At 57.4% G+C, this 130,454-nt stretch overlaps 1 protein-coding gene across 6 annotated transcripts; it reads left to right on the forward strand.

Moving 5' to 3' along the window:
• Nucleotides 1–10,727: 10,727 nt before the first annotated feature.
• Nucleotides 10,728–108,655, forward strand: AFDN (afadin, adherens junction formation factor). Of its 6 annotated transcripts, XM_090280086.1 has the most exons (35): nt 10,728–10,882; nt 35,154–35,349; nt 37,605–37,720; nt 39,055–39,218; nt 41,084–41,244; nt 42,892–43,049; nt 45,173–45,284; nt 46,034–46,201; nt 48,602–48,646; nt 52,562–52,656; nt 53,508–53,770; nt 59,349–59,418; nt 62,089–62,207; nt 65,410–65,471; nt 65,574–65,779; nt 67,778–67,798; nt 68,500–68,645; nt 68,965–69,059; nt 69,459–69,724; nt 71,069–71,212; nt 72,544–72,742; nt 74,877–74,980; nt 76,078–76,164; nt 87,911–87,976; nt 88,178–88,251; nt 88,598–88,716; nt 90,136–90,330; nt 90,895–90,986; nt 91,327–91,527; nt 93,833–94,819; nt 96,481–96,516; nt 101,885–102,019; nt 104,551–105,004; nt 107,650–107,734; nt 108,474–108,655. In XM_090280086.1, exons 1-35 carry the CDS (start codon nt 10,778–10,780, stop codon nt 108,625–108,627), a joined length of 5,700 nt encoding a protein of 1,899 aa, XP_090136212.1. In that variant the 5' UTR covers nt 10,728–10,777; the 3' UTR covers nt 108,628–108,655. The 6 variants fall into 6 exon arrangements, with proteins under 6 accessions (XP_090136212.1, XP_090136213.1, XP_090136215.1 ...); XM_090280087.1 differs by lacking the exon at nt 67,778–67,798 and having other exon boundaries at nt 37,608–37,720; XM_090280088.1 differs by lacking the exon at nt 96,481–96,516 and having other exon boundaries at nt 10,730–10,882; nt 37,608–37,720; nt 104,551–104,827.
• The last annotated feature ends 21,799 nt before the right edge of the window (nt 108,656–130,454 follow it).

Raw genomic sequence — 130,454 nt, forward strand, 5'->3', positions numbered from 1 at the left:
GGGTCAGAAAAGAGGTGACAAGCTGCCATGATTTACAGATGACGTGACTATTCAAATGAATATGTGAGTTTCGCAAAGTGTTTGGAATCCCGGAGAAGCGACCCAGTGGGGCTTTGGGGGTGTTAAGAATATTCTGCTTGTTCATTTTTAATCTGGAGTGGCCATGCTGCTGCGTTGCCTGTTGAGCTGTACACGGATGTGTGTTGAATATAAAAGTTAAAAATAAACTGGTCCTGTGTCATCAGGAGAAAAGTGAGTGGTGGAGCCAGAGTTGCATGGTCCAGCGGGGAGAATGTCATCAGCACACTGGTTGGCCTCGCTTCCGGGGAAGGAAGGGATTTGGGACAGGGCAGGTGAGAGGCAGGGCCCAGTGGTGATCTCCGCGTTCCACCTGGACAGGACTCCCAAGGGCGGGCAGGCCCCCGCTTCTCCGTGGAACCTCCTGCTCCAGCCACCCTGCCTGGATCTGCTGATGACCCCCAGTAATTCTTCATGCTTTTCCCCAAAGTACACTGAAGTGAGCTCATAATGATTATCTGTTTCGATCTAAGGAAATGCAATTGTGGACTAAAAACTAATAATTCAGCTTTCGTCCCTAGAGTTGTTTCCTAGGCAACCTAATTAGGGCCAATCCTTTGATCGTGATATGAAACTCACCAATGACTTGGGGGAACTTTCATGGGGTCGTCAATCATTGAATCTGCAGGCATTGTGACCCCAAACATTGGTGACACTGGGGTTCTGATGTGCCAGCAGAAAACCCTGAGAACCGTGCGTGGGACTAACCCACCCTCCTCGGGGCTACGTATCCCTGCTCCCCAGAGAGGCTGCGGAAAGGGATCCTTTTGGTTTCAGCAAGAAGCAGAGTTAAAGCAAGTCCTCACTGATGAGGACCGGACACCCCCTCCTCTTTTCCTTCCGTAACTTAGTTCCTTTTTATTAGCTGACACCATACAGCGAGGATTTAGAATTAATAGTTTTCCTTGGGTCCCCTCTTATTTTTTCCAACCATTTAATAACATAGAACGCATTCTTTTGGGCCATCCAAAACCAGGAGGCAGGCTGGGTAATTTACTGTCCCCGGGCTTAAAATATTGACATTTGTTCACATTAATCTATAGCCTCTGTGACCTCGGGGTAGGAGCTGCATGTTAGAATGAAGATTTGTGGTGTAGAAACCGTGCAAGTGTGAAAGTATTCAGAAGGTGCCTTTTAAAGGATGGAATCTCCCTGCTTTGCCACGCCATATAATTGCCTGGTAACAAATAAACCACATAATTAAACTAAACATGATTTTTTGGCATTAGTCTTTGAACAAGCATCTCTTCGTGAACTGACTGCATTTAAACAAATGGTTTTTAGCACATAATCCTTCCTCGTAATTGGGTGTATACCTGTTGGGTGCTTTGTTACATATACTTTCCTAAAGTTTTACTTTTTCATCTATTGCCAGTTTACTATACTTATAAATTAAAATCCAAACAGTAAGCTCGTCTTCTTTATTTAATAACTGTGTGGGAATTAATTAGTTAAAAATTGGTCTTTGAAAAAAATCTTATTATGGAGCCAAGCGGGTCCGTTTCTAGAACCCCAATCAAACAGCGGTGTCGAGCCCTGCACAGGGCTCTCGTGACCGGCTGCTGAGGCGCACGTTTGGGGCGGTGCCGCTGCGGTCCTCGGCTCACGGAACTGCCGCCACGAGGCACTGAGGCCACGCAGGGATGCTCTGTTCCTAATGCGCTTCTGACCACACGGGCCCTGGGCCGGCCAACCGGAAAGGCGGGGTCTCAGTAGTTTAAAAAATTTAGTATCTGAACAACAAGTTGCTTTCCTCTAGTGTAAAATGTGGGTTACTCTATAATGAAGGGAGATGTAGTCACTTTGCCTTTGATACTTAAGTAAATCTGCATTAAACTAACAACAACAACAAAAAACCCTGAAATAAAAAAGTCGTGTATTTCAAAACAGATACCAAGGCTAAAGGTAATTGGAGTATTAGAGTAACTAAAAATTTTCATTTTATGACTTTTAACTTGTCTGGTAATCGGTTATTTTAAAACTTACTCTTCTTGTGAAAATTCGGCCTAGATTGAATATTACTATGTAATAATTCAATCAAACTGTTTATATCATTATGTTTTGCCTTGCTAAGAACCTTAAAAATAAACATGTGTCTGTGCCCAACTTTGAGAGATTATACTCTGGTGATAATATCTGGCAGAGAAACGCGTCTGCATAGTGTTGTAACTGACCTCCAGAATCACAGGCAAGACAAATAAAATCTTATTTTCTGAAATTGCTTTAAGGTTCGTGCATTTTCTAGCCCAAGAGGGGGAAAGGCACCGCTGTTGGAGGTCTGACATTTGGGGAGGACTGCGTATGTGTCTTATTGTGCAGCTCGCCTCTGTTTCCCAGCTCTGAGGCGTCACCCCTGTTATTCAGACGGGAAGACCGGGTTTCAGACTGACACTAGGCCCTCAGCGGCCAGCGGCAGGTTGACGTCCAGACTCGGGTCTGAGTCCTCTGGGCCCGTGAGTGTCCACGGGGCCGGGTGCCCGGGGTCTGGCAGGAGGAGGGCGCTCGGTCAGGGTCAGCAGGTCCATGGCGGAGGAGACCTGGGGCTGGCGGGTGATGGTGCTGAAGACAGGCCAAGTTGTCCCAAGGCAGTCAGCAGCCCCAAATCTCCGTGCCTAGCACCCACAGGGGACCCCGTGACCTGCAGGGCGGTGGGCGCTGAGACCGGCTGCTCGACCTGACGACACCTGCACCTGCACGTGTGCTTTTCCACTGTCACCCGGCAAGCAACTGGGGCTCACCTGCGAAGGGGGCCTGGGCTGGGTTGACTGGGACGCTAGGGTTTCATGAGGGTGAGCGTGGGCATGGTCGGAGCAGTGCCTTGGGGAGATGGGGCAGTTGAGGTGGGGAGAGAGGCAGCAGGGAGCACAGCGAAGGGTGCCGTGGCCCAGCGACTCGGGTTCGGAGGCCAGGAAGACGCTGAGAGCGAAGGAGGGAGAGTGACCGTCAGCCCTGAGGACAAGCCACTGAGCGGGCACTCGGGGCTGGGGGAGGGGCGAGGTTGGCAGCAGGGCCCCCGGAGTCTCAGAGCGGGAGAACATAGAGGGTGGCCGAGGCACTTGGGGGAAGACAGACGGGCCCGATTTCTCCCACGTACAGAGAATACAGGGTTCAAACACTGATAACACGTAACACACCAGCTCCATTGTAGATGCTGGGTTGCAGTAACGCCGCCAAAACACCAGCACAGGGGGATGTTTATTGCAGCCTGCACGCCTCCCCAGGAGCGAGAGGCCTGCTGCAGTGCTCGGAACAAAGCGCCTTTTAATAATTAAAAATATGCACGCAGAGGGAAAGTTCGATGATTTTTCTTTGTTTCACATACGCGAGCGTGACCACTTCTGTACTGTGTCACTCACGTTCAAGTCTATTAAAAAAAACCCCACACTTTTCTGGACTTCGTTTTCTCAGGTGCCCTTGTAACCCCTGCCCTGCCGATGTCCAAATGCAGCAGGAAGGAGACGCTTCTGGGCGCACCTGGAGCCCGGCGTCCCCGGCCTGACTTCCCCCTGAACCTTACACAGCCCCAGCAGGTGGGCAGCCAGGTAACTGCTGGCTGGAGCTACAAGGACCCATTCACTGTCCTACAATTAGGAAAAGGTGGATCTTGAAACGGGGCGTTCAGGCTGTAGTGACGCGAGCGGCTGGACCTGGGCTTGTCTGAGCCGAGTCTTCGCATCCACGGTGTGCCCAGGCCGAGGGGCACATTTACCAGGTTTTCCCTTGGAGGCTGTGCTTTCCCCACAGCTCAGTCTCCGGCCCCTTGGCCCTGCACCCTGCAGTGTCCCTGCTGCTGCCCAGGTGTGGGGTGCCTTTCATCCGTCCTGCACGGTGTTTGAAAGCACTGGCATTCCAGGAAATGCTCAGCTTTTATGGCTTTCTCTGCGCCTCTCAGCCGCTCCCTTATTCCTCTGGAATTCTGATTAGATTAGCCTGAGCTCTCAGCTCATTGTTCCTGCCCCTTAAGGAACCTTATTCTTAAAAAACTCTTTCTTTCCAGTCCACTTTCCAGATGCGTGCAGCACTTCCCTTTTCCTGCTGTGTTTCTGTCAATCACTAAACTAATCGCTGCCAGGATTTCTAATGGAGTCTTTTAAAATATATTCTTTTTTTCTGCCAGTTTTTTATTTTATAATGTCTTATCCCTTCTCATGGGTGTTATTCCATTATCGATTTCTTTAAGGTTCCTAAACATTGACTCAAAGCTCTTTCCAGAGCGCGCTGCTGTTTTTACTTTGAGCGGCTTCCCCTTCAGGTAGCTGCTTCGGAAGGCCCTCCGTGCTGGGCTTAGGTATGCGGATCGGAATGTGCCGTTTGTCCGCCCGTCCTAGGCGGGGACTCTCTCTCTCTCCCGGGCTCTCTCTCCGCCTGCCAGCTCGCTGCCCCCGCTGGCCGCGGGCCCTGCAGCAGGCCATGCTGTCTTGGCTGGAGGCGGCCCAGACTCAGCCAAAGCACCTCTCGGCTCAGCTCCCGTCGCAAGGCTGGGTCAGTGATTTCTCCTCTCCCAGCGCTTTGGTGCCCACCGTGCAAGGGCAGCCCAGCTCCTGGCAGGACCCCTGCACCGGGCCCCGAGTCCCGCCGGCTGGGGGCTCCAGCCCCCTTCTCACCATCGTGTGCTCCCATGGGGACGTGGGTCCCCGGGGCCCTTGGGGCTGTTCCCCTGCAGTTTACACTTTCCCTTTCTGTTCCTCCTCCCTCTTTGGTGAGGGTGAAGATGGGGTTTGTGTGACGCTGAGGCTTCAGAGCAAAAACGTCTGTCACCATCTTGGCAGAGACCTTAGGCCAAGTCTCTCACTTCTCAGAATGATTGCAAATGTCAACAACACTTCTGATTTATTTATTTAGTCTCACCTGAGGACATGCTTGTGGACGTTAGAGAGAGGGGAAGGGAGGGAGAGAGGGAAATATCGATATGAGAAACATGTACCCCGACCTGGGACCAAACCTGCAATCGAGGCATGTGCCCTGGCGGGGAATTGAACCCTCGACCCTTCGGTTTATGGGTGACTTGCCAACCAGCTGAGCCACACCAGCCAGGGCTCAATAGCACTTTTCAAATTGTTTAAGTTGCACTGCGTTTTCTAAAGCAAACCTCTGTAATCTGGCTTTTCTGATTTCCAGAGATGCCAGCAGATGAAGACGGGGTTCGGCATGGGGGACATTCTGGGACGTTTCCCTCTGGGCTGCGCATGACCAATGCACTTCTCAGCACTCACTTCTCTTGGTTTCTCTGGTTTTACTGCTGGTAAAGCATTTAATCGTACATGTTCCCTCCATCTGCTGTTTTTATTTGTTTAAATAACATTTAATGGACATTTTAATTTAAAAATTACCAATTTTCCAGCAAAATTATATATATATATATCATACATATCACCATATTATACATTATTCAATTATATAATTTGTATGTGTTTCTATAAATAATATAATTACATGTGTTATGTAATATTTATAAATTATCTGTATTATAAAACATTTATGTACATATAATATGCATTTTCTAGCAGAAAGGGCATGAAACGTGAGAAGAGAGTTGGCCTACTTAGATCATGTGTCCTTGGATCTATGAAGTCCCTAACTTCTCCCCGATACTTTGTTTTCCAGAGCCTGTGAAAACCGGGGCAGGAGCCGCGTGCGCTCCACACACTTCATCTTAGTGCCTGGTTCTCATAACGGCCTCCACGTTGCCCTCGCTTTTGCCGGGTGGGCCACAGCCCGCTGGGGGAGTCGTCTGGAAGCCGCTCGGTACCCCGAAACCCCCGCCGCAGGAAGGAGGCGGCCTCACTTCCCTCCTCCAGCCCATTGGGATGACACGGTTCATCCCCAAGAGAAAAGGCGAGAGGCTGCGTGGAGGAAGATGTCCAAGGCCTGCACGTGCGGAATCTCTGCCCGAGTGGTGGCTCCCGGGGGCCCAGCAGCCCGACGCAGGTGCCGGCCCCCTGGGCAGCAACCTTGAACCCGGCCAGTGATGACCAGACCCTGCTATGGACAAAGCACTGCAAGCGCTCGGTGCTGGGAGCGGGACCGGAGTCAGAAATCAGACAGGTCCGGGACACCAAGGGCCTTAGGTAAAAACAAGGTGACATCAAGCTATCCCCACACCATTAAAGCTAAGTGACTAGTGTTTACAAGGTGGAATCCTCCTCCTAACACCGCAAGCGCACACGCACGCACGCATGGCCGATTTTCTTTGCATTCAGGGTAAATATCCCCTCTGTTCAGGATTTGGCCTTTTTCTTTTGCCGCATTAGTGTGGGTCATAAAATGTGAGGGAACACATTTAACCACAGATTCCTTTCTGAGTTGGTAAGATTAAATTTTTTAAAACTATGTAAGTTTAAATTCCTATTTAATGGCTTTTTATATCTCTACTTTCTCTGTGAAAGCCTGTTTCTTGAAAATTCTATGAGGTAACCTAAAATTTAACTGGTAAATATCATGCATATGGAACTACAAGGAAGAAAGAAGAGTTTACAGTTACATGCCTCCATGTTTCAAGTAAAGTAGCACATACCTTACCCACTTCTGGAGACTTAATCCTCTGGAATGCTCTCTTTTTAACACACTGAACACCACTGAGATTTCTAGCCATGGGTGAGGCCAAGGAAGTTTAGTTAGTTTACTTTCTAGATGAACCAGATTAACCTGCACATGTATCGGCTGCTGTGGAAGGCAGTCTAACCGAGAGACGCTGCTGCTTATACCTGCATTACATCCCTTTAATGTTGTTTACAGACCATCCTTTGAACTGATCTGTCTAGTAAAAGGGCTTATAAGATGATTTGTACAATTACTGGATTAAACTACTTCAAAATTTGATTGATTTACTAAAATATGTGAATTCATGGTGGTTACAAAATTAAATGATCTATAGGTCATTAAATATAGTTAATAGATTTGTATCTCTTGTTCCTCTGAAAGGGATTAAGCCCCTAATCTGTTCCTTGGCATTTTCTGTTTTCCAGAGCCTGTGAAAACTGGGGCAGGAATAGGTTTATTATGCGTGGTTGGTCTTAGAACTTGGTTTTCAAAATATCTCTAAAACTTTTTTTAATGTCCAAAGTCTAACCAAACATTTTAAACTATCATATATGTATGTGTGTGTGTGTGTGTATGTGTGTGTATATATATATATATATATATATATGAGGTGTTCCCCCCTGGCTGGTTTGGCTCAGTGGATTGAGCATCGGCCTGCGAGCTAAGTGTCGCTGGTTCGATCTTCCAGTCAGGGCACATCAGAGAAGGAAAACTCTGACTCCAAAAAACCTCCGCTGCCTTGCGGCATACCTCTTCAGGGGAAAGGCTAAGGGAGTAAACCCCGACAGAAAATCCGGAGCCGGAGTCCCTAAGGCGGTTTGACGTTGTAGTCAACACCGGCAACTCCTGCGGCGCACCTGAAGCCAAGCTGTATTGACTCCGTCTTTCCCTTGGACCCTTCAGCTGCGAAGAGAGGGGGGGTCTGCTGCATGGGCAACAGCAGACCCTCCATATCACCCTGCCCAGGCTCTGTAGCTTCAGCTTCACTGGAGAGGACACTCCAGCGTCATCGCAAGATGTCGATTCAACACGGGAGGAGACAGATACCGTGTCACTCCCGAGTCGGACTGCACAACCATTCTCGGCGGTGCAGATGGACTTGGGAAGCTACACCATCGTCTCTCGAGACGGACGGCTGCCGACGACGATATGAGGTGTATGTATTCCTATCACATATAGTGATAGTTTAAGGTTTTAAATAAATTTCAGTTTTATTTGTAGATCAGTGCTGATTGAAGTGGAACTCCTACTTTTAAAAAATAGTGTAGCTAAAAATAAAATATTAAAAAAATAAAACTAAAAGTTTAATGTGGAGGAAAATAAAATTTTTAAAACTCATAAATTAAAAAAGAAATTAATCTTTTCCAACCTCGCCCTGAGCAGTTCTGTAGCCCCTTCACCTCACGTTTCAGCTCCTCTCTCTGTAAGGCGGGGCTGACAGTGAACTCCATGGGATTTTATTTTATTTTTTTTAAGATTTTACTTATTTATTTTTAGAGAGAGGGGAAGGGAGGGAGAGAGGAGAGATATTGATTGGTTGCCTCTTCCACGCTCCCGACTAGGGACAGGGCCTGCGACCCAGGCCTGTGCCCTGACTGGGCATCGAACCTGTGACCTTTCCGTCCGCACGCAGGCCGGCGCTCAGTCCACTGAGCCACACCAGCCGGGGCCCACGTGATTTTATTTTTATACAGCATTTCTTGAGCACTTAAATACGATTTCTTAAATGTATTACGACCCAGCAGTACAATGAGAACAGAAGGCGGACATTCTGTCCATTTATTATTCTTAAAATGTGGTATCGGAATTAACATATGGCTCAGCACGTTATCCTGGCATCTTGAACAATGACAATTAGTGGAAGAATTCGTCAGCCTGAAAATTTTCATGGTCTGAATGTATGCTGGTTGTAAGAGTCGTCACGACTTAGGAATCATGGATACTCTGTGGGTTTCAGGCTGCTTTTAAACCTTTATCAATGAAGCATAGTCGGTTGGGGCTACGAGCTGTAGTTTGGACATAACACACTGCTCACAGATAATACAAGGGTTTTTAAAAAAAATACTGTGTTTATTTATTTTTAGAAAGGGGGAGAGAGGGAGAAAGAGAGGCAGAGAAACATCGATGTGAAAAACATTGATTGGTTGCCTCTTGTACGCACCCCAACCAGGGACTGAACCTGCAACCCGGGCAGGTGCCCCAACAGGGAACCGAACCCGTGACCTTTCTCTTTGCAGACTGATGTGCAACCCACTGAGCCACGCGGGTCAGGGCTGGGGGTGGGGGTGAAGGTGGGGTTTAATGAGTCAGAACAACAATAAAATTAGCATTGATTTACTGCCTTTTCTGCGTGGCGCACCGCACCTATGCCGTATCTTTCATTACAAAACCCTGCGGGGAGCCCACCCTTTTTCTCGAAATACTGAGTTTTCTCTTTAGCAACACCAAGTGGCCCAGCTGTGGGCACCAGCCATGTCCTCGCCAGCTTTGCAGGCCGGTTCCTTAGTCGGAGCGCCAAGTCCTTCCTGGTAGCAGCCGCGCCAGGAATAAAGCCCTTACTGTTGAGGTCGGCGGAGGCTGGGTCTCACGACCCGCACGGCGTGTGGGGGACCCAGCCGAGACAGTGCCAGCCGTCTGCACACCAGGGCGCTCCGCACAAAGACGAACCAAAACAGCGCCCCAGGCACAGCCGGGGTCCATGAAGACGCCGCGCACTTGGAGGCGCAGAGCAGCAGGACGCCAGCACACGAAGACGCCGCGCACTTGAATTCGTGGGAAGAAGACTGGAGGTCTGTTGAGGAATTCACCGCACGTGGCTCTGGTTCAACACCTCGGGCTCCGGCTGAAAAGCCTCCCGATGTGGCCGCCCTGGGCTGTGCGGCAGGAAAGCAGGCCGGGGACGCGGCCCGGCAGGACCCGACGGTCCCAAGGGCTGGAGAGAAGCCTTTCCACGCAGGACCAGCCCAGGCGGTGGCGAAAATAAAGGGGCTCTGTCACACGCAGCGCTCTCGGTTCATCCTCAGCTCTGGTGTTGCCAAGACGCGGGCTTCTCGCTGGGACACACTGTGGACGCGGTGAGAGGCCCACCTTCATCCCAGCGGGCGCTGTGGGCCTGGGCTCTGCAGCCGTTTTTTTTGGGGGGGGGGGGGCAATCAAACACACCCAAGGAAACAGGGATCTCTACAACTTGCAGAGCTGGCCGTGGAAATTAACGCGGGTCTGCACACGCGCCCTGCGGCACTTCCAGGCTTTGGCGCGGTCACGTAGCATAAACACCCCCCCACATCATTTGTGATTTTAGCTCTGCCGCCCGCGCTCCGTCCCTGCGTCCTCGTGGGTCCGGTGTGGGGAGCCGTGTGTTCTGAGCAACCCCCGCCCGAGGAGTCGGCGCAGCGCCGGGGAGTCCGCGACCACCGGGAGGCCTGGAAAGACCCGGGAGGGTTTCAAAATGTGCCCGCTGACCCCCAGAGCGCGGGGGAAGGCCGCCTCGGAAGGGGGGCTGCGGTCTGACCGCGCAGCAAGGCAGGCGCCCCGCAGGGACACACGAACAATCGGGGGACCCCGCGGGGCCGGGAGGGAGCGGGAGCAGCGCCGGCCTCCTGCGGCGGTCAGCGTGGCCGGGATGCGGGATCCGCACGCGCGGGCGCGGGTCTCTGCGCCGGGTCAGCCCCGCCGGCCCGAGCCCGCTGCCGTGGGAACGCGGCCCCGCCGCACCGGGCAGGGACCCCCGCGACTGCGCGGGCGGGAGGCGCGGCGCGCGCAGCAGCACCTAGCGGAGGCCGCCCGAGGTGCGGCGGCAGCGGCGCGCGCGCGCGTGCGCGAGCACGTGGCGGGGGCGCGCACGACGGGCGGGGCGGCGCGGCGCGTGCGGGCGCTCGGGGCGCACACCGGCCGGCGGGGCTGGGGCTGGCGGGCCGGCTGAGGCGGCTGAGGCGGCGGAGGCGCCCGCAGAGCCGGGAGCGGGAAGCGCCGGCAGCGCGAGCGGCCGGGGAGCCTGCGGAGACCGAGGAGCGCCGGGCAGCGGCGCGAAGGCGGCCGAGCGCGGGGAGCCGGGCCGCGGACCTGTGGGCGCGCGGTGCCGCCCGGCCCGGCCCCACCCGCGTCCGCGCCCCCGGCCCCGACCCCCGCGGCGCCCGGGCCGAGGAGCGCGGCCGCGAGGATGTCGGCGGGCGGCCGCGAGGAGGAGCGGCGGAAGCTGGCCGACATCATCCACCACTGGAACGCCAACCGGCTGGACCTGTTCGAGATCAGCCAGCCCACCGAGGTGCGCGCGGCCGGCGCCGGGGGTCCCCCTCCCGCCCCTCCCCCGCCGCCGACCCCCTCCCCCGGGGGAGCCCCCGGGCCCCGGCCCGTCCCCGCCCCCGGGGTCCTCCGTCCCGCGCCCCGGGGCGGCCGCGCGGGCCGGCGCGGGCGGAGCGCGGTCACCTGTGCCCGGGGCCGGCGGGCGGGAGCCCGGGGCTGCGGGGACGTCGGGGCCCGGGGGCGGGATCTGGGGCCGGAGGTGGGGGTGTGGGGCCGGGCACGGAGCCGCGGGCCGGGGGCGGGGTCTCGGGCCGAGCGGGGCGCCTGGGCCCGGGTACGGGGTCGCAGGCCGGAGTCGGGGTCTCGGGCCCAGGCAGCGCGCGGGCGGGGCGGGAGCCGCGGGCCGGGGGCGGGGTCGCGGGCCGGGGGCGGGGTCTCGGGCTCGGTCGCGGGGATCCGGGTCGGGAGGTGGGGATCCGGGGCCCGGGGTCGGGGGCCGGGTCTGCGCGAGGCCGTCCCGGGCTCGGGCGGCGGGAGGAGGGCGTGGCCGGACGTCGCTCGGAAACAGTTTGACCATTTTGCCCGGGTCGCGGCCCGCGGCGCGCGGCGCCGGACTGTGGGCCACACGGACCTTTGTCACTTGAGAGAGCATGTGACCGGCGGTGTTGGGCTTCAGCGGGAGCGGCAGCGCGGGCTTGCCAGCCGCGGGCGTGAGGCAGATGCGAGGAAAGTCGCTCTCACGGCGCGGGCGCGCTGGTACCGCGGCCGGGAGCCGCGCTCCGGCGGGAGGAAGGGGTCTCTTCTCCCCGGCGTTGCCTGCAGCGCGCGCAGGTTGGAGGGCGAGCGCCCCTCCCCCACGGCTGGTCGGGCGTCGGCGGGGGTGGGGGCCCCCGGCCGTTCCCAGCACCCCCTCGGGTTCCCGCAGCCCCCGGGTCGCCCCCAGTCCCCGCCTCGGGCGTCCCCGGCCCCCGGCGTGGCGCGCTGCCTGGCGGCGGTGGCCGGCCCCGGGCGTCCACAGGGAAGGAGGAAACCCCTGGCTGGGACAATGGCAGTTTGCAGCGAAACTACTGAGAGTTCCGAGCGGTTTTTACACAAACTGGGCCGAGCCCCACCCGAGGGCGGAGGGGGCGGGCACGGCCGCCCGCGGGGGTCGCGCGCCGACCGCAGGACCGCAGAGGTCGCCTCCGGGTGGCGGCCCGGCCGCGTGTTTGATTGTTTGCATCGGGGGTTCACAGCGAGTGGCCCCGGCTCTCGGCGCCCGTCACTGCTAACGCGAGCGTCCCCGTGAAATTGAGCCCCTTCTTATCGTGGGGCCGCGTCTGTTTCTGGGTCACGGTGATGTGACCTTTTTAAACGGCGACCTTCCCTGCGATGGGGCCGGTCCCGAGTGTGCGGCTGCCGCAGAGTCGGACGAGGAGGGTCCCTCCGCGTGTGACCCGCGGCCTTCAGCCACGTGCTGGGCATGCGGGGCCTCGTGGGCCGGGGGCGCCAGGCAAGGCCCGCCCGCGCGCGGGGCGGTCCGCTTCCTCTCGCGGCCGTCGGAGCGCGGTCGCGGTCACGGTCAGCCGTGCGGGCGGTGGCGCGGGGGCGGAGGCGCGTGTCCGAGTCACCGTGTCCGCCGAGGGTGATGACCGGGCCGCGCCTTGCGCGGCGTCCCAGGTGGTCGGTGGGTCGCCCGGCGCCCGTCGCCGCGGGACACCCGAGTGTTCCGCTGCTGCGTGAGGAGGTGGGCCCGCCGCCCCAACGGCGGGTCTGGGCGAGGCGCTCGCGCTCTTGCCGCGGGTGCAGGCCACGCAGGTGGAGGCGTTGCCTGGGCGCGCGGGCGCTGCGTTCCCGTGGGAAAGGCGGCCCGTTACTGCGTTGCAAGAGGTCGCCCCGCGGGCCGAGGACAGACAGGGACGTTTCTCAGCTCAGTGGCAGGCGATGCAGTGTAGTGTCCGGGGTCTCACACTCAGTCGGCGTTTTCAGGAAGTCCTCAGTCAGAAGGTCATGACCGTGATTGGTTTCATTACGCTCTGTCTTTAAGCGGCCAAGGCAGCCTTCTCTCTGTGCGCTTGGGCACGGGTGGGTGTAGGGGTGGGGCCAGCCTTTGCCTGCGGAGGAGCCTTTTCAGTTGCCGAGCAGGTGAGGCCCTGCCGAGCAGGTGAGACGCTGCCGAGCAGGTGAGATGCTGCCGTGCAGGTGGGGCGCTGCCGAGCAGGTGGGGCGCTGCCGTGCAGGTGAGATGCTGCTGAGCAGGTGGGGCGCTGCCGTGCAGGTGAGATGCTGCCGAGCAGGTGAGGCCCTGCCGAGCAGGTGAGATGCTGCCGTGCAGGTGGGGCGCTGCCGAGCAGGTGGGGCGCTGCTGTGCAGGTGAGATGCTGCTGAGCAGGTGGGGCCCTGCCGAGTAGGTGAGATGCTGCCGAGCAGGTGGGGCCCTGCCGAGCAGGTGAGACGCTGCTGAGCAGGTGAGGTGCTGCTGAGCAGGTGAGACGCTGCTGAGCAGGTGAGACGCTGCCGAGCAGGTGGGGCCCTGCCGTGCCCGTGTCCTGAAACAGCAGAGCAAAGGCCAGGCTTCTGTAGGAAATGATGATTTCATTCAGTAGTTTTTCCCCTCCACCTATATCCAAACACGTCTTTTTTTAGAAATGGTCTCCAGGATTGTATTAGGTTGGTTTTAAATGCCTGTAGATTAATATTATTATTATTATTATTATTATTATTATTATTTAGCTTTTTTGTTGACTAGTATCTGGGTCACACTGTTATGTTTTCAGGAGAACCTTTGTGTACTGTTACATTTATTCTGGTCTTGGAAGTTAAGCTCCACATTAAACGTGTTTTATCTTTCATTATGACATAGGTAAACTTATTTTATATTAATTCTATAAATCAATATTTCAAGGCCAACAGTTTCCATTTGCTTAATCTAAGCTTGTCTGAAATTTTTTACCATCTTGATGAATTTTTATTCTATTTGGCGATCACAAATTATATTTCTCAGTTTTCTACACGAATGCTAGCACTATACTGGCCTTTATTACAGTCAACAAATGCTTAGCAAGTTTACTGCCGAGTTTGACTTGTAGGAATAAGATTAAGCCTTGGATTCATATACTTGGAGAATGTGTGTGTGTGTGTGTGTGTGTGTGAGAGTGTAGTTGTGGTTTACTTTCTCTTGTTTGCTTTTTTTTGCCAGGTTCAGTGATCAGTATCTGTTATCAAATTTTATCACTTGGTTGATCGTCTGTGGTTGGTGGTTTCAGGCAGCCTTGATAACCACTGATAATTCTGAGATTTCTCTTTAGGAAGCTGATAGGGTTAGCTTTTGGATTACCTTTACTTTTTAAGAAAATCAGAATGTTTTAAAGTCAGCCTGGTTACGCTCGCTCTTCTTCCTTCGTGTTGACGTGGGTGTGTGAAAGGAGGGCTTCCAGAGAAAAAGCAGGTGGTATTTTCTCATTGCACAGTTTTCAACCCCTTCCTCATTTGGATGCTAGAATCTCAGAATTTCCAAGTGAAAGTTCATGATCTAAACTCAACGCTGACATTTTATCACCAGAAGGTTGATTCTGAGCTGAATTGTTGTGTTGAGTATGGTGGGAACTGGACCTCATAATACAGACTCTTAGAGCCATGGAGTCCTGTCCTCTTCTTGTTTGAGTCCCAGGCTCCACTTCTTTTTAGGGATTCTGGTTGCCGATTAGGGGACAGCGCTTCCTACAGTCTTTGCTTCCTGTCGTCTCAGAAGAGGCCTCTGGGTTGGCCCTGCCGTCCCTGGAGCCTGCTGTCCCTGAGCGTGTGTAAAGGCAAGAGCTTGGGGTCCTGTTTTTAAAAAATCCTTACGTCTGTCATATGGTAGGTGCTCAGTGAACACTTCGTGAAAGGACTGTAGAATGTTGTTTCTCTGTGCACTGACAGAACGTGGGGCAGACGCTTCTACAGAACAGGGAGGTTGCCCATTCAGCTATTACACGGCCAAGACTGACGTTCTCACGTCTCATTCTTTTGCACAAAGGTTGCAGCTAAATGCAAACACTGTGCTAAGTAGTTGACCCCTTCACTACATGAGAGAGATTTCTCGAAGTCCTTTCTTTTGTGTATTGTTTCTTAAGTTCACTGCCTTCTTTTTGCACTGACAGGAAAAACAACTTTATTAAAGGTCAGTATGTTATTTCAGTACTTGGTTAATCTCGAGCAGTACTGTGGTGACTCATGTGACCCGGAGGTGTGTGTAAAGATTAACTTGTGGAGGCGGAGTGGGAAGTCTCGGGGTGAAGTGGCTACGCTGCATCACTCAGAGCCGGGGCTCAGCTGGCGGCCCTGCTGGGTCGGGCGGCCTCCCCGGCCGGAGCTGCTTCCGAGTCCGCCGCGGTGCTCCTGCACATCGGCCCTTCGGAAGGCCTGCTTTCCTGGTGACTCATGTAGAACCAGGTAGTTGCCAGTGCGTGGTCTCAGTGTCTATGGGCGTATCTGGCCTCTGTTTTGTTTGTTTCTATAACTTGAGCCTCAGTGGTGGTTACGGCCTTTATATCCTGGGAGAGCTGGTTCAGGGTTCCATTGGGGGGGGGGCGTGCCTATAAGTCGGAGGCAGAGGCCTCATCTGACTTGTTAGTCATCTTTCATGGGCCGCCTTCTTGCCCGTGAAAAGTAATTTTCCTTGGTGCAACTCACAGCCTGAATTAAGTGTTGCGTGTGGTCAGTGGGGGAACAGCGGTGGGGATAGGTTTTTCATGTTCTTGAAAACACATGAATCGCAGCGCTCCGGATATGGGACCAAACCGGTGGGGAGCTTAAGGAAAGGGGGTTAAGGGTTTGTCCTTGACTTAATGTAGCAATTGCAGGGTGTAAAGCATTACTGCCTGATGCTGGTTGCCAGTTCTGGTGGCGTGCTTTCAGGTGCACATTAACTTGTTCATAAGTGGTGTGACCAGACCTGAACCCTGGAGCGGTACCAGAGAATGCTGGCAAATAATACAGCAATTATTTTGATATAAACCTGTTTTTCCTTTATTATAAATAAAAGGGTTTTCAGGTAATGTGTAGGGAGCATAAAACTGAACTGATCCCTTAATTGTAAGTTATCTTCAAGTTCGGTAGAGTGTCATTTTTCGTTCATCAGGCGGCTGTTTCTCGTTGGGGGTGTGCATTCATCCTGAAGGTGCCCGCGGCAGGACGAAGGTTCGTCTGACCCACGTTTGCACTTGGGAGCTCAGTGGCAAGCAGTGCGCCGGGCTTGTGCCCGTCTGTGCGCTGGCTCTGATCGTCCGGCAGGGCCTGAAAATCCATGGGGACTTCCAGTCAGTAGCCCGCTCTCCCACGTCTGAGGTGACAGCAGGCGTGGGTGGGCATGTTGTCAAAGCTGGACCGTCTTTATGCATGAGCTGCGCACTCTACTCTACGAATGTGTGTCACGGCTGAGGTTTTGTTCCAGTAACAATAAAAGTAGAAGACTTCCCTCATTTTTTGGCACACTTGATTGACCAAAACGATTATAATTTAATTTCGGGTGAAAGCACGCACATGCAGAGTAGATTGTTGGTTAGTGGAGACCCAGAAGTGTCTCCCCAGGGGAAGCTGATTTCCGAAGATGGGGATGACCCGAGGTTTCATGCCTGCTCGCTCCAAGTGAGTGTCACGAATGAAATTGTTTAGAGGAGCTGACATTGGATAGCCAACCTTGAGCGGAGAATAGCCAGCGTCCCTGTCCACCTGCTGGGAAGGAAGTTGTGCTGCATCGGTGTGACGGACAGCCGCGCTGCTCCCAGAGGACAGGCCGGCGCCTCTGCCACGCTCACTGCCTGGCCAGGCGTCGCTGCTAAACGCTGTCGTGACAGGGAGGGCGGCCCTGTGACACCCGAACTGCTGTCGTGACTGGCTCTCCGGGACCGGGGGCACACGAGGTGTGAACGGGGGCCGCCGCTCAGACTGTTGTTCCCCCTCCGACGTTTCACGGCCTTCCGTTTCCTGGTGAGGCCGGTGCCCAGGCGACGCTGTGGGCTGGGCCAGCCCGTCCTCCCGGAGTGTCAGGCGCTCTCCCGTGTCTTTAAAACCATCTCCCACGTGGCAGGGCGGAAGCAAACTGGAAGAGGCCCTGTCCCCGCGGAGTCTCTCCTGCCACCCTGCACAGTGAAAACCCGTGGGGGCTGTTCGCACGTGAGGTTTGGCCTTCCTTCCCAGAGCTCCGCCTGAAGCATTCATTGGTTTTCGTAGTCAGAGAGTGCGCGACCCCAAAATTAGGACCCATGAAAGCACACGCATCTGTTCCTGTCGTTCTGCTGCTGTCACTGGCCAAGAGCAGTCCAGTCGGCCTCTCCGGAGCCCGCGCTCCCGGCCCGCCGTTGCTGGGGTTCACGCGTGTGCTGTTGCAGGAGAGTCAGACGTCTGCTCGGGGCACGTGTAAGCCGCTGTTCCTCCCCAAAACGTGCTTCCTCTTCACCCTCGTCTGCTGACACGGGTGCTCTCCACGGCGACCTCCTTCTTGCTCCGTGGGTATTTCCTGGTTTTTTACAGGCGAACCAACAACGCTTCCACGTTATCACTTCTTTCTATGCCACTGTTACCAGTGTCTGGTCCTGAGACTTGAGATGGCTGGGTCTCCCCTTTTGCTCTGAATCCAGTTCCCTGTGTTCAGTGGAGAAAATGAAATGGGAGCCACCAGAGGACCAGTATTTGACACATTCTGGTGTTTAAAAACCATTGTGTTCTTTAAGTCCGTAACTTCTATACACGTGTTCAGCATAAGATTATATATTGGGAAGCTGTCTTTCAAATATGTTATTTTTAGGTGGATATTGCAATTACTATCTGAATAAATTTCTCAGTGCTCCAGACTTCTAGAAAGCTGCCTGTCAAATGTACCATGATTGTACGTGAGCTCTTTAATGGGCCCTTAGGTTATATTACATTACATTTTTCACATTAATGAGTTTTTGTGTTGGCAAAAAAGTCAGACGATCATTTTTAAGAGACTTTGGTGATAGCAGTAAGACTCAGGCTTCTATTGGTTTCTCGTTTGAGCCGAGCACTTCACTTTCATTTCTGGTGCTGATGCTCCTTCCCAAGATTCTTCGCCTCATTTCATATTTGTTATATTAAAGCCCATTCGTCTGTCTTGTACTCTGAATGAATTTTTTACCCAGGCGTGGTTTTGTGCCATTATGCATTGGCCATTTGAAAAATACTATTTCCATGATTTATATGGATTTTCAAATATCGATACATTTCTTTAATATCGAAATGTCACATTCGTTAGTGTCCCCAGTGATCTGAAAAATCTTAGATATTGGGAAGCTCTCAGTGGTAGATACAGGCTTTCAGAAATTTTACTTCCTCTCAAAGCTCCGACTTTGTGTTGACAGCAGTTGAGGGTTCAGTCTGTTATCACTCACTTCTGAGCGCGTGCCGCCAGGGTCCCAGCCTGAGGACGCGTAGCTGGCCAGGGTTTTCAGGCGAAGGTCAGTCCCAGCCCCCGCTGCCCGCGCACGTTTCCGGAGGCATCGTGGGCCTGGGTGTGCAGCTCGGGTAGAAGCTCCCAATGTGTATTTCCCGTTCTGGCGGGAAGCACACGGAGCAGACACGCACTCAGCGGTGGAGGTCACAGATGAATCCGTTGCTTCATCAGAGACAGCCGTGGGTGAGACGGGCCCCGTCGTTTCCAGCGTGCGCGGACGGCAGGGAGACCCATCCCTGGCCCGGGTGGGCGCCGTCCCGTCTCCCACCCTCACCTGGCCGCCAGCCGTGGTGCAGCGTGGGCTGAGGAGCTGGGAGGCGGCGGGGACCCAGGGCCTCGTGGGCTCCGGCCTGTGGGCTGCTGCCCGGGACGTTCAGCCATGGGCTTGAAGAATTCTGGATTGGGAAGGTTAAAAAATGTATTCTAGTGTCGCTATTAAAGTCTGTATTTTACGGTATTTTCCAACTAGGACCGTAAAGTTAACACATGTAACATCTAACATTATGAGGAAAGGTTGATTTCAATATATGTTGATGTGTTATTTTGCTTACTGTTATGTACGTGATTATTTTCCATGGTTATTAGTACCTGTTTTAGCTTTTTGCTGATCAGTAGGAAGATGCAAGCTTGTTATGTTTGTTACTGGAGACTGGGGCCCGACCCAGTCCCAGCGGTGGCTGACATCTTATTCCTCTGACTGGGCAGGACAGGCCCTAGGCCGCTCCTCCTCGCGGGCCAGTTTCTGGGTCAGAGAGCACAGTGTCTGGGTATTCGGAGGGGTGTGCTGGGGGCGGGGGTGGCCGCAGGCTGTGGCTGCTGGCCCTTGTCTGCCCTTTCAGTCTCCCCTTCCCGAAGGTCACCCCTGAGCTGCGCCAGCGGTTGGCTGCGCGAGGATGTCCTGTGGTGGGGTCTCCCGCGGCTGCATCGCGTTTCCTGAGTGGCAGGCAGACGTGCAGGCGTAGACGGGTGACACTTACGTGCTCAAACCCACCATATGCAAGGAGGAATTTTAATACTTCAAAATAATATATGAATATATTACTTTTTAAAATTCATGCGCTGAAAACTAATGTTAGAATATTGAGTTTATGTGTAAGATCAGCAAATCCGAAGATTAATTTATCTGCTCAGCGGCCGCTCGCTTTGTGACAAACTGGTGCTAACTGCTGGGCAGGTGGAAGTGCATCTGGAAGTTCTGGTGGCCGTTCCCTCTCTACAGATAGTTTTACAGGTGACGGTGGTGGTTTTAACCACTCAGTGAAACGTGTTTATCAATAAACATTGTTTTGATTTGTCAGGGTAGTAAAATACAGGTAAGAAAGCTTGGTTGCTGAGTAAGTGAATTTATAAAATGATTCCTTTGTAGGCCAGGGAAGCGTCTGCTTATTTATGCAGCGGGAGGAGCCTGCCCGGGTACCATGGACAGTGTTCTCACCACTCCACTGGTTAAGGCTCAGATACTTAAAAATGTGTTTTTAATCCAAGTTTGGCAAATGTGACCTTGTTGAGTTCATGGTACAGTTAATATGTTTTATGCCAAACTCGATTTCAGTTATAAAAAATATATTTTTACTATCCCCTCTAAGAAATTGTTACTTTGGGGCAGTGTCACAGACACTACGATTAAGACCTGTGAGTCTGGGGCCCTGGCCGGCGGCCCAGTTTGTCACAGCATTGTCCCCAGTGCGGGTTCGATCCCTCGTGAGGGCACAGGCAGGAGTCAACCAACGATGCATCAGTAAGCTGAACAACAGATCCATGTTTCTCTCTCTCAAATCAATTAAAAAAAAATACCAGTAAAACTGGAAAAGCGTTAAGAAATATGTATGATGTTATGTTTGCTTCACTGCAGCAAGATTATACACTTAGAAATTCATTTTTTTCTATTGTGAAATAATGTGCTAATTTTAGAATATTTGGGAACCGCCCGGAGGGTGCAGGTGTGTTTAGTCGTATCTGGTTATTAAGTATGTTTGCTTTTAGCCACCACTGAATTGGGTTTCCTCACCGGCCATGCGTCTGTCTGTCGGGGCTTCAGTCATACTGGGGCTGGCCAAAAAGTCTGCTTAGTTTTTTCCGTAAGATAAAAGACACATTTTTCATTTTCGCCAATAACTATTGATTTAGATATTTTCTATGTCGGCTGTCTCCCGCTATTGGCTTCTCGTGGGCAGAGGCCAGGGGGCTGCTAAACATCTTCAGTGCATAAGGTGGACCCTTAGCAAGGAATTATTTGGCCAAAAGGTTAATGAAAACGTGTAGTTATATTTATATCATACAGTACGTGTGTGTGTGTGGATCTCATGTGTACGTGTGTACGTGAGCATATGGGTTTCCATCTTGAGGTGTAAAGCCCTCTTACCGTGACTGTGTCTTTCACCCTTGAGAAGAGGGCTCTGTGTTCTGTGTTGACATGGTGCGGCTGTGGTTTGTCTCCTGACGGTGCGGACTGGCAAGCGAGAGTGTGAGTAGGAAGGGGGGCTCCGAGGGGTGGGCGGGAGCTTCCCTGTGGTCTCTCGGCGCCCACTCTGGGCCCTGCCCTGCCCAGTGCAGACCCTGCTGCGGGTGCGGCTGAGGTTCCGAGTGCGTCTGCCCCGCTCCTGTGCACCCGCGCCGTTCCCTCCTGCCCCTTCCCTCCTGGGACGTGGCCTCTCACCGCCACCCTCCTCGTCTTCGCTCTGGCGGCTGCCTCAGCCCTTGAAAACTCCACAGACTAAACCTGTTTGTTCCTGTCACTTCCGGGGCTCAGTTAATTTAATTTCACAAAGTTCTGTTTCCGTATTAGCCACGACCCGCCCACCCCCAGGGGATGTTTGAATTTCATCAGATACTTCCCTGTTGTTACTAGCAATTCCTTAACATCTGTCGGACAAATATTTACCGTTCCTGAACTAAAAGGAGATCTTTCAGACAAGAGGGCAGCTTTAGGGGACAGCCTAGCGGACCTTCCAAGGCCTGCAGACTCACTTTTCTGGTCATGATTCTGTGTTTTCTTTTCGTGAGAAACGGAAGTGTGGAGGAGGTGTCTAGGCAGGAAGTTAGGGATCAGGGACCCTGACTGCTGGGTCACAGAGCCGCACGCGTTTGTGATGAGGGGGAACGGGGTGTGCTCCCCACACAGGTGCGGATGACGAGGAGGAAGCACGCATCTGCAGCTTCGCACCTGCGCGCGCCTTACTTAACGGCAGCTCAGCGTAGCGTTGCCGGTGCCTCCTTACGGCTCGTGTTCTAGCAGAAAATGTAACTTAACTTAAAGACTTACTGTTTTACCGAACACCACCACACCACCAAACGTTACGTGTTTGTGATTTGCCAGCTTCTGAGCACGTTTCTGATGCTCCTGCGGTGTTTGCATTTTATTAGTGTGGTGACGTTCTGTCTTTAGTGTGTGATCAGTATCAGCGGCTTGATTCTTGGGGAACATGGTTGATTTTACATTAAATACAGTGATAACGTTGCTTCTGTCTGAGTAGAAATTTTGGAAACAGTCCTGTACCTATATCACGGGCTCCGTGGTCTGAGAAGCTGCTCCGGCTGCGTGTTTGGTTTGTGTGTTTGTCTGTCCGTGGCTTGGCCCTGGTAACACTGCTGACGTTTAAGCATTTCTCTTGGCTTTATCTTAGGTTAGTGCAGTTTTCCTTCATTCACTGATACTTACTGAGTGTGTGGCGCGCTTTAGGCTTCGTTAGGGACTAGCGTACAGATGGGCACTCAAGGCAGGCAGGCAGGCAGACCTGCGCTGCGGCGGGCCATCCGGCCGCGGGAACAGAGCCTTGCTGGGGAGACCCTGTCCTGCCCACATGCAGGGTTGTCTCTGCTGCCAGGTCCGCGCTGGGGGTCCCCTGCTGTGCGCCAGGCACCGTGTCCGTACTGAGCACGCACAGCTCAACGAGCACAGGGCCCTTCACTCAGAGGACTCGCCCTGTCGTAGCAGGTGAGAGGTCGGCGGGAACGAGGGCGACCTGGCGACAGGGATCGGTTAGGTGACTGCAGGTGATCAGGAGCGGCTGTGGGTCGGGGGGGGGCATTCTGGACTGAGAGCATCCTTTGCTCAGCAGACGTGTCTTCCCCTGGCCGCTGCTGTGGGGACGGGAGCAGGGACAGCCCTGGGCGCGGGTGACGTGCCGCGTGCTGGGAGAGGCAGACCAGGGGGCGCGCCGGGGTCTGTGGAGCTTGCCGAGTTCGCGCGAGGGACTGTTTACGCGGAGCGCCGAGGGCTGTGGGCCGCAGCTGGAGGGGGGGCAGAGCGCTCGCACACGCACGATCAGTCGTGCCCGTGAACATGAAGGCACACGTGTGACTCAGAGGTTGTGTCCCTAATACTCACGGCTGCCCCCGTGCGTGCAGGGTAGGTGCCTGCTTCGTGGCATCGGGCCTGGCCCGTGACACGTACCACCCTGAGCCGCTCTGCCCCCGCCACGAGCCGCGTGTCCCGGGCCGGGGCTGATGCTTCCAGCTTTGGCACCAGGCTGAGAAGGAGGGGGCAGAGCCCCGGCCCCCGGGGAGTGGGGTGCTGTGACACGGGAGAAGGGACACTTTGTTGTTGTCAGCCCTGAGGCCTCGGGGTCATTTGTTTGCAGCTTTGCCTAGTGACCGAAGCGCTGTGTGTCTGTGTGTCTGTGTGTCTGTACACACGCACGCCCGTCCTCCGTCGGGGCTGAGGGGCCAGAGGCTGGCGGGAAACGAGCTGTTGCCCAGGGCCAGTTTCTTAGGGGCCTCGGAAGCCCCGTTGAGAAGCTTCCAGAGAGGAGCTCAGCAAGCCCTCCCTGGCGCTGGTCTGGGCCGTGGAGGGAGAGCAGGGCTGGAGGCCGCTGTCTCGGGGTAAGGCCGCGCTGCAGGGCGGGCCCCCGGGAGGAGGGCGAGGAGGAGCCCGGTGGGCCCCGGCGCGGGCCCGGCCGCCCCGCGGAGGGCAGCTCTCTCACAGCCGGAGCCTAAGGAAGGGAGGGCGGAAGCGCTGGGTTAGGCCGGGGTGGGGCAGTAAGAAGCTGCCTTTGAGACAGCGTGCATTTGGGGTGCCTGTGAGTTTCCAGGTAGCTTTCAGCAGACAGTGAAGGGTGGGGGCGGAGCAGGCAGCGTGGCTGTGGGGGGCGGCACAGAGGGGCCCGAGAAGGCGCCGTGCCGGGGGCCAGAGCCCTCTGCGCTGGGGGCGGAGGGGGAGCGGGGCACGGAGGCCGCGGGGGAGCGGGGCACGGAGGCCGCGGGGGAGCGGGGCACGGAGGCCCGGGCCCGGGAGGGGCCTGTGTAAAGAGAAAGGGTCGCCTGCAGAGCTCCTACTCTGGGCACCTTCTGGCTCATGCAGGTCCATCCTGCCTCTCTCGGTCCCGTGCTGCTGCCCCCTGAGCCGCGTTCCTGAGGTGGCCCGGGCGTCTCCCTGCCCAGGGCGTCTCCCCGCAGGACCCCAAAGGGCTCCGTCTGCCTCCCTCGCTTTCTTTGGAATGCTCTGTCTGTTCCTCTTCCCTCCTGCTCTCCCTGGCTGGCTCCCGTTTGCTCATCTCTCCTGGCAGTTTAAGCATTTTAATGTGGGAGTCGATCCTCTATTTTTTTAAAGGGGCCTGCCATTAAGGACGGGGCCGTCACCCTGGGGTCGAGGGGGCAGACGGCCACGGACTGCGTAGCGGGCACAGCGCACGGCTTAGCAGCGATGGCCTTCAGCCTGTGTGTGCCCCTTCAGGGCGGGGAGCGCGGCGGCCGCTCCTGGGCCCCAGGGCACGCGCCGGAGGGCATCGCTGGAGGGCCTGGCCTCCTGGTCGCTGCCTCTCACTGTCACCTTCCGCTGGCTCCTTGGCCAGGACGCCTGCCCTGGCTTTCAGAGACGGTCTCACCTGGCTGTGCTGTGTCGTTGCTGCCACTGCTGTCACAGAGTCTGCGCCCGCCATCCCGAGCCCCGGCGTCCAGGAGACAGGGGACTTGCCTTTCCAGTTAGTCTGCCAGCGAGTCGCCAAGCCTCCTCGGGACACGCCGGCTCCTGCTGGCTCCCCGTCCTCTGCCTTGGTGGTCTTCAGCCGTCCGCAGCCACGTTTTCACGCCGCGGTGTGTAAGGAAGGCCTGGAGGACAGCCCAGGCTGCAGCCTTGCGGGAGGGGCAGTGAGGGAAGGGACGAGACCTTGCGCAGTGGCGTGGGCGAGACGGCAGGAACGCAGACGTTTCACGCAGGAGGAGTTGGGTGCGCTTGGGGAGCGGGCGCCGAGTTGAGGTTTGTGTGGAGCTACAGCGTCCCCCTCGTGAGCCAGCGGAAGCACGGCCTCCTCGTCACGCTGTGATCGTCCCCGTGCTGCCAGCCCTTCTGTACTCGGGGGTCCTGTTCGCTTGCCCCAACCTTCCACCTCCAGGGCTCCAGACGGCCAGCTGCCCTTGCCGGGCCTGACCTCTCCTCCCCGCCCTTTGGGAAGGTTAGAGCCGCTGGGAGGCTGTGGGCGCACAACCAGGGGCCCAAGGAGGCCCCCAGGGGACTGGTGGCTTTGTGCCCAGGACAGAGGAAACGAGTCAGGACGACTGCATGTGTTGTCGGACACCTGGGCTCTTGCGTGACACTCGAGCTCCTGGAGAACGGGGCCCAGGCAGAGCGACTTCCTGTGCCAGGAGCCCTCCAGAGGCGGGCGTGACACGCACAACCGGTGACTGCTGGATGTGCAGGGGCGGGGGCGGGGGCCAGGGCTGATCAGACGCCCCGCAGCGGCCTGGGCAGCCTTCTGCTGCCGGCCTCGGCGTCTGGGCCAGCCCTGCTGGGCTCGCGTGGCTTCTTCAGAAGTCAAGGCTCTCGTTCTAAAGCAACGGGTTCTGACGTGTGTGTATTTGCTGCGGGTGGAAGTGACTCGGTAGCATGTTGTGAACAACAGCCTTGTGCTCAGGCTGTGCCGCTGCTTCCCAGCAGGCCCCACGTCCTACGTTCTGCCAGCCGCCCATGCCCACGGCCCCGGCAGGCGCCCGCGACTCCCCTGTCACCGGGCAGCTCTGCCTTCGGGACGTTTGTAGTCGAGACGATTCTCGACGCCCGTCCCCCTGCTGCCAGCCGGGCCCAGGCGCCCCCCCCGGGCCGGCAGTCACCTCACCAAACCCTCCCTGCCACCCGTCACCTTTGCGCGCAGCAGTGTGTCCCACACAGGGGGCCACTTCCAGCCTCAAGTCAAACCAGCCAGTTTTCCCGCCGAAGCCCCAAGGGCTCTGGCTTCGGTTTCCCTCCGTGGGCCTTGGCCTGCACAGCCCAGTGGGACGCCCTTTTCCCAGGAAGGCCAAGCCGCCGTCGGTGTGTCTGCCCGCCCTGCCTCGGGGGGCGCGCGGCTGGGCACCGTCCTGCCGCCTCCGGACAGACTGACAGCTGCTGACCTTGTGCGGGGCGTGTTCCGTGTGGGTTTCCAGCAACGCGTTTAGGGTAGTATATGCATTCTGTATCTTAAACTGAAAAAGAAGTATCTGTTGCTGTTTCTTATGTTGTGTGCGGTTACATCTAGAACCGGGGTATCGTCAAAAGTATACATGACATTTTATGAGTAATAATAACTTTATATAAAAATAGTGACTGAGGTTTTCATTTCATGGAACCTAATATTATCATATTTCTGTACATTTGTCTGAGTTTTTGCCTATGATGTATTTCATTAATTATCTAAAGAATTTATTCCAGAACGTCCTTTTCAGTCCGTATGCGTATGTGTCAGCGTGGGGTGTTTACTGAGCCCTGCGGAAGGTCCTCGGACGGGCTGGGAGTGTTGCCCGGTGAACAGGTGGTCTCAGTGCCGTTGGGTGACAGTCCCCTTCAGTGGCTGCTCCGCATGGTGAAAACTCGCCGCAGTTGCGGCCACAAAGCTTCTCTGTGGGGCCAGGGTCCGCTCTCCTGCTGTCCGTTTGCCCCGCAGAGCGGCTCTGCGTCCCTTTGCTGACGTCCTTGCTTCCCCGTCGCTCCTCTCTTGCCTGGCACCAGGGGACGTTCCACTCTCGGGGGCTTTGCAGTGGGAGAAGCAGGGAGTGGAGCCGGGTGCACAGGGCGGTGCCACGTGCGGGCTCAGCTCCTGGGGGCGAACGCCAGTCACCCAGCCCTAGGCCCCACCAGAGGGCCAGTGACACTCAGTCACCGCTGCCACACCCTCTTCCCACCTCTGTCCCACGCCCTGTGGTCTCCCGTGGGCAGGACACGCACAGCACAGGGTGTGGGAGAGCCGCACACTCCGCGACCGCAGGCCTGCCGTGGGCGCTGCTGTGTTTCAGAGACAGAGTGGAAGGTGCTGTGAAGCGTCGTCTCCCACAAAGCCTGACGTTCCGCGCTTCTCACATGCCTCTGTCCCTGACCTGTGACGTGAGCGCCGTTGTTTCTCCCGCTGCTCTCGGTTTTGCTGGCCGTGGGAGCGCGTGCCTTTCAGACTGCGCCCTGGAACGCGAGCGCCGCCGGGGGCCTCCGCGTGGCCGGGGCCTTTATGCCGCAGACACAGCAGAGTCGCCGCAGAGCCCTGTGGGTTGAGCAGTGGCCTCGTGCTTTCCGGACAGGAGTTTGGAGGGCGCTAGGGTCCTGCCCTTTCGAAGGCCCTGCCACCTCTTCTCACGCGTGTCCCCACACTCGCCGCTCGCCCGGCGCGGGCACGGGGTCCCCGCTTCTCACGCCAGCTCGTTGTCTGCAATGTCCGTGGAGCATTGGAATTTTTATGAAATCGGTTTATTTTATGTTAAGTAATATTTAGTTTGTAGTTAAAACTTATTTTTCCTTTAACCATTGAGAATAAGAAAATGTTCAAACATAGTTGATACTCGTTTGTATTTATCCCCCAGATATTACAACTTTCAAGGTTTTGTCATTCTGAATTTATTAGTTTTTGTTGTTTTAGCTAAACTTTGAAAGCAAAGGCTAAAAACTAATGTTATTCCTTCTCCACCTTACGTGTGTCTCAAATCTATGGAGTAATCCTGTCAATAAACGAGCCGCATTCTCACTGCCGTCCGAGCGCCGCCTTGACTCAGGCCTCCCTGCGTCTCTCCCAAACGTGCGTTCACAGCGAGTGTTGGAATCAGGACCCCAGCCAGGTCCACACAGCGTGTTCTGTCCTCTGGCGGCTCTCGATCCAGAGCGTCCAGCCCCTCCCCACGCTCTGTATTCCTGTCATGACCTTGGTGGGGAACCTGGCTCTCTCCCCCTGCTCTGGCCCCACCCCGGGCACACCCTTCTTCCCCAGAGGCGGTGGCAGCGGCACACTGGCTTCTGTGGCTGGGAGGCCTTGGCTGGCCCTGATGCTCCCGAGTGGCGCGGTGCGTGTCCTGTGCGGTGGCAGGCGGAGCCCAGCAGGAGGCGGAGCTGTGACAGCCTGCACTGCCGGGGGCAGGTCACTGGTTTCAAGGCTGATGCTGATAAAGAGGAACTTCAGACGTTTCCCAGAGGGGCTCCCTGGGACTGTGCAGCACTGCCTGCAGTTGGAGGCCCTGTGGTTCCCTGCCAGCCGCTAGCTGGCTCCGCCCTGCATTCATGTCATTGTGTGCACGAGAGAGGGAGGGTTACCAGGTTTGTCGTCAGGACAGTGGATTGGCCACCGTGGACCTGGACTTGCCCAAGGGATGTAGCAGCGTCTCCTCGTGTTCTGGCGTCGGAGGGCTGGCTGAGTTGACGAGGGGCACTCAAAGGCTGCAGTTTGAGGTCACTGCCAAACTGACACATGCTGTGATTTCATAGCTAACGTGCAACTGACTCAAGAATTTCAGTTTTACTGAACCTAATTTGAATCAGCAGTATCAGGTGGCCACAAAAAAGCTAATGTAATTTTAAATTTCATTAATTCCAGGTGTAGCATTAGAATTAGCAGTAGTCTTACAGCTGAACAGACGCATCTGGATTTTTGCGCTCAGTTCTGGAAACCGTCTCAGGCTAGGCTAGGACAGGCGTGTGTCCCAGGGAGGGGAGAGCCCGCCGCAGGAAGGAGAGCAGCTAAAGGAACAAGCGAGAGCTGGTGCGTCGTTCCTAAGAGGCCCTGCACTGGCTCCGAGTCCACGGCTCTCTGCGGGGAGGTGCAGATGTCGTGAGGCACTTGTGGCTGTCACCGCTGGCGGGTGCTGCCGGCAGCTCGTGTGTCCAGGCCAGAACGCCACAGTGGTGAGGACAGAGCCCGCCCACAGTCTGAGCCGGTTTACCTGCAATCCAGAGCAAGGAAAGAATTGGGTTTTACCTTGTAGCTCAGGGTGTGCGCAGAAGTAACTGGAATTAAGTTTCATGAACCAGTTCTTGTCCTGGTTACTTACCCAGGGTGCACGGTACCTGGCAGAAATCTGTTTCACTCTGTTCCAGCTCAGTAAGAAATTGGAATAAAAATTATCATAAGCCACAGTTTGAAGACAGGTCTGAATGACACCAAAGGGTAATATCAGGCCCAGTGGGTGGAGCCGCACGAAGGGGGTTTTGCTTCTGTGCACGGCAGCGCTTTCTGGGGGCCCCGGCATCACTGAGCTCGGTCCAGGGCTTCTGAACTGGGGGTCTGTCAGAGTTCACGGGGCCTCTGAGCGTGGATGAGAGGACACTCACGTCTTCATTCCCAGTAAAGAAACTCTTGCTGACTTCTGACTGAGAGTTAGCATTTCCATCGCTTAGGAGTTTATACCCGTCTGCTTCAGTGTTGGAGCTGAGTGAGCCGACGCTGCTCTTATTTAACGTGTTAGGGAGGGCACTCGTATTCCTGTGCTTTCCTGGAACTGCTCCTCTGTGATGCCGTGTACTTTGTGTTCCGAGGGCAGACTCCTGGGCTTCGCCAGGGCTGGTGAGGGCCTGCGGGCTGCGCAGGCGGCCTGTTCTGTGGGTCTGTCTGCACGTCGTACGCGGTTTAGGGGTCGCGTCAGAAACAGGCTCGTTCTTCCGTCACGAGTGCGGTCCTCGCTCTTCTGCCCTGCAGGTGAGTGTGTTCTTTAATGGAGCATCTTTGAAATCCCCAGCGTACATTTGTACGGTACTTACTCAGATGTAGAGATTAAAACATTTAAGAGCAGTGTGGGGAAAACTTCCTCTGTAACCTCCCATTCTGCTGCCTAATCCCACTGGAGCAGCGCGGAGCACAGGTGCATCGCTCTCTCCGCCAACAGACCGGAGCGGCTGGGAGCGGCGGCCGTTAGGTAGACAGTGCTGGCCGTTACCGGGACTTTAAACATGGGTTGGCTCCCTGGCTTTCACAGCAGGCTGTGTTTTCTGGCAGAGAATAGTTTTTGGGTACTAGATGGGTTTTTGTTAGGCTTCATAAAAGGGGAGGTCTGCTTGTGGTGTGCATGCGTGCGTGATGTGTGTGTGCGTGAGAGAGAGAGAGAGCAGAGTTTTAGCCCAGAAAACTTTTACTTTTCATCTGAAGGATGACGTTTCCATTTTCAGTGAACTTGGACTTTCTCACCTTCGGTGAACTGGCATCAAGGTGTTAGAAGTACCGTAGTTGGCTCACATTGAGCAGGTGTGCATTGTGATGTGTTAGAGATTATGCCTTTATTTTCAGGCAAAAACATATTAATGGGATAATTTTATTATAAAGACCAAGTGTGCGTATGCGGGCATGGAGCGAACTCTTCCTGGCTGTGCGTTCGGGGCAGCAGTGCTTGCTCTCAGGTGAGGGGAGGCAGTCTGTGCTCCTCCCCACACAGTGACAGCACCTGGGGCCCGTGCTGTGCCTGCCCCTCGGACTGGGCAGGACACAGACAGGAAAAGTCACGCTGGAGGCGGCAGGACTGGGGTTTGAGTGAGGCCTGAGCTGAGAGACGAAACTCCCAGTCCGTGCCCTGTAGCTCTCAGAGTTGGTCCCACAGGAAGCAAACTCATTTAGTGTTTTTTACAGAAAACTCGTAGTTTGGGAGATCCGATGTTTCTGAGGTCATGGGATTAGTGCTGTCAGAGCCCATAGGGTTTTTATATAAACGTTGAATCACTTGCAATGTTGTATGTCAGCCGTAATTTAAAACAAATTAATTTGAACAGAAGAGAAAACAGGGTGTGAGGAGTTGCCCACCCGCCGGAGCCGGGCGTGGGGGGAGCCGGGGCCTGCCGGGGCGCAAGCCTTCGCCGCTGGGGCCCTGGACGGTCCCTGTTTCTTTGGTGCTGCTGAAGCTGTGCGAGTCTTAGGAAGTGAAACCATATAATTTTAAAGTGTTCTTGAAGTACTTGCGTTTGTACGAGGTTCCAAAAAGCCCATATTCAACTAAGTCTCTCTCTTCTACCTAAACGGTTAGCGCTCAGATGTCATTACTGTTTTTTCACAATGTGAGTCAAGGGGCTCCTGTCTCGGTGGCTGCTCTGTGTGCTGGCGACTTGTGTGCGCGCGTGTGTGCGTGCGGGCAGGGCCGCGGTCTGTGCCGGCCCAGCCGTGTCCTCCGCGCCAGTTGGAACGGTTTGCCTGCGTGGAGTTATTGCTGGCTCGCTGCGGGCTAGGAGGTGGGTTCCAAGTCAATGCGGAGCGTGGGGACGAGAACGGCGAGCGGGACGGAGTCGGCCTGGTTAGGCTCACACCAGAGGGTTGTGATCAGCGGGCGCTGCAGGGCCGGGCTTGCCCCGCTGAGGGGCCCCCAGGGCGGTGAGAAGGCCGCGTGGGGGTCGGCGGTAAGGACGGACGGGACACTGATCACGTGTTTAAAGGAAGCTCTCCATCTGTAATCTGCTGCTTCTGGCATTGGCCTTTAGTAGTTTTATAATACAGCCTTTTGTCCTCCTGCGGGTTGGTTGGTTGGTTTTTTTGTCTATTGTATTCTTTATGATAAACATTAAAAGTTGTCATCAAATCAACCCCAAGTAGTGTTCCATTATTATTGGTGATAATATTCCTCAGGAAAAAGTTTATGCAAAGGAAATATATAACTTTGGGAAAAAAGAAACCTGCTTTCCTGCCAGGAAAATAAACGGAAGGGAAGGAAGCAGGTGGCTGCTGGGCTGCCTTTTCCTTCCCTTGAATGAAATCACTGCAGTCGGCACTCAGAACGCCGTGCTGATGGGAGGGGTTACAGGCAGCTACCGCCCTGCCTGCTCCAGACACGCGTGTCCCCGAAAGCACACTGCTGACCGCGGCGCCCCTTTGAGCTCGTGGAGGACCTGCCGCCCTGTCTACTTTCAGCATAGCTTTCTCTTGGGCGGTCCGTGTAACCCGCCCTGAGGGGGGTGCTGTCGTTAAGGAAATGTTTGTAGAGTGGGAGCTGCTGGCGGTGACATTATCAGAACGTTAGCCTGTCATCCAGAACTCATGGCTCTTGCTTAGAAACGTCAGACTTTGTGTTCAGAGCTCTTATCAGTTGAAAACAGGCAGCCACAACCGGGAGAATCGGGTGTTGTTACTGGAATGCTTTTCTTTTCATGGCGCAGCCCTGTAGTGGCGGCTGTAGCAGAGGCTGTAGCGGTGGCTGTAGCGGCGGCTGCAGCAGAGGCTGTAGGAGAGGCTGCAGCAGAGGCTGTAGCGGCGGCTGTAGTGGCAGTGGCAGCAGAGGCTGTAGGAGAGGCTGTAGGAGAGGCTGTAGTGGCAGTGGCAGCAGAGGCTGCAGCGGAGGCTGTAGTGGCAGTGGCAGCAGAGGCTGTAGCGGCGGCTGTAGCGGCAGCTGTAGTGGCAGTGGCAGCAGAGGCTGCAGCGGAGGCTGTAGTGGCAGTGGCAGCAGAGGCTGTAGCGGTGGCTGTAGCGGCGGCTGTAGTGGCGGCTGTAGTGGCAGTGGCAGCAGAGGCTGTAGCAGAGGCCGGCAGAGGAGCCCTGGCCGGGTGCCAGGGAATGGCCAGAGGCCTCCTATGGTTTGTTCACTCCTCTGAACAAGTTTATTGTGTGAGGCAGCGGGAGCTCATACGTGTTAAACAACTTACTCAGAGATACAGCTAGTAAGTTGAAAAGCCAGCTCCTTTCTGTCCCTGGGCCTTCCGTGCAGTGGGTGTGGGACTGGCTCAGAGGTGGAGTGGCAGGGGTGGGTGCGGCCAGGCTGCTGCCTGCGGCCAGGCTGCTGCCTCCGGCCGGGGCTTCGGGACGGCCGTGCCTGCGGCCAGCCCTGCCAGGTGGGCGGTCACCCGCCTCCCTGCACGTCCGACTTCCTTGTCTCCTCCGGAACTCCTCCCGTATTGTTCCAAGGAGAGAGAAGAAGGAGTATCCAGCCCCCTTCAGACAATGAGTAATGGTTGAAGAAGAGGCTGCCGAGCGCGGAGGTAGAAGAGGCGCGGCTCTGGGGCCCCGAGTGCGGGCTGCGGGCTGCGTGCCCGCCGCACCGCTGCGGCCTCTCGTTCGGTGCCCTGTGCTCCTGGCGTGGGGAGTGACGTTCTGGTCTCTTAGTAGCTGGCGCTGCGAGCCTTTCATACGTGTTAGTGATGATTATTACCGTTAGCTGTTTTGGCCGCTACACAACCAGTGCTTACGTTTAGGGACTTAATTTTAGTCCCAGGCTTGATAAAACCCCATGAGCCAAATTTATGCCAAATTTATAATTGACTGAATAATTGAATAGGATACTAATTTATTTTATTAAGGGAGTATTCTAGTAACAGCTAAACTATTCCTGTGTGATGTTAAGATAACCAGGCAAACTAAATTAATAGTTCTTTATTAATACTTGTTCAGTACAGATGAAATCGTAGCAAAGGTAGTTTCCATGGCTACTTATTTAGGTTCGATAGCATAGAGTAGAAATGTCACTTCTCTGTAGACGGGAGTGCTGTTGTGTGCTGGAGACACTGTCCTTGGGTTTACGCTTTTCTTTTCAAGTATCTCAACTTTTCACACGAGGGCAGGAGCTGAAGCGCGTCCGCCGTGAAGGGCGCCTGCAGTTTCCTTTCGGCCTGGGAGGGGGTGAGGGCCACGGCAGGGTTTGCGTGAGGACGGCTCAGCTGGGCGTTCCCTCCAGACACCGGGGACGGGTCTGTTGAACGTTTAGCAATTTCAAATGGTTTTTGGGTCATTCTTTGAGGAATCGGTGCTTTTGTGTCTTTGGGGACCCACAGTATATGTAACTGTTTCATTCTCTTCATGAATGTTGTAAAGCTAGTACTTTAGCGAAAGGGTTGAGTTCCTTTGGAGATTCAGTTTGCCTTCTTGGTTTAACTTATTCTGGAAGTCTGATCCTTCGGAGGAGCCAGGGCCGTTGTGCCAGTTGACGGTTGGAACTGTTACGTGTCATAAAGACGATTTCGGGGTGGCAGTGGAGAGAGTCTTCGGGGTAAAACCTATGACTCCCATAATAAAAACTGAAATGTGTATCACGGAACTGAGGAGTGATGTCTGTTTTCTGCGCTGCTATTTCAGGGGCCTCGGAAGGAGGTCGTCGCGGGGGCATAAAGCCGGTGCGGAGGAGGGGGCAGGGCCGAGGGTGGCGAGGAGCGCGGTGCGTGGAGCGGGTTCAGCTGGCCCGCGGCGCGGCAGGAAGAGTGGGACCCAGCGCTGGTAGAACCAGCACTTGCACGCGACCTCCTGGGTCGGTGTGTCTTTCCCACACGTCGTCACTTCCACAGGTTCTGCCGCTCTGACCCCAGCTGGGCAGTCAGTTTGTGTGGTTGGGGGGCAGAGCTGGACTCCTGCCAGTAGAGCTTCCTTCCATCTTGCTAACTCGGCAGCTTCCTCAGGTCTCATGCCTGGAACCAGGCCCCACTTCAGCCCAGAACTGTGGTTGGTGGTTTCTACACGCGTGCTCACATACCTGTGGTTCTTTTCCGGGCAAGCATAGGAGGGCGTGGGGGCTGGAATCGCGCCAGCTTGTCCCACCTTCAGGTGTCATGTCCACGTGGTTTACAGCTAACCCCATCCTAATACCCCGTTTCCCGTGCTTCAGACACAGACTCGTTTGTCATAGTTCTCAGTGAAGAATAAGCTAGAGGATTGGGGGCAGTAGCGAAAAGCTTAGCTGTGGTAGGGATTTGACCTCTGAGACCAGGAAGCCGTAGGAAGGGCATGGTCTGTCTGCACGTGGTTTGAGGAGGGTCTGGGTGTCTGTTGGCAGTGGGACATCGCAGTGCACTGGGCAACGCCCGCGGAGCAGCGGGGGAGCCTCTGTCCCTGCTGGAGGCAGGGAGAGCGGCCCGGGGGCTGGACACGGCCCTCTGGCACCCCCGAGGGAGCACGACCGGCAAACAAGCACAGATTCCCTCTGAGGCTGAGGTCCTGGCCTGTGGGCTGCGGACCGCGAGAATCTCAGCTTAAACCGCAAAAGGCCTGAGTGAAACTCGTGGAGTTTCACCCAAATCAACTGTGTTTTAAGGGATGAACAATGGGAAGAGCATCCCATAACCGCGTGGAGTTTAGCCTGCCGTGGAGAGGTGTTCTCTTGTAATTTCCTCTAGAAGTAGGTTTTGAGGACAATCTAGATGGCGCTCGTTGGTTTGGGGGCAAGTAGCTCATGCTGACGATTAGTTACAGTTATCTTAGCAGAAGCTGAGGAGTTCCCATTTATGCACAGTCACGCAGGACTGAGCGTTAGATGAGGCTGGTTACCGTCTCCGCTGCACGGAGCTCAGGGGCAGACGGGCAGAGGCGGGCCTGGGATTTAGAGCTGGACTTGTCGCGTAACTGCGTGAGCAAGATTTTGTGACTTAATGACCAAATCTTGGAAATAGGGTCTAATAATAGTACTGGCTTAACTGGGTGGTTGTGAAGAGGTAGTAAAATAATACGTGTCCAGGTGTACCTGGAACTTGCTGAAGAATCAGTGAGTGTTGGCTGTACTGATGTCAGCCGCTTGGCCCCCGTTACCTTCCACGGAGACAAGGAAGGCAGAGAGAAACGGCACCTAACTTGTCCCAAGTCACATAATTCAATGTGAAGGCCAAGGTCCCATGCCTCTTAGTTTCTGTCTCAGATGTTTTAGGTAACGAAACATTTTAGAAAGTGGTGAATCACCTTTTTCATTCATTATTATTTAAAAAGTGACACTTTTTAGAACACTGTTTTTTCAAAAATGTATCATTGTTTTTTTGTAGGATTTGGAGTTCCATGGAGTGATGAGGTTTTATTTTCAAGATAAAGCTGCTGGAAACTTTGCCACCAAGTGCATCCGGGTCTCTAGCACAGCCACCACTCAGGATGTCATCGAAACCCTGGCCGAGAAGTTCCGTCCCGACATGCGCATGCTGTCACCCCCCAAGTACTCGCTCTACGAAGTGCACGTCAGCGGAGGTCAGTGTGTCGCTGGTGCGGGCGCCGCAACGCCCTCGCGCTCCCTGGACAGGCCGACGGGGCTCCTCTGCGCCCGCAGCACGCGTGCTCGCAGAGTTAGAAGGGGCGTGGTCTTCCGTGTGCCCGCTCCTCCAGAGGCAGGGCAGCCGGCCTCCCCTAAGTGGCACCGTGCGGCAGGGCTGGGAGTCCCGCCCACCAGTGGCACAGCACGCTGCTGGCTCCGGGGAGGATTTCACGGGACCCTTCTGTGGGGTTACAGCAGCACAGCTCATCACAGCCTGGTACAGGGTGTGAGACGGCACGCTTTATTCGTGCTTGGGAAAACTCGGGCATCTTGAGGAAGCATTCTTAAGTAGTTAGCAATTTCTCCTTATCTTAATATTTGAAATATCTGAAAATATCCCATATATCTATGTTAAATGACAGTTAAAATTGAACTGATTAGAAATGTAGAAACTTCTAAGTTTGAGTGCTTTAAAAAATGTTGACCCACCTGTAAAAAAAAAAAAAATCTAATTCAGCAAATAAGTGATTACACGTAACACAAACCCAGTTGGAATAGTTGTTAAGTTCTATCCACAAATCGTTTTTGAACCTAATTTTATTTATTTATTTTTTTACTTCAAAAATACAGCTTTCTTTGTAAATTGGAAATCGGGTAAAACGTTTTGTAACGTGTGGCATTCAGGTATGACCAAACTTTTTCCCATGTATGTAGTGTAGGCCATGGTGGTTACTCCTTTATTGGGGTTATGGGGGTACCGCCGCCCGACACTAACCTTGATGCTGGAGGGGCCTCTGTTCTGGGTGGGCTCAGAGGCTGGGTGCTTCCTTTACCTGGGAGCCCTGCGGAGGGAAGACCACCCCCGCTCTAGCCCTTTTCTGTCGGCACTGTTCGGTCACTTGAAGACCACCCCCAAGCGCAGCCTTCGCAGTGACAGGATGCAGGATCAGAACTGGAAATCTAAAAGCAGGAGGATTTTTATTTTTTTAAAGAACCATTTTCCCTTAGGTTTCTTAGATCTGTTTGAAAAATGAGCATGCAGAGAATAAAGGAAAACCTAACCCCTCGTTCCGTTCCCGGTCACAGGCCCTGCCCGCTGGGGCGCGTGTGCCCGTGGGCCTTGCCCGGCTCCTGCCCACGTGGGCTGGAGCAGTGCTTGCTGTTCTGTACAGCACCCATGGGAGACCCAACCTGACACCCACGGGACACCTGTGCAGGACGGCACGCCCTCTCGTGTGCAAGGGGCAGCGTCCAACAGGAGGGACTTTCCCCTTGGAGACTGGAACCGCTCCTCAGTGAGCTCTGGGGCGCAGGGCAGGGCCCCAGCCCGTGCATGGCCCTCAGGGAAAGCCCGCTGCTGTCCGTGTAGGTTAGGGCTCCCCCGGGAGTCAGCGGGAGACACCCGGGAGGGGACAGGTGCACATGACCGTGACACTCAGGGGTGGGGCACAGGTGTGCGGGGCCGCTCACCCTGGTTTAGATGTAACTGCCCTTCACGTTTTCTAAAAACACAGCGTGAAGGGTTTTCATCAGGAGCATCCTGGCAGTTTTAGTTTGTAGCGGGAATCTCAGGCTTCTGGATCCAGTTTTTGGTCTGTCACTGATTTCATCCCCCTCTCAGCTGCTTACACGCCAGAGTAGGACGTGCTGCGCTCTGTGGTGAGAGGTAACGTCCCGGTTCGCACGTGCTGTTCACGAAGTGCCTCCGCAGGCCTGCCTTTCCGGCCTGCCCGCCGGAGCCCTGCGTCCGTTGCCCAGTGGCGCGCCCCCCTCCCTGCTCCGCTCCTCCGGGCACGGCCCGTGTGGTCGCCCGGCTGGGCTGTGCCCGCTGCGGGCGGGCGGTGGGGCTCTGGGTCCCCGGCGGCTGAGCCGCGCCCCGATGGGAGCGGAGAAGAGGGACGGAGGCCGCTCGGCGGGCGGGGAGCTGCGGGTAACGGGGCGTGTTGTGGAGCCGAGGGCCGGGGTGCCGAGCTAGGAAGCAGAGGGGCCGCTGCCAGGACTGGCGCCGCCACGTGGTGCTGCCGTGAGACGGGAGGTCCCGCGTGCGTCAGGGGCACGTGGGCGGCCTGGGGACAGCGTTCCGTCCTTCCCTGCTGCCGAAGGCCGTTGCCCCCGCAGCAGCGGGCTCACGCGGGCCGGGCCCCGGAGCTCCTGTGGCGTCTCCCGTCCCCAAAGGCAGTGCGTGCCCGTGTTGCGTGAGCTCGAGCCGCGCGGTCACCACGGCTGCCTTCTCCCGTTTCATGTCCTGAAGAAGAAAGAAGACTGGACGTGGACGAGAAGCCCCTGGTGGTGCAGCTGAACTGGAACAAGGACGACCGCGAGGGCCGATTCGTGCTGAAGAACGAGAACGACGCGGGCCCCCCGAAGGTGGGTGGGGAGTGGCGGGGCCCGCGCGGCGTTCCCGGGGGTCGGTTCCGGGCTCCCTTCCTGTCTGCTGCTCTCCCCGAGCGCCCTGTACCCTCTTCCAGGGAAGCACTTAGAGGCGGCCCGCTTCTCCCTGCGGTGCCCCCGTGTCACAGAGCAGCCCGCGCGTTGCCCCTTCCTCGGTGAAGCAGAGTCACCTCCGCTTCTGCTCCTGAGCGCGCTGGTGCTCCAGGCACCGCCGCGGTGTTTCCCCAGCTCAGTGAGAATCAGCGGGAACCCACAACCTTGACCGCCACGAACGTGTGAACTTTCGGCAGCAGCTTAATGGGCCGCATGTAAAACCCTGTTCCTACTCCATCGTGAGGTCCGGGAGGGCGGAGCTCCTGGGGTGTCTCTGGGCGACATAGTAGAGACTGGGGCGGCCTCAGGCGGCGCGCGGCTGTCCGCGCGGGGAGGCCTAGGAAATACTGATCCCGTTTGAAAAGCACTGCCGGTCTGTACCCGAGCATCCAGTGTGGACAGGTGTGAGGGCCAGTGCAAAGATTGAGAACACTTGGGAGAAAGCACCCTATTTCATTGTTTACCCGACAGACTGGGGAAAGGCCGCCACGAGCCGCTCTTGGCCGCAGGACGTTCCCCTTTCGTTGGTGTGACATTAGTGCCACACGCCGGGGGCCCCGACGCCCGCGCTCCAGCCCTGGCCGTGTGCAGACGTGAGGCTGGGGATCGCGGGCCGCATTCCGCTCCGCCCGCAGTGTTTGCGGGCGCGGCCATGGGGCGCCCTGGCGCGAGGCCGGGCAGAGCAGCTGCAGCGGTGTGCCCGCTGTGCCCGGTGCTGGCGGGCCGCGCTGTGAATTACGGACGGGCGGCCCCATCCGCAGGACGCTGGAAACACTCGGCTCTATGAAAAGCCGATTTATTACAGCTCCTCCTGACATTTCTTTTGAAGTTAAAGAAACTATAAAATAGATAATGATTTAAATGCTTAGTTCTAAATTTTCACTAGGTTTCTTTCATTCGAGTTACTATATGTAAATTATTTGGATTTTTATTTATTGAAGATCAGATTTCATGACTCCCACCCCAGTTTGCGTACTGGGTTTGGTTTTGTTTGCCTGCTTGCTCGCTAACCAGCTTTGGGTTGTGGTAAGATCTGCACACAGTGAGATGCACACAGTGAGGGGAGAGTTCATTACAATTCGGGGAGCGCGCTCCTGCCACGGGCGCCCCGCCCCCCGCCGCCGCTGTGCTTTGGGCTGTGGCGTGTGGCACGGGCTGAGCTCAGCCTTCGACTAGCGTGGGGCGATTCTGCGTAGTGACCTTGTGACTTTTACCAGAAGGTTCAGAGTAATGGACCTGAAAAGCAGGAGAAAGAAGGTGTTATCCAGAACTTCAAGAGAACACTCTCGAAGAAAGAGAAGAAGGAGAAGAAGAAGAGAGAAAAGGAGGCCCTGAGACAAGCATCTGATAAAGATGACAGGCCGATCCAAGGCGATGACATGTAAGTTCCTCTCAGAAACGGTCCCATTCCTTTGTGTTCGAGCCAGGCACGCGCTGATTTGGGGGAACTGGCTCTCGCAGGCGGAGAAGGGTTGCTGATGGGACGTGCTGTCTCCCGGTGCCGGCCAGTTCCCGCCGGCAGACCACGGTGTCCCTGTCCCCTCCGTCTTCACCCGGCCTTTCTCCTCATTGCTGCTGGTCGGTCCTGGAGGCCCTGGCACGTGACCAGAGTTGTCACGAGCAGAGAGCAGAGCACCTGTTCCCTTTAAGGGTCAAATGCCTCGCCTCCCATTCATTATTCTGCCACCACAGCCCATCCTAGACGTCCTACCTGTGCAAAAATACGTGGGCTTCTGACCTCAGAGCCAAGGGAATACGGGAAACCATCGTGTTTGCCTTGTAACAGAAAGAGACACTAGCCCAGGCCAGGTCGCTCAGTCGGTGGTGGGAGTGCCGTCCCCCTACACCATGGTGGTGGGTTCGATCCCCAAGCAGGGCACATGCAGTAATCAACCAGTGACGCATCAGTGAGCAGCACTGCACATCAGTGCCTCTTTCTCCTCCTTCCTGTCTCTATACATCAATAGATAAAAATTTAAGAAAGAGAGAGAGAGATTAGAGGAGACGGACCTGTCCCCTTACTGGGGTCTGCAGACCTGAGTGTGGCCATCAGTTCTCGGTCTTGCTGGGTCACGTGGGGCCCGGCCGTGCCGCAGGGCTGCCTGCGTCGCCTGCGGGCTGGTCTCTGTGGCAGCAGCACAAGGCACTCATGGGAGACCCGCAGGCTGAGGGGACCCAAGAGGACCCAGCGTGTTTCTGTTACGCAGCTGCGCACACCTCATGTGTTTGTGAGAGAGGGTTTGAAAACAGAAATGTCCTCACAGTCTTCAAACTGGAACTTTACACAGGACGTTTTCCCACTGCCCTGTGTGATTTACTTTACATAAAATACATTCACAAATACGTACGCACATTTACAGAAAACACGTATGACGTGATTTAAGGATTACTCAGTGTTCTGTCCTAGTGTTTCCAGAACTGCGAGAGCAGCCCGTTTGTGTCCTTGCAGGCGCTGACAGGCTGCTGGGGCACTGACGGGCCCCGTTCCAGGACTCGGGGGCTTTGGGAGGGCCGCCCAGGTGCGCCCCGTCCGAGAGCTGCCGGGCGCCGGGGAGCAGCGTGCTGTCCCTGTGGCGTGGGGTGTCTTCAGGGAATGGAGTTAGTTTATCATCTCGGGTGGGGTCTTCCCCTGCGTTCATTAACTGCTTCCATTCATCCTTTGTTGCTGTGGCTTCTTCAGTGCGTTCCTCCTTCTTTTTTGACTGATTCTCAGTGTTCTGTATGTATTGGTGGTGTTAACCATTTGTCAGAGAATGACGTTTACTTCGGAGTGAAGTGGGAGCCTGTTTTGCGCTGCGTCGCAATTTATATTATTTATGTTAAGAAGATTAGCTACTTAAAACGAGTTAAGTTGCTCAACCTGATTTCCTTTTGAAAATTTAACCTCAAGGAAGTGAACATTGGTAAATCTTTTAGTTAAAAATATCTAAAGTGTAGTTAATCTTACTTCATTTTGTCTGTTTTTAGATGACATTGGCGGAAATGACTGCAATGTATAATTTACTCATTTTTCTTTTAGCTTTGTTAAGAATGATAAATTATACACACTCACTATAGAATTTTAATTATAAATTCCTGCCTAGTTCAGCGTCTTAGCTTATACTTAGGGAAGCCGCCTCCTTTGTCCACAGTAACTAGTGACTGAGGGGTGCCCCTCCAGGACAGGCCTGTGCGCACGCAGTGTGTGACGCCACTGTTCCTGACACACAGTGTGCGAGCGGCTTTGGTGTTCTTTGCCTCCTCCAGCGAGAACTCCCGCCTGGCGGCCGAGGTGTACAAGGACATGCCCGAGACGAGCTTCACGCGCACCATCTCCAACCCCGAGGTGGTCATGAAGCGGCGCCGGCAGCAGAAGCTGGAGAAGAGGATGCAGGAGTTCCGGAGCTCTGACGGGCGGCCTGACTCGGGTACAGGCTCCAGACCGTTTTTCCGTGGGGATTGCTGTGATTGTTTAGTTACACTTTTCATGTGTACCTGAGGCCTTGCTAAGTAACTCAGTGGGGGCGGCGGCCTGCTCGTACGTGTGTGCTGTGGCTAAGTGACTCAGCAGGGGTGGTGGCCTGCTAGCACGTGTGTGTCGTGCCTGGTGCCATGTCGGGGGCGGCTCAAGTGTAAGAGCTCCGTTCACAGAGCGGGGCATCTAGTTACACAGTTTTCCCTGCATGGCTCTTTTTCTTTCTTAAATTTCGGCAAATTTCAAATATATACAGAACTCCCTAGGTGCACGTCACTAAGATTCCAGAATTAACACCTTATATTTCATCTCTACCCCTCACATATCGCTCCCTTTCCTGATCTGTGTTATTTTAAAGCAAATCCCAAATTTCTCCTCATTTCATCCGTAAATATTTTGACATGTTTTCCTGTAAGGTAAGAATTCCTCAAAACCAAAACCACAGTACCATTATCACATACAAAAGAATCAACAGTAATTCCTTAATAATATCAAATACCCACCTGTTCAGATTCCCCTGACTGCCTCAGGGAATTCTTTTATTTAAGCCAGGAGTCAAGTAAAACCTGCATACCTCAGTTGGTTAATGTGCCTGTTACATTTTTCATTCTAAAATCTCCTCTTAGTTTACCTTCCAGCTTATTTGTTGGTTTGTTTAAAAAAAAAGCTCAGTGGTTTTTGCAGGTTTTGCTGACTGCGGCCTGTGGTGCTGTTTCCCATCTTCTCCTCCTGTTTCCCCACGTCCTCGATCAGATAAGGCGCAGGTCTAGGCCGGGAGGAGGGAGCAGGACAGAAACCCTTACCTTGGTATCGTCCGCAGGAGAGCAGTGGTTAGACAGTTCCATGAGTCGTGGATGTGAAGCTTCACAGTGTGTGCCCGTCTGTTCCCATGAGCTGGTTGTCAGCAGGCAGTCGGATCCCCTGTGGAAAGCAAATTGTGACCCCAGAAGTGTCAGTCGGCTCGAAGCCAGAGTCCATTAAAACGTGGCAGACAACAAAGAAACCTCAGGGTGTTTCAGTCGCTCTGCTCCGGGGGTTTGCTTCCCTCCACGCGGGTTCACGGCTGGAAATGGCGCTGTGCTTTGCAGTCCCCGCGGCACAGAGAGAGCCAGCACGCTGGCGGCAGCAGCTCCTGAAGCGTCCGCACCTGCTGTCGCCTGGCGTCCGGTCCAGTTTTTTAAACTGGCTCATCTGTGGGGTTGATGCTTAACTTCATCGGGTTTTTAATTTAAGTCTCGATCGACGGTCAGGAAGTGAGGAAGTGGGGAACAGAGGGGCGGGTGGGTGAGGAAGTTCGGGGCACACTTGCAGGAAGAGCAGCACTGCCAGCCTGGCGTGCCTCCCTTTCCTTCTGCCGCGGTCCTGGCGGGAGTCAGTTTGTTATTATAAAACTCGCCGGCCCGCCGAGGGCACGGGGTGGTCTTTGTCCCGCAGGACTGCTTGCTGCTGCTGGGCGCGGTCTGCCGGGAAGTGAAAACGGGAGTGCGCGTTCCAGCCCCGCGTCCACTGCAGCCGGGAGCCGGGGCCCTTTGCGTCGGAGGTAAACGCTGTCCCCGCTGCTGGAGCAGAGCTGTGCTCAGGGACGGCTGCTCTCCTCCAGGTGGGACGCTGAGAATCTACGCCGATAGCTTAAAGCCAAACATCCCCTACAAGACGATCCTGCTGTCTACCGCTGACCCTGCCGACTTCGCCGTGGCCGAAGCTCTGGAGAAGTACGGTCTGGAAAGAGAGAACCCGAAGGATTACTGCATCGCCCGGGTGAGTCCCGACCCCGGGGGTCCCGACCGACGTTCCATGGCGAGCACTTGCCCTTCTAGTGAAACAGGCTGAGTGTCTTCCCACTGCGTCCTTTACAGTCTGAAAACCGGGAACCGTGCGGTCAGTGCACAGAAAACCATTCCCTCTCGTTACCAAAGCAGTACCTGCTCCCGTCATGGAGTAAGGACGGCCTCGGAAGGCAAACTGGAAATAAAGATTGCCCACAGTTCTAATACCAAAGGGTAACAGCTATTAATATTTTGATTTAGATCCTTCCGATGGTTATTTTGCATATATAGGAAACTTTATTTTAGTGAAGTGTGGTTTAATTGTGTTTTCTTGTGGCTTTTACTAAGTCTACCGTGAGGTTTAACTGTTGAGTGTATTTCAGTAGCTATTCCTAACTGACCAGCACTTGGTTTCTGTGAGAGAGCCGCCCATACTACCTTGGAGATGGAAGTTTTACTTTTGACCCTAGCGTATGCAAATCTATTAAATAATCAGTTTAATAAGGTTGCATTTGAGGTGATATGTGATAATGAACTTCGTAACATTTTTTTCTCTTAATAATTTCTGTCTGATTTATACAGATGAAATCAGGAAGTTAATCAGTCGTGAAGTTATAAAAGCCTACTTTGGGCTTCTGTTCACAGTCCCTGTTGAGGTCACCGGATGATTTCTTTTGAGGCGCTCTCCTTGTTTTGGTGTCTGTTTTATTACATTCTTGCACATTTTCTTCTGCAAGCGTAGGCAGGACAGGTCGATAGTGGACGGCTGTTTCCACTTTGTACCGGAGGGTCTGTTTCCTCGGCCTGTCAGCTCACAGCTTATGAGCTCTTCGTGCTCATCCATCCATGCCCTGTTTTACCCATTTTATTACTGAGTAAACATTTAAGTTTCCTAGCGGCAGGTTCTGTGCTGGGGCAGAAGACAGGAGCCACCCCCAGGAGAGCTCACAGTGAAGGGGGACAGCGAGGCCACGACTGAGAAGCCCCAGCGAGGGGCTTTTCGGTGCGGGGCCGGCAGAAAAGGCTTCTGGGGGGACCGATGGTCACCCGAAAGCTGGGGGTGGAGGCGGGAAGCCGGGGCCCTGCTGCCGGACTCGGGGCGTCCCGGGGGGCTGCATTCACAGGGTGTGTACTGAGGCCCGAGCTGAAGGAAGGCCAGACCTTGAGGTAGAATGTGCGCTAAGCCAAAGACACCGAGTCCAATACCAGGGGCGCAGGAAGGGGGATTCCTCTGGCCGGAGGGTGTGCCGCAGGGCCCTTGGCCTTTGAAGTGACCTAAGTGGCGCCAGGAGAATGACAGGGCTCTGCGGGCGAGTCCGGCCTGTTTGGTGTGAGTGTGGCGACACGTTGGGGTGCTCCTTTCTGCTGAGACTGACCGCCACATTGGCTGTGGGTTCACGAGGGCGCGCAGACGGCCGTGACACAGCTTCGCTTCCATGCCCGGTTTTGTTCGCCGCGTCAGTGCCAGGTTAGCGTGAGCGGCAGGGCGGCGGGGGCCGTCGCCACTCCGTCTGCACCCCCGGCTGCTTTCTCAGGCGACGGAGAAGACTGCGTGGCTGCCAGAAAAAACGTAGCGCGGCCTTATGCCGGCTTAAGAGTGTAGTAAACGCAGTCTCTCACAAAGGTGATCGGGGATGGTTGTTGAGCGAGCAGCCCTGTAACACCCCCCAGTGGTCTGATTAACGTGTGCCCATTAAGACGGGTCGCCTGCAGGAAGAGGGGAGCAGCTCTGCTCCGTGCTCCGTACTGCTCATCCTGCGGGATCGCGCGTGCGGAGCGACCGCCGTAGGAGAGCAGTTGTTCATCTTCTGTCACGGAGTTGCTCACAGGTTGACCGTCACGTGCCGTCCACCCTCACGGCAGTTTGTTTTAACACGCAGACTAGTTCTGAGGCCCAGAGAGGCAGGTGGATACAGCGGCCCAGTCAGGCTGGCCAGGCTTCTTACTGGGAACCGTTTTCTCCCACTGTTGTCGGCGGCTTAGTGTGAGAACGCTTCCTCGTGTTAGATGGCTTCATCCTGCAGTGACTTTATTCACCCTAAAGCCACGAACTCTTTGAATACCTGCTCCCTTACTTTCTGGGTGTAGTCACAGGCGGTCGCCTCTTTGCTTCAGGTCATGCTTCCTCCTGGTGCCCAGCATTCCGATGAAAAAGGTGCCAAAGAGATCATCCTCGACGACGACGAGTGTCCCTTGCAGATCTTCAGGGAGTGGCCCGGTGACAGAGGTAAAGAGGCGCTTTCCTCGGCCGAGGCTCCTCCTGCGGTGTGCGCCTGACTGGTCTGGGGAGAGGCTGATGTGCCCACACTGACGCCTCCCGTACTGGCCAGACGGACTGGGGGTCGGGCAGGCTTGTTACAATAAAGAAAACCACCTGCCACCCTGAGGACTGTCCCGTCACGTAGGTGTCTCAGAAACGAGTCTGGACTCCTCACGCACCACACAAAGTCCCCTGACGACCTCAGAGCAGGGACATGGGGAAACTGCATCGACGGGGCAGTGGTCTTAGGCTCAGCGTCATGCGATGAGCTCCCCGCTGCCCTTAGACGGCCTTTGCGTTGCTGGGTGCGGGGAGCTGGGCCGCCAGGTAACCCTCTTAGCGCTGAGTGCGGATCGGGAGTCCTGAGAGTGCACTTGCTTAGAGCTTTCTCTGGGTGGTGTGACGTTGAACTGTGTTCAAGTTAAGTTTCCAGTTAACGCAGTTGAATTAAAACTCACTAGACATGCGTGTGCCTGCGTTATGAATGTGTTTCCCGTTCATCAGGTGGTTGTTAACGTAAACACAGATCTTTACAAGTGGCTGGCCAGCGCTTCTCAGAGCACACTGGGAGACACATGCTTTCTCGGGGAGCTGCCCGCCGCTGCGCCTGGGGAGGTGTCGCTGAGTGGCGGTTAGCCCTCGGGGAGCTGGCTGCCAGGCCACGGGCGGCCGCGTGGGCTCGGGTCGGGGCCGTGACCACGGCGTTGCTGTTGCAGGCATCCTGGTCTTCCAGCTGAAGAGGCGGCCGCCCGACCACATCTCCAAGAAGACGAGGCGGCACCTGGACGGGAAGCCCGCGAAGGGCAAGGAGCGGGCGGACGGCTCCGGCTACGGCTCCGCGCTGCCGCCCGAGAAGCTGCCCTACCTGGTGGAGCTGAGCCCAGGTGAGGGGCCGGGTGCGCGCGCGTCTCTTCTGGCAGGCTGAGGCCGTTCTCGGGCCGTTTGTTCTTTAACAAAGCAACCCTCCTAAGGTGACAGTTGTGTTTTCAAAAGAACAGAAACCCTAAGGTCACAAGATGTGTACTTTCATGCATAAAAACGAAGTCCACATGGGCAGAAATTAGTAGAGAAAAACAAAAAGTATAAGAGCGAATACAGAGAACGAAGGAGAGGTTTCATTGAGCTCCCTTTTAAAAAGTTTTACAAAATGACCGTGTAGAATCCTCAATCTGCCGGACTGTTATAGTGAGATGCCCTCCTCTTGGGGCAGATCGTGAGAGGCACGGGCGTGTGGATTCACCATACTGTTCATGGACGGTTTCTGAAAAGACCGTCTTTAAATTTAACAGTGCATTTAAGAGACCCATCCGTGCGAGGAAGGGCATTTGGTTTTGAAATGACGTCAACGAAGCGTATTTCCCTGGTCGCCCTCTGAGTGCTGTGCTGGAGAAAATACTGGTTGTGACCTGTGTCGCAATACGGTGAACAACAGCCTGTTCCCCCGCCCGCGCACTGCTCTTAGGTCGAGCCCGCCAGTGTGTAGTTCCAGGGAGAGCGGGAAGCCCCCCGCTACACGGGTGCCCTGCACTGCGGCTCCTGGGAACAGGCCCCGAGCTGTTCTCGCCGCCGGTTCCTGAGTGCGTGTCTGGTGACAAGGTCATGGCTGACGCTGAGGCGCGGTGCAGGCTCGCGGCACGGGGGGCGGCGCTGGTCGCCCTGGTACGATGCTGTCTCTGCGGCGGGCGCTGCAGGCAGGGGCGCTCCCGCCGGCTGTGTCCGAGGGTTTCTGACTGCTGAGCTGGTGGGGGGACTACGTTACTTTGCTCTGTCCCTCGGGTCTCTGGCTGGAAAACTTGTTAAACTTCTGGATTCCCGGTCTGGTCTGGAAGCGCGTCTGGTGTTGCTCCGTGCGTGCCTCTAGGGCGTGCGAACGCATCATCTCAGGCAGTGAGGAGGGGCTGGGAGACAGCTGTTTGTTTTAGAACTTAATTTTTTTAGGCTCTTTGGGCATTGGGTGTGTCCTTGAAAACTGCATCACATGCTAGAAGTTAATGACTCTGTTTTCTCTAAACCAACATTTTTCAGGATTTAGGAGTATTGTTGTTAGTTCAGAGAGAATTGATAAATGGCCAACTTAGAATAATACTCAAGTGGGTAAACAGAGAGGCGGCTTGCGTGCTAGCAGACAGGATGAGAATTCACTCGTTCCCTCGCTTAGGTGACGGGCGGTTACTGAGGGCTTCCGGCGTGCCTGGCGTCGCTCTGGGCCTGGCGGCGGGGCGCCCACAAGGCAGAGGGCCCCGCTGGCCTCGGGCCACCCTGCGGGGGAGAGGCGTAGTTCTGGCTGCTGATTGCACACGCACGGCTCCCGGGTGACAAGGTGCATGGTTCCCGTCCGCGTGGGAAGACAGCAGAGGCCAGAGAAATGCTGGGTCTGGCCTCCTTTTCGCCCGACATTGGCAGCAGCACGTACTCCCTCCATGCTTGTTAGTACATCTGCTCGGAGCGCGGTGGTGCTTCCTGCGCGTGTGCCGCAGGCTGCGCCCTGGGCGCGAAGAGGGGTGCGAGAGCCCCTGCCGCAGGCGGCCTCATGCCGAGAGCTGCTCCCGATCCACTCTGACGCGTCCGGGGACGCTGTCTAGGCTGACACCGCTCCTGAGTGCCCTCACTGCCTGCTGGGCAGCAGTCTTTATTCGACAAGGGCCTAACCTTCAGGTCGGCCACCACTGCCGTAAGGGCGGGCCGAGCCTTGGCGGGTGGGGGCTGGGCCGGGCCTCACCCCGAGGCCGGTCCTTGCTGCGGCCGCACAGCCTCTGCGTTTCCCTGCTGCCATCGGCATGCGGAGTGGAAGCGACTTGTTTTCCTTTGACAGGCCACGAGTGTCTGTAGTGCTGACTTCTTACCACAGAGAAGTGCCAGGTTTCCACTGGACTCGGGCTGAGGGCCTGGAGGGGCGGGTGGCGGTCTTTGCGACGTGGGGGGTGCTCACACTGTCCTTTGGGGAACGGGGCTGACAAGCACTTTATGTTTTGCTTTGGATCTGACTGTGTTCTTTCAACAGCAGGAGCCAAGTGGGGTGCTAGTCTTCTAGATGGTTCTCTAACCCACTCTTCCGCCCCCGGCAACTCAGCTGCTGCCCTGCGCGTCGTCAGCAGTCGGCGCTGTTTCTGACCGCTGTCCCGTCCTCGCGCTCTGAACGCTGGGGGCGGACGCGCTCGCACTGTGCACACGGCCTCCCTGCAGCTCACCTCTCTGTCTCTCTCCTCCCTCTCCACGTGCTCTGCACGCCTCTGCCCTGCTGCCGCGGCCTTCACCCGGGTCCCCCGCATGCGTTCGGACCCCAGGGAGGAGGGGTCACTCTGCCTACCACAGCTGCCCCGCTCACGAAGGTAACGCTCTGCTTCCTGTTTCCTACTCTGTCCCCAGGGCACTGGCGGGACCTCGCGGCCACGCATGGCTGGCTGAGCAGATAGTTTGTGGGCCGGTTTCTGAATTGGTGTAAATGACTTACTTTAAGAAATTTAATGCACTTCATTTTATTCATGTCTACTAAGGAAGTATTCCATAGCCAAGGTTCATTTAATTTAATATTAAGAAGTTTATTTTGTAAAAATGTCCAATTCCTTTATTCAGGCTGTTTCTTAAGTGAGAACCTGGACTAAGGAAGGGAGAGAGCTGTTTCCTGTTTTTCTAACCTCCCCCCCGCCCCCAGAATAAGGGGAAGAGGAGGCTTACGTTAGGACCAGGTCCCGGTGTTCTTGGGGTTCTCCCTGCTCTCCGGGATGAAATGCATTTCCTCTGGTTCACAAAGCTGTTCTTTCTTTCTTGGGGTGTGTTCTCAAAGTCAGTGTGTCTCAATCTGTCATCTTAAATGGTACGGCTAGCTTTTGGTTTTGTGGAAATACTTCTTTTTTGTCTGTTTTTATATTTTAAATACTAATTTTTTACACACTGAATGTAATAATTGAATACTTTCCATGCTGAATAAAGTTTATTTACCTTTTAACATCTTATTTTAGTTGAATTTTCTCTAAACTGATCATACACGTTTTCATTGGATAGTAACCAAACTAGGAGTTTGGTTTATTTTTAAATAGAAGCAGGTGTTACTTTTTACTTATTTTGATACTTGTACCTACATTAAAAAGGGCCTAAGACATGTTTTTGTTATCTTATGTCTGAAGGGGATTCTCTAATGACTTCACGTGTGTGTTGATTTCATCCTCTAAACTAACAGAGCGATAGGGAGAAAAATGCCTTTCCATTTTACCCGGTGTGTGCGCAGGATGCACATACACACCAGACTTCCACCACAGTGGTCTTCGTTTTTATACCCGTTCTATTGGAGGAGAGTTAGTTTTTTTCCCAACAGAGTTAGTAAAAATACGTGAGAGGAGTGTTTCAATAAGCTTCCCTGTTTTTGATAGCGTCTTCACTGTTGCATCCGTTTTGCTAAAACATAAGCGTGTGGGAATGTGACTATTCCCTTGCTGACGGCTCTCCTCTCTGGCGCCCAGCACCGTGCCTGGGACGTGGGGCTCTCTAAGCAGCATTCTGGAGACACCCCGCCCCCAGTACTGCCATAGAGGTGGCCTTGGGCACGTGCGCTGCTTCCCTGCGCTCCGCTGGGCGTGGGGCTGCTGAGCGAAAGCCAGTGCCCGTGGGAACGTGGGCCCTGGTCTGTTCATGGTGGGCTTTTTCCCTTAACTTCTAGACCGTTCCAGAGAACGTGGTCACAGACAAGCGCAGGACAGTGTGAAGGAGAATTTAGGACGGCGGGGTTGGCAGATAAAACTCAGGACGCCCAGATAAATGTGAACTTCAGGTAGAACAGCATTTTCTAGTGTCTGTCCCAACTATTACACACGAGACAGCCCTAAACCGGCCTCCGACATTGGGGCCACGTCCCCCCGGGGAGCGTGGGGGCATGAGGAGCCAGCTGTGGCCCCAGGCGCACAGACCAGGTTGTTAGGGCCTTGGTTCTGGGGGAGGGAAGGACGTGGATCGCCGTGGGCTTCTTGTGCCTTTTACATGGCGAGCCACGTGACATAGTAAATATTTTTAAGACAAAATTATAAAGTTTATGTGTTTGAAACGTCTGGTAGAAATACCATTGGGCTTGGTGGGGAGGCTTTGAGATGTGATGAAGGTATCTAACCGGATGACGGGGCTCGGGCACTTGTGCAGAAATGGACTGCCTGCCGGATGCCTGCCGAGGAAGAGGGGCAGGTGGAAGATTTCTGCTTGAGGGAGCTGTTGTATGTGTCTGGGACGGCCTGGGCGGCGCCCTCGTTGCGTAATGAGACAGGGACTGGAGTGGTACCTGCCTCCGCTCCCTTCTCTCCCCTCCGTCCCCGACCTCAGCCCGGACACGATCTCATCTCCTGAATCCTCCGGCCACTGTGGAGGTTGCCCAAAACCCTGTCTGTAAGGGCACAACCTGCATTTTCTGTTATTACTGCGAAGTGGCCAGGAGGAGGGGCCGGGGCAGGAGTTTACTTCTGAGCCATCTGTTGGTGGTGAAACGGCAGGAGAGGAGAGGCTGGGAGAGAGGCCTTTTCCTCACGGTCCCACATCTGGTGACGCAAACGTGGACACAGAGGAGCATATCATACCTGTTGATGAGCTCAGACGCCTTTTAGAAAGCATTCAAAATTCGGAAGAATATTATGTGAATTTTTCTTTCACCCCCTAAACAGACGTTTTTCATGTTTTTGTGTTTTTAACTGTATTGCAATGATTATTTTTGATCGGTTTTTTTGCTTCTTTTGGTTTCTTTATGATTGGTGTAATTTCTTTCTGACCCTATTGCATTATTCTGTTTTCTTCGTTTTTAGTTAATAATTACTGACCGCTGGCACACTGAGTCTTTATCAGGTGTGTGCCATGGACCAGACACTGTGCTGAGGGCCAGGACAGAGCCTTTTCCCAAACTGGGCCCCCCAGGAGCTCAGAGCCGGGGCGGTGCGCCGCGGAGAGCGGGGAGGGCTGCGGCTGATGGAGGGGGCTGCAGGGCGGGAGACGCACCAGCACCCTCGGCCAGGGTGCCGTGGGCCTGCCCGGGGTGTCTGCAACGAGCACACCACACACCTGCTGGAGCTGGGCCAGGAGGTTGGGGGCGGGGTGGGGGGGGCGCGTCCCGGGACAGCCCACGTGGTCAGGACTTGGAGTTGAAAATAAAGTCGTTTACAGACTTGGGCCACCACCATGTCTCATGAGGACCTGAGCCTGCCGAGGTGCAGCGTGCTGGACGTGTGCCTCACACGCCATCTCTGTCCCTCACAGCGGTGCCTGGGGGCGCTCAGACCCCTCTTGGTGCCCACCTCCTGCAGCCCTCAGAGCTCGCCGTCCTGAGTGCCGCCCCTGGCGGCTGTGACGGGCCGTTTGGTACACGGCTCTGGTGACTCAGGCATCAGTGCAGTAGGTCACGGGCTCCACTTGGCCTTGCGAGGCGACTTTGCATAGCACACACACGCAAACTAGGCTGACTCCCACGGCCAGCCGAGGCCGGTTGCGATTCACTGATTCTCCGGGTCACGTTTCCTGCTGTGCTAACCACTCGGAAGTCAGCAGAAGTCCTTGACAGACGTGCCCCTGTAGTGGCCGGACTGCAGAGGCGTGGAGCGGGCAGCGGGCCTGGGATAGAGGCAGCGCGCCTGCGGTGGTCTTCCCGCACCGTCTCCGTCCAGCGGTCCTGGCACATGGAGGTTTAAATGCCAACACGCCATGGCCTGTGAAGTGACAAAGGAGCAACATGCCCAGCCTCCCTTTCGGCCTTCAGCCCAGCTCTGCTCCGTGGAGCTAAGCCCTGCACAGCAGCTCTTGCTGGAACGTGGTGTCAGTGACTGACGTCAGCACCGCGGGGGGCGTGGTTCACCAGATGCAGGTTTGGGTCTCCTCCCCGGGGACTGTGGTCCGGGAGGCCTGGGCCGGGCCCTGAGGCCGCACCTCTCAAGGCCTCCATCAGCGATGCAGCTGTGCCCCTGCCGAGTGACGCTGTGTGGCATGTGGAGGGCAGGTTTGTCGCAGGAAGGTCTGGTCTGAAGGGAAGGGCTGTGTCTTTGATGATCGTAACTTGCTAATAGAATCACTCTTCAGAATCATTAACAAAAACGTTTTATGTTATGAGACAGTGTTAGTATGAATGACGGTATTTAGCACCTCAAGTCACATGAAACAGAAGCCGATGCGCTCACATGTCTTCCTTTGAATGATCTGTTCCCAGTTAGTTTAAGTTGCATGCTGTGAACACGCAAAGGCCCGTGGGGTCGCCTCTGCAATAGCCTTCTCTTTGCTGCTTGCAGACGGCTCCGACTCCAGAGACAAGCCGAAGCTGTACCGCCTGCAGCTGAGTGTCACCGAGGTGGGCACCGAGAAGCTGGACGACAGCTCCATCCAGGTACGCACGGCACACAGCGCGCCGCTCCCTGCTGCGTTTTCGTGTGCCCGTGGGTGACAGTGCACGGGAGAGGGGGGAGGCGAGGATACAGGCTAAAACGTGATATTTAAGCGGACGTAATGGGTCCACTGTGGGTCCCTTTGCCTCGGCGTGAGTTTGTGTCCATGCTGCAGCTCTGGAAGCATGGCATGGGGTGACGTTCTCGAGACTCGACTTTCTTCAAAAGGTGGCGGTCCTTTCACGGGCCTGTCTCAGAGCCGAGGGCAGCAGCCTCTGGAAGAGCCTGTCGCTGGCTTGTCACGCAGAGCAGGGGGCGCAGCTCAAGGGTCAGCTGGGTGCGGTCCCCACGTGCTCAGTACCGCAGAGCTCAGCGTGCTCTGTGGGTTAGGCAGGTCGGGATGCACTGGTGCGTCCAAGTGGGCCTGGGGCGGGTCCTCCCTGTGCTCTCGTTCCTCAGGCAGGGAAGGGGGTCCGGGTGTTGGTGCCAGGTTTGTGCCGACACCTTCCCTCCTCAGCTCGGCCGTGAAACAGCTGAAGAGGAATTTGTACGTAAGGAGCTGTATGGAGTTACCCATTGCACTGTCTGAAGTTTCAAATGGCTGTAGGCTTTTTAATGCAAAGCCACAGTTTGCCTTAAATCAAGGCACTGTATGCGAAAAATGAAACGTTCAATTAATTTGAGAGAGATTAATTATTTTTGCGCTACTGGTAGAAAATCCACTAAAAACACCAGCACCCCCGAGTTTATTAGATGGTTATACGCACCGCAGAAGGGCCCGCAGTTCTAAGTTCTGCTGGGAAGCGCGGCGCACGGCTTCACGGCGGCCCCGCTCACCTCCTTCTCTTGCTAGTTGTTTGGCTCCGGAATTCAGCCCCACCACTGTGACCTCACGAACATGGATGGCGTTGTCACGGTCACCCCGAGAAGCATGGACGCCGAGACCTACGTGGAGGGCCAGCGCATCTCGGAGACCACCATGCTGCAGAGCGGGATGAGCGTGCAGTTCGGGGCGTCGCACGTGTTCAAGTTCGTGGACCCCAGCCAGGACCACGCCCTGGCGAAGAGGCCAGCAGACGGGGGCCTGGCCGCGAGGGGCCCCCGGCACAAGCCCGGGTGAGGACGCGGGCGCTCCCCCCCGAGATGTGTAGGGTGCTTCTCGTGACGCTTGAGTTCTCATTTAGGCATAAATCGCCTGGTTTTCGTTTTAATTTTTAAAACTTCAGGGTGGCTCTGTGGTCCTGGGTCTTGCTGATTGAGTTGGTTTCAGAGGGAAGAAAGAAAGGTCTTAACATTGTGAGCTGTGGCTGGCTTTGAAGTTCTTTTTAAATACTCTATTTTTTATCTGGTCCTTTAAAACAGTACTTGACTTGCTCTCCTGTGAAGAATTACGGTATTCTGCCGTGACCCCGTGTGACCCGACTTTTTGCTGAGGTGTTCATTTCCCTGTTACACGAGCCCGTGCCCGGCGTTCGGTGGTGTGTACTCCGGCCCCCCCAGCGCCTGTCTGAGGCCTGGCAGTGTGGGCCTGTCACTGGCCACCTGGGAACACGCCTTGGAGGGCGGGGAGGAGGACTGACCGGTCCGTCACGTGTCGCTACGGGAGCGCCCGTTTGCAGGCTGGTAGGTGCGGACCTCACGCTGTTCAAAGCCAGCGGACTGTCCACTGACGTAGACGCTGCTGCCGGGAGCGGGGCTGCTCCGCGCCGGCTCGGGGTTGCGTCCCGCGACCTGCCTTTGCTTTCCCGCCCCCCAGCGGGTGCTCCGGCCAGCCGGGAGTTTGGGCTTCCGCACCGCGGTCTGAGCCGCCCCGGTTGTTGCAGGAGTGACCCGTGCGCGCCGCCCCTCGCCATCCGTGCCCACTTGGAATCCTGGGAAGGCCAGGCGCAAGGCAGCCAGCCAGTCGGACGTGCAGTCCGTCTCCGAGATGCGCCCCTCGTGGGCTGTCACACCTCAGGCGGGCCGCGTGGGCACTGGAGAGCCCGCCCGTGGCTGTTTGCGATGTGTCTCCAGCCTCCCACCTTGAGCCCCAAGCTTCAGCAGGTGACCAGCCCGCTGGTTCCCGCGTGCCTTTCCTGTCTGCTGCTCAGGAAGCCTGGCCTCCAGCGCCGCACTGAATGCGTATCCAGCTCCGCTGGGCCTGGGGGCTCCGGGGCCGCTCCTCCTTTCTGCAGCGCCGTTTATGAGGCCCAGTTCCTGTCCTTTGTCATGGCCTGCAGAGACTGCCTTCCTTCAGCACACAGTGCTCCTCAGATGCCTTCCATTTTTATTTTCTTCATCAGCTGTTCTTCAGCTTGCTTCTTGTTTTTAGACGTGCTGACAGGGAAAGGATGATCTGCTGTCCACTGATTCCTGGGGTGTTTCACCGAGAAACCATCCATGAAGCAGTTCCCCCGTCTGCAGCAGGTTGCCTTCCACAGGACCTGCCGCTGCCCCCTCCTCCTGCAGTTGGGCTTCATTTCTGAGTTCACATCACTTATCTTGATGGCATCAGTAACGTTACTGTTTGTTGCAGCGTGGAAGCGCAATCTATGAACTGTCTGCCCCACTGTTACGGCCAGTCCTTCAGATTTGCCAGCAAACTGAAGCTGGCTTTTACTTACTAGTCATCTTGATCATGTGAACTTGAAAAGCATTTCAGTTAGTTTCTATATTTCTGAGAGTTTTAAAATATCCAATCCTTACACGCATTTGCCTTAAATTTATTTTAGCAATACCATCCAGAGGTAGAAAATTATCTCATGTTTGCAACATCCGTGTGTGGACATACAGACAGAGTAAAGGCGGATCCAGTTTTGGCTTTGACAGCATTTACAGTTTATGTCTGTCCCTGACCAGTCAGGTTCCAAATGACCTTCCCCCTCTTTCAGGAAGGACAGCGTTTCTACGTCAGTGAACTGGGTTGACATCTAAGTGACGCTGCAGCTTAATCTATTTCTCTGAATCCTCTTTGAACCTTTGAGAGACCAGTTAAGTGCTTGCCACTCACTCCGCCTCGTTTCACAGCAGCCGTGCTTGGGCGGGCACAGAACCTCCCGAGAGGCTGCCCATCGTGGGTCTGTTGGCCGGGGAGGCACGACTTCCAGGTTCACGTCAGGGTCTGTAGTGCGTGAACAAACTTCTAGGGAAAACCAGCCTTCACGTGCCATGCCGTGGACTCCGCTCTACGGTGGCGTGATGCCCGAGAGGATGTCTCCTTAGGCCACGCCCCGACGCCCAGTCACCTGAGAACACCTGAGCGAGGGCTGGCGTAGCCGGCTGGACATCTCCCGAGCAGCAGTGCTTTCCAGGGGGGGCCCATTCCAGGGCGCCCTGCCCGCTCCCCGCAGCTCCCGCCAGCTTCTCTGGGGTCGGTGTGCCACCACCCCGGGCCCCTCATGGCACCCTCGTCGCCCTCTGGGCTCGGGACTCGGAGCGCCAGTAATCGCCCCTTCGGCGCCCGGGTCAGGGACCAAAGGGAGGCCGGCCCCTCACGTAGCCAGCAGCGGTTTTGTTCAGACTCTGTGCACGCAGTCTAAGTAAAAGCCGCGATTAAAAGCAGCAGCACCTTTTCTTCTTTCCTTGAGTTATCTCAGCCCTATTCGCCACTCGGACTTTCTGTGAGCCAGACAGGCCACGCTGAGAGCAAGGCTGCAGAAGCTCCCTGCTTTTGAATTTTTGAGGAACCAGTTTACATTCCCACCCACAAGGGTTCCCGCTTCTTCGTTTCTCACCAGCATCTGCTGGCTTTGTCTTTTTGATGACAGCCACTCGGGCAGGTGCAAGGTGGGTTCTCACCGCGGCCTGGTGCGCGCTGCCTTCCCGTGCTCCTGCCCGGCCGCTGTCTGCTCAGGCCTTGGCCCGTGTGCACGGCCGTCGTTAGGGCTTTGGCTGTTGTGCTGACTGAGCTCTTGATATGCAGGGTGGAGCAAAGGTAGTTTTCCAGTTGTTCGTATGGAAAATGATGCAATAATTAATAAATCGGAACACGAGAGTAAACTGCCCTGTGCACTCGCAGCCGTACACCTGCTGGTGCCCACCCTGCGTACTGGCTGTCAGCCCCCCTCAGATGCGTGGTGGCGGCTGCTCCCTCCCATTCGGGTTGGCGACGGCGTCCTTGGCCGAGTCAGTGGCCCCTTCTCAGCCTGAAGGATCCTGTGGGCTTCGCTTTGCTATTGTTGCCTTTGCTTTGGGTGTCAGATCCGGAAAGTCATTGTGAAAACCAGTGTCAGGGAGCTCACGGCCTGTGTGGTTGCAGATCGTATGCTCAAGTCTTCAGTCCATTTTGAGTTGATTTTTGTGTGTGGTGTGAATTACAGTCCAGTTTCATTTTCAAGCATGTACCTGCCCAGTTTTCCCAGCGCCGTTTATTGAAGAGACTGTACTTCTGCATCATATGTTCTCAGCACCTTTGTCTCAAATTAATTGACCGCCTATGAGAGGGTTTATTTCTGGGCTCTCTGTTCCGCTCCATCGATCTGTGTGTGTGTGTTTGCCAGCACTGGGCTGTTTCGATTACCACGGCCTTGCAGTATAATTCGGTATCCAGAAAGGTGCTCTCTCCAGCTTTGCTCTTTCCCAGGGCTGCTTTGGTTATGTGGGGTCTTTTGTGGTTCCATACAAAGTTTAGAATTGTTTGTTCTATTTCTGTGAAAAAAACGTCAGTGGGATTTTAAGGCGGATTAAGTCTGAAAACTGCTTTGGGTGGCATGGACATTGTAACAGTATTAGTTTTCCCAGTGGATGAGCATGGAGTATCTTTCCCTTTTTGTATGTCCTCTTCACTTTGTTTCAGAAGTGTCTGACATGGTCACAGTACAGGTTTTTGACCTCCTTAATGGCACTTATTTCTAGGTGTTTTATTCTTTTTGATGCCGTTAAATTTATTCATTTCGGGTTTTATTTGAGTTTCTTCTTTTTCTCCTGGTCAGTTTAGCTAAAGGTTTATTACTTTTGTTTATCTTTTAAAAGAACTGGCTCCTAGTTTCATGGATCTTTTGTCTTTTTAGCGTCCATTTATTTATCTCTGCTGTGCTCTTTGCTTCCTTCTTGTAATGCTGGGCTGTGTTCTTTCTCCGGTTCCTGGGGGGGCCCACAGCCTGTGGGTCTCGGCTGCAGCGGTCAGGGCCTGTGTCCCCCAGGCCCGGCGGGGCAGCGCGGGAAGGGTGGGGACGTCACCTGGGCTGTGCTCCCCGAGCCGTGTCCTGCGACTCTGCGTGCTATGAGGACCAGGACCTGGCTCCTACACGCAGAGAGCCCTGCCTGGATGATGGTACCCGCGTCATCAGGAAAATCGGGTTGCCGTGCAGATGGCCCCACGGTGAACTGGAAACTTGTGGCTGCTTTAGGGGGCGGACGGAGCTTTGCCTGGTGCTGAGGACGAGTGGGGTTCTCAGGCGAGGCTGCAGGGGGCGGCGGGAAGGCTTGGCTGTAGCCTCGCGCCCCGTGGAGAGGAAGTTGGGGGGGGTCAGGTGTGTTGCCCCACGGGGTGGTAAGGGGGGGTCAGCTCTCATGTCCCCTGTTTCCTGGTGTCTGCATTCAGGCCGGTGCCAGCCAGCGGAGCGCTTTCTGTGTTGTGTATGTATCTTGCTGACGCAGGATAAGAATTTAATTTCACAAAATTTTGTAATGTATTGTGTAATTAGTTTTGGAAGTTGGTATTCAACCTTCAGTAAGCAATTTTACTTTCTCAAAAGTTACTATGCATTTTAAAGCATGATATTATTTTGTATTACAAGATGATTTTATTTTTATAGTGATGAGGTAGAGGAAGGATTTGTACCTGCTTTTTTAATTTGAAAATTGTTTTGAACTTCTCCATCAATTCCTAGTTTTATTGTATAGGTTGAGCCTAAATAAAAGTTTCAAGTTAACATAGTGGTTTAAAGTCAGACCGTATCCTTTTCAGTGTCGTATGAAGGGGACTTTGCATTTTCCTGGTTGTCTGCAAAGCCCAGGACGTCTCCGCACTGATCCACGCTGTTGGCTTCCAGGACCTCGGCTCTGTCCCCTCGGGTCGGGCCTTGGTCCTGGGCTGGAGCAGGCGGGACTGGCGCACCTTCATTTGTGCCAGAGAAACAGGCCTGCCCGGTTATTGGCTGCTTGGGATGAGGTTTTGTTTCTATTCTGGGTTAGTTTTTCATAAGGACACATTTAAAGTTTTGGTAGTTTGAGCTAGTCTAAAAAGTTGTTTAAACAAGAATAACTCTTGCTCTGATTACTAACATTACCAGAAGTTCTTTTCTTCTTTATTAGTAGCCTAAGTAGTAGGATCCATAGACATCATCAGCCTGACTTTCCTGCAGGTGGGCCGCTCAGCCCTGGGCCTTGTCCTGCCCGGGAGCAGCCTTGCCTCCTGGGGCTGCAGGCCACGCAGGGCCCCTGGGACGGTGGCACTTGATTGCCGTTTGCAGCCTGGAGAGGCTATGGGAGCAGAGAGCCTGCTTTTTTCTTTACGGACCATTTCAACTTATTGTTTTAAAATATAGTTTTAAAAATTATGATCCTGGGAGTATCTAGTATGTATCAGTAAGAAAAGTTCACAAAATTACAATGTGTCTTTATTCTGTAACTTCATATGATGAAGAAAAAGTGATTTCCTGAAGGCCTTCGAGCACTGGGATATTGAGTTAACTGTCCCTCTCTGTGGCTAGGAGAAGACGCTCCATACGATTCCAGAGTTCCTCATTCTGTGTATTTCCTTTCATCCTCACAGGATTGTCCAGGAGACAACTTTTGACTTAGGAGGAGACATTCACAGCGGAGCAGCATTGCCAACAAGCAAGGTAGGTGACTGCATGTTACCTGGCAGGACATGTGTGTTTAACGTGACGGGACACGTGGACATATGGTCGGTAGTGTCCTTGTAACGCTGTGTACAGACTCCATGTGACTTTGCGGGGGGGAGTGACCCCCAGCACAGCTGGCAGGCTGTCCCTCTCCCGGAGGACGGGGGCTGTGCCGGCTCCTTCCGGCTCTGTGCGACCAGCCCCGCCCTGTCAGGTGATCCCTGAAGACAGTGGGCCCCTGCTCCCCGGAGCCCCCCGCGCGCCCAGCTCCCACCTGTCCGCGTGCGTCCTTGGGCGCGGGGCCCCCACAATGGTCTCCTCTCCCGTGTGTGGTCGGTTACTTCCCCCTCATCCTGGTTGTCTGTGGCTGGGAAACAGACACCCCAGAGCTTGGAGCACTGATAGCAGGTGGTTGGCCCCCCCGGGCGGAGTTTGCTGCTCTTGCCGATGGTCACCCGTGTGGCTGCGTTCGGCTAGGGCGCGGTTTTCCACCGTTCCGTCTCACGGCGCACGGGGACGAAGGGCTGACGCTCTGCGGCACACCAAAAATGTCGTTTGTGCTGGTCTGACAAAAGATGGGTTTAGTCTTGATTGATTTACAAAAATAATAATTACCTATATTTTTGCCCCAGAGTGACCATTTAAAACTCAGGTGCCTGTGCGGATACACAGGATCCCTGGTGCCGAGGATTAACCGGCCAACCGCGGGCCTGTCAGGCAACGGGACCAGCAAGGCGCGGCGCCGCTGCGTGGCCGAGACGTTGGCGGCCCAGGGCAGGGCTTTCCCGCCAGGTCGCTGGTGCGGTGCTGGCTGGTGTCCCTTTTTGTATCTGACAATCCGAGGGGAAGCGGCCAGTGTCCCTGGCTCAGTAGTCAGGCGTTGCGTGTTTTCAAAGCTCCGATGGCGGCCCGGCTGACCAGCGCTGAGCTAGTGGGTTAGCTGGGGCCAGGCTCTGCCGGGCTATCCCCTCTCCTCGTCACCTCAGGGTCTCTCTGCCGGGCCTCTCGCCCCGTCGTCTCTCCTTGGGGCAGCCCAGCGTGCCGGTGCTTCCCAGGACCCACGGGATTTGCAGGTCCCCTCAAGGTCTGGACCAGGAGCTGGCCCAGCGTGGGTCCCTCCACGTCCCTGTGGGGAAAGCAGCGCGCAGGCTCGGCCCGGGCTCGGGCTTCACGGAGGCGGGACGCAGACCCCAGCCCCGGCCCTTCCCACTGGCATCCGGGCGAGCGAGCCCTCTGCCCCAGCCCTGCCCCGCGCTCCGCTGTGCACAGCACGGTGTCCCGAGGAGACGCCTCCGGGCCGCTGTGTCGCTCCCTGTCACCCCACTGTCCCTCCTCTTTGCTCGGCTTCCAGTTGGCTCCTGCTGGTTCACGGGGACCGTGTCTGTCCCAGGCACGCACGTGTCGTTTTCCGAACTCTACATGTGCGTGCGTTCATCTGTGCGTTTGAACACAATCAGATCTCTGTGTACACACACTTCCTTTCTGCCCTGCTTCCTTTGGCTGTTATTTTGTGAGCATTTTCTTGGAAAATCATCCGAGAACAAGCTAAAATTGTATGGTAACATGGTAGCATGTAAACAGACCATAACTCATCTCTTGCCTTACTACTCATTTAAAATAGTTTTCTGTAGCCTTGAGTATTGCCATGCACTGACCCAGCAGTTTTGTTTCTGTGAGTGTATCTTACGGACGTAATTGTTGGGGGAGAGTGTGTGTGTTCATTAGCACAGTTGCCATGGCGCCCGGTACCGAGGAGCGTCTTGAACAGCGTGAAGGCTGGTCGCTGAACTTCAGTGGGTGGATAGCAGGTGTCGCCCACCCATACTACTTTGTAGCGGAAAAGTAACATTGTAGGTGTTCACAGCAAATGAAGAGTGTTTTTTACAAAGTAGGCTGTATAATCGTATTTGTGGAAAATGAAAAATTGCAGATATATACAGCACAATGTGACTCTAGTTGGCAACACAAGGATGATTTTTGTTACGTGTGCTCAGTCTGCTCAGTACACAGATGGAGGGAGAACTCTCACGTTCAGTTTTGGTCCACTGGGTTCTCTCTGTCGGTTTATTGATTCTGTTCCAACTGTTTTCTTAATACAGGCCCCATGTCCTTTCTGTCTGCTGCGGGCTGGTTAGGGCTGTGTGCTGGGGGGGTTCCATGTGCTGCATTGGTGGCCGGACCAGTGTTTTCTCCGTGAAGATTAAGGGCAAGAAATAAACCAGTTTCTGTACTTAATTCTTCATTAGGTTTGGAGCTCTAATGAGCAGACTTTTAAATCCTTTCTTAAAACTAACAATAAACCAGAAGAGCCCGAGGCCTCACGTTGTACGTACTCTACCAGCTCTGTCCCAGCTCCCGAGAACTGTTTGGAAGGAAGTCACTATTACTGTGGTGCTTTTGAAGAAACCCCGTGCGCCCGCCTGTGTGTAAGGCGAGCTCCCGGCCCCTGGGAAGGGGGTGGCCGTGTGTCTCATGAATCTTGAATGACGGCCGGTCCGCGGCTGTCCGCTGTGGCCATGCCGCGTTCTGCCCGCGGCGTGCCTCCGGCCCGTGCCCAGCCCGCGTCCCTGCTCAGCGGCCTCGCAGCAGCAGGTGCTCGCCTGCCGTGCTGGGGGGGAAGCCGGGGGCCGTGAGGGGTCCTGAGCGCCTGTGTCTCCCCTTGGGTAGAGCTCCACGAGGCTGGACAGCGACAGGGTGGCGTCCGCCTGCAGCACAGCCGAGCGGGGGATGGTGAAGCCCACGGTCCGCGCGGAGCCGCCGCTGGAGCCCCGCAGGCAGGAGAGCAGGTAGGACGCCATGTATGTGTGTCGCGGAGGCGGGAGGTGGCCCGGAGGGTCGGGCGAAGGTGCTCACGTCTGCGGAGGGTGGGACCGCGTCCCCGGTCGGGGGTGCTGTGGGGGCGGCCCCTCCCCTGCTGCCGGCCGGGGCACCGTGGCCGTGGCTGTGGCCGTGTCGCTGTGCCGAGTGCTCCCTGGTGCTCCGGTGTCAGATGTGCTCCTCCGTCAGAACAATGGGGAGCTGTTGTCGGGCTTTAACTTTGGGTCATTTGTATCTTACAGAGAACGCATCATTCTGCCCATTTTTAGAAGAATCCTCACGTGTTTAAACAGACACAAAGCCCAAAATGGGTTTGAAGCCAAGTTTTTAGGAATTACAATGCCCACCCCGCATTGTCTGGGGTGCTGTGGCCTGTCTCCCCACTGAGATGGGGGGGTCCTTTTAAACTCTTCCTGCCTTGTTCTTGCCTGGTGCTTTTGTTACGTCCTTTTCTTACTATTTTTAAATTTCACGTCACCCTGAACAATTAGAATGTTACTTCCTCCTCGCCTCTGAGCTTGTTTCAGTGTCGAAAGGCAGCGTCAGCACCTCCCACGGGCTAGCCCGGGGGCAGACGGGGAGTCCGGCGCTGGTCAGTTTAGGCTGCAGCTTGGCGGGCGCTGAGCCCTCCTGCACGGGGCTCCCGGGGCTCCCAGGGGCTGGGGGACGTGGGGGCGCCTCACCGCGCCCTGGGGTCTGCAGTGAGACGGGGCGCTCCCCTGCTCCCCGCCACGGATCCAGGAGCAGAGGCGTCCCCCGAGGCACCAGTCTTTCCTTTCCCCACGTCCAGCAGAGGGCAGTGTGTGCCCTCAGATTGCAGTGTCCCCCCTCACGGTCATCAAACGGGTGGGTTCATGCGGGACTCTCAGGCTTCACCTGTTTGTGCTCATCTCTGCATTTGCACTTAATCGAATTATTATCACGGTATTTGCTGGCTTTGTGAGCACTTCAGGGTGTGATAGTGAACAGTCCACTTTCTGTGTCTGTCCTTGCTGCGGTGGTGTGTTCTGGAACAAGAGGTTCAGAACGGTAAATCGGTGTCGCAAAGAGGCCCTCTGCTTGTCTATAAGGTGAGAGAGAGGCCTCTGTGGTCCCGAGCCCGCAGCCACGCCAGCGAGTGAGGGGATCGGCGTGAGAGCGGCGAGGCCGGCCGGAATCGGGCTTTCAGGACGCGCAGAGTCAGGGGCCCCCCGTGGCTCAGCAAGTGCAGACGGCCGCGGGGGCGGGAAAGTCGCCCGGCGCGGGCCAGCTGTGTGTCAGGGGTCCTTTGATCCTGTGAACGGACATGTTAATTTTCTCAGGGTCAGCTTGTTTTGCTTTCCAAAGACTGATTAAAGGTTTTATTTCAACTATAAATATGTGTGTTGATATTAACATGGTGGTAGAAACAGATGATTCTTCCCATTTTCCGTCTGTTTTCCGCATAGGCGATGTTGGTGTAAGTGATACTTAATTTAATTGACGTATTTATAAAATCTAAGTTGCTTTAATAAGCATGTTTAAAATTCTAATTTTAGTCAAGGAAAACATCCTTTAGAATGATGCGAGTGACTAAATTGTCAGCGACACTTCATTTTTTCAGTGAGAATTTATTGTTTATACTAGAGCTGTTAACGTGATGAAGCAGATAATTGGTGAAGTTCCTCCAGGGTCGTTTTATGGATGTTAGTTAGACAATAGCTGCTCACCTGCCAGTTTTGATGTATAGAAATACGGCAGTGTGAGAGACGTATGAAAACAATTGAGCATTTAAGTTGTGTTTGTAAGAGTATTTTTGTACCTACGTTGTTGAGTCAGATCTGAGTTACTAAGTCACAGACCACATAAACTCTGAAGCATGTAATTTGATGGAAGTGCCTTTGTGTTCACCTGTAATGGCGCCTCGCGGTCACCTGCCCATCTGCGACTGCACGTGTCTGATCACCACGGGACTTGGCTTTTTTCATTCTCGAAGACTTTGTCATTATTTGAATTAACTTACTTAATGAGTGGACATAGGAATGACTCCAAATACTCAATTCTGGCCAGTTTATTACCATTTGTCTGAGACAGAAAGACTGAGATGTTGCTGCTGGAAATGGCTATCATTTTAAACCAGCAACAAAGGCAGATTTCGTGGTAACTCTGAGTTGCCATTTCACCAAATAAGATATATTTGGACAGTACTGACCGCAGTTTGGTTTGAGCCAATATTTCACTCAGTATTTTCATTCCAGTGTAAATCATTATAATCCCTACCATTTAATTTTCAGTTAACTTTGCAAAAAGGAAAAACACGTTTATCTTAACACATTTTTAAAAAGTCTTTCCTTATTAATGGCTTTCAAATATTTTTGATCACAGTGCACAACATGAAATCTGTATATATTTACATTTATAACTGAAAGAGGGATTTCATGTGACAGTGCCCTACCGTATACCCTACCAGGTGACCACGATTTGAAGAGCTCTTGAATATAAATTACCTGACCTTTGAATTGATTTGACTTTGGGTACCTAGAAATACATAAACGTATCAGTACAGTGCTAGTTCTTAGAAGTGTTCCAAGTTATAGTTTCTCTTTCTTTATATTTCTGGCAGTTGCTTATTTTTGTAGCGTCAGGCTAAGTGATGAAAAGTGCCTTGAGTTGATGTGACTTGAAGAAGAATGGGAGTCGCGGGCTGTCTTCTGTAAGGCCTGCGTCTCTGAGCGTGGGAAGTGCTGCCTTGGCAGCGAGGGGTCTCTGGGTGCCCTCTTGCCTCACCTTTGCTGGGACAGGAGCCAGCGTCTGGCCCTGTGGGAGCTCAGTTTCGGTCTCAGCGTGGTCTGGGGTTCTGCGTGTCTGCAGCAGTGCCCCGTCATTGTCACCGGAGCCGTTGCTGCAGCAGGTGCACAGCGGCTCGGTGTCTGCCCTACGCAGAGTCTTCATGAATAATAGAGTCGCGGTCAGGTCTGCTCTCCCGACGGAAGCGGATACCTAGGACGCCGACCTGTGCGGCTGGGACGGGCCAGCTGCCAGCGCGCTTGCCGCGGTGTTTGCCCCTGTGACGTAGGGAGGAGGCGGTGGGCTGTCCCCTAGGGCGAGGACATGGCGTGGAGGTTTCTCAGGAGCTCAGAAGTCTGCACGGATTGTCGGGGTGGGGTTGGCCTCGTGACCTGATGTTAAGAGACGGCAACCTCCCTCTTCCAGGACGCAGGATGCCGCTGGCCCCGAGCTGACGCTACCGGCGAGCGTGGAGTTCAGAGAGAGCTGTGAGTAGTTTCAGGTCCCTTCGCGGTGGAGCGGTTGCTTGTCCCATTCTCGCCATCGGACGTTCATGGGGTTTTTTGTTCTTTTTTGAAATCTTTCCACAGCTGAAGACTCATTTCTCTCTGCCATTATAAATTACACTAATAGCTCGACGGTCCATTTTAAGTTGTCGCCCACATATGTATTATATATGGCCTGTCGGTATGTGTTGTCGAGCCAGTACAGACCTGACGCCAGCCCCGCCGAGCGCACGCACAAGGTGATCGCCATCGTCAACAAGATGGTGAGCATGATGGAAGGCGTGATCCAGGTGAGCCGCGCGTCCGCCGCTTCCTTCCCGTGCCAGGGGCCCCAGACTTGTTTCCAGAAGAAAAGTTGTATGAGTTGTATTGAAAATTGTATAGCTCTAAAAGTTGAAAAGAAATGTAAACTCTTTTTCTGTTTGTTTCCCACAAACTTGAGAAAAGAGATGATAAACTGTACATGCTCACATAATTATCACAGAAAAGACCCTTAAAGTTGCAGTAGTTGTGAGAAAGTATTGAGACTTGGTGTAGGTTTTCTTAGAATTTTTTACAAAATAATGTATTGAGATAACATTTCTGTAACATAAAATTAACCATTTAAAATGAATAGCTCGGTAGCATTCAGCACACTCCCAGTGGCACGCACCCGCTGCTCCGCCTGGTTCTCGTCCCCCGCCCCCGTCCCTGCAGCCACCTCCTGGAGCCCTTGAGTGGCCGCAGAAGGCACTTGCTCTTCTGCCAGCTGCGGGGGCTGGCGTGTGCGTCGGGCTCAGTAGCGCCCCCGCAGGTGTCGTGGTGGAGTGGGGACCGCATGGCGCTTCTCACGGTGCTGCTCGGGGCCACGTTTCAGAACTCACTTTTGAAAATGCTGGGAAGGAAGAGTATTCCCTTGGTAGACTGGTGTGTTTCTTTTAGGTACGCTCTGTAGTTGGTAACATTGGCATACCAGTTTTCCAGACTTAACAGAGAATCTGAAGATTTAATCATACAGTAGATTTATAGATTTTTAAAAGTTTTCCTAAATCAGGCGTCAGTGCTGTTACTCACTATGAAACTTGAGTTATGAAATGCTAAGTAACGTGATCAGACAGTTGGGTTGCTTTCCTCCTGTTAGAATAAGAATTGTTTTTAAAGGCCAAGATTTTTTAAAGACATGTTTCTTTTATGTTTGAGTGATTAGCGTATACATTTAATGGGGTTATTCTTATATCCAAGTGAGGATAGAGGTTAAAAAGGAGTCATTTTATTTGGATACCATTTTGTTACTCATTATTTTATAAACAGATGTGATTTCCTTTTCACGTGTCATTCAAAGCCATTGTCTGTCTTACGTCATGTTTGGATTTGTAAAGCCTCTTTCAAATTATGAGACTCCTGCCATCAACTAATTTTGATAGACTTTTCCGTATTGAACTTGAGCTTCACTGAAATCACCATTATCAAAACAAGTCTTAATTTCAGATTTAGGTTTAGTATATGATTGGAGGAATCTTAACGCTTTAGAAACAAACTATGGTAGTGAATAATTTAATTTTGTTTTTTAAAGGAGTTTCTTAAATTTTTATTCATTTATTTTAGAAAGAGGGGGAGGAGGAAGGGGAAAAGAAAGGGAAGGAAACATTGGTGTGTGAGAGAACTATCAATCAGTTGCCTCCCGCATGCCCCTAGCCAGGTACCTGACCTGCAGCCCAAGCATGTGCCCTGACTGGGACTCGAACCCGTGACCCTTTGCTCCATGGGACTGTGCCCAACCCACTGAGCCACACTAGTCAGAGCTAATTTAAGCTTTTTAAATTATAAAAACTCATTTTCAAAAAGTTTACTTACTTTTAGTATAGTTTTGTCTTTTTATATATTTTTAGATATTCAACTTTCTTGACTTTTATTTTTATTGTTTCTGTAGGTCTTTCCTGTCTCTTTTGTTCTTATTAATTAATCAAGGGGAAGAGACTCATCTTACAGACCCTGAAGTGCTCAGACTCAGGGTCTCCTTCCCTGTAACCCTTTTAAAGGGGTCAGTGTGTGCGTTCCTCTGTGTGCCCGCCATTGTCTTCATGGGCGAACCCCCAAGGGGCCCCCTCACTGTGTCAGGCACAGCACTCGTCCTCCGGGCCGTCCCCAGTCCAGAGCTGCGTCTGGCAGCCCGTGAATGTGTCATTTGGGAAGAACGTAACTCAGTGTCGTACCTTCATATTAATGTTTTGATTTTTTGGAACTGTCACGATTGTTTACCAGTTTCTTTCTCTCGTTCTGCTTGATCCCCCTCGTCCGTTTTTCTCCAGGAAGTAGACCAGGTTGATGAGGTAGGACCGCCCGCCGGGAGCGGATCCTGGCTGTGCTGGCTTAGCTGCGTCTCTCATGCCGCTTCCATGTCAGACACGGCACCGCAGGCACGGGGCTGAGCCATCGTAACACTCATTCGGCAGCTGAGACGCGCACTACTAAACCTTTCTGACTGTGCCGCCTTTCCCAGCATTTCACAACTTCCGCTTAATGCACCTCCGTGTGGATGTGAAGCGACACAGGCTGCTTCTCCTCCTTATCGTGTATCCTCGGGTCCTGTTCTTTGGGTCGCATCTGAGGCTGCCTGGCCTGCACATGTGGTCGGGAGAGGATGCGCTCGATCAGTACTTGGTACTGAGTGGCTTGTGTCCAAGCCAGTGACTGCGAGTGTCCGGGTGGCTGTGGGTGACCGTGGGGACACATGTGTATGCTCGCAGATTACCAGATAACGCACAACCGCCAATTGGGCGCTGCAATTTGACATGCTCATTTCTCCATCGATCCCGTAAATGGCAGCCTCTTGGATCCATGGGTCTCTCCATGAATCCTGGGAAGTCACAGTGGCCATTGGTTTCCCACTGCTGTGTATGTACCAAATTCCTCTGCAACTATCTGGTATCTGTGGTAAATACCTTGGTGAGAACGGGAAGGCACTGGTCTCTCTTCAGCAGCTTCTCGGGAGCGTCCCTTTTTATCGGCGCTGTCCCTGTTTGTCCCGCAGAAGCAGAAGAACATCGCGGGAGCGCTTGCCTTCTGGATGGCCAACGCGTCTGAGCTCCTCAACTTCGTCAAGCAGGACCGGGACCTCAGTCGGGTCACGCTGGACGCTCAGGACGTGCTGGCACACCTGGTCCAGATGGCGTTCAAGTAAGGGGCCTGCTGGCGGCCGTGACACTGTTCTGTGAAGACGGGTGTCTTCGTAGCTTTCTTGTTCCGTTTCCAAAACTAAGTTCGAAGGTTTTTATTTACCATAATTTAGTAATGGCAAGAAACATCAATCACTACGCAAAATGTGTTGACTTAATAAATTGAATTTGGTGAGTTGTACTTCGTGAATCCTGGGAGTGAAACTATGAAGTTTTTTTAGTGCAGACATTTCAGAACAGTGCAGATTGCGTCACGTGCGCCATGTCTGACAGTAGCAGCGGATCCTGCTGAGCCATTAAAGTCATTGGTGTTTCTTCAGATACCTGGTCCACTGTCTTCAGTCGGAACTGAATAATTATATGCCAGCCTTCCTGGATGACCCTGAAGAGAACAGTCTGCAAAGACCAAAAATAGGTTAGGATGACCTTTTTCTCCTTCTTCCCCCCCTCCCATTTAACTTCATGTTAATAATGTCGAAGATTTGTCAGCGGGAGGGGTTTTAAAGATAAACAAGACACCTTGTTGGATTTGGCGTTCTTATGAGAGCAGTGACGCGAACTGCCATCTGTTTGAAGAATAGTTCTCATTTTGTATGCCATGCTGGTGTGTGTGTTTCTTCAGAAAGTCTCTCGGGGTGAACTCAGATGTTAAACAAGTATAGTCAGTACCCACGTGTGGTTCGAAACCGCACCACTCTTGCCTTTTGGGTGAGATTGGTGTCACCCGGACTGCTGCTGCCTGGGTTGACTGCTGATCCGAGACTGTTCTCGAGTGACCCCGGGTGCCTTGCCCTCGCCCTGTGTCTCTGAACAGACGACGTCCTGCACACGCTCACGGGAGCCATGTCGCTGCTGCGGCGCTGTCGGGTCAACGCGGCCCTGACCATCCAGCTCTTCTCCCAGCTCTTCCACTTCATCAACATGTGGCTGTTCAACCGGCTGGTGACAGACCCCGAGTCGGGGTTGTGCTCTCACTACTGGGGGGCCATCATCCGCCAGCAGCTGGGGCACGTGGAGGCGTGGGCAGAGAAGCAGGGGCTGGAGCTGGCCGCCGACTGTCACCTCAGCAGGATCGTGCAGGTGCGTGGTCCGAGGCTCGCTGCCCCCCGCAGACGCAGCTCCTGTAGGAGCGTCCGGTTCGGTCACGGGTGGGAACGTGGCCTCAGCAAAAGCCTGCCCTCCCCTGCTGGGGCTTTCCCTTGTACAAGTCCTGAAACCAAGGCGTGTCCCTTGGCTGGGGTCCCAGTAACCAGGTGCAGGAGGCGGGGGCCTCGCATGACAGAAACGTGTCATCTCGGCCCTGAAGCCGGAAGCCCGAGGTCCCGGAGAGGCGGGGCTGGGGCCTCTGGGCTGGGAGGGAGGACCTGCTCCAGCCCCGCCTCTGAGCTCTGGGGGTTTCTGTGTGCACACGTGCATGCCCCAGGCTCTGCCCTAATCTCCCCACGCACATGTCTGTGGCCAGCGTCCGCTTCTTGTGAGGACCCCAGTGACGCTGGATCTACTGACCTGTTTTAACTTGATTACTCTGTCAAGACCCTATTTCCAAATAAAGTCACGTTCTGAGGCACATGGGGTTAGCACTTCAGCATGTGACCTGAGGGAGTACAGTGCAGCCCACGCAGGGGGCAGCCAGCGGGGCACATACCTGCACAGGGTCCTCGCCGAGGTCAGCAGGGTGTGCGTCCCAAAGTTGACTTCTAACCAGGAAGCGGACAGGAGCGAACTCCTAAGGATGCAAAGCCAGGGGCCCCCAAAGCAATGACCTACACGGTCATAGGCACACGCAAGACAAAGAGGAAGGAAGGGTGCACACCACTCCACAGCCTCCTCGGAGCACCCAGGGCCGGACCGGCCGAGAGCGGGCAGAGGGCGCAGAGCGGCCCGTGTCCTGGGGTGCACGCGCAGCTCCCAGGGGGCCAGAGAAGCTGCGGGCTCACAGCCGGGGAACGAGCACCTGCAGCCTCGGAACCCAGGACAATGGTTTTTGTGTTACAGTGTGTAGTTTTGTATTTCCCCTCCATCTCAGTCTGTCCTGAAGAGACTTAGCACAGAAAGAGGCTGCCACCCTCCTGTTCCGAGTTAGCGAGTGACGGTACAAGGTCATTACAACAGAACTGTCCAGACCGCGTAATCGGTCACCTGGATGACGGTGTACGTGCTCAAAGTGTCCCTGAGGAGTTTTTACATGCTTATGAACATACACAATTGAATTGCATTATTTCTACGTTTTAGTAAAACCAGGAAGCATCCCACACCTTTCTCAGACAATTCTTTGATCTCTGTTTGGTGTGGGCGGCGTGAATGGAACTGTTTCCTAAACTTCAGAATCAGTTCAGCCAGTCATTACAGTTGCACATGGTGCGTAGGGGCGGGTGTGCGACAGGCGGTGATGTCACCGGCCCCGCCGTTTGTGCCCCCGCCCAGGCCACCACGCTGCTCACCATGGACAAGTACGCGCCTGCCGACACCCCGAGCATCAACAGCGCCTGCTTCAAGCTGAACTCGCTGCAGCTGCAGGCCCTGCTGCAGAACTACCACTGCGCGCCGGACGAGCCCCTCATCCCCACGGTAGGCGGGGGCTGTTACCCCATCTCCCTGGCCATCTGACAAGGCCGTTCTGTTGTTGGGGTACGAGTTTGGGCTCAGAGCAAGAGGCAGAAGCTGCACAGCGTTTTAACTAGAAGGGCATTGAAGTCGGAGGGCCAGGTTCTCGGAAGGTGATGGGACGGTACCCTGGTGTCTCCAGGTCCCAGGCGCGGCCCCGTGCTTGAGACGCTGAGGCCCGCGGACGGCCGTGTGGCCCCAGACGTCCTTGCCGGGGCCCAGGGCCGCCCCGCTCGCTGCCTGCAGGCCTGTGCAGAGGTGTCTGATGGGAAAGCCGAGTTCTCCTTCGAAGCAGTCTGGAGCTCCGGGGTCCCTCCGTCTCACGGAGAGGAGCGGAGGGCGGAGCCGCAGCCTGCACTGTCCTTGCAGCGGGCTGTGTGTCAGGGGCAAAGCGCAGCAGGGACCTAGCGCCGCCGGTCAGTGAGGGCCTGGGTGGGGGCGAGGCGAGCTTGTGAGGTGGACACGGGGACTGAGGTGACGCCACCAGAGACGTCCTCAAACATCGCCCCAAACTGGCCACTGCAGCTGCCCCCTGGCTGCGTGGTGCATACCTAAGTCATGGCGTGGTCGTTAAAGGAGCGTGACAGAGCGACAGTGGAGGACAGCCCCTGGCAACTTGGAGGAGCGGTAGGACGTCCGCTGCACAGAGGACGTCGCAGACAAGCTGTGAACAACGTGCTTCTGTCTGTCTGAATTTCAGGAGCAGACAGGGCAGGGGGGCCCTGGTGTCAGGAGCTGGGGCAGCAGGGACTCTGGGGCCGAGCAGGGCGCGGGGGCCGCTTGTCGCAGCTGAGCTGGTGGGCTCGCTCTTGTGCTGTGTCGTGAGGGTGTGCGGACATGCCCCTGTGTGTGTCACACACATGAAAACTTCCCCAACAAAGTCCCTTACAGACCCGTGACTCAGAAATTACCTCTGCACAGGATGGGAATGGATGCCTTATCCATTCTTACACACCGTGTGACTTCTCCCATGGCACTCAGCATCCCGCAGAAACAGGGTTATTGGCACTGGGGGTGGAAGAACTGCAAGGAGAAGGTGGTTACTTTTGAAGAGAGAAAACCTATTTTCTTGTGATTGAGCGATTTCTTTTTATTTAAAGCCGCACATTATTTGAAGTGAGTCGTCTCGATCCGTGGGCTCAGGCGTGCCCTTCACTGGTGTTCGGCCGCGCCCCAGCCTGATTCTCACTGCCGGTCCCTCGTTGTCCCGCGTGGCCTGCGGGCGTGGAGGCGGCCCCTGCCAGCTGCACAGCCCGGCAGCCTCTGTCTTCAGTCCTGTGTTTCTCCCTGACCAGGACCTGATAGAGAACGTGGTGGCCGTGGCCGAGAACACTGCCGACGAGCTGGCCCGCAGCGACGGGAGGGAGGTGCAGCTGGAGGAGGACCCCGACCTGCAGCTGCCCTTCCTGCTGCCGGAGGACGGCTACTCCTGCGACGTCGTCAGGAACATTCCGAACGGCTTGCAAGAGTTTCTGGACCCTTTGTGCCAGAGGGGTGAGTGCCATCCGTGGTGCAGGGGGCACGCGGGAGTCCGGGTCACTAGTGCCACAAGTGTGTGTGACGGGCAGTGTGCACTCAGCTGCCACGTAGGCGCACGGGCCGGGGAGAAGACGTGTGCCTGGTTGGAAGAGTGAGACCTTGACGCGGGTGCCGTGAGCGCTTGGCTTTAGGACACGGTGGTGCTTTGCTGTGGGTGGGCGTGGCCCGTTGTTCCATATGCGTCACGTGACAGTGTGGCCAAGTACACGGGCCTCGGAAGGAACCACGATGCGCTGTCAGCTCGTTTTCCTTCTGGGTCTGCGTGCAGCGCGGCCAGGAGGTCCATGAGACCCGCGTGGACGCGCCCCTCGCTGGGGCACACTCCTGCTGCTGAGAGGGAGCCAGGCCTGCCTGCAGTGAGGTCCAGGCCTGGCGTCAGAGAGGACAGGATGAGCCACAGGTGTTGCAGTGGGAAAACGGTGTTGGTTATGATTCTCTAAAACAGGAAAAATAAGTAAGTTATAGGCTACGTTTTAAAGAAACTTGATCGAAACAGTGATTTTTTTAAAAAGGACTGAAACTAAGTAAAGTTAACAAGACTATATATTCTTATTTTAACTGAGTTTATCTGTGACGCCGCCTTTTTCCTCTGCCACAGACAACCCCCTAAATGTCCCAATTTAACTGCCACAGTTCTTGCCTGTGGGCACCAGCGTGAGCGGGCACCTCGCCAGCCCTCCCAGCGGGGGCATCGGGGCAGCGTCTGACTCGCTGTGGCACAGCGTCTGGCACACGGGGCCCTCTTGGTCCTTGTCAGCTGCGAACCGCAAGACCACCTGGAGAAACGGGACGGGAATTGTACAAGACCTGTGTGACGGGATTTTGTCACGAGGTTTCTGAGAAACCCAAATCACACTAAAGGAAAAACAGATTTTGAATATTTTGTCATTTGTCCGTGATGAAAAATATCAAAGATATTCTTCAAAATATTATAAAATGATTCTAAAATTGATTCGTGAGAAGTTCAAGTGAGAGTGACTTGTACCAAGTCTGGACAAAGAATAATGGGAATGGGCCTGGCCTACCCCAGACTGGTTGTGCTAGTCAACTGATACCTTGTCTGCACATCACGTAGCCAGCGCCCAGAGTGACGTCACGCCACGTCACGTGACTGGTGCCTGACAGTGCGGGCGGTGTCACACCAGGTCACGTGACTAGTACCTGACAGTGCAGGTGGCGTCACGCCAGGTCACGTGACTGGTGCCTGACAGTGCGGGTGATGTCACGCCAGTCACGTAACTGGTGCCTGACAGTGCAGGTGGCGTCACGCCAGGTCACGTAACTGGTGCCTGACAGTGCAGGTGACGTCACACCAGGTCACGTGACTAGTACCTGACAGTGCAGGTGACGTCACGCCAGGTCACGTGACTGGTGCCTGACAGTGCGGGTGATGTCACGCCAGGTCACGTGACTGGTGCCTGACAGTGCGGGTGATGTCACGGCAGGTCACGTAACTGGTGCCTGACAGTGCAGGTGATGTCACGGCAGGTCACGTAACTGGTGCCTGACAGTGCAGGTGATGTCACACCAGGTCACGTAACTGGTACCTGACAGTGTAGGTGATGTCACACCAGGTCACGTGACTAGTACCTGACAGTGCAGGTGATGTCACACCAGATCATGTAATGGGAGCCTGACAATGCAGGTGATGTCACACCAGATCATGTAATGGGAGCCTGACAGTGCAGGTGACATCTCTCCCAGTCACATGGTCCCTCACCCTTTGGGAGAGAGAGACTGAGTATTCCTGAGGAGCTCTTGGTTGAGTGGAGCAGGCAGACCTTCAAGGAAGGGAGCACACTATAATTCCACAGTTTCCCACGGAGGTGAGAATAAAAGTTCTTTGGAATAAAGACGGGGAACCTGTTTCGCCGTTCTGCCTGGAGTTGGCATTCCATTAGCCCAAAACTAATGCGCGTTCCGTGTCTGATAATTCCGTTTCCAGAGGAAGTGAAGGGTTAGAGAAGAAAAGCAAGTGTTGTCATTAGCTCTTAAGCCACCGAGACTCGATGCTGGTGCCCTTGTGTACAGTGATAACTGCCCACGTGGTGTGCTTTCCCGTCCCGCAACGCGCTGCTTTCCCCCACAGGGTTCTGCAGGCTGGTGCCCCACGCGCGCTCCCCAGGCACTTGGACCATCTACTTTGAAGGTGCAGACTACGAAAGCCACCTGATGCGCGAGAGCACAGACCTGGCAAGTGTCGGGCGGGGTCGGTGGGTGGCAAGAGGAAACGTGGTTCTTGGGGTTTGGAAGTCGGTTGCAGATCTGTCCTTTGCTCACTGTGAGCGTCGTTGTCGTGGGAAAAATTTAAAATCATTTCTAAACGCTAATTTTATTTAAAAATCTTGAACCTACAATTTATACATAAAGTTTCTATTCCAGGCCATGGGTATACAGTTTTGTCTATAAACAAATGGTGCTTTTTAAAATAAAGAGTAGTTTTCCCCACAGCTATTCCAGCCTTAATGTTAATACACGCTAACAGGAGAGCCTCAACAGGTTTCACTAGGAAACGTTTTTCTTTGCTCCAACTATTCTTACACACAGTTCTGTCTCGTCTGAAATATGCATCAAGCCACTTACTAATGTTGTGGCCGCTCCTGGAAGGGCGGTCAGTCCCCGCCCTGCCCGGCCCTGCACTAAGGACCGCCCTGCTCTGCTGTGCGGAGGACCGAGCGGCCGCCCCGCGCTCGTGCGCGGAGGAGGGGCTGGCTCAGAGCCGCCTGGGGCCCCGCACACAGAGCCCCTCCTTGCGGGAGTGCGAGTCCTGAAGGGTTTCCTTTCCAGAATTGCTGTCTTTATCCCTTAATCCACCTAAGGAGCAAGCAGATGTGACCGCGCATTTGTCAAGGTTCCTGTGGGAGGGGTCAGTGTGTTGCGTGCGACTGCATGTGGCTGTTTAGTTACCTGGCCACGCAGCCCCGGACGGCACAGAAGTGGGCCCGTGGGTCTGGGCCGAGGCTGAGAGGCTCAGGTCGAGGAGATCCCCCCGCGAGCCTCCTGCAGCTTCCGGGCCTTGCCTGTGCTGCCCTCGGGGACCCCAGCAGTGCCTGTCCCTCCCCTCGGTCCTCGGGGCGCACGGAGCGTGTGCAGCGGCGGCACTTCATGTAACATGGAGGACGCGGTGTGTGTTCTGTGCCTGCACAGTAGCTGGTTTATCTTGGTTTACAGTCTTCCCTCACTTATCGTGGGTATTACGTTCTAGACCACCCCCCCCCGAGGGACTGTCCCCACAGTGACTGGCGGGGAGCCCACTCAGCCACACAGTAACCTTTGTCTCCGTCCGTTAGGCTCAGCCTCTGAGGAAGGAGCCCGAAGTGATCACTGTGACCCTGAAGAAGCAAAACGGCATGGGCCTCAGCATTGTGGCGGCAAAGGTAGGCCGGACCGGTGGTGGGAGGGCCCGGGCGGCAGCGGCGTCCCGCATTGCTTTTGGGGGTGGCCCGGTGTTCCGTGAGTGGGCCACTGTGCTCGGGCCCGGGTAGCAGAGGGCTGGCCCCCACCTGGGAAGTGGAGCTGCAGCGGGTGGCACCTGGAGGTCACCCAGGCGGTGCTCAGGGCAGAGGCAGAACGGGGCCACCACAGGGAGAGCCGCCCCTCGTGGCACGGCAGGCGTGTCTGTCCCCACGTCACAGCGGCACCAGCGTGAGGGCAGGTCTGGTACAAGCAAGCACAGCTGGTCGGGTGCACAAGCGGATTCAGCGGCATCTGCCTCCCAAGGCCGCAGGTGCTGGCTGTGCCCTGGTGCACGTGGGCGCGCAGGGACTCCCTGGGGGCCTGCCAGGCTCTCCGCAGCCCTCGCCAGACCCACTGACAGGGCCGCTGCCCCCGGGCTGTGACCCTCCTTCCCGGCTGCTGGCCGCACGCCTGCCCGCACGCCAGCCCGCGTTCGCGTCCGCACTTCCTGCACTTGCGCACCTCTGCCCGGAGCTCCCCAAGCTGCTGCGTGTCCTCTTTCGTACGAAGACACGCGGAGGACGGTGGTCTCTGTGTGGTGGAGAGAAGGCCGTTCTGCCATGAGAACAGGAGGGGACTCTGGAGCGCTTGCCGCTACAAAGTGATTTGTGACCAGAAGTCAGCAGGGCGCAGCCCTTGCTTCCTGTCAGCCTCACGTGGCCCAGGGGCACGGGGTGGGGGGGGTGGTGTGTGTCTCCGGGGTCTGCAGTGGCCCCAGGACTGGGTCTCGTTACTGTGAGTGATACCGGAAGAACCCTCATAGGAAAGTAATAGCCGGTGTCCGAGCGACGTGTGTTCCAGAAGGGAGTGCTGGGTGTGCGCGGTGTGGGTTCTCGCGTGTGAATCCACAGCTCCGGGGTCTCTCTTGTTTCTTATCTAACACACATGAAACGAGAACTGTGCAAGGTAGCGATGTTAAATAGGGTTTCCAGTTAGAGTGTAGGGTTACAGAACCAAGGCTTCATGGGAAACAGTAACAACTAGGTCAGAGGAACCTAAAACAAAAGATGGTCTTTCTACCCACCACAGCTCCCACCTCGTCCCGAGTGCTGAACGCAATCCGACCACTGACATGCATGGCTACACGGGACACGTGGTGTCTGAATTAAACATGCTCCCCTTCCCTCCTCCCATGTCACTCCAGGTCTCCACGTGGTGGCTTCTCCCCATCTCGCCCCAGGACCAGGAGCAGCAGCCCCAGCTGAGAGGCAGTGAGGGGGGTGGTTTGCTGCAAGGCCTGCCCCTTCCTGCCTGGGGGGCATTCTCTGAAGTTCCAGGGCTTTTATTGTTTTGTTTCTGGTCTTTCAGGTGTTTTCCCCAGTAAATAGTATATGTATTATAAGTTTAGAGCTGGAAGAAACATAACAGTGAAAGAGTTGTTTGAAAACGGAGTACAGATCTTTGGCCCTAAGACGGTTAACATGGGAGCTTATAGAACACGTTTAATGAGGCTAAGTCTGCATGCACTTGGCTCTCACGAAGGTCTTTTCTGCCAAGAGTGTCCGCGATCTGGGCAGCCCCTTCACGGGCGCGTGCCCTGGTCTCTGGGGGGCGAGGCTAAAACGCGAGTGAGCACATGACATCAGGGCCGTGGCTGATTCGAGGGTATTTACTGAGTGTCTGCCCTCCAGGGCAGGGTGGAGGCTGGGGGCGGTGCCTGTAAGCAGGAAGCTGGCGGGGAGCAGGTGCGCGCCACGTCAGGGCGGGGGGCCGCCCCAGTGCGGGGGCGCGGCCGCGCCTGCAGTCAGCCCGAGCCCCGGGAGGCGAGCGGGCGCCCGTGGAGAAGAGGCGGCCGGCCCCTGGGAGCTGGGCCGCCTGCCGTCCGCGGGGCGTGACAGGGCCGCCCGCAGGTCTGGATGGGGCGGTGAGACAAGCGGCCGGGAGCGGCCCGGTAAAGGGTTCGAGTACAGGCGCCCGTGGTCATGGTTGGGGCGCGGTTCCCAAGGTTGGTTCCCGCCGTGGGCTGGGGGCTCGGGAGCTCGGTCAGAGGGGCTGGCGGGTTAGCTCTTCCCAGGATTCCAGTGGGGGTGGCGGGCTTTGCATGGGTCGTGGGTGGGGAGGTTGGGTGGCACTGACGCTCACTGACACCCTCCAGCCAGACGCGCCCGGCGCGCCACTGAGGGCTGGTGGGTCCGGCCCGTCGCCCATGCGCTTCTGGTAGGTGGGTGAGGCAGAGAGGCCACCGCGCACCCTGGGCGCGTGGGAGCGTCATGGACGGAGGCCGCGCTCGCTGCTGGAGGGCGGCACCTCGGGGTGGGGGACGCGCGGGTGCTGGGGTTGTCTGAGGCCCGGGGGGCCTGCTGTCTCGGGGAGTTAGCAGGTGAGCCCGTGGGAACTGGGGTGGGGCAGTGCCGAGCGCTGTAGAGACCTCGGGACGGCGGGTCTGCGCCCCCTCACCCCCGAGAGGCAGCCCGTCAGCCTGGAGCTCTGAGCGACCCGCCAGGCAGGGCTCAGGTGAGGGAGCCCGGGGGGTGAGCGTCACGCTGCCGGTTGGGCACCTGTCAGGTGTGTCCCTGTCTCAGCCCCGCGCCGCTCTGTGTGTGGTTTCGCTGCCCTCCCGGCGGGGGGGCCTTCGCCTCTGCCCAGGCTGCCTGTGTTTTTCCCTGACGGGTGTGGGGCCTGGACGTTGTTTGCATGTTCAGTTCCCTGACGCCCGTTCCACGTTGCGGTTCCGCTTTATGGAATCCAGATGCTTGGGAGCAGCGGTGTGCGCGGCTCCCTCGTTAAAACTTCGCTTCAGGAAGTCAAGTGTGCTGCCTCGTACTCGTCTGTGGGACAACGGGCTGCTTCCTGTTTGGGTTTTAAAAATGCGAGCGGTTCCATCCTTTCCTGGCTCTTTTTAAAGTTTAATAAACCACAGAGTGAACAGAAGTCCGCGCTGACTGGTTACGTAAGAGTCTGGCTGTGGGTGCCGCTACTTGCCGCGCGGGGTCACGGTGCCCGTCGCGGGGCTGCGGTGGCCCAGTCCCTCCCGCCCCTGGCGGGCTGCCATGGAAGCGGAGCGGAGCGGGCAGCGTCTGCAGCTGGAGAAGGGGCTGCCGTCTGGCGCCGGGATGTGGTTCTCCGTTGTCGGGAGAGCGGGCCCGCTGGTGAGTGCCTTCGGCCCGGGGGCGGGGGCGGCGTCCCGTGTCTGTTGCAACTGCGTCGGAGGAATGTGTTTTCCTCCACTGCGACTCGTTTCAACCTGTCGCTAATTAACGCCCGTGAAGCAGCCCTTTAACGTAGCTCGTAATTACACACCCAGATGTTTGTTTCTTTTTGTTTTAATGCTGCAACTCAGAAAACAGATTTGGGCCCGCTGCGTAGGATGTGGTGGAGGTTGCCTGACATCACTGCAGCCACAGCTGCATAATTTGCTGAGGACACACACGGGCGTGCCTGCGCCCTCGCTCCGTCTCGGGTGAAACGGTGGTTTTACTGCGGGCTTCCTCTTAAACCTTTTTTTCTAAAAGTAAGCCTAAGATGACAACTTAAAGAGTACTCAGGCTTTTTTACTGAAAAACAAGTGGGTAATTTAGTAACGTCTTAAAGATAGTTTTAGTGTGTGCTTTTAGAATGTAGCCCGATTTGAACTGTTTGAGTTTTATTTGTCAGTAGTTAGCCCTCAAAGCAGAGGGTGAGCGCGTGGCTGGGTGCCCCCCTTCCCGCCGCCCAGGAGCGGGCTCCCTGTGGGAGCTGTCATGTGGCTGGGAGGCTCCCAGGGTTTCCGTCTCGTGGTCTTTCCTGTCCTCACTGTGACCACGCAGGCAAGACCTTGACAGAGAAGCGAAGCCAGGAAATTCTTGGTTCCTTTGTAAGATCGACTCCCAAGCAGCTTCTCGGTGGAAACGCCAGCAACAACTTCCGATTGAGCTGTGTAAAATGGCCGCGTGCCCTGCGTGGCTCTGCTTGTGAGTTTGGAAACGTTTTATATTTTAGTTCTAAAAGCAAAATAGTAAATTGTATAAAAGGAAATTTTTCCTTTTTATACTCATGGCCTAAGTGCTCCTGTCTAGGGTTGACTGAAGTGTGGGATTCAGTCACTGTTAAAACAGGGGCACTGGGTGTTACTCCTCCAAAGCAGAGCCTAGCCACGCCCCCCGTGGTGGTCCCCCAGGAAGATGACAGACGCATCTACAGGGTCCATGCCACGAAGGGCCCCTTCAGGCCTCCCTTCCTGGCCTCACCCAGCCACGGCTTGAGTTCGAGGTGCACCCCCGCCGGGGGCACCCCTGTGAGCTGTCGGCTGTGGGGCAGAAGGTGGGGGCGCCGTGGGGTTGTCTGCATTAGTCTCTCTGCCCTTTGACTCCCAGGTCACTTGGAGAATCTTCGCCCTGGGGACACCCCCACACAGCGTGGTTCACGCAGCTGTCGGGGACCCCCAACCTCAGACGTCTTGTCACGCTCCCTTGCTTCACGTCGGGGGGAGGGAAAGGCGGGTGCTGCGCTGCCGTCTGTGTCGCAACTGACACCCAGAGCAAACAGGCAGAGCCAGGCCTGGGGCGTCCCTGAGATCACGCTGGGACTTGTGCGGGCGCGCCTGCCCGGCCCCTCCCACGCGCCTCCACGGGGCTGAGCGCAGTGCGGTCGGGAACGCGTCCTAGGGCTGGTGATCTCAGAGCAAAGGTGGTTCCTACCAAAGGGGGAGAGAGGACTTGGCGATGTTGTTAAACGCGAGTGTGGACCGTGCCCGTGAATGAGTCAGAACCCCGACTGACTGGCCATCCAGTGTGAGAGCCTGCGGAAGGGGCGGCGGGCAGAGCCCCGCGGACAGTCCCTGCTGCGCCCGGGACCGGCGGGGTCCCGCTGCTCCGCTGGGGCTCTGTCTCCCTCCTGCTCACCTTTTTTGGGGGGGACTGTGCTTTAATGATGCTTTTATACCGTTGCCCACCTCAGCCTCCCACAGTCAGTGACGTGGCCCCCCGAAGTGCCGGGGCCCCCTCCTCTCCTTGAGCCTGGCTGTGTGGGAGCTGGCAGTTTCCCCAAGGGCGCCTTAGAAGAACTAGAAAAATCTGAGGCCCTCAGGAGCGGCCATTGCTCCTCAGAGACCCGATGTGTTTCCTTCTGGTTTCGGGGAGCAGCCTCGCTCTCCTCCTGGTGTTGGGGAGCCTTTTGTGCTAGCTCTCCGCCGTCCTCGTTCCCACCTTTTTGCTTCCCCCTCCCCGGCCCCTCCGCCCTGGCTGCCTTCCAGCCCCCTCCCTCTCCCCTTCTCAGACCCCCTCTGGTTCCACTTCTGAGGGAAAGAAGCAGTTGCACCGCGCCCTGCGCTTTCACACCAAGGTCACACGTGGGGGGGCCGTGGCTGTCCCTCCGCAGCCACTCTTTTTAAGGATGAGGACCCAGGTCTGCGCTCCTTGTGCCACCCGGCTAACGTGGCTGGTCCTTGTTCTCTGGTCACCTGAGCCGTGGGGCCAGAGGCCGTGGGGCAGTGGTGCCGGGCTGCCTGGAGGCTCGTGCCCCAGTTCAGTTCAAGTGCAGGGTCGCAGCGTGAGCGCGTAGAGCTCCTGACGCCTGCAGAGTAGCGATTGCTTGCGCAGTGGCCTTTCTGAAGGGGTTTTCATTGGTTAGGTGAGGAATGGGTCATTTTGAATGGTTATGCTTATTCTTTTACTTTTACAAATAATGAACACACTAACAATACAGAAAGCTTTTCCAATCCCAGTTTAGGTACGTTTGGGAGAGTAATTCTTTAAGTTATTTAGCCTTAATTGGTATTTTTTTATATTGTGTTCTCTGTGGTTCCTCTCCCTGGGTCTGGAAATCGGGATATATCGGGACAACATACACTATGTTATGGTAAGATCTTGTTTTTCACCCAGTGACCTGCAAGGTCACAGGCGTGTTGCTGGTCCCTGTGGTCGCTGTGGCTTCCAGTGCGGAAAGGCCACAGCTTCAGAGGAGCACCATCTGGTGAAGTGGGATGTGCCCGCCGCATGGGCGGCTCTGCAGTTCCCGTCAGCTGCCTTAGGGGAGACAGCAGAGCAGGTGCAATAATGTTTTGTTTTACACGTTATGTCCAAGATGTTGTGATTTCAGCATGTACTGAATGCGCATGAATGAGTGTCGGGACGTGGCGGGCCAGTCGTCCGGACCGCTGGGACAGGGTGCGGCTTCTCCTGCGGCTGCACCAGCTCCGCACAGGTGGCTGCTCTCGTCCCAGCGCCCCCTCCCTCCAGCGCAGCTCCTTCGGGGCCTCTGTGTGGACCACCTGCCAGGCTTCCAGCACGGGCAAATGAGCCGTATTTAAATTAACCCGGCCCCAGCTTCCCCCCTGGGAAGTGGGAATGGACTTTGCTCGTTCCCAGAAGAAATGCCGATGAGCCGATGAACCAAGTGCTACATGTAGGCCAGGAGGGGTGGGGAGGTGTTAATCACCTGCTGACCTTGGTGCTGAGGAAACTCACCCGAATGTGTGTTTGGAAAAGTGTAGAGACGGTGCCCGCAGGCGCGTAGGCAGGAGGCAGTTCCTGCGGGCCCTTCTGAGCGACCGGGGTCTCCACTCCTTCTCCCGTACCCCCTTTCCCCTTGCTCCCAAGGCCCGGGAGTTTCCTCTTACCTCTAACCCCACCCCGCCCCCCACCCCGTCAGTAACCTGGTGGGAAATTCTAGGCTGCCCTCCGAGGGAGCGCACGGCCTTTGTCCCGCACGGAGTCTCCGAGGCCTGGGCCTCTTTCGTCCTCACTGACTCACATCTCGCTTTGGACACGTGGCCCGTGCCTGCCACCCCGACAGCACAGACCCGCGCCCTCTTGCCAGGGTCTGGAGAGCTGTGTGCTCCTGCCTGTCACTGCGGCCGCGGTCAGCTCTCAGGCTGCTCAGTTCACGCCCTTCACGCAACGGGTGGGAAGCAGAAGGCGCAAGGCAGTGAGGGTTTCCTTTTGGAGCTAGAGGAGGGCTCAGTTACCCTGAAATGAGTTTTACCTGTGTGGGTACGTAAGTAAGTAGGAACTAATGCATTATTTTAATAAACTTCCTCTAAGTTCTGTCTAGATTAATTAGTGGGCACGTTATTGTTAGAAGTAAGACAGCGGTGAAGTGGTTCACGATTTCTGAAGTGAACACATTTGGTTTTACACAGTTGTTCGATCACCGTGGACAGCATTCTAATCTGTGTTCAGGTGGAGCGGGCAGGTCGCGACAGTTCCGTGGTGCAAGGACGGGTCCCGGCCTGAAGGTGACAGTCTGCTGGGTGCCTGCTCCCAGGCCGGGCGGCAGCCGGCCGAGCGGGGCAGAGCTCGCACCTCTGTGCCCAGCCAGGGTGGGCGTTCTGGGCCAGACTGGACACTGGGTCACCTCCAGATCGGTCGGAGCCGTGGTGTTCGGGGTTGGGAGTAGCCGCCTGTGTTGATTTGAGAAATGCGCAGCGGCTAGAAACTCCTTTGTGCTCTTTTGTCCCCGGGTAGTCACCTTGAGCTCTGTCCCCCTAAAATAAGCACCCGTGGGGCTGTGCTTTCTCTGGGCAGCAGCCCTGTTGACAATTGCTTGTGGCCAGTTCTTACCGCGGAGCTGCACGGGAAGTGTCCATCGGCTTAGGAGGATGGGGGGGGGGGGAATAGAGGCAGGAAGGGCGTCCCCTCCCCCAGAGGCAGCCCGGCCTGTGTGCGTGCGCGTGTGTGCGTGTGCGGGAGGAAGACAGCTGTGGGGTAGGGCTTGCCTGCGGGTGTAAGCAGAGCAGCCCCCGTGGCAGAGAGTCTGCTAGAGGCACGGTGCCGGCCGGGACCACATTTGAGATTCAGTGCCAACCAAAACTTGGATGCCTCTTAGAATATTCTAGATCCAGATTCTTTACTTTGCATCACCCCCACTGCTGTCAGGAGTTATTTTTTTAAATATATTTCCTGATGGTTTGTCGATGATCAGTGCTAATGCGTCTTTGGCATTGAGGTCTCTTTGCTCGGATCTCCTTTTGTGACTTTACTTAGAAATGGAACTTGGAGTTAAAAGAAATGGTTGTGGCTTAGAATTGAGGTAAGTTCCTGCGTCCTGGGAGAAGATGACCTCTGCTACCTCCCAGCACTGCCTCTCACCTGCACGCCCTGAGGGTGGCGGCTGTGGTGTCCCTCCCGCAAAGAGCTCGTCCAGGGCCAGAGTCCCAGGGGCTGAGGGTTTCTGGCCTTTAAGCTGCAACATTGCCATGTTGTCATGTTATCTTACCAACTCCTGTAATGGACATAGCAGTTGCTTCCTGACCTGCTGATGTGGTCCCTGCGATGCCGGACGTCCTGATCCTAAGGAATTGTTTTCAGACTGAGGAGCTGACCACATTCTAGGAGCCTTATAAGGAAGCTGCTCAGAAAGGGAGTCAGGGAGGAGCCTTCTGTGCAAGTAGCTGGAATGCAGGGCAGAGGGACCGTTCAGAGGGAGCAGAGGAAATCTTCTCTGAGGTCTGGAAGGTGAGTGAGTTGGCAGGTAGTGTGGCCCGTAAGCCTGGGAGCTGGGTGATAAGAGCATTTGGGTCCACACCTTCCCTCAGAAAGGCTCTGTATGAAGAGAACAGGAGACAGGACGGCCTCAGGGTGGGAAGCCCCCGGAGCTTGGGTCCCCGGAGCTTGGTGCCTCGAGCAGGAGGCCACTGCACGGTCACAGGCCGAGGCAGAGGCGGAGGCCGCCGGCGGCAGAGCCCTGTGGGAGGCGCAGTTAGGAAGGGGCCTTTCCCAAGCCAGGAGGGACCCGGGGCGGCCTGCCTGTCCGGAGGAGAGGGTCCACGTTGTACCAGCCGTTTTCTGAAATTCCCAGTGTCAGCTTCTGCCTATTTAAAGACACGGTGGTAACGACGCTCTCAGGTGCTTGTGCTGCGGGGTCAGTGTCGCTCGGCTGCTGGCGCAGGTGTGTTCACGCTCACGTTGCGTAGAGTATAATAGGTTGACTGTTTAAAAGTGTTTGTGGACTTTGTGCGCTTTAAATGTGGAGGCTGCTAAGTTTAAGTTCATGAGTTAAGTTGTCTGCAATGTAGAGTGGTTGTGAACTAATAGAGCCCAGCCGTCGCCCTCAGGCGTGAGATTACTGATTTGAAAGAAGAGGTTGAAAACATAAAGTGGTGACCCAGGGGAGCCCCACCTCACCGCCAGCGCAGAACCAGACAGCCCCCTGCAGCCGGCGTGGCAGCAGAAGGGCTCCCTGAGCCGCAGCAAAAAGTGTGCGCGCGGGTGTTTGGAGTATTAGGGGAGAGGAGAAGTGTTCTTCTCATTTTCTTACAGCGTTCTGTTCTGTGATTTTTAGAAAGAGTTCTATTACAGTTTGTCCAGATGAATGAGGCGTTTCCTTCGTTACTAGCAATCGTATGCGGCAATGGAGAGTGGAGCAGGGCTTGCTTCATGGTTTTTATTCTGTAACTTACAAGGACAGTCTGACATTACCGGAAGGTAATTCCGTGTGAAGATACAGGTGAGTGCCTGTTCACACTGAAAACGGGGGCGGCTGTCGCCGCTCATTCCCAGGGTACACGTTCCAAGACCCCCAGGGGACGCCGGAAACCAAGGATAGTACAGACTCTGTGTACGTGTTCTTCCTAGACAGGCACAGCGATGACGAAGTTGCGTTTACAAGTTAGGCACAGGAAGGGATCAGCAGTGATCGTAAAAGAGAATGACATGCTGCAGTGGAAGCTGAGTGAAAGCGGTCCCTCTTGTAAGCGATGTGATGGCCGCGGCAGCCACGAAGACTCTGGACACGCTGGGCCGAGGGCTGGGCCATGTCCCGGGGGCGCAAAGGAGGACAGCGTGAGAGCTCAGTGTGCTACTCAGAATGGCGCACATTTGCTCTTCTGCATTGTGTCCTTCTGGAAGTTTCCATGGAATAGTCCCCGATCTGGTTGACCACGGGAAACGGAAACCGCGAAAAGCGAAGCCGCAGACCAGCAGGGCTAGTGCGTTCTGAAACTCAGCAAGCTTTGCTTTTATTTTGGTCAAGTGGGGAGCAGAAGCAGAAAGGATGCTTTTAGAACCTTTTTAAAAACTCTGGCCTGGGGTACTAACTATAAACAAGTATCCTGTAGTGTTTGCAGAAAAAGAAAAAGAGGGATTTTCAGTGCCGCAGCCGGAACTACGAGAGCTGTGGCAGCAACGTCTAGAATGCATGAGCCCGCGAGGGCAGGGGCATTGCTGTCCCTGCTCACGGGTGCGGACGCAGAGCTAAGGGTGGCGCGGCCCTCCGTGCGTGGTTGTGGAGCATGAGGTGGCTGGTTAAACAGTTGGCTTGTTTCGTCGTAGATTACATGAGAAATACAGAAGGTGACGTTTAAAGCCATTTAATAGAGTATATATGCAGGAATAGCCCCTTGAGCAAGTGGGACCCGTGAGGGGTGTCGAAGTAATTTCCAGTAGCGTGTCCTAGGCCCCTGCGCTCCAGGAGGCCCCGCACGGGCCAAGGCAGGTCAGGTCCGAGGTGTGTTTATTGCTCTTTGCCAGGTGACACACTAAGTTCAGAAATTTGCCAATTTTCAGTGCCTACTATGTGTTTTTTATGGCAGAATTTCAAATTTGTAAAAAAGTACAAGGTTTGCCAACTCTCCAAATAAATTTCGTGTTTTTAATTTTATGGCAAAAGAACCCAGGCAAGGACCCGGGGCTGTACTTGGCTGTCACGTGGTGTTGCACGTGCCAAGTGACTTCCGAGGGCGTCTCACGGGCTCCTGGGCCCAGGCGGGTCTGCAGCGGGGAGAGGGCACTGCAGGGAGCAGGTCGGACACGCACGTGGGCGTCGTGGGAGGCGCTGTGCCCCAGGAGTGTGCCGCACACGGGGCAGGTGCCGGTTTCCCGGGGAGGCGGGCTTTTCAGGTGGAGCCCGAGGGGAACGTTTCACCTCAGTCCTGCGCTGAAGTGCTGTCTTTATAGCTGTCTGTGATGCCTTCTCCTCTCTCTGCTTCCGTGACACACTGTCTCCCGGCCGTGGGAGTGGGGGTGACTGCAGGGTGCTGGCAGGGAGGCTCCCACAGGCATCACGCCTGCACTCGCCTCCTGGGCCCCGGCAGAGAGGCCGGAATGGGGTTTGTGAGGCGTGGCCGCACTGCCCAAGCAGAGCACCGGCCGTTCTGCGAAACGGTGGCATCCGTTCCTGACGTCGGTCTTGCCGAAGTTCCTCACGCGCCGTGGCGGGGTCCATGGCGGAGCTGGTGTGTGCCGGTGGCCTGGGGCCTCCGTGTCCGTGGACAGCCCCCGCCCCTGCCCCTGCAGCCGGGCCCCTGCCGAGGGCTTTCTGCAGCCCTCTCTCCCCGGAGTCCCGCCTCTTGTCTGCCCTAATGAAGCTTTTCTGGTTCTAGATTTTTCAGTGAGGGTGCAAGGGGGTCAGATAAAGATCAGAATGCAAAAAGGCTGCGGTTGATTGCTTTCCTGTTGAAGCGATTAATAGTGTGTGTCGTGAGAGCGGTTTTCAGTTCACGTACCGTTATGGCCGTTCGTAATCAGTCTCAAATTACCTGTAGTTTTCGGTCTATTTTAGTCTTACCAATAATTAACTCATTTTTCAGGAGTGATTTTTCTTAATTTGGAAACAAAATAGATGTGTTTCCAGTTAGTTTCTTTGTATTTCCACAGAGAGTGTTAATTTTATGAATGTAGTTTTTATAGTTATAATTTTTATGTAAAAACAAGGACGAGGATTTTCATCACAGCTACATGTGTACATGCTTTATTTTTGTTGTACTTCGCAGAATATTGTGTTTCTTACTGTGTTTTCTGTGTTTTTGTTCAGGGTGCTGGTCAAGATAAGCTCGGAATCTACGTCAAGTCCGTTGTGAAAGGAGGTGCTGCAGACGTGGTTAGTGTCCTTTCTGAAGCTGTCACTTTCGGTGACTCCTGTCTAACCCGGGGGAGGAGCTACGCCGCTGGTGTTTTTAGTCATAAATCGCTGTACCCTGTTGGTTGAAGGCGGGCAGATAGGAGGTGTCCTCGCCTGACTGTCCTTCCTCCCTCTCCCTCGCTCCCCCGCTCGGACCTGGTCTGCCTCGGGTGCACACAGGACGGACGGCTGGCGGCCGGGGACCAGCTGCTCAGCGTGGACGGCCGGAGTCTAGTGGGCCTCTCTCAGGAAAGGTATCGTGTATCTGATCGCTTTAGCTTAATAGTGACACCTGGAGGCATATTTCCTGGCAAAGTTTGGGAGCAGGAGATGAAAACAATGCTGCGGAGCTCTGTCCCACTCTTCCCTGCACACCTGTGAGACCAGCGCACTGACAGCTCCTCTGTTAGTCCATGTATGTGGGCACTGGGACACGGTCCGTGCTCCTGCTGTAGCCACAGGACATGTGTGCACTTCTGCATAAAGGAGCGGAGTGGGCAGCGGGTCTCAGTAGCAGGTGGCCACTCGGGTCATAGGCTCCGTGGGGACGGAGCAGGTGGTGCATTTCATCTTTCTACCTTCGTGACCCTCTCCTCCTAGGGCGGCGGAGCTCATGACAAGGACGAGCTCTGTGGTGACACTGGAAGTGGCAAAGCAAGGTGCCATCTATCACGGTCTCGCCACCCTGCTCAACCAGCCGTCCCCGATGATGCAGAGACGTAAGTACGGCCTGTGTGGGACGCAGGGGGTGTCTCCTGTGTTGGCTGCACCCACAGCGGGCTCACGGCCCCTCCCGCGGCCAGGCCCTCCTTCAGCAGAGCCCCGCGGAGGCCGCGCCGTTGCACTTAGTGCCCCAGTTTAGAGAGGAGCAGGCTGCAGGCGCTGGGCCAGGGTTCAGTGCGGCCCTTCAAGCCCCCGCGGTGATTCCCGAGGTTACTCGTCCCCTGAGCGCCACTGAGCCACCTCCGTAGGCCGGGCTCCCTGCTGGAAGCGTCCCGACGCCCGGCACAGAGCAGCACTCAGGAGTGAGTGCCTTTTCCGTGTTCATAGCAGACATGCAGGATGCGGTCCCCAGAGAGCAGGGAGAACGGACCCCCGGGACTGCTCACACGTGGGCACGGTAACCGGAGTCCTGCAGGTGCTGAGGCGGGACTCTCTGTCCTGGGGGTGTCGCCCACGTCAAAGGAAGCCCAGTGACTTCAGTGAAGTGGTCTGTTGGTGGCAACCAGGGTTTTATAGCTGCACCAGAAATCTCAGAACAAAAATCTATGTAAATTTAGGGCTTTTTAAAGAAATTACTTCAGAACCCATAGGGAAAAAAAGATTAGGGCTCACATTGTATTTTAAATCATTGTCTCCTTCCCACCTGTCTTTGTGACCCCCCCCTGCTCACTGGGGCGCTGACTCGGCCTTGGCCCGGCCCTTCTCCCGAGGCCCCGTGGGGGGGCCTCAGGCCGCACTCGGAGTCTAGACGGCAGAGGGCCTGAGGGCTGGGCCTGCTGCCCCCCGGAACGAGGACAAGGCTGCCATAGGAAAGCGCGCTCTGTGCCGTTGTCCCTGCCTCGGTGTGCTTCCGTGTGGCCTAACGTGGCACCTAGCATGTCGGTTGTCTGAGCTCCCAGTTTACAGTCGCTCCAAAGAAGCAAACTAGACAGAGAAAAAAGAGGGAAACTTAAAAAGGTCACCAAGCAAGAAGCTAACAAAACTGAAAAGTAAAGATCATGTGGTCCCGTCAAACGATGTCTATGACAGTGACCACCCAGAACAATTAAGAGTATTGATGTATTTAAAAAGTGAGGGGCGTCTGTTTGCTTTCTAAAAAGTTACTTTGAAATAGGTTTTGCAACTTTTGTTACTTTACTTTTGCTACTTAAAACAGGTAAATCTATGAGAAAATAAGCTTTGGAAGAGTATCTTTTTCCATGAATGCCTGTTAAATGTTGCTTTATTTGAAAACCTTTTAAAGATTCTCTAGAAAGGTTTTACCCTTGTATAAAAATCATCGTATTTTCTGCTAAACACAAGTCTTACTCGCAGAGTGTTAAGTATCTGTCGATGTGTCTTCCTCTCAGAGGGAAGCTGGTGTTGGAGGGAGACTCCGGACACGGGCTGGCATCTCACCTGTGCTTTGGTTTCAGTGTCCGATCGCCGAGGCTCAGGGAAGCCCCGGCCCAAGAGCGAAGGCTTTGAGCTCTACCATAACTCGGCGCAGAACGGGTCCCCCGAGAGCCCGCAGCTGCCGTGGGCCGAGTACAGCGAGCCGAAGAAGCTGCCCGGCGAGGACAGGCTGCTGCGGAGCCGAGCGGACCACCGGTCCAGCCCCAACGTGGCAAGTACGCGAGTCCCTGCGGCCCTTCCTGCCTGCGCCCGCGCCGTCGCCCACACCCGGAGCCGTGCGGGCCCTCGGGCTGGCCTAAGGTCAGCGGGAGTCTGCTCCTGCGTGTGCGGGCTCCCTGGCCTGTCCCTCACCAGGGCCACCAAGGGGGTGTTCTCGTGAGAGAAGTGGGGGCTGGGTGAGAGCCTCTGACAGTTGCTGCCCCGGGCAGGTACACTGGGCGTGGCTCGGCAGGGCGGGCGGGTGACCCGCAGGAGCGCGGACGTTTCCACACATGCACAGGGGCGCCCACGAGGAAAGGAGGCAGGGTGCGAGCGTGCGGCCCACGCGGGCCTGCCGAGCGTGAGAGGCGCCGGCAGCCCCGGGGCTGGAGCTGGGCCTCGTGCTCTGGCACGGGCTGTTCAGGAGCTGGGGCGGGGGTGTGGGGAGCCCAGCGCCCCCAGGTCTTTGCTCCCCTTTGAGCCCCGGGCCTTGTGGGCAGCGCGAGGCCGTGCGGCACACAGCAGCCGCCCTTGGACCTCCTGTCACGGGAGATGACGTTTCTGTCCCTGCTTTTCCACAGACCAGCCTCCGAGTCCTGGAGGGAAGAGCACACACGCCCCCGGAGCGGCCACGAAGATAACGTCTGTCTCCACCGGGAACCTCTGTGCGGAGGTCCGAGCCTTGCACCTGCTTAGTGACTGAGTCCTTAGCGCCCCCCCCCCCCCCCTCGAGGGCCCCGCCGAGCTAAGGGTGACACCACGGGCTAGCCCTGTTGATAGCTTGGGGATTTAATTTTATTTTTAAAATAATAAGTCAATGAGCTTTTTAGGTGAACCAGTCTGGGCAAAATAGTGTTTTTTTGTTATTTGCAATATATAGGATCAAACACTTAGAATCTTGAACATGATGTTCAAATATACATACTATATCACAAAAGAGAGCATTGGAAATTAAATTAGTCCACCGTACAAACTGCAAAAAGTCACTTGTCTCTCTTTTCCACATTTCCCAGGAGCAGACCCCTCCCCCGCGACCCGAGGCCTACCCCATCCCCACGCAGACGTACACGCGGGAGTACTTCACCTTCCCTGCGTCCAAGTCCCAGGACCGGGCAGCCCCTCCTCCACCTCCTCCTCCTCACAGCCAGTGGCCCACATACGAGGAAGAGCTGCAGGTGCGCACAGACAGCGGTCATCCCAGTGGCGCCGTGCAGGTTAGAGGGAAGGGCTTCCACGCACACTGTGCCCGCAGCAGGATGAGACGGAGCTGTTTTCTGTCCGCCAGCCCTGCAGATGGCATCGCTGGTTTTCTTCCCTGGTTTTGTGGTCAGCCGAGGAAAGGGACACATAGGATGGGATGCCAGCCGTGGAAAGGGGAGCTCTGTTGTCTGATGGTTTGATTGACGGAAGGTTAGGAAGGTTAGCCTTACTTACCGTCGCCAAGGCCAGGTGCACGGCTGCATCTGGGAATGAGACGTGAGAAGCGGGGCAGGCAGGGCTGTTTCCACCCGGCACTGCCGGACCCTGGGGGTGCACAGGGCATCGTGGTCCCTGCCCCTGAAGCTGCTGGTGTGGCCGGAGTGAGGCGTAACTAATGCAGTACAGAGAGCCAGCCCTGGGTGTCACTGGAACCTGTGCTCCCAGGTGACATGACAGCTGCCTGAACCTGGAAGTGCTTCAGAGCATGGGAGAAGGCCTGGAGCCCCCCAGAGGAGCAGGGGCGACCACCCCAGGGTGGGGGCGGGCCGGCGCATTTCAGGCTGCAGCGGCAGGTGGGGCCTGTGGGGAGCCCCGTACGGCACGTGAGGGTGGGCTCCATCCGAGGTAGCGGGGAGGGCGGTGTCAGTCTCGGCGGTGAGCTAGGTCAGGGCAACTTGTCAGGTGTGGCTCTTTTTAGAAAGGCCGCTTGCGTTGTGGAATGCCGGGGGGAGAGTAGCCGTGTGCTTGAAGACAGGTCCAGCGTACGGTGTGCAACAGTGCGTGTCCTGGGAGGGCTCCGAGCGAGCCCCCCGGGTCAGGGCAGCAGAAGTGCTTTGGAGCCGAGACGGGGTCTGAGTCCGCGCCTAGGAGCACGAGACAGCGGAGGGAGAGAGCGCTGAGTCACGGGGCGGCGTGAGGAAGCAGGAAAGGAGCCCCCTCTTCCGAGGGCAGAAGGGACCCTCATGCATGGGTCTGTCCTGCCCATGTGCTCACCTCCCTCCACCCCCAGCCCTGGTGGCCGGTGGGAGTTGGCTGTGCACAGAGGCCTTCTCCAAGTTTCTCCTTAACAACAGCAGTTTGAGGCCGTTTCCTCTGGCCTGTTCTGTGAGCGCTTAGGGAGGTGTGCCTGCCGTGCATGGCAGCAGCCAGCCCACTTCACCTGCTCTCCCGGGGGGCAGGGCTGGGCCAGCGTGGGCAGAGGATTCCGAGAGGGCGAGGTCAGGAGGGGCGACAAGGGTGTCGCAGGCCTCTCAGGTGGGAACTGGAATGACTGAGAGCTAGAATGAACTCAGCAGGGGGCGGGAAAGATGCCGGGAGTGAGCCCGGGGCTGAAGGGGGTCTTCACGGGAACAGAGCAGTGACCAGGGGTCACCAGAGGCAGTGCAGAGGGGACCCGCGGGCGGAGTCTGAGAACGGACCGGGCGCGCCCCACCTGGCCGCGCCTCTGCGTGCGTGGTGACACCTGCTGTGTGCAGGGGGCAGCGTTCCTTGGTCCCACGAGGCTTTTTGTTCAAGTGATACTTTATTTTCCTGCTTTTTCAAGAAATAGTTCATATTTCATGGTGAGTGTTTGGTAAGGAAATGGAACAGTTTATTTTCCAGGTTTGCATCTTCAGTTCCTCTTCAGCAGAGCAGGGAAGAGGCTTGCTTCAGACTTCATAGTGAATCATTTTATTTCAGACGTGCTGTTTCTCAGACGTCAGACTAGCCCTTTGAGAAAAGTGCATTGATTACTGTCTGTGCGCACACAGAATTTTGTCCAGCCGGCGTGCCCCGCCATGGAGACCCTCCTGAGACAGACCGAGAGGGCCCATGCGGCCTCCTGCCCTGTGCACACGGCCGTCAGGCGGGCACAGAGCCAGGCATCGGCGGTGGCGTTCAGAGAGCCAAGGTGGATGACATGGTGGAGATTTGATAATTAATCTTAGTAATAATTAGGATAGTACTGCAGAGATGTAATTTCTGTTGCTGTTCACATAATTAGGCTGAATATGTTCATCCTTTCAAAGTCAGTTACGTGACGGGTCCCACAGTAGGATGTGGACTGGCTGAGAAGCCTGAGGATGGCCACCGTGCCGAAGTGCCTGAGTCTGTGTGCGTCTCAGTTTCCACCAGTGACGCGGAGGGAAAGGGCCGCCCTTGCCCCCTGTCACCAGCACACACGGTCACGCGCACAGCCCGGGCACAGGGCAGGCCAGCTCTGTTCTGTGCACTCACTCGTGAGCCGTTTTCCTCCTGGAGGTAAAAGGCTGATGAGGTTCCAGTGACTTGTTCGGGCGACTGGCTGAAACGTGACAGCCTTCCTTTGTCTCTTTGCAGCGCATCACCCGTTCCCAAGAGGAGCTGCGGGAAGACAGAGTTTACCACTTGGAGCGCCGGGTGGAGGCGGTGCTGGACCGCAAGGCCGATAGTGACATGTGGGTCAGTCAGAGCTCCTCAGTGGGCTCCAGCCAAGAGCACCTGGACCGTGCGTCCAGGGTAGACACGCCTGCATCCACTCTGACCAAAAGCGGCCCTGGGCGCTGGAAGACGCCGGCCGCCGGGCAGCCCATGTCGGCTGCGGTCGCCCAGGCCGGCCGCGCGGACCTGCCCCCGCCCCCCCCTCCGCCTCCTGCGCACTATGCCAGCGACTTTGACGGAGCCCCCATGGAGTTGCCTCTCCTACCCCTGCCTGCCAGCCAGGGGGGCCCTCAGGCCGCGCAGGCGGCCGCCGCAGAGCGGAAGAAGAGGGAGGAGCACCAGCGCTGGTACGAGAAGGAGAAGGCCCGGCTGGAGGAGGAGCGGGAGAGGAAGCGCCGGGAGCAGGAGAGGAAGCTGGGCCAGATGCGCACACAGGCGCTGAACCCCGCCCCCTTCTCTCCTGTGACCGTGCAGCCCGTGAAGCCGGAGAAGCCGGCCACGCTGCCCAGGGCCCCGGACACGGTCATTCGGGAGCTGCAGCCCCAGCAGCAGCCCCGCACCATCGAGCGCAGAGACCTGCAGTACATCACGGTCAGCAAGGAGGAGCTCTCCTCCGGCGACAGCCTGTCCCCGGACCCGTGGAAGCGGGACGCCAGGGAAAAGCTGGAGAAGCAGCAGCAGCTGCACATCGTGGACATGCTGAGCAGGGAGATCCAGGAGCTGCAGAGCAAGCCCGCGCGCAGCGCCGAGGACAGCGACCGCCTGCGCAAGCTCATGCTTGAGTGGCAGTTCCAGAAGCGGCTGCAGGAGTCCAAGCAGAAGGACGAGGACGACGAGGAGGAGGAGGACGACGACGTGGACACCATGCTGCTCATGCAGCGGCTGGAGGCCGAGCGCAGAGCCAGGGTAAAGGGGGTGCGGGCGTGCCCGCTGCTGCTCCCCGCCGGGGGTGGGGTCCTGTGAGAACTGTGAGCGAGGCCCCTAGAAATGAGCCGGTGACAGGGCGGAGCCTTCTGCAGACACGTGCGGTCCACAGGGACCTGCGCTGTCCCAGGCAGCAAGGGCCCGCGGGCCCGTCTCAGCACCGCAGTGAAGGACGGAGGCGTCTTGGTCAGGGCCCGGCACACGTTTCTCTCAGACAGACAGGGAGTCAGCACTTGGCTCCGTCCGCCGTGCAGACCGAGCCTCCCCGCTCAGCTCCGCAGCCGGCACGGGACGGGGCCGCACACTGCCGGTTGCCTGCGGACGGGCCCGGCTGTCAGCACGGGTGGCCCTGAGAACGGAGGGCTGTCTTCATCTCTCCAGTGATTCAAATACCTTCTGGGGGTTTTCTATCAACTAAAAGAAGAAAAGTAAAATTTATATTAGTTTAATGCAGTTAGTTGCTAAAAAGCTAAATTTAAGATTTTTGCTAGCCTCTCAAGAATTGTCGACAGAGAGACGTCTATCAATATGAATTTGAAGAGAGTGCTATTGACCATTTAGTAATTGTTTTTTAACAGAATATAATATCCAGAGTATAGGTAGCCAAGAGCACGTCCTTTTTGTCTTTTGGATTTTGTTTCTATTCCAGCTTTTTTTTTGATGCTCTCTGTCCCTGATGATCTGAACCCCAGGGCGAGGAAGTCACTCACAGAGCTGGCGGGCGGCCCGTTCAGTGTGCCTGTGACTGTTTTCCTGAGACACCTCACTCACGCACACGCACACGCACACGCCCTTCTTACTGTGTGCACGTGCTCTGTGTACCTACAGCTCTGCCCGCAGTCCAGGTGGTCTCTCTCCTGCACGGACACTTCAGTTTCGAAGCTGAAGGCCTCCATGGAACTACTGTGTTGGTTCCTTAGCGTTTCCCAGCTCAGCGGGAGCAGGCCTCCCTCCCTGCTGACCTGATTGGAGAGAACAGCTGTTAGAGCAGAACTAACAGTGTGTGGCCTAAGTGCTCTGGCCTCCGTGGTGTGAATTGTTAGCCGTGCGCTGGCCCGCACACAGTGCTGGCTGCTGTCACTAGCGGACAGGCTGCAGGCACGTCATTAAAAAAGCCGAACGTGTCCGTGGCCTGTGTCTCTAGCCCCCCCAACATAAGGGAAGCACAGCTTTACCTTCCCTGCAGGCCCGAGCCCGTGTTAGTGGGGAGTGGGTGGGCGTTCCATCCACTGGGCGAGCGCAGCCCAGCCCTCGTGACGGGGGCAGCGGCTCTGCAGCCCCTGCAGCCCCCACCGCTGGGGAGACCGGCCCTTCATGGCAGGCCTCTGGGTATCAGCTGTGATACTTGGAAAGTCTCTGTGATAATTTAGCGAAAGCATCTGTGTGTTGAATATATATTGAAATCCATCTCTTTGTCTCCAGATAAGAGAGCTGAGGGAAACTTGACCTTGCTTAGTTTCTGTGCACCTTAGTCGTGAAGCTCAGTGTGCCTTGCTGAGGGCCACACAGGAGCCTGCAGCACCCCCGCCCCCCGGGGCCCCCCTTCCGAGCAGAGGCGGGGGCGCAGCAGCCAGGCTCGGGGCGGACTCCAGGCCGGACCTAAGCTGCTCACGCTTCCTCTCTTTTCTCCCTGTCGCCCGCAGCAGACTGCTCTGCCAGCAATCTCTGTTCTAGATTTGGTATGTTCCTGTTCCTTCCCTTCGGTGCGTTCCCCTGTCTTGGTTCTCCTTTCCTCCAGTGGTCTGTGTCTCAGCGCTGCGGCTCTCACGTCCCCCGTCGGCGCCTGTGACTGGCTCCCTCTGAGTGTCCCTCTGCTCTTCTCCTGTCACTTCCGAGTGTTCCTGTTGGTGGCTTTCACCTTTCCTCAGCTTCAGTTGTCAATTGTGTGTATTCTTACTAGTCATCAGTACACGAGCAAATGAGATTTCGCCAAGAGTGACAATCCGTTTCATTGTTGCTCCATTAGAAGTAGGTTTTAGGTACCCAGCTAGTAGGACCGCAGTGAACGGACGGCGACCCTGTCTGCCATTGCGCTGCGGTTGTCTAGCATGTACTTGGCGGCTGCAGTGAGTGGGGTCGGTGAGCATGCTCCGTTTCCCCGGTAGCGCCACGTGGCTCTCGGGTGAGCAGCCGCGGTGTTCAGCGTCGGCTCCAGGGCCCCGGAGGTCGCGCGCTGCTGTGAAGGCGTGAGCGGTGTCAGCGCTGGCAGCTGCGGCTGCTCACGGGCTGCCAGGCGGCCCAGTCCGACCTCGGCTCTCGAGCGATTCGGTTCTCCGCCAGCTTGTTCATGAAGAAGCGTCTCGGTGTCGAGCGCAGCGTCGGTCCTTGACCCAGCGACCCTTCAGTGCCCACGCCTGTGCGACCAGTCACGTGTCTCTCAGACGACAGACGCAGGATTTGGTTTTTGAACAAACTGCTTCTCGAGCAGCACCAAGGTTCCACGTATGCTCTGACTGACACGTGGACTCAGGGTACATCTGTTAGCTGGCCAGTGTCAGACAGTACTTTTTAAGAAGTCCCTGAATCCAGGTTTGACTTGAACAGCCTGTCTTTGTAAACAGACCGGGGGCGACGGCCCCTCAGAGAGCAGCCTGTCCCGGACCCCGCGCCCCTGGAGCACAGAAGGCTGTTTTCTGAGCTTTCTGCTTCCGCGGGACAAATAGCAAAGCCCTCGCGCCCCTCCTCCGCGTGCGCAGGCGGCGGGTGCGTCGCTCGGAGCCGCTGCACCACCTCGCGGCCCGCACTGCGCCCGGCGCGGGCCCCCTTACACCGCCAGGGGTCACGGCAACATGGGGGATGGTTCCTAAGGGCCAGGCTTACACTAGGGTTTTTACGCCAAAGGAGTTGAGGTTTTTTTTGAAAGACAGTTACATGTGGACACTGACCTGAGCCCCCCGTTGCAGAGCACTTGTCGCCCTGCTGCCCGTAAGCAGTGAGTCGCCATCAGGGCGGCTTCCTCAGGCGCCGCTGCTGCCGTGGGTCTGTGTGGTGAGAGGGGGCTGCCCCGCGTCAGGGGCCGGGGGCGCCCGGCTGGTGTCTGCTCCTCCTCTGGTCCCTGGCCCCCGCCTGTGCCCACCATCTCCCCTTGGCGACTGGTCTGGAGGCCAGCGACCCCCCCACTCCTTCCCGGGGCCACGCAGGCCTTTCAGGTTCTGCACCCTCGGAAGGAGCTCCCGCCCTCCGTGCCCTGTCGCCACGGTTCTCGGGGGGCCCCTTCTGACCCCAAGGGAACACAGCTGCGTTGTCCTCTCTGCCGAGAGACTCTGCCGGCTGTGTTCTCCGCATCTGACCCCTCTCCACCCACCCCAGCCCGAGCCACCGTCACCTCCCTTCAGAGCGACTGCAGCCACTGTCCCTTACAGGCCAGTGTCCACGTTTACAGGCCAGTGTCCACGTGGCAGCCACAGGGCGACCATGAAAACACAGGAGACCAGAGTCCTCAGTGCCCTGTGCTGGCTTCCTGGTCACTCAGGGCAACAGCCCCAGTCTCCCGGGGCCTCCAAGGTGCTGCGTTCCGTCCATGCCTCCCAGGCCCCACCCCTGGGGGGGCAAGTGATGACCGTCCCTGTAGGTCCACCTGGCTCGTGTCTGTCAGGCAGCCAGCCCTTCTCCCTCCTGACAGTGTGTGTCTCTAGGCCGCCGAAGCATTGCACAGACGCCTCTCTTCTTGCTTCGTGACAGCCTGTGGCGTGGGCGCAATGAAGGGGCCCGCCCCAGGGGCTTCGAGACATGCCCAGCACAGGAGTCGAGACCCACCAGGGTTCTGAGTTCACATCTGGTGCTCTTCCTGCTGCACACGGTCTCCTGCTCAGACTCTGTTTTCACCGGGACATGCACAGGGCCCGGCCTCCCCTGGCGAGTCCCGGCTTCGTCCTGTTGCCATGGAGATGGCTCCTTTGACCGGACAGCTCCTCCAGCTCCAGGGAGTTTGCAGAGCTGTCCAGGCTCTTCCATGCTCCCCCCTCAGAGGCGGCCTTTCTGTCTGCCCCTCCCGTGGGACTGGAAGAGCCAGGCACCCGGCACGGAAGGGCTTGAGCTAAACTGGAAAAGCTTTGAGCGGGAACTGGTGGGAGCCTCCCTGAGAGGCGCCCTCGGAGCAGAAGCAGCAGGCTGTCCCCCCGCCTGTTCAGTGGGAGGGCTGGGCCGCTGGCGCTGGCCCCGTCCAGGGTGGGCGCGAGGGCACACACGCCCCTCTCCGGGCAGGCCCGTGGCCCCAGGAGGGAGGCCAGCACGGGTCTGTTCTGGATGGGGACACGCAGTGACTGATTGCAGAACAGTCTCCCCAAAAGCACTGCCAAGGTGCGCGCCCACTGCAGGTCTTACAGCTCCTGATAACAGAGTCATTTTGTTACATTACGAAGGGGGATGGTCTCGGCCCGGGAAGGGGGCTCTCCTTCACTGAGGTCCCGCCCCGTGTGGCAGGCTTCCCTGCATCCTTGCGTCACGGTCCTGGAGCAGCTCTGTCCCCCAGCGGGCAGGCGCGCGGCTCGTCCGCTGCAGGGCTGGGCTCCGGGCCCCGGTCTCGGCAGAGCAGTGCAGGCTGCCATCCGCGGGCGCTCCCTGTCTGGGGCGCCAAGCTTTCCCTAGGGTGAGGGCTGCAGGGCCCAGCAGAGGGGCCTTCTGAGCAAGGTTCTGAGGGCCGGGGGCGCTTGGCAGGCTCAGTTGTCTTTTCAGTGAAAGTGTCAGGAAGCGAAGTGTAAGTTCAGGCACGAGTTAGTGCACTTCTGCTACAAAGTCATAAACAGAGCTCAGCTTCCCACGGACCTTTCTTAAACCTGGAAAGCCTTTTTTGGAAACGTGGCCTGCCAGCACACCAACATCTTGGGTCACGCCATAGCAGCACAGTTCTCGGTTCCAAACGGTTTTGATCTGGGGTGTCTCGATTCATCCTGTAAGAATTATATCTATTTATATCTGTTCCCCCAAATAGAATTCCTGTAAGATTGCTTTGGTCGCATGTAACTTCATTCCTGAGCTGTTACTTAAAGGGAATTAAGAGACTAGACTTTTTTTTCTCCCATCAGTGGTTTTTGGGGGGTTTTGGGTTTGTGTGTGTGTGTAAAGTAGCATTTCTTTGAGGAAAAACCAGCCTGAGTTCTGAAACACAAGCACCCTGCTAAACATCTTACCTGACTGGGGGAAGAGACGGCCTTCCCGGAGCGATGGTCCTTTGCCTTAAAAAAGTATCCGGCGAACACAGCCCGGGAGGTGCTTCTCACCGCCCGCCGGACGGGGCAGAGCGGGGGCTGGGAACAGTGCCTGTTGCAGGTTCCCAGGGCGGCGTTCAGTGCGGGGGGCTGTGGGGACCCTGCGTGTCCCGCCTCCTGCGAGGAGCACTGGCTGCTCTTGCCCGTCCTCTGCTGTCCCGCAGGCCCGGAGCGGAGCGTCACGAGCGACTTCGTGCTCGAACCGGGCGGCAGAGGCGCCCCCGTGGTGAGAACGCAGTTCTGCGTTCTTCCCTGCTCGGCTCTGGGGGACACCCGCTGCCACCTCTTGCCCGTCCATCCCTTTCTGTGGGCACCGGTCCCCCCACTGGTGCTGACGGCTCGAGAGCAAGCACCCTGTCAGCCGCGTGTCCCCCTGTAGCTCCTTTCAGGGCTTCGTCCGTGGCCTCTGGCCCTGCTCAGGCTCCCGGCACCCCCCCTGGCTCGCCCTGCGTGGCCCCACGGGGGCCCGAGGCTGGCCTGCCCTCTGAGGGGAATCTGCGTTTTTCCTGAAGTGTCTTACTGCCGTGGGCCGACGGGAGGGGCCTCGCGCCCCAGCTCACGGCCGCTTTCCCAGCAGACAGTGTCTGCTCCACAGAAATTAACAGGAGCCAAGTCGTTGGGGCTTGTTTTTCATTTTTACTTTTTTAAATACACCATTCTAACGAACACTGAATGGGGTGACTCGGAATGATAACGAAGTGCCCCTGGGGGGCCCTGACGGGTGACTGCTGCTGCGGAGAGAGACTGAGGTTCACCTGCAGCGCACTGCGCCCCGCTCGGGGTGGCCTGTCCCCAGCCGTGGGCGCTGCTCCAGCCCAGGCGCGGGCGGGGGAGGAGGAAAGGCGGTGCAGAGCTGTCCAGGCTGCTTCCCCTGCAGAGGCAGCTGCCATCGGGATGGAGGAGGGGCGTCTTGCTGTCCCCGCCTAGAAGACGTGCTTCAGTCCAGGGCTCTCTCAGGAAAGGTGTTTCTGTCTGAGAGCAGAAAGGAGTGACCCGGAGGGTGACGGAGGCGTGTCCTGGACTTGTTACGAGATCCTTGAGTGTTTGAATGGTGTGGGGGAAGCTAATAGGTGACAAACAGGTGATGCATTTGGAGCAGCAGAAGCTGGTGGCGGGCAGTGGCCTGAGACCAGGGTGAGCTATCTTGGGAGGCTAGCTCCTTCGCTGGCATGTCCCAGCAGTGCAGGGAGTTACTTGGCAGACAAGGAGCAGAAGAGAGTTTGCAGAAGGGTCTCCCACAGTTCCAGTTCCAGCTTTGTGACCCAGGATTTGGGGGTCCCCCTGAGCAGACAGGTCCAGAGGGACCTGGTGGCAGAGGCCCAGGGTGAGGAGATGCGAGGAACGTGGTCCCTAAGCCGGGGCCCCTGTAGACCAGCTCACGGCCTCCGTGCTGCCCCCCCACCCCCACACCCCACCCCTTGGGGCTCAGCCATGTCCGCACCTGCTGTGGGGCGCAGGCCGCTCTCCCCACATGGCGGGAACCGGAACGCACGGGAGAGCTGGTCAGGGCGCCTGTTGTTTGCGGCTGAGCTGGGTCACTTACACTCGTTTACACAAAGTAACCATGCTTGTCTGATGCGTGAGTGTGCAAGCGAAATGCACTCTCCTTGGCACCACGATGCGTGGAAGGGCGGCCTTGGGACCAGGGACAGAGCTTCCAGGCGACGTCCTTGGCCACAGCACGTGCTCCGTGGGTCGGCCGCGTCGTCTCTGGGCCGTGGTCTGCAGCCTATGTTCCCTCCCGAGCTCTGTGCGTGCGTCTGCTCGTCTCCCCGTGTGTGTGCTGTTGCCCCGTGCCAGCTGGGCCGCCGGGCGGGAGGTAAGGTCGCTCTGCTGTCAGTTGCAGGACGAGGAGCGCAGGCGGCAGCAGCAGCTGGAGGAGATGCGGCAGCGCGAGGCCGAGGAGCGCGCCCGGCAGGAGGAGCAGCGGCTGCGGCAGGAGGAGGAGCGGGGCCGGCGGGATGCCGAAGCCAAGGTTCGGGCTCTGTAGGGTGCGAGGGGGCTGGCGCTGGCCGGCGGCGCGAGGCACACGGGGCGGAGCAGGGCCTGTGCCTGCCGCTGTTCCTGGACCGAGACTGGAGCCCGACGGCCCACCGCACGCTTCTGCACCGGCTCCAGACGCCCGGCCTCCGCGCGTCTGTCTGACTCCTGAACTCAGGCCTGGCTGGCGCGCGCCCGTCTGCCTTGGGGCGGCCGGCTGCCAGGGGTCCCGCTGTGGTCCACCTGGAGTTTGAGCCGTGGGAGACGGCAGGGGCACAGGAAGACAGTCTGTTAGTGCTGCGTGTTTCAGGTGGATGGTTCGCTTCCGCGACTCCATCCCCGTGACGGGGACGGGGGCCCGCGCCGTGGGACACTAGAAACAGGGAACTCCGACTTAGCGTGTGACTGGGGAGACACCCTGACGCATCGCTGTGCTTCCATGTGTGGGGGTTTCGTTCAGGCAGCCCTTCCAGCGCGGTGCGGACAGGACAGTCAGCGTGGCCTGTGCCGGGCGGGCCTGCGCAGCGCTGTCCCTCTCCGCCCCGTGCCCAGCGAGGCCCCGCCCACGCTGCCACGTCCCTCCTCTGAAGGCGGAAGCCCAAGTGCCATCACCTGATTTGTTAAAAATTGTTAAAAATTCCTTCTGTGAGGCTCCCACGACAGTATTAACAGAACCCCCACCCCCCAGACAAAGGACTTTGAGGAAGCTCTTTGTAGCGGTTACGTGACCACCCAGAAGGGGGAGCCGCAGAAAGCACGTGACCCGTTTACAGGACAGAATGAGTGGGAGGACGCGGGCCTGTGTGGGGACTCCCTCTGTCCACGTGTCACAGGCCTCTGCCCTCCTGAGAGCTGTCCCCCTGTTCCCTGTTGTGTCTGGACAGCCTTGAAGTCTCCTCAGAGCATCTGAGCTTTCGGGGTGGGCTGACCTGTCCCCCCTCCCTGTGCAGGGAAGTCACCACTGCAGCTGTTCCCGGAGCCCAGGCCCCTGGCTGTCTCGGTTTGGGTGGTATCACCCGTTCGCTCCTTGGCTGCTGAGGTGGTGCCCACTCCCCGTGCCCCGCCCCAAAGCGCCTGCGCAGCCGCCCCAGGGCGCAGGACCCACCCCCGGGGGACCCAGGACCAGCGCGCTGTGCGGAGACACTCGGGCCACAGGCTCGTCCGGCCTGTGACCTCGGCCCGTGTGACAGTGGCAGAGGCGCTTTGTTTCCCGTAACTGCTTCTGTCGTGAGTGGCCAGTGTGAGGGGCTGCTCAGCCGCTATTTTATACAGAACATCGACAGCCGGCGGGGTGGCCGTGTGACGGGGAAGTGGCGGGGGGGACAGAGGGCCCCTGGGCCCGTCGTTAGTCCGGAGCGGGTGGGCCGGTGCCCCGAGACGGGCCCGGCTGCTGTTGTCGGCTGAGGCCCAGACTCCCAGTCGCACTCTGTCTGGGTTTTGAGTCTACACCCTGAGAGGACACTTATTTTGTGCAGAAAATAAGGAAAAGGGTTTCCCATCAGGGTGTCTCAGCACAGAGTGGGGAGAGTGAAATGCTGGGTCCAGGCCACACCCGGGGCTGCTGCTGTTCTTTGGGTGTCTCCCTCCGCGGCGGAGCACTGGCCCTTGTGGGCTCACGTGCTCTGTGTGGGCGTGTGCGTGCGTGTGTGTGTGTGTGCGTGGAGAGGTAGTAGGGAGAAAGCACAGGCCTGCAACTTGAAATGGGACAAGACACCTTGATCCTCATGCCAGCCAGGTCCTAACGCCAGGGTTCTGTGGTTGGGTGGATTTAAAGCGCCTGCCCCCCGTCTTCGCATCCCTTCTGACCTCTGTCCCCTCACTGCTTTCTTGTGTTCTCAGACTTCTGTCAATCCTTAACAAACTGTGCTGTTGCCTTTTTTAATGTTAAAGTAATTTTAACACTGTCAACTTGAGTTTTTGCGGATGTATGTCAGAAAAATCCTGTGTTACAATACATCTCGGACATCTTGTGGCTGTCGCTGTACCTTCCTGACTTTCTGTCTGACGGGGAGCTGAGGACCTGGCGTGTGAATCAGGACTGTGGGAAGCGTGCTGGAGGGTGGCTTTGGGAACAGGAGTACTGTTTCCACGATGACAGCGTGTCCTGTCGTCCGCCCTGCAGGACTGGGAGCGAGCCGCACCCTCCTTGGGGGGTGGGGGGCTGCTCCCGTAGCCCCAGCCCGGGGCACTGGGCGCGGTGGGGAGGCAGGTCTGCCCCTGGGCTGCCAGCTGTGGGAAGACAGTTAGAGCCTTTAACTCAGCAGGAACAGGTAAGTCAATGTGTCAAAAGCAGGAGAGGGAGACCCAGAAAACGGGGGCAGCTGCGTGTCTGGAGGGAGCAGGGAGGGGGGTGGGGGCCCGAGCGGACCTGGGAGCTCATCCGTTCTGCTGTCGGGGCAGCTTCTGAGAGTCTCGGGCAGCCTGTCCGCTGTCCCACGCTTCCCACCAGCGCGGTGGCGGGGCTGAGGGCGGGGCGCGCCCCTGCTGACCTTGTCTGACCTTCGCCCTTCTCTCTCCCGCCCGCAGAGGCGACAGGAGGAAGGGTATTACAGCCGCCTGGAGGCCGAGCGGCGCCGCCTGCACGAGGAGGCCGAGCGCCGGCTGCTGGGGCCCGGGGAGCCGGGCCTGGGCCGCCCGCCGCTGCCGCAGGGCTACGAGCCCGAGGCCCCGGCCCCGGCGCCGCCGCCGCCGCCGCGCACCGCGTCCTCCCTGCAGGCGCAGGCCCTGTCCCCCGACGCCCTGTACACCGCCAAGTTCGTCGCCTACGGCGAGGAGGAGGAGGAGGAGGACGGCGGCCCCGCAGGTCAGGACGAGTGCGCCGGCCGGAGGGCGCCGCGCCCGGCCCCCGCCGGCTTCTTTCTGTCCGCCGCGCCCCGGCGGCCCCCGGTCCGCGCCGACAGCGCTGCCCGCAGCGCAGGCCCGCCCCCGCCCCCGCCCCCAACCGCCGGCCCGTGCCATCTCGGCCCCCGCGGAGGCAGAGGTAACAGCAGCGCCGCCGCGGCCCCTCCCCGATCGGATCTGGGCGGCTGCCCGCGCGAGTGTCCCATCTGGCCGCGCTCGCCGGGGAGTCCGCGTGGGGCTTGACTGTGGGCTCCCGGGGCCCCTCTTCCGCTGCCGCTCTCCGCCGCCGGACGCTCGGGGGCGCGCTCCCCGCCGGCTGGCTGACGGCAGGCGGCCCTGCTCCCCGCCCCCCGAGTACTGTTGGTCTCGGCCCCCATTCTCTGCCTCCTCCCGTGGCTCCCGTGCTCGGCTCACCACGCGCCCGCGCCCCGCGCTGTGTCCGAACATCCGTTTCTGCTTGTTAACAGCGCCCTAGCGCGTTGCGTTTCCGCATTTAACCGACGCGGGACCTTCTGGTCCGGCTCACGCGCCACGCAGTCGTGGCACGGCAGGGGCCCCGGCGGCTGGAGGGGGGCGGCTGGGTGCCAGGAGCCCGAGACTGGGGCCCTGCGGCCCTGTCCTCCCCTGCCCGCCGCCTCTGCTGCCTTCCCTCCTCGGAGCACCACGGCGCAGGCAGCCGGGCCTCGTGCGCACGCGCCCGCCTCGGGCTCCGACCCGGCGCGGCGGTCCCCGCGGGCGCGTGCTCGGGGGTGTCAGGCCGCGCCGGGCGCTGCATGGGGCCGGGGACTTCCCGTTAGAGGGCGCGGACGCCAGGCTGGCCGAGTGCTCCCCGCGGCACCGGAGCGCAGGCAGCCGAGCTCCAGGGTAGCGGTGCTGCTTCTCAGCACGAGACTCCCGAGCTGCCCGCGGTCACCGGAACCCCGGGAAGGGGCCCGGCCTCCCGATCGGGGCTCCGACCCCCGGGAAGGTCCGGAAGGCCCGCCTTGAATCTTGATGTGAGATTTCGGCCGTGAGTATCTAGAAGGCAGGACCGTTAGGACTTCTGTGGAATAATAGCGATTTTTGAAGCAAGATACGGTGAATATCCTCGCAGCGAATTCCACACTGAACTTTGGCCCTTTTGTAAACGTCGTGACAAACAGGAGGTTTGGGGACAGTATTGGAGCAATTGCTCCGACCATCTTAGCTTTCAGCCTCACCACTGACCCTGTCCCGTCTCACACCTGAAATCCGCAGGGGAGCAGGTCCCCTCCCACGTTCCCCTCTTTGGAGACTTCCTTCCTCTGTCACTTCCCTCGCGCTGCGGCCCCCGCCCTCAGCTCTGTCCCATGTGAGCGTGATCTGCAGCCGGCACGGGTTTCTTCCACTGGGTGCTGTGCACACCCCGGCAGGGTGTCCGCTGCCCACGGAGCCGCGTGTGAGCTGAGGCTCCACGGAAAGGTCTGACACGTGTAGCCGTGATTCACGCGCAGCCGGCTGAAAGCATTTGATAGTCTGAATAACTGAAAATTTTCAAAAAATGTTTTTTACCAGTGGAAGAAAAAGTATCATTCTGAAAACAGCTCAAAATATACATTTTTAAAAACATAATGAATAAAAATTCAGAGTTAAAATTGGAAATATTTTATGCAAATACTTGATCTGAAGGCCTCCTCTGGGTTAGTTACCTTCAGTTGGAGATGGGTCTCCATTGGATCTTCTGAGTCTGTAAGGGTGACATTGTGTGCGAGGTGAGGGGGGCCCGTGCTGATCCACGGGGGAGGATGCAGCGCACAGAGGGATCGCTCACACGGGACCGAGCCGGCTCGGACCATCAGGCACGCTTCTGCACGGGAGACCTGTGCGCAGGCGCGCGGAGGTCCGGCTGCAGCAGCCTGTCTGCCGGGGTGGCTCCGGGGCACCCCGGAAATGCAGTCGCTGCCCGTCAGTGTGCTGGCTGCAGGGCACCCGGCATTCCAGCCTGTGCCACCAGCAGCCACGGGTTTCTTCAGCGTGGGAGTTTCTTTTTCCTGCTGAGCTAAAATTAATGGGCAAACATGAGCACGGCTTTCATGCAGTATGATTTTAATACTGTGTTATCAGGGACAAGAGCTCATTGGGATGCACGTAAAGCTTTCTGTCCGCACGTATCTCTGGATCCCCCATGGCCTGGGCGCAGACGGCAGGGGTGGCTCCCCCAGGCTGGCGGCGCTCACCACGCTACGTTGGGCGCGTGCGCGTGTTGGCATGGATTTTGGTACTTGCAGCACTAGTGCCAGCTCTGGGGTCTGGGGGCTCATTTGTTTAAAAAGTTTTGTTTTAATAATTATAGCCATTTATTTTGAAAAAATTTCAGTAGCTGCCCTGAAAAGAGGAACTTCAGTCCTCTGATTACTTAATGTGGCCACATTCGCTCTCAGCAATTTTGTGGGAAAAGCCTCAGTGTCGGGAGCGTCTGAAAAGTTGCTGTCTCCCCATTTAAGTCGGTCTTCTGTGGACTTTTCTTGTGCATTTATGATACTTAGGAACTCTCCCTGATCAGGAGATTTTTGCTGTCTGCCCAAGGCCCATGGCTGTCTCCTCTAATACGAACGGGCAGGAGGCAGGGGACCCAGCACCTGGCGGGCTAGTGCCTGGATACTCGGGCTACTGAGATGGGACTTGCGCAGTGAAGAGCCTTTGTTTTCTGCTTCATCGAGTAATTAAAAGCGTCTTCGTCTTCTCTGGGCACTGCTTCCTTCTCATGCGTAACGTTTTGCAGATAACGCAGCTGCCTTAACTTTGACTTTTTCTTTTATGGAAAAGGACCAAACTGTTTGACGGGATTTTCGGGAACACTGACTGGCGCCCATGAGGCTTATCTGGACCCAAGAGAGAAACCGGCAAAAAGGTACTCCGTTTGCGCTGGCCAGCACCCCCGTTGGGACCCCCTTCCCTTCTGCACACCCTGTGTGTGTGGGGCTCAGCTGGCACCTCAGAGACGCGTCCTCCTTCAGGCGTTCGCCAGTGTCCACAGCTGCGTGGGGGTCCCGCTCAGACCTCGGGTGGCGTGCTCCGGGCTGTGGGGCCGGCGCAGGCAGCTGTCATGCACGCTGCTCCCTGCGTCCCCCCAGCAGGTGCAGGCCGAGGGCAATGCCCTGGTGGCACCAGGCTGAAGCGGCTTTCTGTCCCCACTGGGCAGCCTCACCTAGGCCCTAGCCAGGAGCTCTGCTGCCCTCTCAGTTCTCAGAACACTGAACTCACAAGAGAGCTTTCGTGTCTCACTCTGTGAGTTCTTACTCAGTTAAGTGTATTGATAGGTGGCCCTGGGACCCGTGTAGGCCGGTGCGTGGAGTTACGTACGTTAAAGCGGCCCCTCTGCAGCTCAGCCCGGCCATTCAGGGTTACCTGCTGGCCAGGATTAAGGTTCATAGAGAGTTCTGAGAGTTGGATGTGACTGGGGAAAGGTCACGTTTCTAGGAAGGAGAATGTTCTGCCCTTTTTTCTGCGTGGGCTTAGGTCCAGCCCCAGTGATTTTAACGACAGGGCCGGTGATGCGGGCACTGACAGAGGGCAGCCTCCCCGCTGGCAGCGTTGCCGGCTGCCGCGGTGACCAGTGACCATGCTGTTTGCGCTTCCCTCTCCCATAGCCCCGAAGCCGACCTCCCGGCAAGTCCGGGAGCCCCTGAGAACTTGACGTTCAAGGAGCGCCAGCGCCTCTTTTCACAAGGTCAAGACGTGTCTGATAAAGTGAAAGCCTCTCGCAAGCTGACAGAACTGGAGAACGAACTGAACACCAAGTGAACAAGGAGAGGAGCCCCTTGTGTTGCCCCCAGGGTCCTCGCAGTGCGGCCGGGTCGGTGTGAGCTGGAGGGAGAGCGTGGTCCGTTGCTGTCACTGAGGACTTGCCTCTGAGGGGGTTGGGATTCCGATGCTCCAGTTCCAAAAACTGTTTTATTTGACCAGGAGATTCTCGTGAATACAATTTAGACACTGCTTTCTTCGTCGTCTGACTCACTGAAGACCTTCTCTGTTAGTTTCTTTCCTAGAGCGGGGCGGGGTGGAGGGGGCGTCTCCCCCTCCCGTCCTCCCCAGGGAGCACAAAGCCGTCCTGTGTCACTGCGTCTGCGCTTGCAGAGAATAGCTTGAACTGCCCAGACGGTCGTTTGCACTATTGAGTGGCAACTGCGGAGGGTCGGGCGACCTTCCAGGAGAGGACGGGCGAGACGAGGCCCCCGCGTGTGGGCCAGCACCACCCCAGTCCTGGGCAGCGGGGACCGGCGCTCCCTGAAACAGGCAATGCACACTGGGGGCCCTGTCCCTCTCCTGCCTCCCCAGGACACGCCCTCCCAGTCAGGTCTGCCTATTTGGTTGGAAAGATTTTTCCAACAGAAAACCTTGAGGCTTTAAGCTTAGGAAATCTTATTTCTATAAATACTAGATTATTGTTATAATAAGTCATTGGTGGTTTGGAAGGTGGCAGTTAATGTTAGAAAGTTAACGATTTCAGACGTTCGAGGGGGTCGGCAGGAGGCCGTGCTGGCTCGGCTGCACAGGGTTGGTGGGACGGGAGCAGCGTCTCCGAGCGGCGTGGGGGGTGGGGGAGGCCGCTCGCACGCGGCCGCTGCTCAGGAACCTTCCGTGTCGGAGAGGAACACTCACGGGACGCGCTGTCGGCGTGGGGGGCGGGGCTCACTCACACGCGGCGTCCGCAGTTTCAATTTGCAGGAATAACTCGTACGGCAGTCCAAGCTATTTTTTTACACGCTAATAGAATTATTTAATTTTCATTTGTTGAATTATTAGTTACCACTGTCATTTCTTCAGCCATGAATATGTGGCTGATGTTGGGGAGACGGACCTCACTTTATTTTACGTGTGATGTTAAAAATGGTAAATTCCTTTGTGATTATGAGAAAACTTTGTTTGACAGAGCCCTGATGTGGGGTCTGGCGGGTCTTCCGTGCCATGCCGTCTGGGACAAACATGCTCGTTAGGAAGACGCGCTCACTTCCAGGGAGAAGCGGGAGGGCCGCAGCCTCAGAAACCACTTCATTAATAAGAGCGGTGGGAAGAGTCACTCGAGCGCGAGTGTGAGCACTCGGTGTGACTGTCAGGGTTCTTACTTGGAAGTGTGCTCTGACCACGTCCCTTGTTTACGTGTGCGAGTGAGTGGGTCTCTGTGTTTATGAAGGACTTGCGTGCCGGCCCCAGCGCTGGGCCCGGCGGCCCCTCCCGGAGGCTCAGACACTGGCGGCCTTACGGGCACGACACCCACACTTCCTTTAAGAAGATGATGCAGATGAGCTGCTCTGTTAATATATAGGAGAAACGGAGGCACACGAGCACATGCAAACACCTGCACACGGGGCTGTTGGGTGCGTGGTCCGCAGACTCCTGAGCAGGTGGGGTGGCCGTCTCGGGTGGTGGGTCGGGTGTGAGCGGGTGTGGAAGGGCTTTCCGTAACTGCGTTGCTATGGAAAATCATCAAAACTGCTGTAGTTCCCATTTCTACTGTATTTCATTTGCAACCTATTTTTAATAAACTTTGTATGTATTTAAGTCTATTTGCTGTTATTTTCATAGTGCTGACAGAGATTATGTCTGAATCTCAGCCTTTCCCTCCAGTCCCCTCCTCCCTGTCTGGTCACTTATTAAACCCGTGCTGGGTGTCATTCTGTGGGGCGCGGCTCTCAGTGTGTCCCAGGGGCGGGTCCCTCGGACGGCAGTCTCAGACGCTCAGCCCCGGGCTCTCCCGTGCTCATTTAGACCCTTCCTCAGTGACACTTGCCCCTCGGTGCCTCTGAGCTCTGAAGAATCCCCAGAAATCAGCACATCCTTCCCACACGATGTCCCAGGGTGTCTGGGTACCAAAGCCCATGAGGGTAGCTCTGGGGGGCTGGCGCCCAGGAGCTGCCCCCAGAGGGGCCTCGGCCCTGCAGCCGCCTGGGTCTCCCCGCTGCTCGCCCGCCCTTGGGGTATCTGGGTGGGCGTGCCGGGCGGGGCAGCCTCTCCCAGGGCAGGCCGGTCTCGACTGTGGAGACCCCTGGGAGTGTTGGGTGGGACCAGGTGCTCACGTATCACATATCGGAACAGTGCTATTCATGTGCAGTTCAGTGTGATGCCCTAAAAGGTACTTGAGGTTCGGGAAGACAAGGTTAGAGGTTGTTACTGTTGATGGAGCTTCATCTCGGCCCACAGCTCCGGGGCTCCTGACGGCCGTGCCGCAGCTGACTGAGGGGTCTGGCCAGGGCAGCGGCAGCCGCAAGCCCCCGGCACCTCGCTAGCGTGTGCCCCGAGACAGCACCCCCATCCGTGCGTCACGCGTGGAGAACGGACGTCAAAGATTTAGCTGTGTGTTCAGTGAAATACGTGCAAGAGTGACGAGTTTCCGTTCCAGTATCATCGAGCGCGTTAAAGGAGTCACGTGACCCCAGAAGGTGGTCACCAGGTAGAATTTGTGATGCTGGCTCTGCAGGCGGTCACTGGTGACACAGCAGTGGTGCCACGTCTCCCAAGCCCAGTCCAGGGAGACGGATTCCTGATCTGTTTCTGTAGACACAGCGGCTTCCTGTGCATAAAGAGACGCAGGCTCTTCCCCCTCAAGGACGCCTGGGCGACGGCGCCACAGCTGCCTGCGTGTCCCGAAGGGCGGTGTTCAGGATGGATTTGGGACTGGCAGGGGCTCTGGGCACCGCCTAGGATGGGCTGGCCTGGCAGAGCGGGGCAGATTCGTTCTTCGGGTGTTCTGGAGGGAGCAGGCTCTGAGGCAGAAGCCTGCCGTTCTTCCAAAATTATGGAGCTTTTAGCTTGTAAACTAGCCCTATGGAATAAGATAATTAAAACTAACGGGGAAGTGGGTGTTAAAGAGCGTAGCCCTCGCCGAGGGGTGCAAGTGACCGATGCCTGTGGGAGCCGCTTTTTTAAAATAGACGTGCAGGCACTTGGAGGGTCACAGAGGCTGCAGCCTTTCTGAGAGAAGGACGGTCCCTTTTGAGAGGAGAGATGCGGCCGGGGGCAGCCCCCGAGGCCGGCCGGCCGCGCCGGAGCCCAGACCCCCCAGCTGGGGCAGGCGGTGCCGGGAGCAGGAGGGGAGGAGAGTCTGCACGCGGCTGCTTGCCGGGTACCAGGCACGGAGGCGTGCGAGGCGGTGGGCGCCGCGGGCGGGACCCAAGCGGGCCCCAGAGCGCACCTTCGGCTTCATTGGCACAGTTGGCGGGGCCGGGGTCGGCGAGGCGTGGTGGGCGTCCGTGGGAACAGCGTCCCCGAAAGCCGCCAGCCCTCGCGGCATCTCAGGTGGCGACAGTGGGCGCCTGTCCGTGGGGGGGAAGCCTCCTCTGCTCTGCTCTGAAGCCTTCATGGAGGCTCCAGGTACAAGCGGCCAAGTCCGCCCGGCGGCAGTGATTCCAGCTGCCCCTCGGAATTCTAAAAGGGCGACGTGAGGCGCTCTGACTACAGAGGAGGGGCCTGGGCGCTGGAAGGTCACGGTGTGGCTTTGAGGCGCAGGCTCCCCAGGGAGCACAGCGGCGCTGAGCAAAATACGTGACGTGCTCTGAGCTGTACCCAGAAAGAAGATGGGGAAGCAGCGTTGGGGAGTGCGGGCCTTTGGGTTGGCTTGTCTTAGATTTTTTTTGTCTTGATTTCTATTAATTAACCTGAGCCTGGCCGGTGTGGTTCAGGGGATGGAGCGCCAGCCTGCGAGCCAAAGGGTCACCTGTTCAGGCCCCAGTTGGGGGCATGAGGGACAACCACACGTGATTCTCTCCCTCTTTCCCCCTCCCTTGCCCTCTCTCTAAAAATGAGCCCATAAAATCCTTACATACATACGTACGTACATACATAAAATGGCCAATCGTAAAAATAATAACCTGAATACTTGAAAACTGCTGACATGGAAGGAGCCAGGGGAAGGTTCCCCACCCCACCCCCGCAGATCTCCGCGGGCGCCGAGCCGGACGGGTTTGGGTGCACCTGGCCCGTGTCAGGGCCCCGTTTTTCCTGCCCGCCCCTCCGCGGGGTGGACGATCCGCCTGTCCGGGCGATGCTCGTGCTGCAGGGACAATCACGCCCCCCGCGTGGCCAGCATCCCAGAGTGGGCAGCCCCTGCCGGGCTGTGGAGCGCCTGCCCGCACCTGCCTCCCCGCTTCCCCCGTCAGTTCTGGGCCGGGACGCGGGCGCGCGGTCTCCCTGGTGCGGCTCGGCGGGGGAGGGCCCGTCCCACCCAGTGTCCCCCGGGGGGGGGCCTGTGGGAGGGCCGGCTCTGAGGTTCGGGGCCCCCGTCGCCCCGCAGCAGGTCCACAGGTCGCGGCCGCTGCCACCTGCCGGGGTCCCGCTCAGGGCGCCTGTTCTGGGGACGCTGCGTCGTCCCCACGCCCATTCGGAGCCGGGCCGCGACTTTAAGGGAGAAAAGGGAAAACGTCGGTGGTCCGCGCCCGCGGAGGGATTCGCGCGTCCACCGCACGTGGGAAACGGCCCTGCGCGGCCCGCAGGCTGCACCGTCAGATGCACCTGCGGGCCCCTGCTGCGCGCAGCCCTGGGGCTGGAGGGCTGGCGCGGTGCTTTAGGGGTCCCGCCAGGTAACAGCACGCAGGCCGGCAGGGGGCGGCGACTCCCGGTCTGCTGGGCCCACCCCTGAGCCGCCCCGCCGCCCGTGGAGGCCGCTCTGCCCTCCCACCTGGGCTCCCCACCACCGGGGCGCCGTGCGCTGTGCACCGCAGGCCGTCTCCTACCCCTGCCTTCCTGGAGCGCCAAGCTGAATAAACCGTGGCGTGTAAGTGCCGCTGTGGGGGGCGGGGGCGGGGGCTGAGGCCTGGGGCGCAGCCGTGAGTGGGCGCGGGCCTGGGACCAGGCAGCGGATGCGGGCAGACCCCCCGCGTGGAGGCCAAGCAACAGACCTTGTTCCTCAGTCCTGGAGCCCGGATGTCCAAGGTCAAGGTGTCGGCGGGGCTGGTTTCTCCTGAGGGTGCTCTCCTTGGCTTCGGACGCCACCTCCTCCCGTGGGCTCAGAGGGCCGTCTCCCCGTGTGCGCAGCCGCCCAGCTGCCTCCATGTCCCGGCCTCCTCTGCCTGCAAGGACCCAGGCTGTGTGGGCAGAACCCACCCCATCTCCAAAAGTGGTCGCGTTCTGAGGTTTGGGGGTGCAGTGCCACCTAGAAGCAGCGACGAGCGGAGCCACGGGCCACCTTGCTCACTGTAGAGAACCAGAGGCAGCCGCAGGGGACCCTCCTGGGGTCAGAACAAGCTCTGGCTGTGTGGGGCCAGGACCCCTGCCCGTTTAACTGGACCAGACGCTGGAGAAGCAGGTGCCCCGGCCGCGCTTGAGCCGAAAGCAACTGTCAGCAGTTCGTGGGCTTCACGGGCTGAGGGGGGACGGGGGGCCCGCAGCTTAACTGAGGGGTCAGAGGAGGAGTCCGCACAGGCCCTGCTCAGCCGCTGTCCCCAGTGTGGGGTGTGCCCGGGCCTGGGTCCTTCCGGAAGCCACACCGGAGACTCCGGGGAAACTGGCCCCCTGACGTGTCCAGCGGAGCCCGTCCATGAAGCGGGAAAAGGCCCCCAACGGCCGGCGGCCGCAGGAGGGCGGGGGGCAGTCAGTGACCACCGTTTCTACAATATGTGGCCTAAAATGTCCAGTTTCCAACAAGAAATTATGAGACAGGAAAAGAAACGGGGCAGTGAGCCTCTTACGCGGGGAAACCGGACGGTGTCTGCCCACAATCGGGCCCAGGTGGTGACAACGAGGCCGAGAGGCAAAGCAGCCACTCCGGGCAGGTTCAAAGCGTCGGTGAGGCTGCGCCCGCCGCCGTGGAGTGAAGTGGGACGCTGGCTCGTCGTCAGCTCGGTCTCGGCTCCGGTGTGCGCCCTGCCGCCCAGCCTGGCCGCCTGTCCTCTCGCTCGTGGGTTCCTCTCCCCAGGTGCAAACCCAGCGTCTAAGTGCTGGACAGGTGCCTGGCGTGGAGCAGATTTCTAACAAATGTGTTTTGAATCATTGAATTAATCAAAGGGAAGAAATGGTGATGCTGATGAGCAGGGTCCTTCAAGCTGTGCCTTTGAGACGGAAGGCACACGTAAGTCGCCCGGCCTCTGACTAAGGGTGGGAGCCCCCAGGTGCTGCTGGTTGGCACACTTGTCTCGGGGCACGAACACGGCCTGGGCTGGGCCTGGGGACCCCCGAGGGCCCCTCCGCACGGCTCTGTGCTGCGGTGCCTCCGTCCTTTCTCAGAAGCTCCATCCTGCGGAGGAAAATGGCACCTGACGACCACTGGAGTCGATACTGTCCCTTTTCTGGTCCTTGGGTGTAGGCCAAAGACGAGTGAGTAGCTGAACTGGAAATGGAAAACGCTGTTCTTCCCCTGAAACTGGCCGAGGGGACACTTTACGTCCTGTGGGCCGAGGGGGGAGCTGTGCAGTGTGGTGACCTCCATGAGAGGCCAGCCTCCCGACATACCCGGTCGCGGTCCTGTCTGCCGCCTGAGTCCCCGCAGCTCTTGGCCCCGCTGGCTACATGGACGGTCAGCCTATGTCTCCTGGGCTTCCCCTTCTTCTCGCTCTTCTGGAAAATTCCACATCCAGACTGCACTCTGCAGCCTGGTCCCCAGCCCTGTCCCAAGGCCTTCTCTGTCTGTGTCGGGCCCGCTTTCAGACCAGCCGCCGGGAGTCAGTCGCCCACCACCCCGGCCAGGGCAGAGGGCGGTGCAGCCGTGCCCCGCACAGCAGTCAGGGGGACTCCCCCGCCCAGGCCCCTGGAGTCGAGCTGCGTGCAGACACCCACCTGCAGGGGCTAGGCTGGTCCACCTGGGTCAGCTGGGATCAGCGGTGGGGACTCAGCAGGGACTCTTGTTTAGCTTCTGCCCCGAGGACTTAGAGGGTTTACGTCAAAGAGGTAGAGCAGGACCTGCCAGGCCTGTTCTGTCTGCGGCGTCCAAGAAAGACGGAAACTGAACATTCAAAGTCAGCAAGTGCCTGGTCCCCTCCCTCTGCTCGCAGGAGGCTTCCCACCCCCACGGCTCCTGTACCTGCAGCCAAATGAGCCAAATTAAATGCAGCTGCCACCTGGTTACTTCCAGTTCTTTCTGTGACCTGGGGAGTGACCCCCGCCTGCACACTGCCCGCTGTCACATCAGCGCGACAGCAGCCATGCCCAGAGTCTCCACAGCATGTCTCCGAGCTCCCAGGATTGTCACGCAGGCGTGGGCCCAAGGCTAGTCAGCGCTGGGCTTTCGGAACCACGGCCCTCAGCACAGGCTTCCTGCCTGGGCTGGGCCCCGCCACCCTCTGTCCAGCCAGCGGCCAGGTTGTCTCTGTCCATGATCTGCTCTACAAGAGGATGAGAAATTAGTGAAGCGCATTCCAATGCCAGTGCGATGGTGTTTGGCAGCAGGGAACGGTCTGAGTAAAAGTTTCAGCAACGGGTTAGTAGGTTAACGAGACAGGCAGAGCCGAGGGGACCGTTCACAGCGTTCCAGCCGGGACAGGACCAGGCAGCAGCCTGTGACACGGGAAGCCTGGAGCAGGCCTCCCCTGGCTGCATGGCGCTCCGGCCCGCACCCACGGCTGTCACCCTGCAGCGTAGGCACAGCCTGCTCCCCGGACAAGAGTGGCTGGTCATCGTCTCGTGTGTACCCAGTGTCTCATACTGCCAAGGCCACTGCTGGGGCTCCAGGCAGCGCACCCGTGTGTCGGGCGTGGTGGGAAGGGAGGAAGGCCAAGGAGACCAGAGAACACAGCTGCCAAGCTGTGCCTCTAAGTCCTTAGCTCGGAAGCCCAAGCCCGACACCTCACCGGCCGGAATGGGTCACGTGGCCCGCCTGGGAAACGCAGGGATGGGGGCAACGGGTCCCGGGAGCAGGGAAGCGGGGCCGACCCCCTGCCGTCTTCTCTGCCACCCTAGTCACTGACAGTGGCACAGAAAGGTCACCAGCACTGGGATTTGCTTCTCCCGGAGAAGTGTGATGCGTCCTCCATGGGGAGACAGCGCGGCCAGAGCCGAGCTCCAGGGCGTCCGGGCAGTTTCTGTCTCTAGTGTTAACCGTGGTGGGCAAGCTGGTTTCCACGTTCCTCTTACGGACCTGGTCTTCCCCTGGAGATGGCCGCTTTCCCGTCCCACGGCTCTTTCCCAGGAAAGGCCAGGTTCTTGTTATGATCTTTCCTTTTTTAAAACGGTCGTGTTGTGACGTGGACGTGTGCGGAGGCTTCCCCTTTCCTTCCTAATAAGCTGAGCCTTAGCCTGGAGCAGGCTCGGTCTCCCTCCACCCTGCTGTCTCCCTGGGCACCGGCACCACCTGGAGACGCCCAGTGTGTCCCCCTGTCCCTGTGTCCCCAAGCCTGCAGGGACCTCTGGGCCTCCCCGCACACCGTCCCGCTCATGCTGCTCTTCCCGAGGCTGGAATCCGCCCCTGCGCTCCGGGGCCCAGACAGACGCGCTCCTACCGGCTCCCTTGCCCTTCCACTCACCCACGGGGTCACCCGTCAGGGCGCCGCCCCCCAGAGTCCCACCTGTTCCCACGCCGTGCTCACGGGCCCCCTCGTGGCTGGTTCCCGCTCGGGTGCAGCCTCACGGGGCTGGGGGGTGCGCCCCGTCACATGCCTGCTCAGGGCCCGGGTCTGAAGGCTCGGCCACATCCTTCTTTTTCTCTCCGACGGCACCGAGGGATGACGGGGATGAGGAGGCGCAAGGGCCACCTGCGGAGGACACGCTCGCCGCCGCTCCAGCCCCAGCACACGGCTCAGGCGGGCAGGCTGCAGGGGATGTCCGTGTCCCGCCACGGCCACGGCCACTCGGTGCTGCTTTCCAGCCGGTAGTGGGAGGCCTGCCCGTCAAAGCCGACGCCTCCGCAGCGGGGGCGGGGCCTGACCGCCCTGTGCCGCGCCTGGCCTGCTCGCCCCAGTGCGTGCTGCCCTTGCTGCTGCTATAACTGGCCGCAGGTGGTCTTGGCCTCGGGAGCCCTGCGTTCTCACACGTACCGCATAGAAGACGCCACCTCAGAAGGCACATGCGCTCGGGATCCGGAGCAAAGATGGGAACGAAGCCCATTCTGGCCCTGGGGTGAACGTTTCAGGTCGCCTAGAGGTGGCCTCGTTTTATTGTGACGTCACGCAGGAGAGGCCTGGCTTGGCCTTGTCCAGGTGAATGAGCTCCTGAGGCTGCTGCCCACGGTGGCCGGCTCCTTTACCCGCCAGGGCTCCCAGAAACACAGTCGGGACGTTGTTCCTCCAGCTGGAGGTCTGGCCGTTCCCCCTGCTACCTGGTGGGTGTTTTTATACCTAAGGAATTTTATATCTTAATCTTTGATTGAGAACACTGCTTCTCTTTCGTTATAAACAACGCGGCCAGGTAAAAGGGGGGAAAAGGTTGTCACAACAATAAAAATACCGCTTGTCAGCAGGACTTAGCTCTCTGTGAACTTCTTGAGTATATTTAGGATGGTTTACATATAATAGAATTAATTCTTTATTCTCTTCCAACCGAGTGTAATTAATTCAGCTTTGAATAAATTGCATAGCTGTCTCTGTGTAATAAAAATACTTTAACTCAGTTTAGTTTTGATACTTTATTAAGATGTTTCCAGAACATGTGGAAGTAATGTCCACTTGACAGGAAAACAAGACTTAGCAAACATCTATTGGAATTTGGGCACAGCCCCCTGATTTAACGTTTGGTACCAGACGTGATGCTGTGGAGCCTCCGTGAACCGGATCACGTGTCCAGGGGAAAAGGCGCGTGGCATACAGGGTCCTGTTGATCACAGCCCTGCCCCAGAGTTCTGTAAACCCCAGTGTGTGTGCCTGGGATGTCATGGCGACTCCCCTGTGGTAAGTCGATTCCCAGGCAGCCACACGGCGTCCCTGGGGGCTCTGGACAGTCCGGCTTCCGGAAGGTGGCCTGGATAACCGATCAGAGCTCCGTTCCCACGTCAGCAGGGCGGCCGCGCGGCTGCTCAGGAAGTGAGCAGTGAGGCCTGCTTCCCAGGGAGCTGGGCGAAGTGCTTGGTTTTGTAAACACTTCAACTGCACAGGTGCGTGGGGCCCCACACGCCGCGCCGTGAAGGGCGCGCTCCGGGCCTCCGGGACAGGAGGTGCGGATGGAGCCCGGGCTTGTGTTTCCCGTAAACACCCCAGGCAGCAGGGACGCGGGTCTGCGACCCAGCACTCGGGTTTTAAGCAGATTTAGTTCACAAGTAAATGAACTCGGCTCCGTGACCTGTGAGACGGGTCCCCCTGTCACGCTGTGTAACCATCAGGTAATGCTCCAGGGATGGGCACCAGCTGTATTCACTGTGCGTGTTCTTGTTTTATAGAAACTGAGACAGGATGCGAGGGAGCTGCAGTCCTGTTCTGTGGGACTTCTCGGAACTTGCCGGGGCCAGCGCCGGGACGGCCCCTCTGAAGTCCTGATGGCTGTCCAGAGAGCACAGCGGGACTGTGAGGCTCTGCCTTGTCAGGTGGCACCTGCGGGAGTGGGGCCTGCAGACTGCCCCGTGCAGCGCCTCTGCCACCCAATCAAACCTGATGTTCGGGTGTCCAGTTCCCATCGTTCCTACATGGTCACTTCAGCTGACGTCATTGTCCTTACTTGTCAGCTAAGGATGTGCCCACCCAGAAGTCAAGACAGGGTTGTCCCTGCAGCCCAGACTCCGCCCACTCCGGTCTCCATGGGTAGCAGCCACGTGGCTGATGAGTGTCACTGGCGCCCTACAGCTGCCCATGGCACCCGCTGCCTCAGAGCGGGTGGGTGGGATCAGTGGGTGGCCCCCTCCCATAAACTGGCTGTGACTCGGGTCGCCCCGCTCCCAGCGTGGCAGGCCGGGGCCCTGCGTCTGGAGCAGTCCCTGCGGGAGCTGAGCGAGCCCTCCCACCACGAGAGGCAGAGGTGGCGGCGGCTGCACAGCTGTCTGGTGGTGGGAACACCCACAGCCCCATGTTCCCATTGGGGCTCGGGGCAGCGAGGGCCAGGCCACACCCCACGGAGGGTGCGAGCGGCAGTGGAGGGACTGACTGTGGCTGGGCGGCCCAGTCCTGCCGAGAGGACGGGGGGCGGGGGTGGAGGGCGAGGGCAGAGCAGCACATGTGGCACCTGCTGAGACCTGCTGGGCCGTGGCCCGGGGTGCAAGGGGCGGGGCCCAGTGGAGTGGGCGTGCAGAGCTGCCCACCCGCAGGCCAGCGGGTGGAGCAGGGTCCTGGGCCACCTCCGGACCACCCAGAGGCATGGAGCACGTGCCTGTCCCCTGCAGGGTCCCTCTGCTCCCCCCCCCCCATGAACGAGGCGATGTCAGTGTGCGTGTCGCCATGGGGACGGGCAGCGAGGCCAGGATGTCCTCTGGGCTCTGACTCCCCGGATTCTAATTCCTACGCGTGACGTGGCAGAGACACTAAGGCACATCCGTTGCATTTGAGGGTCCACTTTGAAAGGCTGACAACAGAGGCGCTGAATGGCAGAAAGTGCCCCACAATGTCTCAATGGGCTCCAGCGGTGGGCCCGGCTGGCCAGGGATACAGAGGGCCACATGCGCAGGTGTGGGAGGAGTGACTGAGCGCAGGGGCGTGGGAAGGCGCTGAGGGGCAGGTGGCCGGGAGCCGCACCGTCACCCTGAGCCACTGTGTGGCCACCTGCAGCCCGGACCATTGCGACGTATGCCTCGGTTCGCTTGTCCGTAATCGGTGTCCGTCCGCCTCAGCGTCTGGAAGGGCCCCCGGGCAGCCTACATCCCTGCCGTCCGTCGGGAGGCCCGCTCAGGGTCTGGCACAGCGGCCTCCACGCACACGTCTGTCACCCGATGGAGCAGATGCACGAAGCACACCTGAGTCACAGGCTCAGGCGGCCGTGGTCACGTGACCCCACTTCCCAGCCTGTGGGAGATTTGCTCCTTCATGATAAACTCCGGACCAAAGGGGCTTTTCTAGAATCAAGAATTCATGTCTCAGTGAGGGACCCGCTTTGAAAAATTAAGAAGTACAATAATACCAAATGTGACCTTTTACAGACTTGTGGTCAGAGAAGGACTTTTGGATTTTCTTGAGGTGTCATACGGATTTAAGGAAGAAGTTGTTTTAACTGGTGCAGCAAAAGCCGCGGGTGCCATGTGCATGTAACCGCCCCTGCCCGCGTCTGCTCCTAAAAGGCCCCTGGTAGTTGGGTTGTGTTTGGTTGAGTTCTCGCTGAGACGTACGTACCCGCATCGGGGCTGACAGCCGCTCGGAGGGAGCCGTGACGTCACGCGGCCGCGCTGATGGCGGCACCGCATCTGGGGCCGCCTCGCTCCTTGGCCGCCCGCCCCGGTGCTCACGCACCTCCTGGGAGGCGAAGGCGGCTCCGGAGACCTGAGCAAGATGCCGCCCTGCGACAGGCTTTCAGAAGTGGGGTGACTGACCCAAGCTGGTGTGGAGCAGCCGCCTCCCACCAGCAAGGGGGACCCTGCTGTGCGCGGTCAGAGCACCCTCACCACCCCCAGCCGCTCCTCTCCCCCGACCAGGACACGGTGGCTGGCCTTCCCTGCGACCCTGAGCTAGGACTTGATGGCGGGAACTGCTGGCCTTGGGGAGGGAGGTGCCGAGGTTCAGGGACACCAGGCAGTATGAAGAGGTGGCATGGGGGTGGCAGGGTGATGGGGCAGTGGGGTGGCGGGGGGCAGGCGGTGGTGGGTGATGGAGACGGTGGAGTGGTGGGGGGCAGGCGGTGGTGGGTGATGGAGACGGTGGAGTGGTGGGGGGCAGGGCGGGAACCTGGCCTGGGCACTGAGGCCCCATGTGCCCCCTCGGGGCCTCAGATCTCCTTCTGGAAAACCTGGGGGTGGGGCTGATGTTTACTCGTAGCTCCCAATGTGGTGACTGCGTTGATGGCCAAGAGTTTGTGCCCTCAATGTTTGGAAGCTGCTCTAGGGACCTGGGTACAAGCGGGGACGTAGGTGATGATGCAGCTCAGTGGGAGGGTGGCAGCCCTTACCAGTTACCGCCCCTGAGCCGGCACCTCCGCGGGCTGCTCCGCGGGCCAGGGCCCACCACGTCCCCCTGCAGGGGGACCCTTGCTTCTGCGAGGCGTGCGGCTCGGTCCGGGCCAGTCCTGTCCCGGGAGGAAGCGTGTCGCCAGGGTCAGGAGCGTGAAGGGTTCACGAGAGGAAATGGTTCCAAAAGGGTGAGGAGAAGCGTCTTGCTTGTGAGAAGGGGGGCTGGGCAGGTCAGGAAGGAGGGGTATTTGGGGGGGGGGGCGGGAAGACCACCGAGGCTGTGCTGGGAAAGTTAAACTTGGCTCTTGGGATCATTGCAGACTCCATGGGGGGCTCTCTAAGTGGCCCCGGGGAGCATTTGGATCCCGGCTTGTTTTTAGGGCTTTTCGTGGTCCTTGTGTAGCGTCCCTGGGGCTTTGGGGTCAGACACTGTGCAGCTCAGCGTTTTTCCTTTGTTTGCCTTTAGGGTTAGAACCGCGGCCTCTGAAGACATCGGTAACACACTTCGGGGCGGGGCTCCGGGCAGCGCGCCCTGGGACACTGCGGTTACGCTCTGGCATGACATTAGAGGCGTGCCACCGCAGTCCGGCGACAGACACTCGGAGCCTGGCCGCCCTGGCGTTCAGCCTTGGGGCTTGGAACCAGGGACCTAGGGTTCTGCCCTCCAGAGGGGGTCAGCGCCCTGTCCTGGGGGGGCTGGGCCTTTGTCCTCAGCCGTCTTCCGAGTGCGGGAGTGAGAAGGATCGGAGCCCCTTCTGCCACAGGGGACAGTGCTCCTGTCTTCACGCCGGGACATGCGTCTGCTGCAGCCGATGCTTGCACACAGTAGGTGCTCAGTCGTGCTCACTAGAGAAATGAGCTCCCAGCGAGGGCCTCGAGGGTGAGACGTCTCCCTTGGAAGCCGAGTTAAGGCCAGAGGCGTGCAGGTCTCCGCGGGACTCCGCGGGGGCGGGGCAGCCCCGGCCGAGCAGAGGCCCCGCTCCCTGGCCCGGCTCCCCACCCACCTCTGTTCCGTCCGTGATGGAAGCACGTGACCTCGTCACCCTCTCGGGGCCGCTAAAAGGTCTGTCTGTGGTTCGGGACGTGCCCAGTGCGTGTTCTGGAAACATCTCGATGGCAGTGATGTGCGGGGCAGCAGGGCGGTGGGCCGGGGGGTCGGGCCATTTCACTCCAGGGGCAGCGAGGCGCCTCAGGAATGCCAAGGCGGCCCCCCCCCCTAATCTCTTCCCAGCCGCCCCTGTGTTCCCGTGGCCCCTCGGGCCTGGAGGCGGCAGGGCTCGCCTCCTGGGGGACACCAGCACTCAGCACCTGGGAGACCTTACCCAGCCCCGAAGCAGCTGGAGGAAGGGCCCACGTTATGTCACATGAGCCGCCGGGCGCCCTTAGCGGCAGGGCCCGGCTGCCTGCAGGTGAGGGGCCGGCCTCGTCCCGCGCGGACCCGACTCTGCTCCCCACCCGGGGCTGGCAGACGGCTCTGAAGGCCACAGAGCCCGTGCGGCCGAATCTGAGGGCCGGGTGGTCTCTGCCACGGTCACTCGGCTGGGCGGCTGCGGAAGCGCAGCACCCGCGCGGGGAGGCAGGCGTGGTGGGCCCTCGGGCCTTGTCCACAGGGCGGTGCACCCGGGGCCCGGCAGCCCCCACTCGGCGCTGCTGCCCCTGCCGGCAGGGTCTCACTCCCTCGTCACTCTCTTCTGCTCGGAAACCGTGCTGGGGAAATGTGGTCGGCCTGGTCCCCCTCCGTCAATAAGACGTTTAATTTCGAAAGGTAAGTGCTTTTCAAAATGACATTTAAAGCAAATTTACACAGATGGAAAGCCTGCATTAGGGTGTGGTTTATCTCAACATGCCGGCTAATTGCAGCGGAGCAAAGGATACACTTTTCCACGGTCAGTGCCAGGCCTCGTGGGCCTCCGCGTGCAGAGACGAGGCGCGCGTGCACCTCTGCAGACGGTCACGCAGGTGGAGTCTACACCTGAATATAAGGCGTGAGCCTACAGGACAGCCCAGGACAAGCCTTGGCACCTGGGTTAGGCAAACAGGTCTTAGAAACGCCACCGAAGGCGTGATCCGTAAAAGAACTGAGATAAATTGGACTTCTCCAAAGTTTAAAGCTTGATTTTTTCCCATTACACCCTGGATGCATTTGGAAGGTGCCCTAGTTTATTGTGTAAGGAGTGGGTCCGATTTCACCTTCCCCACATCACCCCAGTTACCTGCACAGCACGGACCACGGCACGCCTGTGCCCTGCTGGCCCGCGATGGCCGCCACCATGCGTGTGCCGCCATGGGCAGTGCTATCAGCTTCTAGATTTTCTTTCTGGCCCTGGGTGTCTGTCTGCATCCCTGTGACCAGACCTCACTCTCTCAGGTCTAAAATCGTCACAGGTTGTCTGACGTCTGAGACCCCAGCCCCACCTCTGTCCTTTTTTAAGTTTTCCTTCATTCTTGTGGGAAACCGCTCCTCGTGGTTTCAGGAATTGTAGCCCCGGCCTGAGCCTGACTTGACACCCCCCCCCGCCCCGCTTGTCTTTAAGTCTCAACAAAGGCTGCGTGGGAGACACACCCGAAAACCATTCAGAGGGTTTCCGTGGGAACTGGACTTAAAGAATGCTTATTATGCTTTAGAGCTTGCTCTGCTTTTCCTATCTGTTAATTAAGTGTGAACAGTCTCTAGCAGGGAATGTATGAAACCTTGCACCTAGTGCTGGTGTGGGGTCAGGGCGTCTGATAGACCAGTCATCGTCCCCGCTGTGCTGGAACTTGTAATCTGTTGTGGCCAACTGTAATCCAGGCGCCGGAAAGCCACTGATGGTTTCTGAGTCTCGGCCTTGTATCTCCCGTGCGTGTCTTTCTCAATAAAGAGCAGGAGGGATGGAGGTCTCGTGCTGTTCTCGCCCAGAGTGGGTCGCCTCGTCCCTGCCCCCCAGACAAAATGCAGGGTCCTGGGTAGACTTGTTCCGCCGTGGCTGTGAACCCTCTGCTGGACAGGGAGTTTCCTACCGAGCCGGGGCGTTGGGGGCAGCCCAGCCTCACATTCTCTCTCGTTTTGTCGGATAAATTGTATCGTCCAGCTCCAGAAAAAAGCCTGACAGTTTCCATGGCCTTTGGGGGGGGTTTGGGTAAATTTACAAATTAACTTCATACCCGAGAACATGGCATGTCCTTTTCCCTCATCGGCATTTCATCATGTGCTTTCAGGAGGGTCTCATGGTTTCTGCACAAAGGGTTTCGACGTTCTCACTAGTTTATGCCTAGGTTTTTTATTTCCCTTTTCTCTACCTTAATGGGATCTTCTCCCTCTTACACCTTCGTGAGAAACGCTCACAGTAAGACACCGGGACACGGGACGTCAGCAGCCAAGCAAGGCGTTTATTCACGATTCTCAGCCAGAGGCAGGCACCCCACTGTCAGGACAGACAGGAGTGTTTAAGCTCTAAGGCAGGGCGCCCTCCCCCGTTTCCCCACTGGCTGGGTCGTCCGGTTACATTCTAGGTGCGAGGGGTCTGAAACTGATAGCTTCTGCTGAGTCACCGTGGCGCTCAGCTCGGGGATGCAGGTGGAATGACAGTGCCCCCTGGGGAGGGCGGTTGCTGTGGGAACGGAGAGTCCAGGAGCGCTATGGCCCCCGCTCCTGGGAGACGCTCGGGGCGGGGGAGCCCGGTCTCAGCAGGGTGCCGGCAGCTCTGCCTCAGCGGCCTCTGACGACAGAGAAACCCGTGAGCAGGTGCGTGGCCGGCGAGGGATCCTCTGTGTCAGCGCGGGTGCTGACTCGGGTCCTGCAGGGCCGCAGGCCTCGCCTGCTTCGTGGCTGCCCAGCTCCAGTTCCGCGCGGGGCACGTAGCTCTGGGGGCGGGTGACAGCCGCTCGGGAGGGTGGTCGTGATTTCCCACTCTAAGGTCGAGAGGCACTCTGCTCTCTTCCCCCCCTTACGCCGTCTAACTCCTGCTGTTTGCACAACGGATGCCAGACGGTTGCACCTGAATTGTGTCAACTGCCCTCCCCCACCTCCGTCTCGGGGCGCCCCGGCCCAGCCCCGCGGCCTGGCTCTCCAGCCGCCTCCCTCCTCAGCGGACGGTGGCCAGATGCCGCAGGGGGGAGCCGCGCCTGTCCCCTCCTCCCCGACTGGCCGGAGAGGCCGCCCAGCGCTCGCTCAGACGTGACAAAGCCTGAGATACTTGCCTTTCGGAATGCGCGCTGCCCCTTCCCTGGACGCAGAGCCGTGGGAGCCCCCCAGCACCTGGCGGCTCGTGCCCGGCTTGGCCATGACTCTGAACCACAGACGGGAAAGTGAGCCCCTGAGAGACAGGAGGGCGTGGGCCTTGGCCTTCGTGGGGGTGACGCTGAGGAATCACTGTTCACTCTAAAAGAGTGACGATAGTGACAGAGTTACCGTTTGCAGAACAGCCGCTTGGTAGAGACGCGAACCGAACAGGAAGATGGGATGCCTGTGAGGTCAGCTTCCGAGGCTGCGGGAGCAGGGTCAGGTTCGGGTCAAGGCCAGGGCAGGCCTCAGTCCTGTGGGAGCACGTGGGGCTCCCCTGGGCTCCCTCCCTGTTCTTCCTTTCTATGTTTTGATTGCTTGGGGGCGAAGAGCTGGTCCTCACCCCACTTGCCCTCAAGGGCCCCCTAAGGGAGCATTACAGCAGCCTGGCGGGGGTGGGGGTGGGCGTGAAGTCTGAAGTCCCCCCACTTCTCCAGGTGAGGCAGCAGCCTGCATTTCAGGAATGAAGTTTAAATCGAAGCACATTCCATTCCATCCAACTAACCACGGGGGTTTATTCTGTGCACCTGGTTGTCTGGCCCTCAGCCTGCGCCTCTGTTGCATCCGCGTCCTGCTTCTGGGCACGGGGCAGAGGACGAGCCGTGTCCGGGGGTCTCCGCCACCTTGGCTTGATTATCGCGCGTCCGCTGACGCGGCCACACTGACCCTCTCGGAGCAGACAGTCCGGTCCCTTCACGCGACTCACGGTCGGTGCACTCGCCTGGCCCAGAAGGACGATGCTGTGAAGAGCTTGAGCATAGAATTACAGGCTGCGTTTCGAGTGTGGCCCAGAGGACAGTTTGGACATGGTTGTTGGACCTTAGGTGGTGACAACGTGTGGCCCGCTCTTTTTTCCTTGCTTCCCGCTTTTCTTTCTGCTTCGCAAACTTTTATAACTGTTTCTGCTTCTTAACGTTTTTATGACAGAGGAAAGGACTCCTCTCTTCCTTATCCTCTGCTGACTTGGAAAGTAATCCAGTTAATCCTTCATTGATGAAAAATACGAGCCTTGCCTGTGTCAGAGGTTTTCGGGGAGCACAGAGGATGTAGCTTTCTCTCCGGGCAGGTGTTTGGGCACCAAAGTCACCTCTTTCTGCTCACGATGCCTCGCAGAGTCTGTGGCCCGGCAGAGCTGCAGGGAGCGGTGTTTGCAGATGTGCGTCCCCTGCTTAGGTCCCCCTCGATGGGAGAGTCACCCCGCGGATCTGTGAGAATATGCGTAGACCTCATTCTCACGGAGGGAGATGGTGACGCTGGGGCCCGAGGCGTGGGTGTGATTGGCGGGGGGTGGGGGGCGGTCCTGCCTCAGGGAGGGGTGAGCGGAGCTGGGGAGCGACCCGGAGGATGTTGCAGTTATGTGTGTGCTGGCTGAAGATGGGGGAGTAGCTGTTTTTCTTCTCTCTGGGGTGCTTTTTACATTCCAGAATTTTCTAAGGGTCTGTGAAGGATGTAAGCAGTGGCTTGAGGGACGTGTCCCTTTGGGAACAGGAGCCCCCTGCTGGCGTCCCGGCAGCGGCCATAGCATGGCCACCTTGGACCAGGTCTGCAGACCTGACCGGTGGCACGTGCCCCTGGACGCCGGCTCCGGGTGCTTTGGCAGAAGAGGACAGGTTTGTGGCTCCTGCCGGCCACGTCCAGCAAGGCGGGCCCTGTGATCGCAGCGTGGAAGGCCCTCTCGGTGGGACGGGCAGGGCCGTGGCATGGCCACCTGCCTGAACCCGCACCAGCTCAGTGGCCACCACCATCGTGAGGTTCTGCCTCAGCCCTGCCGTAGATCCCGGGGACCTGGCACCCTTCTGGAGAAGGCCGCCACTGGGAACGGCGCGAGGGGGCCTTTTCTTAAGTAGACGTCTCTTCAGTGTGCAGATTCCAGAACAAAAAGGCATCGTGGTTACCGTGGTCTCTGCCGGAGTCCCAAGGCCTCCCAGGTGGCCCGGCCCGGGAGGGGGCGGGGAGGGGGACCACCCAACCAGCCCCAAACTGCCTCAGCTTCTGGGGTGGCCTTGCCCACAGGGGGCTGTGGGTCGGGTGCAGGTGGGGTCCAGGGTGCAGGTGGCCAGCTCCTTCTGGGGACTCTGCTTGGGGGAGCAGACAGGACCCCAGCATGGGGGTGGTGCTCTGTTCTGAGTGCAGCTCCTCCTGGGGTCGCCGAGGGGAGCAGGCTCCCAGTTTTACATGTGTGGCTTCTGCCCCTGAGACCCGGGGCCAGCGCCCCCACTAAGGAGCGTGGGAGCCTCCCCCCCTCTGGCTGCGGTGCTGCCCCAGCCCCGGCCCTCCCCCCCGCACTGCTCAGCCTTCCTGTTGGTCCGCAAGGCCGGTCCCTCTGTGGGGCTGGCTGTCCCCTCCCGGGGCCGCAGGAGGGAGCGTCTGCATGGGGCCTCAGGGCCCCCAGGGGCAGCTCCTGCCGGGCGGCCCCCCCGGCTGCTGGCCCCAGGGCTGGGGGAGGGGGACGCCGCTGCTCCCGGCACCGAGGCCCCACCGCCAGCCTTTCCTCCTGGAAGCCCTCCCACCGGCACGCGGCCACTCCTCTTTGTGAAGAAGGCGACGCCAAGGTGCGCGTCCCCAAGCCAGAAGCACGTGGCAGAGCCGCTGCAGAGCCTGGGCTTCGGGACCCGGGCACAGCGGGTGGAGGGGGGCCGCCCAGCCTCCCAGACGCCCCGTGAGGGCGCGCATGGCCGCATGGGCACAAGGGCTCCCCCTCCCCAGACGTGTTTCCTGCCGTGACGTGCCCTGAAAATACTCGTTTACTTTGGACCCGATGGTCTGTTTTTCTGAGTGAGTGGCCATAATCACTGACGGAACCCAGGGCAAGCCAGGCTGCGGGCGGAGGCCATTGTTGGGGGCGGGCGGGACCCCCAGGACCAGCCTGGAGCTGCGCCGTCCTCGGCAGGCAGAGGGGAGGGCCATGCGGGGCCCGCAGTGCTAGCCAGCTCTCGTGGGCACAGACCAGGCCAAGGTCCCGGGGCTGGAGCTCAGGGTCTGGAACCAGACTTGGGCCCTCACGGCTCTGTGTCACCCCCCAAATTCCATCACCCTGCACAGCCCCGTGTCCTCCTCTGTACCACGATGTCCCAACAGGACAGGGTGAGCTGGCGGCCGCAGGGTCCTCCTGGAAGCCACTGCTGTCCTGTGTTTGGGGACCTCACAGACACCTCCCCCACCCCAACCTAATGCCCCCCGACCCCCGGGCTGGACCCCAGCAGAGCCGCAGGCTCTGGCTCCACCTGCAACCGGGAGGGTGGGCGGGTGACATGGGCGGGGGCCCTGCCCCTGTGGTTGAAAAGGGCGTTTGGCTAATTCCAGAAAACCCTGTAACTGCACACAGAGGGGAGTCCGGTCACTCTGCTCCTACCTGGGGGGCTGGGGGGCTGTGGGGACGCTGGGCTGCAGGGCTGGGGCGGCCTGTCCGTCGTTGGCTCTCAGAGCTCTCGCACGGGTGTGGGCGGCCGCTGGTCCGGCAAGCCTGTCACCTGCCCCCTTCCCGCTGTCTCTCATGAGCAGTGGGGCTGGGTGACCCAGGTCCGGGACACAGGAGACAGTCCCACAGAACAAGGCCACTGGCCCGAGGCGCCCTGTGTGCCCAGCTCGTGACCAACGCTGGGAGTTTCCTGGGCCGGGGAGGGGGATGGGACAGTAACAGGCCCTCCCATCAGCTTGCCCTGGCAGCCCCCCAGATAAAACTCCTGCAGGGTCCCCTCGTTAAGTCCCTGTCCCAGCAGCTCAGCAGCTGCAGCGGGGCCCCTGCTGGCCTGGCGGCTGACCCAGGGGTGGGTGCTGAGCTAGCCTTCGGGGGCCCCTGAATCTAGGCCCACTAGCTTGACCTCTGATCTCTGTCCACACCTAGCCAGCCAGGCGTGGGGTTGGGGCAGGTGGTCATTTTGGCCTTTCCTGAGCCCTCCCCCGCTCCTTGGGTCCAGGGGTCCCGGGGGCCTTCCTGCTGCACCGGTAAGTATGGAGACGTGTGGGGCTCTGCCCGGGGGCTCCACAGGCAGGCCATGGCCCCCCTCACTGAGCGGCCGGTGCACCGCTCCCCAGCCGCCGCTCCTACCAGGTCGGGCCCCGGCTCCTGGAAAACACCTGTTTCGTCTACAAGAACTCCAAGGGGCCCTGGCTGGTGTGACTCAGGGGATGGCGCACAGGCCTGCAAACCAGGGGGCTGCTGGTTCGATTCCCAGTCAGGGCACAAGCCTGGGCTGTGGGCCAGGTCCCCAGCTGGGGGTGCAGAAGAGACAACTGCACATCGATGTTTCTCCCTCTTTCCCCCTCTCTCTAAAACTAAATTTCCTTTTTTAAAGGGAAAGGCCTCTTTCTGACCTCCCAAAGGCGTGCCTTCCCTCTGGGGTGCAGGCTGGGTAGGCCCTCCTCGCTGTGAGCATGGCTGGGTGGGGACGTGGCCAGATAGGGCCGCACGGGCGGGGTGAGGGCCCAGGGCCA

Source organism: Furipterus horrens, unplaced genomic scaffold (genome assembly GCF_987537825.1).
Source record: "Furipterus horrens unplaced genomic scaffold, mFurHor1.1.pri manual_scaffold_6, whole genome shotgun sequence".
Classification (NCBI taxonomy): Eukaryota; Metazoa; Chordata; class Mammalia; order Chiroptera; family Furipteridae; genus Furipterus; species Furipterus horrens.

What these genes read in the sequence shown, in the direction of transcription:
- AFDN (XM_090280086.1), top strand. Translation starts at nt 10,778, where the DNA reads ATGTCGGCGGGCGGCCGCGAGGAGGAGCGGCGGAAGCTGGCCGACATC. An exon ending in CGAAGTGCACGTCAGCGGAG is followed by an intron (nt 35,350 to 37,604) that starts GTCAGTGTGTCG and finishes CATGTCCTGAAG; the next exon opens with AAGAAAGAAGACTGGACGTG. An exon ending in AGGCCGAGCGCAGAGCCAGG is followed by an intron (nt 94,820 to 96,480) that starts GTAAAGGGGGTG and finishes TGTCGCCCGCAG; the next exon opens with CAGACTGCTCTGCCAGCAAT.